At 41.9% G+C, this 139729-nt stretch overlaps 1 protein-coding gene across 5 annotated transcripts; it reads right to left on the minus strand.

Moving 5' to 3' along the window:
- Positions 1-9203: 9203 nt before the first annotated feature.
- On the minus strand, positions 9204-110310 carry DGKQ (diacylglycerol kinase theta). 5 transcript variants are annotated; one of them, XM_086770276.1, is made up of 23 exons: positions 110091-110310; positions 85572-85651; positions 74115-74214; positions 69215-69300; positions 68362-68487; positions 66741-66894; positions 62344-62412; positions 50658-50758; positions 48945-49168; positions 48043-48133; positions 44089-44143; positions 42832-42893; positions 42423-42573; positions 41532-41570; positions 39756-39871; positions 32169-32320; positions 30610-30758; positions 29836-30017; positions 27774-27874; positions 22393-22539; positions 20673-20784; positions 18703-18855; positions 9204-16402 (listed from the first exon to the last, which is right to left on the minus strand). In XM_086770276.1, exons 1-23 carry the CDS (start codon positions 110287-110289, stop codon positions 16304-16306), a joined length of 2748 nt encoding a protein of 915 aa, XP_086626402.1. In that variant the 5' UTR covers positions 110290-110310; the 3' UTR covers positions 9204-16303. The 5 variants fall into 5 exon arrangements, with proteins under 5 accessions (XP_086626402.1, XP_086626405.1, XP_086626401.1 ...); XM_086770279.1 differs by having other exon boundaries at positions 29836-29930; positions 44089-44146; XM_086770275.1 differs by having other exon boundaries at positions 44089-44146.
- Positions 110311-139729: the final 29419 nt, after the last annotated feature.

Here is a 139729-nt window from a genome sequence, read left to right on the forward strand (position 1 = left end):
AACCCAGACCAAACGAGTTTCACAATGCTGACTTTATGTACCTTGGTAATCAGGTACAGCACCAGTACCAGGTCTGATAGAAAGTTTCTGCTTTGAGGAAGGTCCTCAACACAGCTGTGGGAGCAGCTGCTTCTCCCAGCCCCCTAAGACCACGGTGGCTGTGGGTCATTGAAGTGCACAGCTCTGTCTGTCTGCTTTGCTGATTCTGAGGCGCACTGCGAAAGGAGAGGGGGATCTCCAAGGTCTGTGTCTGCTGCCCAAGCCTTTGCTGAAGTGCCTGCAGGCCTGCATGACCCAGCAGTTACAGGCATGGAAATGGTCACCAGTCCTTCCGAGGATGGCCTGTGGATGAGCTGGGGCCTCACTGACTGTTTTCCCCCTTGTCCCCTTCCTGCTCCAAACAGGTTGTTTGCCACGCTGTTGCTTGCAGCGAGACTGTGCCAATTGCTCAACTGGTGGCCCGGCAGAGGAGTTCCAAGCGGAAAATGGGACGGCAAGTGAACTGCCAGATGAGGCTGAAGAACACATCTCCAGTCACGTTAGCAGGTAAGCCCCAGGCAGGTGTGGAGGGCCAGCATTTGTGAAAGCACTGGGCAGCTGCTGGAGCAGAAGTCTTGGCTTTGAGGCTGTGTCACTAATGACCGTGAGTTGTGTGGTTCTGCTGAAGAGTTCCTGGGAACGGGGAGTGTTGCTGAGAAGGGTGCTTGTGCTTGCAAGCCACGGTCAGTGAGGAAGCCCTTCCCAAGCACTACGTGAGATGTGAATGATCTTGGAAAAAAAGTTCTTGGAGGACGCTTTGCTTCACTTCCACCTGCCTGTGGTTCTGTGGGAAAGGTGGTGGAGATGAGGGTAAAAAGTGTGGCAATGAGCCTGTTCATTCTTTGGGGTGGAGCTTGGCTCCCTGTGGAGTGGCAGGGGTGAGCTGTGCCCTCGCAGTGGGGAGGAGCCGCTGCAGCATCAGCTGTGGCTGTTCCAGCAGCTTCTGTTACGGCTGCGAGTGCCCTGGTGCCACGACGTTGCTGGTGCCCAGGGACTGCTCTGTACGTCTGTGCCTTCTTGCGTCAGCTGTGCAGCAGTGTTTTCCCAGAGCCTGTGGGTCAGCTGTTCCTTGCTGCGGTGCCGCTGTTGCGTGGCCGTCAGCGGGGTATCCCAGGATCAGGCCCAGGCAAGGCTCCGTTGTCAGCTTGGAATGACAGTGGGTCTCGCAGTGTGTTCGTATTCCCTGTTCTTGTCTGCAAGGAAGGGTTTGCTGCTTCTTGTTGTCCTGCAACCACAGTGACGATGTGCCCTCTAGTTGGGAAGCTGAACTGGTGACTCTTATCCCACTCAAACAACAATGACCGTAAATGCACGTTGGTTCAGCGTCTTGCACAGCGATCCCCCTTGGAAGGGTTTGAGCCCACCACAATTGATCTGGTCCAGCCAGCAAGAGAACAGTGAAGTGACTCGAAAGCTAGTTTATCCCAGTGTGGCCCGAAGGCCATTGTGGCCTGTTGCTCTGCAGGTGTTGTTTGGTAACCTCTGCTGTGTGGTGGGAGTTTGGGAGGAGGAGGCTCCCAGAGAGAGAAGAAACAACTGTTTGTGTGGCGGTGCAGGAGGTGGTCAGGGAGGTGAGGGTTAGGCTCCATGTGCTACATCTCTGGGAGCTGCTGCTGCCGTTGTCTGGTAAAGGGCAGCCTGCCCATGGGTTCCAGCTGAGACATGACCAGCTGTGGCACCTCACAGGTGCGTGGCTTTTCCAGGAGTGTAAGGGGAGACAGGTCTCCTGTCTCTTTCCCTGCTGCAGTGTGGTGGTGCAGATTGTGGTTTGTGAGTCCTTGGGTGTGAGCTGCAATGCAGTAGCAAAGAGACCCACGACTATGGCTGAGAGCATCCTTTTTCAACTGTTTTTTGGAAAGTATGGACTCCCTGGAGGAAGTCATGTGCTGTGCTTGAGAAGAGTCTGGGTTGGGCGCTACTCACGGCTACGTCTGCAAACTCTTTAGGAAAGCCCAAAGGAACTTTGCGACAGCCCAGGTCTTTGAGCATGCCAGAGGAAGGCAGCAAGAAACCTGTTCCTCGCCCATCACGAGGCAGAGGAGTGGCGTGTGGAGTGGTGAAACCCACTATGGAGAGCGCCCGGTCTGCCGTACCTCCAGCCGCTGGGAGTGGACCATCTAAGGAAATGCCCATGCAGAGGCACGTCACTGTGGTAAACAGGTCAGTGTGTGCACGTGTGTGTGTGTGTGTGAGCGAGGTGAAATGAAGTGTGGTGGACCCTGGGATGCTGCCATGCCAGCAGTGCATTCTGGCAGACGGGAATCCAGGCTCCTGCCCTTGCAGAAAGCGAAGTTTAAATGTGGGTCGTACCCAGAAGGGAGGTGGGCGACCATTTGCTTTTTTGATGCTGCTGCAGCTACCCTGTGCTCTGGGCCTGCTCCCGTGTCTTGTGGGGAGAAATCTGGCCAAGGGTGTCACACCGAGGGTGTGTGGGCTGTCGCTGTTTCGCAGGCCCAGGAGGGAGCTGTTGTGGCCAGCGCGATAGAAAGCAGGAGGAGGTTTGTGTGTAGGTGATAGGTGATGCTGCGTTTTCAGGGTCGTGGTTGTCTGCAGGTGACTGCTCTTTGCCTCTTGCCTGACTTCTCGGCTGCAGCGTTTGTGGCCCGTCTCAGCCTGCTGGGACCCAGCAGCTGCCCGCCGGTGTTTGGGTGAAGTGAGATGAGGGCTGGAGCTGCCGTTTTGCTGGGTTAGCGGTACATGCTGGTTTTCAGCCCGCGTTGAGCCTCTGTAATCCAGGTGGCTTACCCAACTGCTGCCCCATCGTTTCTCTTTCTGTGTTGTTGTCGGGCGCCCTGGGCCATCAGCTGATGGTGGCGAGAAAGTGTTTGCTGTCCCCTCATTGTGGCAGCGCTAAGTCCGCTGGAGCTGTGATTGTGGTGGTAATCCTCTGCGGGTCACTGGGGTGGGTCAGAAGTCAGCCTTGCATTGAATGGAAATGGCAGCGGTGCGCCGCTTCCACAGGGCATAGCTGTGAGGTGGCACGGAGCAGAGCGACAGCTTAATCCTGCCGTGGTGCCTGCTTTTTCTGGAAGACCCACAGAAAGCAGGCACGTCCTGCCGCGGTCGCCTGCGTGAGTCCCGTGTGCGTCAGGGGTCTGGGTGCCGGCGGGGGAGATGAGGATGCGCTCGGAGCGCTCGTGAGAGCAGCAGCTGCTTCAGCTTTTGCACCTGAGAGCGCAGCGTGCTGAAGGCTGATAGCACGGCCTCGTAACCTCCGTGCTGGCTGCAAAGGGCCCTTTGCTGTGGCAGTGCTCTGCTGGTGGTGCTTTTTGGGAAGTTTCCTGGCAAGCTGGTGCTGGTGGAGGGGGGAGGTAGCCTTGGGGCTGCTGGGTGGATCTGCTGAGGCTTTGCTCTGGGGCAGGGCTCCTCTCAAGGGCAGGAGACTCTCCTGCCTACAGGCAGTTGGGCTGTGGCTGTAGCAGCAGCTGCTTGGATGCGCCCAGGCAGAAATTTGGAAGAGTTAAGGGGCAAGTGGTGATGGCAGCAGGAGCCAGAGTCTGTGAAGCTGAGCTGGGTGAGAGGAGAGCAGCGACAGGAGCAGCGAGGGAGCCGGAGGAGCTGTCAGTGGCAGTGTGAGGAGTGGAGGGTTTGGTGTTAGCGGCCAGGGAAGAGAGACGTGCTACGTGTGGCAGGTGAGGAGAGTGAGGCTGGCGCCTCAGCAGGAGCAAGGAGACCCAAGATAGGCCTCTGCCTGCACCAGAGCTCCTAATGACCTGTGTGGGCTGAGTGAACCCCTGTTCTTCTGCTTCTGAGTGAGCTGGGTGGAGCTGTAACAGAGAAATGTGTCACCAGCTCTGCTCCCTCTTATGTCGAGGAGGCTGCTGTGCAGAGGAGAGAAGGGCCAAGCTGTTCAGCTGTGCAGGAGAGATTTGTTCTGTGGGTCCTTTCATCTCAGGTCTTGCTTGAGCCAAGTCCTCAGGCCATGGAGACCCTCACCTCACCAACTTCCCTGTGCACCTTGGGCCCTGGCCCTCGGGCCTTTAAGGCTTTTGCTCTCCACCTCCCTCCAAGCCAAGGCCCATGGGGTTTGGCCTGGGGTTGTACCATCATTGTCCACCATGTGCCCCTGTGCAGGGTGCCTCGGTTGTGTCCTTCAGCCATGCTGAGCTGTGAATTTCAGGCTCCTACGTGAATAGGAGATTTATGAATTCTGTTGTCGAAGGCAGCCACTAAGGCTGTCCCCGCTCTCAGCACCCCAGGACCTGGCCCTGAGCAGTGCCAGGCTTTGTTCCCCACTGCTGAGTGCTGGGGCTTGGCCCCCATGCTGTGAACCGCCATGACCTCCCTGTGCTGGGTGCTGTGTGCCCTGGCCCCCGCTGGCTGTGCAAGACAACGTCCCCCCCAGCTAGCCCCAGGCCCAGCACCATGGGGCCTGTCCTCCGGGCCATGCCTTGGGCTGCCCTGTGTTGCTATGCAGGCAGGTTTCAGAAAGCCAGGCTCCCTGTGCCAAATTTTCCTCCACAGGGGACTACGTGCCTTGCACCATTCCTCTGTGGGGCCACTGGGGAGAGGTGAGCCATCCCCAGGGCAGAGCTTGCCAATGCTTCCCCAGCATGCATGCCCAGCTCCAGAGGGGAATGGCACTTGCAAAGCAGCACCCCACACTTTCCTGCTGCTCCTCCTGGCAGTGCTGCATGCTGCTCTGGGGGCTGGACCACCTCGCTGCCCAAGACACAGCAAGACCCATTGGTGATACGCTACTCGGCAGCAACAGTCCTCTGTAGGGGCAGGACAAAGTAGGACCCTCTGGGAACATTACTATGGGAAAAGGCTGAGCTTTCTGTCTTTACCAAGGTGCAGCCCTAGCACTCGCTTTCTTCTTGGGGTGAGATCAGAAGAAGCTGGCTAGCCCACACTCTCCACGCTAAAACATGGCATGGCACCACTTGCAGCTTGCAGCACGGGTGGTGGGTGTCTGGGTTCAGCAACGTGTCCTGGTGCAGGGAAGCACCCTATGGTGGGGATGGAGACAGGAACCATGGAGAAGAGTGGAGGAACCATCAAAGAAAGCTCTGGAGAGACTGGGAGAGCAGCCTCAGAAACCTGTGGCCTCAACACTCCACCTTACTGCCCTTTTTTACCTCCCTAAACTTGTGATAATTTCAGAGGAGCATGACTTCAGAAAAAACAGAATAAGTTTTTGGTTTTTTTTTAATCCGTGAACAAAACAGTTAGAGCATAAGTGTATTTACATAACTACAGTACACTATTTCTCTTACAATGATTTTTAACCCGCAGCAATTGCACATCCAGTGGCTGGGCAGGGCTTCCTGAAACCTTTTCCTTGTTCAGTGGAGGGTTTTGCTATCCTCAGTCAGAAAGCAAGAGGGCAGCAACCTCCAGGTTAACAGTGAGTACAGTTACCTAGACTGCAAAATCATAAAGCTGCCCAGCAGCAAATGGTCTTTTTTGATTATAAGAAAGAGTTGCCAGAACTAAGGTCCCAGTTTTAGCAGTGTGATACTTTAATGACACTGCTTCGTTTTATGCCAACACTTGGCATAGAACTTGGCAGACACCTGGGAGGATATTTATAATTAACAGACATTAAAGCAGTTCCCTCTAGCAGGAAGATATAACTGAGATGTTGGACAGGTTTTAGCAGGCTGCAGTTTAAAGTTTATGAGCAGAGCTGCTGACACACCACCATTATAAATTTAAAGAGATGGAAAAAAAAATCCACACAATATTCAATTATAACCCAAATAAACCTAAAAAAACCCCCTGTTAAATGTTTGTAGAGGAGAGCAAAAATGGCAAGCCATTTTGCAGAGCAGTGTCATAGGAGTGATGAGGAGTCCTGGGAAGGGAATGGCTGATAAGGTGTTAGGAGGAAGATGGAAGTTCCAGCAGGAGGCAAAGGGTGGGAAGCTGAAGCGGAAGAGTGCAAAGGAGAAAAAGCATCTCCCTGTTGACTGAAGCAGTCTCCTCATCTGTAATAGGGGTGATGCAGGCTCTTCAGTTCTGGCGTGTCCTAAGTGAGGTCTCTTTCCACTCCTTTGTTGCAGACTCTGCCAGCCCCCTCAGTGTCCAGAAGTTTTGTTCGGACAGGAGATGTTGGGGTGCAGCTGTGGGGACTGTGGCTTATGAGCCTGAGAGTCGCAGGAGACTGTTGTTGCCAGCTCTGCTTCCTGTTTTGTCGAGGAGGCTGCTGCAGCAGGAGAGGATGCTAAGCCATCCTGCCATGACAAAGATGTGGAGCAGGAGCTTGAACGCAAAGTTGTGTAGTGGCCCACGTGACTGGATTAATTTGCTTCAATTTGGCCAGTTTGAAGCAGGACTGGCAAGACCCATGGCTGATGTTGTTGCTGCTGGGACGTTTTGTGCCCCCAGAGCTGCTGTAGTTGTTTGTGCTTTGGGAACTGCAAGAGGGAAAGCCACTTCGAGCCAGGAGGTCCTGACCTCAAAACAGTGTGCAAATGAGCGGAGGTGTGAGCAGCATCTCCAGAAATCCTGGGCTCACACCAGCCTTGCAGGTAGCTGGCACAGACCTGGAGGCACCATTCCATCAGCAGCGCCAGCCCTTGCCTGTGAGAGCGGCTGCTTGTGGTGAATCATCAGTTTGATTCACAGCACAGGTTGGCTGAGGTAAGCCCTGAAGGTGACAAAAGCTTGTCCCTACCCCATTCCCCGTGTGGGGTGAGGTGCTGGTGGTGTGCAGTTTCTCTGGGTGTGTTTTCCCTGCCACACTCTTATTGCAAGGGCCGCATGTTAAGCCAGCAGGCTCCCGGTCAGAGCACTTGTCTAGCTAGACTCTGTGGCTGATCCTTGCAGGCTGTTCTACCTTCTTATTAAACTCTGCCTATAATGGTTTTGTTGTTGTTTTTCCTCTCTCTGTGATCCCCTAGCAGACTTTTAAGCTGGATTTCTTGGGTAAAAGGTGTGAAAGCCAGGTTCTGGATAGACCAAATGGCTCCAGCTTGCCTTCAGTTTAATTTTGCTGTGACTTAATTATTTGTCTGAAAGGTTTTTTTTGGCTTTATCATTCATATTCTCAGACACCAGCTCCCCTTGATGGGAATGTAGCACAGCCGGATTGCAAAGCACAACCCTACATAAGCAGGAAGGGAGGGACTGCTGGAAATTGTCCACTCTGCCTGCAAACCAGATCCTTGCTGTTCTGGCAGCTCAGAGAAGGGCAGGGGTAACATTCACTGGCAGATCATAATCGATACAGGCAGAACATCGTGGCATCTTGAAAGCACCTGAGTTGCTGGATGTGTATTGAACTGTGTAAATATTAATCCTCTACTGAAGCATATGGTTCTTCACCTTGAAATGGCAGATAACTTGACCTGGTACCTTTTTTGCCCACAGGCTGCTTCAGGTTACTCAAACATGGGGTGCAACAGTGCAACCCTCTGGATACCCAAACACCCCCTTGTCCCCCAGAGCCCTCCAACAATGAGGCCCAGCTAGGAAGCTCCTCCACTCGCATGGCTTTCCTTCTTTTCCTCTTTCCTTTTGGCAGTCAAAGTACTCTCATTTAGGCTTGGGGAAAGGTTTTGAGGCCTCCCTGCACACGAATAGGACTGAGCCTTTACACTCACTAAGCAACTTTACAAGAAGCCTCAAATGGCACCTGGACCACAGCGTACATCTATCTGCTGGCTGCCTCCCGTGGGTGGGCTGGGGGTCTCATGCCCACAGCTTTAAGAGGTCTGTCAGGTGTGATGCCAGAGCTTCTAGCAGTGCTCTGCTAAGGAGGAGTATCGTATTTTCATCGCTACCTGCTTCTTCCCAGTTACTGGAGAATTAGATCATACTCCCTCTCTTTTTCAGGAGTGTGTATGAGGATGAATTTTTTGGTCATGTGTCCTAAAAAAATGAAGTTCACCTAACTGACTGCATGCTGTTGTCTCACAAAAGTGTACCACCTGCAGCATTTGAAATGACTTCACCACATTCAGCACCCACAGAGATTTCCCAAGACCTCCAGCTACATGTGTTTTACCCACTGCACAGCCTGGCTGGCTCCTGTAATTGCATATTTGAAATAGGTGCTGGCTTGTAATGTGTAAGAGAAGTCATGCAAAGTGAGGAGCAGTGTGTTTTAGAGTGCCACAACACCACTATGACCCCAAGAAAGAATAAGTGGAAAATGCTACTTCATGTTCCTCAGTTAACAAAGAAAGAGCAATTTTTCTGCCATTTTTAAGGTGAGCTAGTAGGCAAAAAGCCTGGTTAAATCATGAACACTTCAGGTCTGGGTGGTTTGTGGTTTTGGTATTTTTTTTTTCCTCTACATAAAGGTCAATACTTTGTTTTCTTCCCCTCTTTTCCCAGAACTGTAGTCCTGAGCTGAGTTTTTTTTATTATTATTTTTTTTTAAAATGTGGTTGTAGCTGCTTCAGAGCTAGTTGATTTGCAGCCCAGCAAGGAATAATAAAGTTTACCCTGAGATACCAGGGCAAAACCAAGCCCTTCCCTGTTCTGTGATCAACAGTTGAACACAGTGGGGAGAAACAATTGCTCTGTGCCAATTGTGGGGTCCATCAGCCATGAGAGGCAGGCCAGGAGCTTACAGGTCTTGACCTCCCAGGAGGGGTGGGCTGTCCACCCGCAGCGGAGCAGAGTTTCCAGCTGGGCTCTGCTCCCTGGAGAGCCCTTCCTCTTGCCCCAACTGACTCCCCTCCAGGCCAGGGTCCATGGGGTCTGGCCCTTGGGTTGTACAGGCCAGGTCCACCTCTGCTCACCTAAGCCAAGCACAATGGGGCTACGCATGGGCCTGTTCCCCATAGCCTGAAAACACCAGGTCATGTGTTTCTAGAGGACTGCAAACAGGGCAAGCAATTGTACAAAACTACCGTGGAAAGCCTGGATCATCATTAAAGTAACTTATAAAGCAAAAATGCTTGACACATGAAGGATTGTACCAGTTACAGTAAGTGCTACCCACAGAAATAAGGGTTCTAGAAGTGCCTGAATGTTGCAGGGGGTAAAACTTAACATGTAGGTGTCATCCTAGAAACAAAAACATACCAAACAAGACTACTGCAACACATGGTTGCAACACTGCAACCCTCTCATGGAGCATGACTGAATCTCAAACAGGAAGGCTACAGAGTACCTATAAAAGTAACACCCAGCTGGAAAAAAAAGTGTGTTTCTCTCTGCAAAAGTGTATTTCACTATATTCAAAGCATAATTACTCCACAACCATCCAGAGCAGAAGAGATGTATTTTTCACAGACAAATTCTAGTTACAGATCTCTGGAACTTGTAAATAATACTTAGAATACAGAATTTCAAATCAGTGCAAAATGTACAATCAAATTAAACACAAAACACGTATTGCAAAATATATACAGAATTATTTGAAGAACATAACTCAAGGACAAACAGATGTTTAAATATAAGAGAAAAGTCCATCTTTTATAAATTACTTTTTTTTTTTTGACCAATTAGTACACTAGGTATGTTATTTGTAGACAAGTTACCACAGCATAGTGATGTGTCTCATTTGCAAGGCAGACACTGAGAAACAAGTTGCATCATTAAAAGCCTGTTTCCGACCAATCCACAAGTAAACGTGTGATAATGCATTACTGGTTTGAGGCACACAATGTGGAAACAGTTTTCAACCACTTTAATGCTTAAACTTAGGCTTTTTTTTTTTTTTTTTTTTTAGAATTATTAGGCAGGTACACAAAAAATAAGCACTAGACAGTAACTAAACTGTTCAATGGTCAGCTCACTGGGCCAAGATGATTTATTACCAATGTATTAGAACATCCACAAGAAATGCTATAAGACATCTTAGAGTATCTTGATATTAAAATAGCATTCATAAAACTGCTTGAAGTTGGATGATTTAAATAACCAGAGGTGAAAACCACACATACTTAAGCAATACTTAAGCCATACTTTGAGAAGAGTTAAGACGTTGTGGGTGGTTCATACATAGGAGGGACACTAAAATCTACAGTGAATTACAAACTCCGTGATGCTTTGCGTTCAAAGCAGAGATGCTACCTTCCAATAATCAGAACTTGCAGCGTCAAGGTATTTATTACTACTATCTACATCATTGCTAATTAAACTATCCCAAGGATAACTGGCTTTTGGGATGTTCAGAAAGCTGGAGTTATACAGCTATTGCTATGTTACAGATCCCCAGAATTTTGCTTTAAAATAGCAGTGAAGGCCTTATAAGCACCTAAAATTACACAATAAATACTCAGTAATTCTTCAAGCACCTCTTGCTACCCAATTTGGCAAGATCAGCAGCACAAAGAAAGGGATGCCATGGCAAGGCAAGCTGTTTGACATAGGCACGTCGATTTGCGCCTGCCTTCCTTCAGAAAGCAAAAGGACTACTGTGTGGCACACTCTATGGACAGTGAGGACTGCAAGCGCCAAACAGGCACCAGCCTTGTAACATACCTGCCGTTAGGCACAAGGGTGGGCTCTCTGCTTTTTAACCTGCAGTGACTTGTTTGGGGGAAAAGTTCTGCCTTCTACAGCTGATGTTAATATCAGGAGTTGCTGCCAGAGGTGTAATACGGGATACGTACAATATAAACGAAGCCACATCTTCTGAAATCAAGTCATCTCCTAAATAACACACTTGAGCTGTGCACAGTGACACGTTAAATGGATGCATTGCTAGGAGAGCTCAAAGGGATATAACTACACCAGTAACAGTGCCCTTTTAAAAAAATTTGCTTTGGGATACAACTTCAATATCTACACACATTTATTTCAAGACCTCCAACCAACTTTTCAACAACACTGATCTGCTTACAAAACATTCTCATAAATCATCTTCACAAAAAAAATAAAGGCAATCTTCCAGAAAACATGTTCAGTACAACACTTGTATCAATACAAATTCTGTCGTATGAGTCCACGGCAGTAAAGTCCTAATCCGTGCTTAAATCTCTCCAAAGGGACATAACCAGGAATCTAAACCAGAAGGCAACAATTTCATTAATTATCATGGGAAGCAGAAACAATGCTTCCAAAAGACGGAAGGAGTGCACTGTTTCCACCAATATGTATGGGTTTACAATCAATAGTCACTGTCCTGTAAACATTGAAACTGCTGGTCTAACTGCAGTTTAAGATTAGCAGTTTGCATTCATTTCACTGCATTCCATACATACAATGGCTACACTGATAAAAAAAAAAAAAAACATTAAATAGCAAAAGGAATGAAAGCTTTGAGCTGGATCTCTCCTACAAGCCAAGTGTCAAATCAATAAATGTTGACATTATAAATAAAACTTTAACATTACTTTTATGCACTATAAAATCAGTCTAATAAACCTAAATCTTAGAATAGCAGCCAATTTGTTATTGTTTAAAAATATATATGAACTTTCAGTCAGTCAGCTATAAATATATACTGTGTTTGGGGGAAGACACCACCTCTCATTCCCCCAACAGGATTTCAAGGAGAACACAGCATTAGAGATGGATGGACATCAAGGAATGCTGCAGTCAGAGAAGCCCTAAACAGTTGCATTCAACAAACTTGTTTTCATCGTTACCTGAAAGTGCATCTTTGTATCTGTAGAATCATCCCCATATTTACAAAAAAAAAAAGTACAAACATTGCAATTTTGCCACACCTTAAGCCTATCTAACCTGCATTTTCTGTTAAGTGCAAAAAAATATATGAAATGATACATGCACTGGTGAGTGTAAGATCAAAGCCTGAAAATGAGGTGTCGTAGTTCAGCCCCGATTGGGACCAGACTACGCAATGCTGTCACCACGAATTCAAGGTAGTTCAGTAGTTGCTGAGTCTTTGCTGCACAGCTGGTGAGTGGCTGAAGTAGAAGCTGATGTAGAAATCAATGAACAGTCTAAGCCCCATAGCCAGAGTGGGGTTTTAGAGCAGGATCTCCATCGCTCTGCCCTCCACACACATTCACCACCACATACTCCTGCCCTTGTCACCAGTTTCAGTATAAAGGCTGGGCCCAAAGGGCAGCAAGGCAGCCTAGCTGAAGAGGAAAACGCACAGTTACTAGGAGGGTTGTAAGGAAGAGGTATGAGGTGCAGATTGAAAGAGTATCTACTGCCAGGACTCTCAAGTGCACAACTCCAGCGCATCCCCAGTTTCAGTGCTGGAGTATGGACGGGTGGCTATGTAACACAGGGCATACCTGCTCACAAAGTCAGGACATTACAAAATACCTGTGCAGCTAAGTCTGTTGTGTCTTCAACATAAGTCCTTTTTAAGTGTCACAACAGCTGCTCTTATCTTCTCCTCCCACAAAGTGAAGCTTCATTTGATACTGACGCATTTATATGCCAACAGACCGTGCTGCAGACATGCATGCGTAAATGCTCAGCTATTCCAAACAGCTGATACTCAAAACAAGTACATTATTTGGTCTTTAAAGAAATGCAATCTGTACAATACTTGGAAGAGGCTAGCTGTGAAGATTAATGAACAATTGTCTTAACAGTCCATTTAGTTTTGCTCCTTATTTAAATCTCGCAGTGGACTATGCTACTATGCTAGCTTCTTCTAGTTTTAAAAATGCTACAATACCATTGCCATTGACTTTAGACACACACAGACTTGATCAAAATCTAGAAAGAGCAAGAAGAGCTTGAACTGTACACGCACAGAGACTGTACTCTAAACACAGTTGTGCTTTCTCTATATTGCCATCATGTCCTGTTGGAAAGCACATGTCCGTTAGAAATATGTGGTGGGAACCTCAGTGGGACCAGGAAGAAAGCAAGCTCTGCCTCCTGTCCAAAACTGCTGAGAGAAAGATCCAGAAGTGAGTGCTATCAGAATGTTGTAACACAGAAAAAGTTGTACAAGTAGGCACTGTGAAAGGAAATACAATAAGGCCTGTTTTGGAAGGGCGTGTGCATATGTATGTATACATATGTATGTACACACACATACACACATATTCATAAATAAAAAGTTTTGGGCAAAATAGCACTTTCATTTTAAAATCAGTGCAAGGAAAACATCAGCAATTTAAACTATTCAAATCAAGTGTAAAAGCCATGGGGGGTAAGCAGCAAATTTTTCTGAAGTAGCACCTGAATCTCTGGGTTGAGGTTTTGAATTTAGATTCTCCTAATTCAAGACAGAGGTAATGTTTTTACCCATCAAAACAGATTTTAACCAACTGCCCACTTTCTCTTGTCTGCAATAGCAGGGTATTTGAAATGCACCATGATTTTCAGGACCCTTCTCTTCCCCAGTGCTGGCAAAGCCGAGTAGGACACTAGTAAAAGGTCAGGAGCTCGTGCCTCAGCAGCAGAGATGCTAGCTGGTCCTGTCTCTGATGTTGATTAACACCTGTCTTAACAGAACCGAGCCTCTTCCCCAACATGTTTGCTACTGCATTATTTAAATCACTTGGCTGCTTAAACATGTGGGAGTTGGTTTCATACTTTTGTGTTGCCCTGCTACCACAATGCTACCCTGAGGCAGGGTCATACAAGTGTTCCAGGGATGGAAGATCCCCACGGAAGGATATGACAAAGTAAGGTGGTCTCTGATTAAAATACTGTGGCCCAAGAGTTTCATGTTACTTCAGATAACAGATACTGAGCAACAGGGAGAGACAGCCAGGCCCTTAACGAGCCGAGAACGTGAAACACTGTCAGTAGCATGCTGCAGGATGACATATGTCTGGAAAAACAGTAAGACAGGTTTATTCACTTGGTCTGTAGAAGATGGTTAGTACCAGCAAGCTTAAAGTTTATGCATGTTTTCTGTAACAAAAAGTCAATTTTTCCTTTCCATTACTGAGTCAGCAGTTGGAAAGAAGACTATGCATTCCTTCTGCTGCCCTGAGGACACACAACAGTTTCTCTGGCTTTCTGGACAATTACAAGCAGCAATCTATTTCAGATTTCCTCTCTAATTTGTGAGCTTCATCCTAAGAGGGCATACCCTGAAATACAACACTTTACCCTTCATACTTGTAATGCTGGTACCTGGCTGGATGCCAGAGGAGCTCCAGCTGATCCTTCATGGCCAGGTTCTGAAGCAGAGACAACCTTGTGTTGAATCTTCCTCAGACAAGGATTTTACCTCTACTCTCCACACTATCTCCTTCATAGCGTAAGTCTAGTTTGCATGTTAAATAAAAAGATAAGTTGTAGTCCACATGGTGGTACCTGAAGAACATCCCGGAAATTAAATGAACAATTTAAACAACTGATAACCAGCTCCACTGAAAACAGGAGTCGGTCCTCCAAATGCTTCTCAACCTGAACACTAAGAACAGAAACAATCACTGCATGGGAAGGAGAGGCTGCAGGCGGCTGACATTTTTGCATGGCTGTTTTGTCTCTGCTTGTAGCTTTAGCTGTATCACTCTGTTGCTATAGATGACTGTCTTGCAGCACCCACATTCACACCCTTGTCTACACTGTGACTGGGAAGCAGAAAGCACAGGTAATGATCAGATGTTACCGTTGCTGGCACAGCGGTCACAGTACACACTGATCAACAAGACCCAGTAAGAACTGCCTCAGCACATAACTGGCTCCAACACAAAACAGCTTTGCATATTTCAAAGTTACACTGAAGTCCCCTGAAGCAGCTGGAGATGTTTTTCTAAACACACCAGCCAGAGGAACGCTCCCAAAGCTGCCATGTGAGTGATGAATTTGTGCCATCCATAGCAGAATTTGTTATTACCATGCAATAGAGTGGGCAAGTAAGCCCACTGGTTAGCTAAGTGGGCTCTGGCCAACAGGACTTAAGCAGCTCCAGGCAGCAGATGCATACAAGTGGCAAAACCATGCAGACCCCCTGCATCACAACTGGCTCAGAGGGCCCCTTGGGGATAGTGCTGACCTGAAGTGAAACATTCAGTCGCTAGATAACCATGGTGAGATGAGACCAGCAGAGTGGTGAGCGAAGACCAACACAACCACAGCCATGGACAGCAGATATATGTAGTGTATGACAGGACCAGAATGTCTGCTCTAGCGCCAGTCTCTAGCAGGAAGCTGTAAAAGAAGTACTGGATCGCCACATCTTCAGAACACAGGTAAGCACAGAGAGGTGATTTTGCAGGAGATCTGACAGAGGAACAGCCTCTGAAGAGCACACACTCATCCAAGTGAGAAAAGACAGTCACTGTCTTTGGGTCCACACCTGATAACACCAGCCACCAAGAACTTGAGAAGGTTTATCGGGTAAGTGAGTCCTCATGATGGCTGTTGCCTACAGAATGCTACACGCGCCCTACAGGCTTCAATACCTCGTAAGGCTCCTTAGCGAAGCTACCCTGTACCTCACTTCAGCTCTAACGTATGACTGTGCTAATTTACTGAAGTCAATACTAAATGGTACTTCTTTTACCTAATTAGTGACAATTCTTTTAGTCTTTGAGCTTGCTGTTAAATAACAGTCCAACTGTGACAAATTAATGAAAATGAAACAGCACAAGTAAAGACAAGAACAAAAGTCTGGAGTCAAAAATCATTATTTCAATGACAGAAAATAATCGGTATATTGTAATACTGCCTCAGGTATTCTTGTTTCTTTTTTACATTCAAGTGGTAGCTGCTGAAATTAAAATGCCTTTTAGAACGGGCTTTGGCTGAATAATATAGGAGAAACTAAGCTGCAGCTGAAAACTTTCTCTGCAAGCTGTATCCCCTTCACTCATACTGTCCAAATACTGTTGAAGTAAACTCTCTGAAATATTTTGACTCAACTGTTCTAGTACTTTCTCTCTTCCCAGTGCACAGGGCTCCTTTTATAGAAATCATCTCTCCTGTGTTTTGTATTTTTCTCTTTACGGTAGTACTGTTTCAACTGTGCTATTTGGACTGATCCACGGAGTTCTCAGCAGCTCATGTCTTTGCCTTTTTTTGGCTGGGAGGCTACTGTGAGTATTAATTTAAAAGAATACATTTTCATTTATGGAACAGTGCACCAAAAACTACCTATGGAATTATTTTCTTTAAGAAAAAGCTAAGAGGAGGGGGAGGAGTCTTTGTGAAGGTAGATGCAGAAATCTCAGCATCTTGGAATCTCTGTTTGGCCCCACTTTCATATACGTGAAAAACTCAGAAATGGCTTATGGGAAAAGCAACCCAAAGTAAACATTTTAGATGAGACAAGTAGTACATAATAGTTATTTGTAACAATGAGGCACTATCTCTGAAAAATTAAGTAGAACCCAGTACTATCAAAATGTAATGAAAGGCACGCTCATAAGCAACCCTCTTCACCAGTTGCCTGCGCTTGGTTTTACTGAACCATCTCAGTATCTACAGTAGGTGTGCTGCATCCCTTCTGAGCACAGCTCTCCACTTAGCGTCCTCCTTCAGAGACTGACATGCTATCCACTCTCGTCTCTCTCAGGCTTCCAGTTTTTTTCTGTTTCTGCTTGGATTTTTTCAACATATGGACCTAAAATGGAAAGTTTTAAAAGAAAGTGTGTAAGCGTTAAAATATCTGTTGTCACCTGTAAGTAGATCTAAGGCAACTACCTAATAAACAAGTAAATGTTGGAACCACAACAGAAAAACATTTAAATACAAAACTATCTGAAGCACGTATCCTTATAAAGCTATAGGATTAACTTCTTTTTTTTTTACATAAACATATATACACGTATGTATATGTATACAGATGTCAGGATACGTATGTGTGTGCATATTTATTCATGTACACACACATACATACACATATATACAGATAACACTATTTGTTACTAACCTGATAGAAAGATAGACTTATTTCTCACTGGAAGGACAAGTTAGGTTTGTTCTCTATCCGTTTATCTTTTTTCCCCCCTTTCTCTTAGGAAAAGAACAATGTTTAACATATTCCAAAATGTTTGAGGTGTGACCCTCTTGTTCACCCATTTTTTGTCTGTGCTGTTCTGGTAGGGCTACGTATTCTCCAGGACTGCTCATAGCAACAAATTTCTGTGCATTAAAAAAGCATCCTTAAGGTAGCAGACAAATGTGAAGACTAGCGTGCACCAGAGTCAACTACTGCAAAATGTTTTTTTCACATTTTCAATATCAGTAGAGAAGTTAAATTCTTAGGCAGCTGATGCTCTTTTCCTTCTACATATATGTTGAGATATCAAGGAAAATCAGACACTGATTACTCCGGAGTCTCTTTTTCTCAGACTCTCCTCCTCCATTATTCAGTTTTGTCCTTTGCTGCCTGCTGACAGGCCTTCCCTTCTCTAGCACTGCCAGCAGACAGCTTCCTACCTCGCACACTGCAGTGCTGCCACGGCCCTCAAATTGTGATCTGCTTCAGCACAAGTGTCGTAGTTCAGCCCCGATTGGGACCAGACTACGTAGTCTCTCTCTCACTTCCCCCACCCTCCCAGGGGGAGATGATATAAGAAAAATGGCTCAAGGTTTGAGATAAGGACGGGGAGAAAATCCTTAAAGTCATCGTTATGGGCAAAACAGACTTGATGTGGGGAAAACTATTCATTTATTACTAAAAACAGCAGGATAATGAGACAGAGAACAAGATAAACTACCCCCACCTCTCCCTCTTCCCAAGCTTAACATTATCTCTACCTCCTTCCCCCCACCCCAAGCAGCACAGGGGGGAAGAGGGAATGGGGGTTGCGGTCAGTTCATCACACGTTTTACGCCGCTGCGTCATTGTCGAGGGAAGAACTCCTCACATTCCTTCCCTGCTCCAGCGTGAGGTCCCTCCCATGGGCCACAGTCCTTCGTGAAACTGCTCCGGCGTGGGTCATCTCTTCCACGGAGTGCAGTCTCTCCAGAACGGCTGCCCCAGCACAGGCCCTCCATGGGCCACAGCCGCCTTCAGGCCTCCACCTCCCCCGATGTGGGGTCCTTCACGGGCTCCAAGTTGATCTCTCCTCCTGTGTGGGCCTCCATGGGCTGCAGGGGGACAACCTGCTCCACCATGGTCGCCACCACAGGCTGCAGGGGAATCTTGGCCAGGAGCCGCATTACTCCTCCCCCTCCTTCTTCACTGACCTTGGCGTCTGCAGCTCTTTCTCTCACAAGAAAAGTTCTTCACAACAGGCTGGCAGATGCCTCTCAATCTCTTCACATCATCCAGCTCATCTTCCCTCCACTTCTTGCAGCCGGGCCAGGCTGAGTCGGGCCCAGTCGGCCGCCTGGCGAGAGGCCAGAGGGTGAGGCCTGCAAGGCCCACAAGGCCTGCGCCTCCCCCTCTGCACCTCTGCTCCCGCTCAGCTTCTTCACATCTTCTCTTCTATTTTTTTTTTTTTTCCTGTTTTCCCCTTCTTAAATACGTTATCGCAGAGGCATTATCACGGAACATTCTGCTACCAATTGGCTCGGCCTTGGCCAGCAGCGAGTCCGCCCTAGGCCTGGCTGAGTCCACTGAACAAAGGGGAGCGACTTCTAGCAGTTTCCTACAGAAGCTGCCACCTTAGGCCCCCCCTCACTAACAAAACCAGAACAACAAGCAGCACTGCCTGGATATCTCAATATAGGGGAAAAAGTTAAGTCACTAGGTTGAAGCTTAGGAACTATTTTTGTAAACACAAGCATCATCTGAGCCATTGGAGAGGGCTCTCTGTAGAAAGAGCTATGTATTTATCCAACAGTTACCACACGATACCACCTAGCTTATTCTGATGCTTAACAGCATCAGAACACAACAGACAAGGAAGATAATATGATAATGTCCACTTGAGAAATAAAGTCAACTTGCTAAGACAAACCTACAGCCAGTACCTTTGGTCCTGCAGCAGAAATAATAATCTGGCCAGGGGCTTGAATCCAGGGCTCTCCGTCAACTTGAACTGGAATTGGCTTTAGGAGTGTTACACGAAAATATGAGCCTTGAGCTATGCGGATTCCTGATCGAAAACCTCCTTGGACTTGACCCTGTTAGGAATAAAAGCCAGGATATCAGTTACCCCAATAAACAAGAAGCACAAGTATTAGCTGCACTTAAACTGGGTGGACAGAATTTTATTCTCACCTGAGATTTATGTTTCAAGTAAAAGAACTGCTTAGGCAAAACCTGCATAGGATGCCTTTACTGACACAGTATCAATTATTTAAATTAGTGCATGAAGAAGAACGCAGATACCCCTGCAAGATGCCGGAGGGAACATAACTTACACAGTGAAGTCATTTGTACACTCAAGTTGGCCAAGGAGCATGCACTTACAAACGTCTTGTTTGCTCTTACTTCTCCCCTCCACAATGTAGTAAGCACATTTTCAAAACACCTAACTATACACAAAGACTTTGGCACATAGAAACTCAGAAGTCTAAAAACACTTTATCAAACACGGAGAGAGAATTTTGCCAAACTCAACTCCATATACATATATATAAACACACACACACTCAACGAGATATACATATACTCAATTACAACTAAGGGTGGAGTGATAAGTGTAAAAAGTGAAGCAAAGTGAACTTTGCTGCTACACATTCTCATGGGGAATGTCTACACACACCAAATATGGAGGTAAAAACCTTAACAGAAGATTACAAAACCAGAGCACGGGTTTGTTAACATTTATATTCCAAAGCAACGAGTACAATCCTTGTTGCTTCCAACTTGACAAAAATTTTAAGGATCTCTACCAAACCACTTCTACTGGAATGCTTTGTATTTGTCTTCCTTAAAAGATCTAAATTACAAAACTATAAAGTTGGCCAACACCAAAAATTGAGCTGCATGAACAATTTTAAGCACCCACCTTTCCACTTTTTGTGGTTGTATGCATTACTTGTCTCTAGCTACCTGACCACATATACTTTTTCAATAGCAGATTTCTTAAGATAGTGAAAGAAATATGAAGAAAAGACAAAAATAATACGCCATTCCACAGGACTGCATTGCTAATAGCAAGCCATTGTAAAAATATGTAATACATGCAAGAATTAAAGTTGCACAAATTGACTCATAATATTCTTTGCAGAGCTGGCATACCATCTGCTTCACGAAGCATCTGGATCAAGAGCATCTGATTCTCAGAGACAGGAAAGCCTGTGGTAGGTAATTATAAAGCCACCTGTCTAGGAGGAATCTCTGCTCTGATTGTTATGAGGTGGGACAAGATATTTTGCAAATACACTAAGTGAAAAGTGGGCATCTTTGTGATATTAAAGTAAAATCTTGTTTTCATTTCATGAACTGTTTGATTTTGACACTACGATACCTGTTATGCACTCCATAATACATATATATATATATTTGCATTTCACATATATGTATACATGTATGTTTCTAGCCTTGGTTCAAAGCCTGCTTAAGTCATGAAGCATTTCCCCACACACTTCTAACAAGTTCTCCACACTCCCATTACTTCTTCTTATCCAACCATTGGTTTCTTCAGTTTCCATTCCATCTGTTGTGGTCTGGCCCCTAAAGGTGGGGCTTCAGGGAAAGCCAATAAAGAGGCAATGAGAGGGCCCTGCAGTCCATATCAGCTGCAGCTAAACTCCCAGCATCTGAACGCTTTGTTCACAGACAGTTGATGCTGACCACGAGCTCCGTTTATGGTCTAGCCATTTCTGCATGACACAACGAGTACTTAAATAAATGATGGTATAACCTTAACACAGATGCATACATTTCAGGACTCTACGCTTGCAATGTGCTGTTTGTTACAAAAAAAAACAACCCCAAAAAACAGTCTGAGAAAATGTATGTTTCCTCTGTTCTTACTGGGATGCCAGCTTACCATGTGAACGACACCAGTCACACCAACAACTTCCAGCAGGCCATCATCGATGCGTGGTTTCTCAAAGCGGTTGTCACTCTCAGACCCCCAAAGATCGGCTCCGGACCCCCAGCTGTGTAGAGAGCACACCACAGTGACGGCCTGTGGACCTGCCGTCTGCCATGCAGCACCCTGCCTGGTACCGTGCCAGGGGTGGCTGGTTCACCAGACTTCACAAGCAAGACACTCTGCTCCCCACCAGCTGGAGGACACAACACAGCTTTCCTGCACTGTAAAAGCAGGAAATGTTTTCCTAAAATTTGGAAGACTTCTGACCAGATCTTTTAGGAGTGAAAGGAGTGCAGTAAGTAGTTTCCATTTGAAAGAAAAAGAGTAGGTATGAAGAACATAACTCCCAAGAGTGTTAGTTTGCTGAGAAATACAAGCTACAGCTACACTAACCCTTAACTTCCAAGAGTTCAGAACTTAACACAGAACTTACTGATCATGAAAATATACAGAGGCTGCTGAAGAGAAACTACAGCTAAAACAAGTACCAAGTTTTTATTCTTGTACCTGGCCAAACTCACTTAAGCAGGTATTCCTGCGCTTCAGTCCTCTGAAATGCTTCTGACAGTTTAACACCATGTTGCTTTTTGTGCAGTATTGACCCTCCTTACTAAAACTACTCACTTGTTTCACTGCATTGACTGCTCAGTACTAATCATGATCGTTTCTTCTCCACAGTTCTCATGTGCCATGTATACTAGTGTGTATGTGCATGTGCACATACATGTGTGAACATGTAAATATATATAGTCAAATAAAGAGTTGAAACATTTTCAGACTAAAATGGAAAGAGATACAGGTAGTTTAAGACAACACTGTCCTTGGAAAAAAGCAGTATGGCAGCACTAATTACCTGCTGGTTTTGTGCAAACAAAAAACCCGCCTCTACCGACAGCACACCTAAGGAAGCCAGATTTCCTGCAGGTTTGCCTTTGGTTCTTCCACAGCAGTAACTCTAGCTCCCTGCAGGTGTCACGGCAGCCCCTACAACCCCACAAAAGGTACCTGAACTATGGGTTTTCCACAGCTACCCAGATAGCATGAATGACTCCACATATACTGACCAGCTGGCTGTAGGATCTGGACAGTGCTTGACAGTTGAATCCTGGCTGGCCTTCACTGAAGGTGTCTAGCATGCCAGAAAGTATGTGCAAATTGATCGTCTTTGATCCTTCTACAAGTCATGGTGAAATCTAATGGACTGTTCAAACACTTTGGGGGAGGAGGGAAATGGCAGTGGACAGAAGCCACAGGCCTACAACCATGCCTAAAAGGTCATGTTTTACGGGAAAACTACTCCAAAATAAATCTGAAGACCTTTGGTGAGGAAATAGTTCCAGATTCCTATTAGGACACAGAAGAAATAGCACATCTATGGAGGTTTGCACTGGGAAAACAAGATAGTACCACCTGTACGTGGACTCAGATTGTGAATTTCAAAGGATAAGAAAAATGGTATCCAGATGGTAATAAGAGCTAGCTTCTTAGGCACAGTTGCAAAGCCAGCAAGTCAGGGAACAAAAAAAAAGAATACCCAGTAACAACCATCTATTAATCTAGACCATTTAACATCTTATCTAACCATTTGACACTTGATGCTCATATACCAAGCAGCATTTCCACACATACAGCCAGACATGCAGTCACACAAGATCCTTCCTCTCCTTTTTACCTGGGTATATTAATAAAAATGAGTCCTTCTATACTTGGCAACTCCACTTCGTGCTGGTCCACTTGAAGCTTTATGTCTTTGTGAAGATTTCTGGTATGACTGATCTTCTGCAGGCCAACTTTCACATAAACTCCTTTGTTGTGAAACCTAGGAGCAGACAAGCATCCTGTTACTAAAAGGTAAGGCACAGCACAGCACTCTTCCTCGTACATATACCAGTATTGTCCTCTAGCAGGTAAGTTTAAAGAGTTTTTCAATTAAAACCCTCTCCAAATTCTTCAGCTTTACTGCATAAACAAAGCATAAGCCATGAGCTGCTACTTTATATATCTCTTACTTAAGGGATTATTTGTGCCGTTGAGGCATGTAGAGATCTGTGAAATTTTAATACGGAAAAATCATCCCTTCTTAAAGTGTTGCCTGAATGCAATGCCTCTTTGAAATGCAAACCTGGGCTAGAAAATTGTATTTCAAATTAAGACCTAGGGGTCTTCATGAAACATTTTAGATTGTTTTCTCATTGAATGACAAAATAATTAAGGCACAAAAACCTTTGTGAGTCTTTGCTTTACATATTGCTAATTAATTTGAAATATACTCAGCTGTAGAAACTTAAAACACCCTTAGCAATGTTAACCTGTGACAGTGCTCTAACATCTCTAATTTTAGAGTAAAAAAAGATGAGGAAGATTTTATGGCATCCCCAGAAATGTCAAAATATTTTAAGAATAACATAAACAAATGTCAGTTAAACACACACAGTATTTTCCTCTATGATGGAAACCTTTGCATACATGGCCTTCAGGGCAATCTTAAAATAAAAAGCATAAATTTCCATGATTTGACCCTACTAGTACATGAGTGTCATTGGAATTCAACACTGCAAAATCTCTCTAGCATTATGTTTAAATGTTGTAGACAGTCAAGTGGAGGAGACAGCCAGTTTAGCATGTGGGTTACAGTCAACTCTTCAGACAGAGGCTGTTTAGTTCTTCTAAATTATTACGTTGGGAATGATTAGTCCTACATGCTAACAGTTTTAAACAGCACTGAATTAAAGGTATCTGATATAACACCATTTAACATATGCTTAACATATCCCTCTTCTGTAGACAAGACAATAAGATGTATCTATGCTAAGACAGGTTTTGTCTAAGTTGTATACAGCTGAAAAACAACAGAATATCGACAGGAAACACAATACTTTAAATACCTCCAAGAAGTATTAATTTTTGTTGCATGAAGAAGGAAGCCTGCAGAAACTGAAAGAACACGACACAGCGCCAGAACTGCAGAGACATTCCTGAAGGACATGACTTCTAAGCAACACTGATGGACCACTGAGGTCCACAAGATCCAGAGACACTGGATATAGCACCCCGTGAGGCACAACAAAGGTTAAATCTGTCAGAGATTAAATTCTATGACTCCACTCTTGCATTCCATTTATGTATCTTATTAGGACATTGAGAACAAATAAGAATGAACAAGCTGATTTCTGTAACATTACCACGTCAATTCCTACCCAATGGTTTTGAAGGCGAGTGAAAGATTTTATGATTAAAATGGTGGCCTCAGCTTGGAAGGGTGATCTTTGCACATCCACTGCTAGAGAGAATCACCACCCTTCTTTGCACATCTACATGTGGGTCATGATTCGGAGAGAAGGTGCCAGGAAGTTGTCAGCCCACTGCTAGCAGTAGCCAGTAACATACTAGCTTGCCACTTGAGTAGAAAGGATAAGCATCTTCTAAACCAAACCCTTTGTTAGATACATTTTGCAGATAGTAGTTTCACCACAGTTAATTAGCATGGCAGGAAGGAGGACATTGTCCGTGGAGCAGTCTCCAACACCTTGTACGTGCTGAAGGAAATCAAAGTTTGTATTAAGTGAGACCCACATTGCCGTCACTGCTGTAAATGACACTAACGGGGATAGGAGAGGAAGGCAGGGCGTTATATGCAGCTCAGCCATCCCCATGGAGCCAGAGACTCCTTGCATCAGCTCAGCTGCAACACGTGCATCATTACATCATCCCAGAACTATTTGGAAGGCTCTCTAGAGTACAGATATGGAAGTAACATCGTACTGCTCAGATAAGTTTCCTGTCATCCAACACTGCTCAGGAATCACCCTTTGGTTTGCTCTTCTACAAAAGATGCACTATAGGTATAGCCAACATTCACACACTGCTTGATGCCCCACTGGCTACACCCATAAAGCTATATACACCCTTCCTGAGGGACATTCAGAAGGTTGGACTGATTCTTCAGTTTAGCTAATTGAACCTCTCAGAATAGATAAAGCTAAAAGATGATCCTATATGAGTTTAATGGATCATGAAAGTAAACAATTTTTTTAAAAGTATTGCAATCCTATATTTATCTTTGACAGAGCAAACTGAAAAACACCCTTTACTCTTAAAAAAGTCCCATGAACAAGTCTCCGCAGACTCAAGGAGACACCACAGCACCAGCTTACACTGTTAGTTTAATCACCTCTGTGGTTGTTGCCCCAGCGGCAAGTGCCTCTGGTGGCCAGAGGAAGCAAGACCATCGGTAAGTGCTTCCCAAGCCTTCATGAAAACAAAATGAAGCAGCCACTCCTCAACAGTCATGAAGAAGCAAACTGAGCTGATGCAGAAAGCCAGACTTTTCAGAGCTCTTACCAACTACTGCACACCTAGAAGGGCAGGTTTAGGGAACTCTTAATAAAAGGGGATGGAAAAGAAATCTGTGCGCCAAGCCTTTTTAAATGAAGTGCAATTCCCCTAACAAACAGCTAGGTAACATCTCTCAGATGCAAACCTCTCAGAATTGCAGCGCATAGCATGGAAAGCTATCAAGTGAAACAAAATGACCACCTTTTATCCCGTCTTGCAATTCAATAAGCCCACCACTGGGTGGGAAACCACCACTGCAAAAGCTAAGAGCTCTGACCAATAATTAGCAGCCGTTTCAGTGCTTTTATTAGGGTGATCTTACTGGCTGGGAAAGAACTTTACTACGTTCAGATGCAGAGGACCCAAGATGGAAAAACTGAGTTAGCCAGTAGCCGTTGTAGCATTTTAAAACCCGCAACTGATAAATCAAACAACCAATACCTTCAAACCTTTCCCCCACCAAGAGAGAGAACTGTTCTGTATCTTTGTAAAACAATTCTAAACGTGCATTAAATCATGCAGAGTATTATCCCTGCCTAACCTTACATCCAGGACACTGCCTACCACAGCAGTCTCCTGACAATATTGGATGGCACAAACAAGATGTGGTCTCTTCTGTGACAGGCAACCCTAAAGACTGCTCCAGAATCCCAGAGGAATGGGGGAATGAAGGCAGATGCCTCAATCCTTAAGTTTTACACTGTGAAAAAAACTCACATAGCTTGGCACTCAACAATGTAAAAACCATCACTGCCACCACATAGGCTATTTCCATGTGCCCTATGATGCAAGTTCACCACTAAATTCCCTGTAGGGAAGTCATCACTGCACTGTGAGCTCCTAGTCAAATGTAAGGAGTTCTGAGCATGTAAAGAGACTCTACAGCGTGAGGCCAGAGAGCACACAGCTTTCCAGACATTTACCAGCTTAAGGTCTCGATTCAGAAGCGCACTCAAGCCCGTTCCTCTTCCAAGGATTACCTGCAATTTCTTTTGCCGCAATGTGAAACTTCCTGTTCTGCACACAAGTTCCCGTGCCAGCAGCTCTTGTATCTGGCATTGAGTAGCCACCCTCCTTAGTTAATTTACTGAAAATAATTTTTTACAATGCTAATACCTTGCTAGCAAGAGCTTGCACTTGCTTATGCTGGGAAAGGGTAAAGCCAGCAATTTTAACAATCATCGTCACAGGCAGTGACAGGCAACAATCATGGCTCAGCACTGTTAGCCTGCACAAGCTGTTTGTCTCCTGCGAAACTGTACCTCAGTATCAATTTATTATTTCATGTTTCTATTCTAGATCTTCAATCACAGAAATATGTAGCCCTTCAGATTTACAAAAGAAAAAAAAAAATCCTCTTCTTTCCCACATGCCCTTCAAGATGCCCACATGCTTACACAGTGTCCAAATACACATGTAAAAAGGTGTGCAAGAATGGTACCAAGTCATCACTCACTGCACTGCAGGTGCTGCACATCATTAACTCACTGAGATAAAAATTCCATAGAGAAAAAGCACACAGGGCAACAAAGTTAAAGTATAATCCTTAAATACAGTGGCAATAAGGAAACAGCACATCTTTTAAAGTACCGCAGCTTTGCGAAGTCAGAGTAGTAAATTTTAAAGGAAGAATGACCATAACTCTTACATTATATTACAATTATATTAATTGCACAAGTAAATCTAGAACAGTTTTATACACTAGAACAGCTATATGCAAACTTATTATCCAATTTTACTACTCATGATGTTTTTAATCCAGTGGATTGAAAATGCAAACCACTGTCTAAGAGTAACTTATGTACCACAAACAATACCTTGTATTACTCCATTTTAAAGAAAAAAAAACAAAACATGAGCAACACCTGTAAGGATAGAGAGAACACTCCAAGATAGGAGAGATTACACATCATTACAGTCACTTCTGGTCAGAGAATATTTTTAGTGGTTAGGATTTGGATGCTGCGTAGTTGTAACTGGCTGTAGCTCTCTCTGGCAACTGAGAGCAAATTCAGAGGACGTTTACTCACAAACATATGGGAAAGCAGACAAAAAGTTTCTACAAGGAACTACTGATTAATAACACAAATGTGATTATTTTTTCCTCATCCGTTTCAGTGATTATGGGAAGAAGAAAAAGTACTGTTATTGACTGATCTGCATGCCAGAAAGGCAGAAGATCTCTCTCCACACCTTTTCAATCACAGTTTCACTTGAGGTACAGAGATCTTTTTTTCATCCTTATTTCCAGCACGCAGATGCTACCACAGCACTAAGCAAGGGTGGAAAAGGTACAAAGAAGTTCTGAACAATGTGTTTATTGCTCGTGTAGCAGCACTGCCCTCCCTCCTGCTAAATGCTTTGAATAAGAGAGATTTCCACTACCTCAAAATTTAATTCAACTCAGTATTGCAGGTACTGGCACATAAGTATGATGAATAACAATGAGAAAGCTTCCAAACACTGCTTTGGTGTTCTCTTTTGGTAAAGGAAAGGGAGGGGGCAGGGGAAGAGAAAGAAAAAAAAAGAAAACCAAACAAAACCCCTGAATTCTGTGTCTATGAGTTCCTGGCTAACTTAATTCCTCCCTGTGCCAGCTCGGCCTCAAGCAATATTTTTGTGGATATCTGTAGTATTTCAAGATTATCAGCCATAGTCTAAGTTGGAAGTTATGCAATCCCACAGTTTGCCCTTCACCCCTAGTCTCCCCAGGATTACCTGCTATTAAATTTCCCTGGTTCTTCTTCTCTAGCGTGATGAAAGTCCAAGCTCAACTCTGCATCAATGCCAAGACCACAGTAATTGTTCATCTGTACAATCTGACAAAAAAAAATTTGTATTATTTCCTCCTTACGTTAATAAATGAAGAGGTTCCAAAATTTTTCAACAAAAGCAAGCTTTGCAGATGATCCTTCCAAGTCACTTGCATGTTGACAGATTCTGGAAAACATTTTCCAGAAACACTGCACTAAAAATAAAGCTGTACAGAAAATTGTTGACATGTGTAGTCATTATTTCCAAAGTATTAGAAACTTCAAAATTTAATCTTAATTGCAAGTAACAAATATAATAAGGCAGAAATAAAAACAAATGCAGAAATAAAACTAACCCAACTTCTCAAAGTGATTCTATGCAATAACTACACAAGTTGCTAAACATATTTTTGACATCAACCATGATTTTATCATGACATCTCTGGGAAGATCTCTTCCTTACTTTGGAAGGTGACCAGCTTAAACCAGACTAGTGAAGAACTTAACTTCACCTACTCACCTGCATTTCAAGTAGCTCCCTATATGCCAGTCTCAAGTTTCTACAGATTCACAGAGAAATGGCAATTAATTCTTCCTTTGCAAGCCAGTTCATTCCCTCAAGTTACTAATCTAGTCACTGACTCTCTCACCCTTCACCTTTAAAAAGCAGATTAGGCACTCAGGGCAAATCCAGCTCTGGAGCCCCCAACATAAGAAGGATGTGGACTTGCTGGAGCGAGTCCAGAGGAGGCCAGGAAGATGATCAGAGGGCTGGAGCACCTCTCTTGTGAGGGCAGGCTGAGAGAGTTGGGGCTGTTCAGCCTGGAGGGTGAAGGCTCCAGGGAGACCTTAGAATGGCCTTCCCATTCTTAAAGGGGGCCTACAGGAAAGGTGGGGACAGACTTTTCAGTAGGGCCTATAGTGCTAGGGCAAGGGGTAATGGTTTTAAAATTTAAAATGGGAGGTAGATTTACTCTAGACATAAGGAAGAAGTTCTTCACAATGAGGGTAGTGAAACACTGGCACAGGTTGACGAGAGAGGTGGTGGATGCCCCATCCCTAGAAACATCCAAGGCCAGGTTGGATGAGGCTCTGAGCAACCAGATCTGGTTGGAGATGTCCCTGCTTCTTGCAGGGGGGCTGGATAAGATGGCCTTTAAAAGGTCCCTTCCAACCCAAACCATTCTATGATTCTATGAAATCAACCCCTGTCTCCACAAAGTGAAAAATAGCTGCAATCTGAGCAACCTGAATACTCCAGCTGACACATAATGCCTAGGATGTTCCAGTGACTGGACTAAAACCTTAGACAATTGCTAGCATTATTAGAATTTCCTACTTTCTTTTTGCCACCTTCATGTCCAATCTCTTTGTTTTGTCAGAAAGTAAACAAAACCAGGATTCACAGAAAACTCTGAAGTCACCATCTACAACCATCATTTTAATTTTCCTAAACAGAAACCAGTAATATGAACCAAGGGATAGGGAATTTCACTCCAAAAAAACCAGACACCAAAACGGAACAGATGCCACATATACAGACATGTAATGACAGTAAGCTGACAGAAGGATTTGCTTCCTGTATATGCTAGCAAGTCATAGTCATTTTAAAACTGTTCAAGAAAATATCAGAGTACTTTTTTGGGGAGATGGGGTGTTTTTTGGTTGAGACTCCAGTTTCCCTACTGTTCTGGAAAGTGTTTGGTGTTCCTTTAAAAAGCTTTTCTTATTTCAGAAATAAAGTTATTTACAACTGAAGCAAATAGGAATGCCATTGTCACTTAATGCTCTATCAAATACTTTTTGCTGAACAGCTATGAAGTGTATTCTGCAGCCAACCGATCGTACCACAACTGAAGGACTAGATCCAGACGTACGCTGTATTCACTAAGGAATAGCTCAGTAGGGCCCAAGCTCAAAGACAGGCGAGAAATAAAAGATTAAACTATGTTAGTATCTATCATCTTTGTGATTTTCACTAGGAACAACAGTTCCTAAGAATCAAACTCAAACGGTGCTCAGCTTACCTTTGGAGGCTCAGATTCCACAACGCCATTCTCTGTACCTTCTGCTGGCTCCTCTGCATCCAAAAGGATAGTCCAGCGATCCATAAGGACATCGTCTGCCTCATCCACGGAAACCAAGATCGAGTAGGGGTCCTCCCCACTGTAGCCAGCTCCCCAGCGCAAGACCCTCCCTAAGTCATTACCTGGGCAACAATGAAGAACCCCAAAATATGACTCCATTTCATAAGTTAGCTAAAAGCAGCAAAAAGTGCATCAGTCCTGTTCTAAAAATCAAATCACATTAAGGCACTCAAGAGAAGTCACAGAAGTAGTTACATTGGACTCAAAAGCTAACAGGTAGAAAAAAATATCTAAGAGTTGTGCTTGCACCTGTGCTTAGTATCACATACAGATACCCTGTGTCATCTGAAAAGTATTCACAAAAAGTAATAGAAAAACTTGCTATGGAGTTGAGAAGTCAGAAAGCTGCTGAGTTCACTGGTTTACAGCAAGAGCTAATGCTCCTCTAGTTGCTGAGGGAGAACATTTTGCCCTCTCCAACTCCTGCCCACTCAGATACACCCACACCAACACCCCTGCTGCTCGATTTTCCTTCAGAAAGCATGACTGACATTTCCTTGAAAAGCTGATATTGCATTTGCTCTCCAGCACTGGCTAGAACCCAGTCATAGCATCTCTACTGCAAAACTGAGTTGTTTGTCAAATGGATAAATGAAGATAAAACTTCTGGAGGACTCTGGCCCTCGGAAGAACAGTGCTTGCTGTGATTCTCACCTGTTCCTAAAGGTAAGATCGCAACTGAGGGCTCTGAGCACACCAGCTTGTGCCTGATTTCCTCCAGCGCACCAAGGACCCAGCCAACAGTGCCGTCCCCTCCGCACACCAGCACTCGGAAGGAAGGGACTTTAGAGAACGTGTGAAACCTCCATTGAAAAACAGTGCAAAGGGGAAAAGAAATGTTACAATGCAGTACAGGAAAAGCAAGGCCTCGTAACGTGCTATTTCAGATAACACATTATTACTGGATTTTTTCCCCTCCCTTCACCGTCAGTTTCAGGACCAACTTCAACAAAGTGAATGGAAAAACAGGAACTTTCAGATAAAGCTGTTTAAAAAGAATCAAAACCACATTCTTCTAAGATTCTTCACAGCCAGAGTTAAATTGTTAATCAATTCCTTTTTCACCAAACACACAGAGATCTAACTATTCATAATTTCAATGTGAACATCTATTATACTAAATCCTAGTGGAGATGTTGATTAAAGGCAGGGTTTTTTTCACTTAGTCAAAGGACTTATACTACATTTTCTTCTTCATAGTACTGTTTTCCTGGTCACTCCTACCTGTTGTGGCTCTTCCTCCTATATACTGAGATATCCTGCAAAGGAATTTTTATTTCCCATTGCACAAGGAGCAATGAACAAGTGGAAGCATTTTACCATAAAGCTACAGTGAGATTCCATAGGCAAAACAAAATACATGAATTACTGAAGTTGCAGCTTGAACTGCATGAGAAAAACAACCGAATTATACAGTTTTGACAAAAAAAAAAAGATATATAGTTTGTGCACCTTGGTTTTCTTACTTCCTGCATAAGCTGTGTTTCTCCCACAAAAGCTTTTGTTTTGAAGAGCTTGCCATGACAGTCCTTTGTTAAAGCAGTGCTGAAGGAATGAGGCTACTCTGAGTAGGCTACAACCATCACTTGCAGTTTTATGAAGATGGTAACAAAGTGGTGTTGATTAAATCAAGTAATCTGTTCCTGCCTCCCTACAAGCACATTACGTTCTGTTCCTTGTATTTAGAAATGTTGCAGCTGTGATCAGGCAGGCCCTGTTAATTCTGCAATTGTGGCCAAGGTTCAAGAGTCAAGACAGAAAATTTTATTACACTTTCCTGTTAGTTCCCATGAAACAGCAGAAAAAATAAAAGTAAAAATGAGCCCTCGTCAGGCAATGTGACATTTCTCTTTCCATCCCCATTTGATTATAAAATCTTTTTATTTTTAGTAATTATTAAATCTGTGTTATTGTAAAGTGCATATGACTTTCCCAGGACTGGACTCTCTTAGACTTGACACAAGCATATATATAAGGAACTACTCATTTCTTTAGAGAACTGCAAAATTGAAGTCTGTTTTCACTGTGAGAACTAGTCAGAAGGAGTGATCCACTGCTCTGGTCTTTAGGCATAGAACAGAAGCAATTTAGATTTAGCCCCCCTTCACTAAACAAAACCAGAACATTAACAAGTCAATCTGATCCACTTAAAAAAAAAAAAAAACCAAACAAAACAACATAAGTTAAAAAAATAAAAAAATATTATGATTTACCCAGGCAGTGGGCCACCATTGGTAAGTTCAAAGACCTGATGTGGGTTTAGCAGCTTTCTAAAACTGTACAGCAGATCCCGACCTTTCAAACCACCGCTTTTGGGATTCACAAATACAAGAAGTGGGCAGCAGTTCTGGGGTATCTTGGAAGCCTGAAAGAAGACAAGAAAAAGGATTAGCCAAAACCATGACGAGGCAGGAAAATTACTACTGCATCTCAGAAGTATTTCCTGATGTTCCCTTGATGCTCAGTAGAAAAAAATCCAGGTTTGATAAGTAAAAAGATTCAATGTCCAGAGAATGGACAGGTTCACTGCTGATCTTGTTTTTCTGGTAACTGAAGCTTCCTTAACCCACTCCAACTACACAGTTGAGCCTAATGTTAAAAACAAAGGCACTGTAAGTAGTTCTTCCTACACATTTTCAGTAAATAGTCTATGCCAAACAATAGCGTGAGGGATAAGGTACCTTCCAGAAACATGTACAACCCAAACACTTCCTTTGCAAAGAAAGAACTTCTCCCCAAAACAAATGAAACACTTGTCGTAAGTTCTGTGGTCATCTTAGAACACACGTTAATTTACAAGGACAAAACATTTCAAAATGAAGGTGTCTGGGGCAGACACTGGCATGCTCCTCCCCACGAAATAAGAGGTCGAAAATTTCTATTTAAATTTTTTTATCAGGAGTATTCAGTGTCAGTATCTGATGATCCTCACACCTCTACTGAAGCTGTTGCTGAAAGGGCTCTCAAAGCACAGCCGTGCTGCGAGGGAGCCTGGTATCTGTCCAGAAACCACTCCAAAGGAAACCACTACACGTGGCAGAGGAGGGATTTCCTGGGGGTACTCCACAGACTGCACGAGAACGGCACCTGCATCCTCACAGGAGGTCAAAACTTCCAGCCACCTGAACCTCCTCCTTGGGACTGGTTTTCAGCCAGCCAGCCCATAAACCATTCTGCAAAATGACTCGTAAATGGTTCTAGAAAGATGAGAATATGTCAACAAACCTTTCATCCATCCTGTCTCAGGGCTTTGGGGCAGGTACAGGCCTGAAAAGTCCACTGGGCATTTCAACAAATGTGCTTCAAACCAGAAACGTCTGCCACAGTCCCTAAGTGGTGGTAATTTGTATTTACAAATTGGACAGCATTCAGGGAACAGCAATTTGTCACGCAGCTGACAGGATGAATTCAGGGAACAGAACAGTGCTAAAAATAAGTCAATTTAGACAAGAATGATTCAGGGGGCAGCGAGACAGCAGCATGATCGCAGCATGCAAACATGCAGAGAGATACCAACAGCTACGGAGGGCAGGAGACAGCACCCAGAGAGCCGTTGGCTGTTGTCTATGAGCGACCACCACAGAGTGTGAACCAAGACAAAGAATGGAGAAACCTCAACAAATTAATAACTTTGTGGAGAAGCAAACTGGAGTCTGATGTTGAGACACCCCAGACCATCACCTACCTGTGAAGTTATTTGGATGCTTAAAAAAACATTGTTTGAGGCTTCCCAGTATTTGAGATATGTTCTCAAATTTTGCTTTCCTAACTGAGCTGGGTGCTAATCCTCTGCAAGTCACACCCTGCCAGATGTGTCAAGATACCGCAAACACATAAAAATCCTTCTCCTCTGTGTCTACCTGCTCTCTGCCATCCAGCATGAATTGCAGGCACAAACAGAAAACACACCGGGAAGAGGAACACTAAGCAGGTAAGAAGGTTGGTGGAGCAGGCACACACTTCTCCTCTTGCCCCTTCCTCCCTCACCCTTTAGATTCCATCAGAGACGTTCAGTGTGAAAACACGTATGCTTTCTCAAAAAAAAAAAAAACAAACCAAAAAACCAAAACCGAACTTGTCAAGCAAGGGCTATTTGGACTGACAAAGGGCCAGAAAAGCCTCAAACTTTTGTTTTACTGGAAAGGTCTCACTGTTGGCAAAACAACTAGGTTGGGAAGACAAAAGTGGCAAAGCTGACCACACAGCTTTTTCCAGAGGAACGACCAACCTTCATGCTCTGCTGGGATGACTGCTAGGTCTAAACACCTCTTGCCTCCATACTCAGGTTTTACTGAAAAAGCAGAAGCAATTATTCCAAGTGTGTCCAACACTGTTAAGCACATAGAAAGAATATAGCCAGCAAAGGAAGTCTAAGGAAAACAATACATGCCACTGTCACAAAAAGGAAGGACTTCTTGAGCTGTAAGGTCAGCAGCTCAAAGATCAACACATCCGAACAAGAGAAGTGGATTTCCTCCCCTCAAGCCATCACAGGCATTAATAAAAATAGTAAGCAGAGCTCTGGGTTTTCCAGAAGTAAAGCCCTTCTCATTACTCCATCAGTTCCCGCACCATCATCTGCCATACCCCATTACGAATGGCCCTTTGAAAATCCCACAAGCAACGAAGGCAGAGCAGCTCTGAAAGGAAATGCCACATCCCATGGTGTAACAGGTCAAGCTGTTCCCTTCCTGCATTCCTTGTTCCAGCTTCTACTCTACCCTACCTTCCCACCTGTCCGCTTCCCACTTCTTCCTCTTCAAAACTTTTTTACTACCTAAATGTCAACTCCAGTCATTTCAACTTTCTGAACAATAGAGGCTATCTGGAATCTCAGCCTTGGTCCAACCCCCAGAAACTTGTGAGGTTTAAAAAAGGCGGGGAAGGGGATAGTAGGAAGAAAAAAATTTCATTTCTGTAGATCAAAGTAAACAAAAACTTTTTTAAAAAACAGTGAGAGAAAAGAAACTGGACTAACATTCAAGTCAAATAAGTCCCTTACTTGAATGTGGACAAGAACATTTGATTACCTTCTCTTCCTAAGGAAATAATTTTCTAAAAATACTGGATTTGAACATTTAGAAGTGACATGTTGAACACATGTTTTTAATTACTTGCCTTTATAGGCAAGTTCTAACACACTGGGTTTAAAATCAAGTAACTAAAATAATTCATAAGAAACTTCAGGGAATCGCAATGATTTTTGAGATGTGGTAAGCTCCAAGGCATTCAAAAGCACAGCTGTGTTTTGGAAAGTCGTCTGAGATCTTACCCAAATATTGTTGCAAATATGTATTTACAGTTTCTAGAAAACTACCATCAAAATTTCCCAATTGTCAAATGTCAGTATTGTACATCAAAAAAAATGTGAAACATTTATCCTGGATGCCACTAAGACTCACGAACAGGCCAGAGGTCACAAAATATAATAGAATCACAGATTGGCTTGGGTTGTAAATTACCTCTAAAGGCCATCTGGTCCAACCTCCCTGCAAGGAGCAGGGACATCTCCAACCAGATCGGGTTGCTCAGAGCCCTGTCCAACCTGACCTTGAGTGTTTCCAGGGATGGGGCATCCACCACCTCTCTGGGCAACCTGTGCCAACATAACCCCTCACTGTAAAAAATTTCTTCCTTATGTCCAGTCTGAATCTCCCCTCTTTTAGTTTAAAATCATTACTCCTCATCCTTTCACAACAGGCCCTGCTAAAGAGTTTCTCCCCGTCTTTCCTGTAGGCCCCCTTGAGGTACTGGAAGACCTCTATAAGGTCTCTCTGGAGCCTCCTCTTCTCCAGGCTGAACAGCCCCAACTCTCTCAGCCTGTCCTCATAGGAGAGGTGCTCCAGCCCTCTCATCATCTTCCTGGCCTCCTCTGGACTTGCTCAAACAGGTCCATGTCCTTCTTATGTTGGGGGCTCCAGAACTGGACACAGTACTCCAGGTGGGGTCTCACCAGGGCAGAGAGGGGGAGAATCACCTCCCTCGACCTGCTGGCCACGCTCCTCTTAATGCAGCCCAGGATGCGGTTGGCCTTCTGGGCTGCAAGGGCGCATTGCCAGCTCATGTTGAGCTTCTCATCCACCAGCACTCCCAAGTCCTTCTCCTCAGGGCTGCTCTCAATCCATTCCCTGCCCAGCCTGTATTTGTGCCTGGGATTGCCCTGACCCATGTGCAGGACCTTGCACTTGGCCTGGTGGAACTTTATGAGGTTCTCACAGGCCCACCTCTCCAGCCTGTCAAGGTCCCTCTGGATGGCATCCCTTCCCTCCAGCGTGTTGACGGCACCACACAGCTTGGTGTCGTTGGCAAACTTGCTGAGGGTGCACTCTATCCCACTGTCCATGTTGCTGACAAAGATGTTGAACACAGTTGGTCCCAACACCAATCCCTGAGGAACACCACTCATCACCAGTATATGTGGTATCTGTATATAGGGTAAATTGAGCAGTCATACCACACAAAACCATCTTTGTTTAAGCATCTTCTAATGTAAATCCCTAACTATAGCTATTTAGGACTAAACGCACCTGTGCAGAATTAACAGAAGTATTCTAGAAAGTGCTTAGCCTTACAGTTAACTTGCTTCCCATCATCACTCTTCATTACACTTAAAGGAGTAAGAAACACTGCTAAATCCCTAAAGACTAGTTTCTAAGAAAAGAATTACTTTTCAGTAGGGGTTAAAAACTCTATGACAGTTTGTACATCAGAGCAGCGCTGCTGCATCGCTTTCTGAAAAGCACAGGCTCCATTACAATTACAGCCATAAGGATAGCACTCTTATGCTGCAGAATTTTTTCAAATCCCTTAATAAAGCCCCAGTGGGGATGTACGAATGAGTTTGTTACTGGGCAGAACGGGATGTGTGACTCACAGCCTGAGGACTCCCTTCCCCCTTTAGCCCTGGCTTCAGCCTGAGGAGTGAAATCTGCAGAGGGGTTTTGTGTTGGCTGGCCTTCAGGAAGGGATTTATTGCTTGTTTCTCAGAGATAGCTGAAGGAGGCCGTGTGATTTAGACACTCTGACAGTCGCTGTGAATCACTTCATTTGTCAGGATTGGCACAACGCAGCTTCAGGCTGGGGCAAGGTATTTATTATCCACCCTAATCCTCTTTCTGTGGAGTGTACTGTGTCATCACATCTGATGATGGAGCAGAACAAGGCGTTCTGTGCCACAGGCCTGCCAGCATGACAACCACAGTACATCTTCCAGGGTGGCAGGCTCTCTCCAGGAACTGCAGATATCTCTGACAAGTAAAATTCAGCACTGGCAAGCAGGCTGTCTGCAGCATCTCCCATGTGTAAGGACTCAGGACAACCCAAGCACAAACCTCCTCCACCCTGGCCAGAAAGGAGTAAATTCCTCTGGTGAGGAATGATGTGCAAGATGTCTCAACGTAACTGGAGCAGCAGCTGGGTCAATGCAGTAGGAGCTTGAACCTTTTCTTTACTTTTTTCGGGAAATGCAGCAGTGGAAGAAGGGTGGAAAGTAACTTTTCATGGTAATTTAGCTAAGAGGCTAATTAAACTATCACACTTTCAAGTCGAACACATTTGTGTGAAGAATTAATGGATTGAATGAAATGGGAAGTTTCACCCATTTGGGAAACTCCCACACCTGCTTATACTACTCTTAAATAATCTAAATACAGTTAGAACATCAGAGGGCACTCCACTGATAAGTGGCATTACTGATAAAGCCACAAAAACTTGTCACCTTTGTGCATATATCGGCCACGTACAACTCTCTGCTGATATCCTTATCTGCCAGTACTACAAAAGGAGTTCTGGTAAATTAGCTTTAATTCAAAGATCCAGCCCTGCCATGACTTTTACCTTGACGTCCTACCAAGGAGGGATATCAAACTGCCCCTGCAGGTCCTTACACACAGCAGCTACGCAGCTTTTTAAGAGACTGTATTTTTTTATGCTTCAATGAAAAGAGTATTTTCATTTATTTTAATATTGTGAAATGAAAATTGATTAATTTGTTAAAGGCCTGAGATAATGAAACAGCAGAACAGTTCAACACATCTGATCACACTGATTGCTTGACTTTCTAATAAGCAGTTAGTGCAAACTGGTTCTACAATCAAACTTTTCAGTAATGATAATAAGAGGATTAATTGCTTCTGGCAGACCTGCCCATGCTAGACTAGAACTGGGCCTCCTCCTTAGGAGGTATAACAGCCACAAAGTAAGTGAATCTCACCTGAGGAAAACAAAGGATCAGCAACCTGCTAACCACCAATTTACTTCTGTGCTTTTATCACCATCTAAGAAGGGCTGTTTTGTTTTGGTTTGTTTGTTTAAGTCCCAATGTGGAAAAATCATTCATGAACCTAAACACTGTGGCCTTTGTTCTACCACCCATTCTCCTTCTGAGACTACACATTGGCTCTTCATTCCCACTTTCTTTGGATTTCACCCATAACAGGAATGTCAAACACAGTATAAATTGAATATTGTGCTCAATTCCTGTATAAGCATTTCCTGGTGCTGTATTTAAGTGGTCACATATATAAAGAATAAACAAAGGCTAATAGTATGAGAGGATAAAAGGTAATCTAGGTTGGAAAGTACCTCTGGAAGTCATTTAGTCCAGTTGCTACTCAAAGCAGGGTCAACAATCACTCAAGTTTACTTTGGGTAATCAGTGAACGGCGTAAGGTGGGTGGCCAAAGCACATATGAACAACACTTGAGATATTATTTAGATTAACTCTTGGCTCCTTTCAGTGAAATAACCAAATATAAAACATACACATTATTAAATGGAAATAAAAATGGATGTGTATATGTACAGCCCCTCTCTCCTCCTTAGGTATTAGGAATTAATCCCTAACAGTCCCCTGAACTGGAGTTTCTAAAAAATATCTTGCATCAGATAACAGCACTATCTGTATTTTCCTGGCATCAAGAAGTTAACTGCAAACATATCTAGTGTCAGGAAATCAGATGCATGTAATCAACAGAATGGAGCATGTTCAACTTCACACACCATGCATGAAATCTTCACTTCACTTACCATAATGCAACTCCAGAAAGACAGTAACTGCAAGACACACAACAGCTCAGCCAAAAGCCACAGGCTTTGGACAGAATTTAAATCATCCCGGTTAAAAATCACTTTCCTCAGGGAACCATTTCCCTCTTTTGACTCTGAATCTGCTTTGGTAACATGAAACCTATTATTAAACCAACTGATTAATAGGAAAGTGATTTGTAACCATAAATAATAATAAATCAGAATCAAGCCTGAATTTGTGAAAGGACTCTTGCACTAAGTCTTTCAAAAGACTCTTTTCCTCTGAAATCCACAATGCAGCATTTAAACAAGGTCCAACTACCTCTGCTACAGAATGCGGGAAATGAAGATACTGTAAAATGTGAAGATTGCAGTAGTACTTCACCTCACGGTTAGTGAGAAAATACATTTAGTCCCCAAAACAAAGTTGCTGTAAGACATGTCAGCTAAACCTAAAGCCCCACCTAACGTCTTGATCATTGAAAGAAATAAAAAGGAAAAAAAAATTGGTTTTCTCCCCTTTATAGTTGTATAGTTATGCAGTTGTACAGTTATTCCTGAGAACTCAGTGGACAAGTGACAACTCACAGAAGTGTATCATATACGTGAAGTACAGGCTCTCAAGTACTTTTTTGTCATCAAACTACTTACAGAAACTCACTGTAAGGCTTTTTTTTTAATAAAATGTATTTTCATTTACATCTAGCAGAAAAAGTCTTAAGGTAGTTGTTTTAATTTCAAAGACATATTTTAAATTCAAACCCATCTCTTACCACAACTTCAGGAATCACCACGGCATTCAGAGGCTTGTCATTGACAGTCGTATCTTTAACTAGCATATATATTCTTTCAGCTTCAGAAAAACATGAAATTTCGAGTACAATAGCACCTGTAAAGAGGCATCATAACTATTTTTTACATTTTCTGTTACTACTAGAAAATAAGTATCATCATATGACAGCAAAAGTTTACTGAGTTTAGTCAGGACGTTATTTAGTAAAAGTTACTCTGCAACACTTGTGGTTGTTCGTTATAAGTGAATTGGGCTGTTTGATTTTTTTAAGCCTTCCTTCATAACCTCAAACACAAGCCAGATTTCTGTTAAAGCAAAGCAGTTTGAGGACAAGAAGAAATGCAGCACAGAACTGATGCATACTTGGAAGACCTCCTCTGGTCTTCAGAAGTATGGCCTATTTGCATACTCTTCATCATAACTAAACAGGCTGTTCTCATGAAAAAGTGACAAAGGTATCACATTTCATTTTGTATCTCATTACTAAAAATCCAGTAGTTCTGTTCACTGATAGTATCTCAGTAAGAATTATTACAAGCAAAGAGTTGGTTTGGGAATCAATTTAAGATGTCTGCTTAGGAACTGTATGGGAAGCTGGGGAAGAAGGGAAGACAAAAAGGAAGAATAAAAGAAAATAAAATACTGACAAGTTAGTTTAAAGTAAGATACTTAGCAAGGACAAAAACAGGCAGGACAAGATCAAAGTGTGTAACAGACAGCATGTGAAAGGTAAACTGGTAACACAATCTGGCTGTAACCAAAAGTGAGAGTTGGGAAGTTATCAGAAATACAAAAAAACTCAGTAAGTGAACTAACACAAAGAATAATAAAAATCACATACAAGACGAAACATCTACAAAACACATACAGGTAAATGAAGCTGTGACAAGAGAAGAGTATCACAAAAACAACTATTCTCCATTGACAAATAGGAAAAGGAGAAGGCACATCTGAAAGCTTTACGGTTTTCCTGATGAGAAGTCAGTATTAACTAGCCATGTGGAGACAGCAAATACACAGAGGAAGCATACATCCATCTTCAAAATCACACTACAGAAAGATTCATTCAGTGGTCATGTGTAAGTTAAACCTGCCAAAGGACGTGAGACATCTCAGATATGGACACTTAAATATACAAAATATAAATTCCAGACGTATTAAGTTTTAAGATCTCCACCTGACCACTGCAGTAAAGCTGCACAGAGCCACTGCTGCTCTGGCTCTCAGAAGCCTCATGGCTTCTCTGACCTTGCTGAAATAAAATTTGTACATCAAAAGCAAAGCAATAGCTCAAAAGATGAATGCAGAGATAAGTATATTGATTTTCTTCAGACTTCCAGCCACTGAACTCCTACGTAACATCGTGCTAGGAAATAGTGATGGTGAAAAAAATCACATCAAGTTCAAAAGCAGTACCAAATTTTAGTATTTTAGAAGTCAAAATAAAGAGAGAGCATTTGAAGGTATTCTAACAGTTCAGTGGTGTTAGACAACTCAGTTGAAGTGCAACTTCAAATCTTATTTTTATGATGAAATATTACCACTTTCTGGTATACAAGGCACAAAGCCAAACTTTAAATTTTTTTTAATAAGGTAACACTAATCCACCACTCTTCATAAATACGTGTTAAATTTTATCTGAAGGGGTTTTTGCTTATGCAATAAGACTAACATACTCTGAGCTTAAAGTCTCTAGTATTAGGCTGCAGTTTTGAAAATAGACATTGTTTGCAAGACTAAAAATCTTAATGCTTACCTTGTGCTTGATAAACATGACTCACAGATACTACATTTGCTGCAAAGGGTAAAAATATAAACACATAAAACCTTGGGTACATTTAGAGTAAATATTTAAAATATTTTTTAAAGTTACATAAATATAATATAAATAAATATTAAAAGTTATACAAATATAGGGAGAACCTCCAGCTAACACTTTCCCTCTCCTAAGTTTACTTTGCAAGTTAAAAAAGCTAAACTGATTTTCATAAAAGGTGACTATGAATTCTTTCTGGCATTTAAAGTTTAATTCCTCTTGAAGTTACATGAGAGATTGGGAAAAATGCTTCGTTTCCTGAAATAAAAAGCATGATGCATTCCTGACACCGTTTATAGAACACATTGGTTGAAAGAGTATTATGAAAAATCAATTAAAATTCTTTGAAAAATAAAAATAAACTCTTTTCACTGAGTGCTTGTCCATACGTGGGTGCACAGACTGCTCATACTTTTCTGTGATCAGGCACAGAGCTCATGAATAACATGGAGGACAGCCCATGCAAAAAATGTCAGCGGTTAATAAAGGCAAAGAACATTCACGCACAGCAAATTAAACTGCACTGCCATAATTTGAATGATACAAGGAATGTACAGTTCAATTCTAAAAACTGACGCTTTTTCACTAAAAAAATTGTGTGGTCACATGTAACTCAAGTAATGTAATAATAATTCTGTGAATAATGAGATGTTACATCTCTCATGCAACCATGAACATGTTAAAATTAATTAAAAAGACCCCTGGAAGAGTCCAAGGCAAACTGATTTTTCAAATAAGGTCCAAAAACATTAAGAAAAAAAAATAAAAAGGAGCAATAGATGCTACTACATTTTATTCTGTACAGGTGAATATATTTCAAAATATACTTACTTTTGATAGCTAATTCATCCTTGAGAATATTTGTGTATTCTTCACGGGAAAGCTGAGGTGGAAGGCCACCAACAAATAAATTTACTCGTACAACGGATTTACTGTTTTCCATAATGTAAAATCTTGTTTGATTCATCTGACGTATTGAAGTCTACCAAAATAAATAAAAATAAATGATGTGACATTTGGCAAAAAGATACTGTAAAACAAAATCCCAAATAGTTATGAACTTAGCAATCAAGTCCTCTACGCCTAGAGAATACCACGAACAGAAACAAACTTCAGTTCAAACCCTTGGCTCCTTTACAGATGAGCCTGCTGCCGGGGTAACTGATTACTCACTTTTTCAGGAAGAAAGGGAACTCCCCATTTGCTATAAAAACCAATCATATTTCTTTTTCAGATTTACCTTTCTTATGTCCTTGAGTCTGTTAAGAATCAGCTCCTGATTGTCCAGTACCATGCGCTGAACTAGAGACAGTAAGAATATGAATCATGTTTGAAAGCACTTTAAGTTATTATCAGACTGAGCTAAACAAAAACAATACAAAAAATTTTAGGGAAAATTCACAACTTTGTGTACCACTTTACATTACCACAACATTAACATAAAGGACTATACAGACCTGAGCCACTCATTACTCAACAGAAAAACCATGTAGGTGCTTTGAACAGCCTGATTTTGTTCACAGTTCTTAAACACCACCCTCCTTTAAAAAAAGGCTGAAGGAGCTTGAAGCCACTGAAAAGACAAGCAGTACCTTTGGTAACAAGCTAACTGTTTGACAGAAGACTTTAAAACTACATTCCCTGACAACTTCAGTAATAACCAACCTCTGTATTTTATTAAAATAGTAAAACAATCATAACAACTTCCAGCTAAAATGAGGTTGTAAATGCTGCTTTAAAACAAGAGCACCAGAAACCAACCAGGGTAAGACATTTGCGAGGCTCAATAACCTTATAAAACAACTTACTGATAACGCTCACAAAGAAAGCAAAGTATCAGTCTAGTATTTGAACTACAAAGATATTTACTTGGGTGTGGCCAGGGCATTATCAGACTACTTCTGTGGCTTTATTTATCTCTCCATGCAGCCTTACAAATAATGAACCACAAAGCGATGTGAACTTGGAGAACACCAGCTCAGCTCCTGCAGTATCACAAATCCCTTGAGCAGTGCTAAGACTATACATTTCTGTACTTCATAATGCACACAAATACTCGGACTATCTCAGGACTTGCATTTACTCTTGTTTGAGGGCAGGGGCAAGGGGAAACGGTAGAGAAGGAATGGAGCCAAATGAACTTCACAATTAATCTTTACTAAATAACTGCGGTTAAAAAAAAAAAAAATCATGTCAGTTAAAGGCAGCTCCCCAAAACAGGGCTCTTTGCCAAAGTGTCAACATCCACCAGAAACCACTAATCCACTAATAAACCTTTATGTGATGATGAAGAAAGAGCAGCGAACCACATTCCCACAGGACACACAAGACCAAAAAGAATCAACATCGCTTCTAATTAAGTATCTCAACATGATGGTGAAGTTTCATTTGTGAAGGCATTTATTGTAAAAAATTAACTGTGATTGTGCTAAAAGGAAAAAAAAAAAGCTACAAGAATAGTTACAGATGTGCCTTTGGCCAATGCTCCCTCACTTACCTTGCTTACTGCCCATAAGCACTTCCACCAATTTGAAATTCTGGAGGCACTCCGTCTGCTAAAAGATGAAACATGTAAATGTAGTTTCTGAATTAAATATAATTTTGTGAGATGTTTATGTTAAAGTTATGTTATACACTGCACACACATAGCATGGAAAATTAAACAACTTTAAATCAACCACGATGTTCTTCCCATAACCCACTCCTCCCAAGCCATAATTTTCATTTTACACACATGGCCTCCCACACAGAGTGTCACGCTCCCGTGCCCTCAACTACCTCAACAACCTTGCACCTCCATGGCTAAAAGGCATCTGTAAAGCACAGTTAACTCTACCCCTCTTCAGTGACCAGTAGCTCAACTAGGGTATTTCCTCAGTGTCCTTCCACTGAAAGCATGCAGGACTGGGAATGAGGAGATGGCCTAGGAACCAGGCTGAGCAAAAGCAGGCTGACTAGTCCCAGTCTCCTGGGGCACTCCATCAGCAGTGATGGAACAAAACCCTCTTTACATGTGGCACAGCTTCTTCGCCAAACTATACTGCCAGGGATCACCCGAGTCCCTTGCAAGCAGATGAGAAAAGGTGGCAGAAGCAAGAGCTGAACTATTTACTAAGATTATTGCAACTCTGGAAACATGTGACACTCAGGATTGAGGAAGTCTCTTAATTTTTGGCCTTGAGACTCAGAGGACAAATGATCTTGCTTTACATGTCATGAACTGGGGTGTTAAAAGCCCCAACTGCCTTCATTTGATTTGCCTGAAATTTGTTGAGTGACTTGGAGAGGATCTTCAGCACAGGCAAATTCTGGATGTTAAAAAGAACAGAACAAAACAGACTAGACTATTTCAGTTGGAAATCAATGATCATCTAGTTCAACTGCCTGACTACTTCAGGGCTGATCAAGTTAAAGCATGTTATTAAGGGCATTGTCCAAATGTCTCTTAAACACTGACAGGCATGGGGCATCAGCCATCTCTCTAGGAAGCCTGTGCCAGTGTTTGACCACCCTCTTGTTAAAGAAATGCTTCCTAATGTCAAGTCTGAACCTCCTCTGACACAAGTTGGAACCATTTCCACACATCCTATCACTGGATACCAAGGAGAAGAGCTCAGCACCTCCCTCTCCTCTTCCCCTCCTCAGGAAGCTGTAGAGAGCAATTAGGGTGCCCCTCAGCCTCTGTTTCTCCAAACTGGACAAACCCAGAGTCCTTAGCTGCTCCTCACAGGCTGTTCCTGTAGAGATTATCTGTATGTGCATCTTCATACATTCCCATATGTGCATCTTCATGCAGAAAAAGGAGAAAATCCTTTTAAAAACTATCAATATCAGATAAATTGCAATTGAGCCAAGGAATTACATCTCTTACAACAGCAAACTGGCTTCTCAAATGCAGAGATGTGAAGACCCTTCCCAAACACAGCAGACTATCATCCTCTGTTTGACAGTTGTTTTTGTCAGATGAGATAAGACTTCAGGCAAGGTTTTCCAAGTTTTGTTAAAAGGTCTACAGCCTTGAGGAAAATGACTGAAACCAAATCCTAGAATCATCCTATGGTGCAAAATGAGCTGCATGCAGTACACAGCTGTGTACACCTAGACAGATCTGCAGTTATTACCTACTGCAGACCATTAGCCACATGCACATTCCTATGTACCCTGTAAATAACCACAGAAGCTGGTGGTCGTCCTCTGTGAGCACAGCTATTGCCTGGAGCAGTGGAAATGTACTTATCTACTGGTGTGCTTCAGAAGCCGCAACTGCTGAATGAAACGTGCATGCCATAGCTCCACGCCTCCACAGCTGTGTGTCTGATTGAGAATGCCAGTGCCTTGGCACGCTTGCAAATTCTACTAAAATGTTTCCTAAAAGCCATGTTATCTTGGCACCAATTGTAAGAAAGACAGGCAGACTGAAAAGATATCATCTTCCAAGGAACACATGTGCATCTACAAGATTACAAGACATATCTAATAATTTCCAATGAGGTGGGAAGTAGTGCAGATGATAAAGAACATGGGTGCCATTCAGCCTTGAGTCCTTCTGTGTAGTCCTTGAGGATTACAGAGATGCTATCTACCACTGCAGGAAGAAAATTTGTGTGGCCAAAACTTGATTAGAGTTCAAGATGGCCATCACTGTGAAGGACAACAATAGAGGGCTTTTTGAAGTATGTTAAAAGCGAAAGAAGGATTTGGATAACTTTGCTCTGTAACTTGATGAGGTCGAATCACCCCACAAACAAGGACGTAGACAGAGCAGAGACATTTAATGCCTTCTTAATCTCTGTCTTCAACACTGATGATGGGCCTTGGGACCCCCTGAGCACTGTGTTGGAAAACTGTGACCTGGAGGATGATAAACTCCCAGCTGACCCTGAACTTGTTCAAGACTTGTTGCTCCAGCTGGATGTGGATAAATCTACGGGGCCCAATGGGATTCCTCCCAGGGTACTGAAAGAGCTGGCTGATGTCATCATAGGACCTCTCTCCATTATTTTTCAGTGGTCTGGAGAGTCCAAGTCTGGAGAGATCCTAGTTGACTGCATCAAGAGAAGCGTGGCCAGCAGGTCGAGGGAGGTGATTCTCCCCCTCTACTCTGCCCTCCTGGAGGGAGAGACCCCACCTGGAGTACTGTGTCCAGTTCTGGAGCCCCCAACACAAGAAGGACATGGACCAGTTGGAGAAGGTCCAGAGGAGGGCCACAAAGATGATAAAAGGGCTGGAGCACCTCTCTTATGAGGACAGGCTGAGAGAGTTGGGGCTGTTCAGCCTGGAGAAGAGGAGGCTCCGGGGAGACCTGATAGCGGTCTTCCAGTACCTGAAGAGGGCCTACAAAAAAGATGGGGAAAGGCTGTTTAGTAGGGCCTGTTGCGATAGGACGAGAGGTAATGGTTTTAAAATAGAGGGGGGTAGATTTAGATTAGAAATTAGGCAAAAATTTTTTATGATGTGAGTTACAGAACACTGGAACAGGTTGCCCAGAAAGGTGGTGGAGGCCCCATCTCTGGAAACGTTCAAGGCCAGGCTGGATGAGGCTCTGAGCAACCTGATCTAGTTGGGGATGTCCCTGCTCCTTGCAGGGGGGTTGGACTAGATGACCTTTGAAGGTCTCTTCCAACCCTAACCATTCTATGATTCTATGATTCTATGACTGGAAGCCAGCAAATGTCCCAGTTTTCAAGAAGGGCAAGAAGGCCTTGTAATTACAGGCCTGTCAGTCTCACTTCAGTGCCTGGTAAAATTATGGAGAAGGTTGTCCTCCAAGTTACTGAGAAACACTTGAGAGACAATGCAGTCTTTAGCCATAGGCAGCATGGGTTCACAAGGGAAAACTCCTGCTTAATCAACTTAATTTCCTTTTTTAGACAAGGTCACCCATCTGGCTGACCAAGGGAAGCCAACAGACATGTTTTGGGGAGGGATTTTAGCAAAGCTTTTGATACAGTCTCTCATAGTATTCTTCTGAATGAACTGTCCAGCACGCAGCTAGACAAGTCCATAATACATTCTGTGAGCAAGTGGCTGATGGGTCGGCCTAAAAGGGTTATGGTAAACAGGGTTACATCCAGCTGGCGGCCAGTCATCAGTGAGGTTCCACAGGGCTCAATTTTAGGGCAAGTGCTCTTTAATGTTTCTGTTAGTGAACTGGATGCATGAGTTGAATGCACACTAAGTGAGTTTGCCGATGATACTCAATTTACAAGTAAATCTGCTTGACCCAGAAAGACTGATGGCAAGCTCCACTACAGAGCAATTAGGTCTATTATCAAGACTGCAGAAAGTTTTGAGCATCGTATCAGCCACAAGAGATCATCTACCAAACATTAAGAAGATTCATATTAACTGTGAATGGACTGATTACAACTTTTCTAAAGAGAAAAACATACACACTCCATTTCAGGGTCTCTCCAGTGGTATATGGACATGCTTATGATCTTTCGTTTACCTGCCTTCCAAGTAATGGAAGCACTTCTTTGATCACAGTCTGCGTAGTGCTATCCTTATTTACTCGCAGAGAAACATATGCCATTCCCACCCTAGAGAGAAAAGAAATACATATTTAAGGACAATCATTTGACTTATTCTGTGTGTACCTTTTTGATCTAAGTGGCAAATTCTCTATGGAGGTAGGTACAAATTTGTACTAGTTGGAGAAAGTTGTTCACTGAGGCCCATAACAGATGCAGTATTAGCACCACAGACAAGCAAAGACTTTAACCTCAAGGAACCGTAGCACTGGAAATCAGTGTCTTCCTATACACAGAATTACCTGCAAGTCTTTCATAAAATTTGGCAAAGTAGTTCATAAAATGAACAAATGTTTAATTTTGTCCCCTGCTCTCAGTAAATGAATAGGTCACTAGCCAGTTCTGTTTCCGCTGCTAAATATACTTAAAATGTACATTGTCTCAATGGTAAATAGAACAGATTGTTTTTTTCTTTATTTTTATCTCCTATTCTCACATCAGAAGTTACACTGAATTCTTTCTACTTAATATCTCTTTCATCAAGCTTTCAAGTGACATGTGTATGTCATCATTTGTTTACAGATGCAGTTAATGTAAAGTTGCATCTTCTTGGCCAAAAGCATGGTAACAGAACTGCACAAGTTGCACAATATGTTCTGTGCATGTGAAGAAACCCACGAGCACGTTTCCAGGCACGGAAATGAATAATATGTATATTACTCATCCAGAAAAATAAACAGTAGAATCCTGAGATACAGAAGAAACTAAATTCTCTGTTATGCTTGAGAGACTTCAATGACTGAAACAGACCAGGCCTGACTACAGAGGACAAGAAGTAGCCAAGCAGGTCAACCTTGTGATAAAGTTGGAAAACACTCACTTCAGCCATGCAGGATAAATTCTGATCACTTCCTCGTCCTTTGGTTTGGCTCTGATGATCCAAGCTTCAGGAACGGATTCTCGGAATACCGAGCCCAAGTTGCTGTCCTCTGCAGCATCGTTTCTGTTGATAACATCATCAGACAGCAGTGCCTGTTGCGTAAAGGTCTGAAGCTCATACTCCTGCTGGTCATCATTTATGTAGTATGCCCTCAAAGCAGCCTCCTACAATACAGCAAGATAAATTAACATTTTCTTGCAAAGACACCGTTAATACCTGCATAGCCATAGGCATTTGTAAATACCTTACCTATAGAACCAACCTTTAACGCGTCTTAACAGTGGATAAATAGCAATGGAAAAAAAAAAACAAAAACAAGAGGTGAAGTTTTGAAAACAAATTTTAGTGGATGATACAAAAAGAAAGCTTGAGATATCAATGGATTTTAACACAGCCCACAGTATCTTTGCAAGTGATAGTAATTTTAACTCCATAGATCAAATGTAAAAATTCAGCACCAATGAAGCTACACTCACTGCACACAAAATTTACTCCACAAGGAAAATGGTAAATTATACTTGATTGTGCCCATATTCAATCATCTGGCACTAAGGGGATGCTGAAAATTAGTGCGCTTCTCAGCCACAAGGCTGCCCTGAACGCACACGCCTGTGAAGAGGAAAGGTAAAGGCTGCTCTTGTAAGATGAAAGTAGTCACAGGAATTTTACATCTGTCACTGGCCCATGCCTGCAGCACCTCTGCTAACACAGACACTGCAATGAAGTCACTTACTGGAACTGATATTAATCTGTCCTGGTATAATAAGCAGCAGCCTGATAAAATGTGTTTGAAAGGCAAGTAGCACTCCTAAATAAAAGTGTTTTCAGCACTGCACACAATTTTCCTTGAAGATCTTTGACGTGCAGAACACTACAAACCATTTTCAAAACTCCTGTTAATTTTGAGCACAATATCAAGATAAAAATCTTCATGACCTGGAAGTTTAAATTGTCAAAATTCTGACACAATAAATTCTCCAGACTCCTGTGCCAAGTCCTTTACAACTTTGAGTACTCACGGTACTCAATTCTACTGTGCACCACCCTATACCCTCTCTGCGCTTCATTTCTGCACAGTGTGGGGTCTCTGCACAGCTCAGTAAATTAAGATCTGTGCAGAACATTTGATTTAGTACTGAGTAATGTTTTCACCCCAGATGGAGCACCAGAAAAGCTAGGGAGTGGCCTCTATGTGAGAGATAATTAATTTCTTTCACAGCCAATGAGTAGAGGCAACTACAGCATGCTTCAGTCTTCAAAGCTGATTAACTGAAGTGCAACACTGATGGCTGTCCAGAATAAATGTCAAACCGCTAAATACTACAGAAGAGGAGCAAGATCTAAGGAGTTCCAGTATTCCTCACATCAGCAAAATTCAAGTTCAGTGCCACACAGAGAAGGGGAATGACTGCTTAACACGTGATACGCTGTGGTCCCCATTATGCCATAGATACGTAGGCCACCATTTCTTTAGATGCTCTAAAATAAAAGTACTACATGAAGAAATCAAATTACATTGTAATATTATAGCACATTTACAGATTTTGTTGTCGTTGAATTACATTTGTAAAACTGCTAGCTTTTTACTATTGTAATACACAATCATATGCCCCTTTATCACACTGGAATATTGACGTTCATTCGGCATCTTACCACAACTTCTTCATTTTTGGCAATCCTTGGAACTGAAATCAGTCGAAATTGATTGCGTTTCACTGCATCATTCCCATCAAATATCTTCAATGTTTGTTTACCTGAAGGAAAACAATTATTGTATTTCAATAACACACTCTCAAATCATAAAGATACCTGAACGGAAAGCATATAACGGACATATAAAAAACCTCCTTTAAACCCACTGAACTGTTTCTTCATCACAAGCTTTAAGGCTCAGTCTTTTAACTCTTGATTTGTTACTGTTCATTTGAAACAGAGGTATATTGACGGAGGAAAGCGGGAAGAGTATTTCAAGTAATCAGAGTTTTATCCTGGCTTTTGATGTAACTGCTTATATATAACTATACAGCTAATGTTATCACTTCTTCACCCTCACCATTCAAGACTGCATTTATTACTGGTGAGTTCAACAACATGAAAACCAAGACAAAGTGCCATCACCTTCAGAGCAGCTCCCAAAGCACTGTCAGTTCTGAGAGCATCCTTCCAAAGAAAGTCCTTAAAATAGCTGGTTAACTGTACAGGCAACAAGAGAAAATACAGGAACAATAGAAAAACTAGGAGAAAGAAGGTACAGCAAATGAAGAACTACAACTCTTTGCTATGTTTCATTTCACTAAAGCCTTATCAAATCCATGCTCAAACCACGGAGCACAGGTTGCTGCACAAATGTCTCCAAAAGGGTCAAGAGTTATGGATTTCAGGTTCACCTTTCAAAAAGATGAATTAAGGCTCAGTTTGGCACAGTCCACTGTATGACTCTCTTATTTAAGCAACTATTTTAAGGGCAATGGCAGAGTCTAACCAAATTCTCATAGAACAGACAGTTTTTTAGAGGTTTTAAAAACAAATGAATGTTATCAGTTCAATATGTGTGTCCTTACTGCCTGTGGAAAGGAATCAAGTTAATCAATCCAGATCAAAAAGGAGATTCCAACAAGACAGACCTTGTGTCCTCTCCTCATCACATCTTTATGAAGAGATCTGAATAGCTGTTCAGTTTTGCAGGTTTTTTCATGTAGTCCCCAGAGAGCCCACGCTTTACAACAGACATGACTGTTCTTCATGGAATTCTTAACCGAATTTGCCCTTTTTACTGCATTGTTGGACTGAACTGTTAACAAAAGTCACTCTTCGTATAGCACAGTATTAGAGTCTGCTCTCATAACAAATCTGTACACCTGCATTCATCATAAAGTAATAAAATCACCAGAAGCTACCACTTGCAGACTTCAAATGTTAGAAATACTAACTGAAAGTCACGTACACCAGCTGTGATGTTCACACAACCAGTTAATTGTGCAGTCTGCTGATATACATTGTAAAGTAGAGATATATCACATACTGGAGTCTACTTCCATCTTGGAAACACTTTGTAGTACAGCAGAAAGTACTGAAAGACTTTTATTCTCAAATAATACTGGCACTTAGGTTCAAAGAACCGCATTAGCAAACTACCATTTGTCACAGAAGGATCAAAAACGAGAGCTGGAACTGGAGGAGCAAAAATCCAAACAACCTCTAACTGATGGCTGAAAAAAAGCAATCTAGAATCACAAGCAGAAATGTGCATCACTGAGTATCTCAATGCTGCAGTGACCGATTATGAGAAAAACTGCACCAAGAACTGCTCCGCAAGGACACCTGAGGCACTTCAGCAGATGCTCTGCTAGCCTTCTACAGCCACCTGAAACTGAGGTACACTGTGTCTAATCCACCTATTCCCGTTTCAGCATTTCAACTGAAGGTAGACAATGCACAGAACTAAGGGTCCATCCAGCACTATGTTTGAATATAGCCTTTTTTAAACGAGACTAACTCTCAAAGAAAAATCCTGCTACCTTCATTCTTGTTACATTTATTTCTCTTTATTTTGAGATGTGACAGCTACACTTTAGAATTCTTTACCAACCTAGACTTCTGCACTTATTAAGGGCCTTCTTCACTAACAATTCCACTGGGCACAGTGTGATTTGCATTCAAGGACGTTCTCCTTAGGTCATAAAGATCTAATTGCACAGCAAAGCTATCACCAGTACAGCCTCCCATCCTATTCCAAACTCATCTTAGTCTCTCCTGGGACAAAAGTGGCTACATTGATCAGCGGGCACTTCAGCAGCAGCACTCCCCCTTACAGGAAAAGAAAAATTAGTGGAATGACTCCAGGAGCAATAACTCCCGACACAGAATTCGGTCAGTAAGTCAGTATAAAGCTTTGCTCTTCCTCTTTTGCTTTATGAAGCTATGATAAACTGCTCAGGAATAAAAAAATCCTTTATTTTGAGACCTTGAGAACAGAGCAGGGCTGAAGGTGGTCCATCCCATGTGCATCCACGTTATAAACAGGAAAATGCCTGTTACCAGAACGACAAAAGCTCTTGTACCCTCCTCTGGAAATGGGCACAGCTGGGCACCTCTCTGAAGTGCCTGTACCCGACTGCCCGCAGCATGGGGCACAACCAGGAGGAACTGGAGGTCTGTGTGCTGTTCAGGGCTGCGATCCCGTTGGGGCCATGGAGAGCTGTTGCCACAGCTCATACAGCTGGCCTGCTGCTGGGGATGGACAGAGGCTGTTGGGGAATGATGGACCAGAATGGCGGGGGGGAGGAGTTTCTGTGAACCCCTCCAGTGTGAGAGCAGTGGGGATGCTTGGAGCTCTGCCTTGGGATGGACAATGAGCCAGCAAGAGCTTATGGACAGACCAGTGTATGGGCGACATGGCGGCTGTCTGTTACAAACACCCTGATTGGGAAGAAGTGGTGGACAAAGCAGATGATGTCTTCGTCTGACACCTGCAAGAAGCCAGACATCTGCAGGCCCTTGTCCTCACAAAGGACTTGAGCCACTGCCATACCTGCTGGAGGGACAAGACAGCCAAGCATGAGCAATCCAGGAGGTTTCTGGAATGTGTTGATGACAATATCCTGACACAAGTGATGAGTTGATGAGGGAGTATGCTCTGCTGGACCTGATTTTTACAAACAAGGACGAACTTTTTGGGGATGTAAAGGCTGGGGAGAGCCCTGGCTACAGTGACCATGAGGTGGTGGTGTTTGGGATCCTAAAAGGAGGGGAATAAAGCAAACAGTAGAATCAACAAGCCAGGACTTCAGGAGAGCAGACTTTGGTCTGTTCAGGAATCTGCTTGGAAGACTTGCATGGGATACAGTCCTGGAGAGAAAAGTGGTTCAGGAGAGGTAGTGTATTTTCAGGGAGCTCCTGACTTAACTCTACCATTAACAGCATGTGCACAAGAGACAGAAGCAGAATTAGATGAGGAGGGAGGAATGTTGAGACACTGTCCAGACATGCAGGGATGGGCTTAGGAGAACTGAAGCCCATATGGAGCTGAATGTGGCAAGGGACATGAGGGGCAGCAAGGAAGATTTCTACAGGTACATCATCAGCAAAAGGATGACTATGGAAAACGTGGGCCTGCTGAGGAATGGTGATGGTGCTCTGGTCTCAAAGGACATGGAGGAGGCTGAGGCACTGATTGCTTTCTCTGCTTTGGTCTTTACTGGTAAGAGCAGCCATCAGCTCCTGAGATGAGTGGGAAGGTGCAGGGCAAGGAAGACTTACATAATGCTGCCAAGGTTCCTCTGGCAAATTAGCTGCACCACTCAGTGTGGTGTAATTCGCAAACTTACGGAGGGTTCACTCAACCCCATTGTCTCTGTTATTGATGAAGATAATAAACAGTATTGGTCCCAGTACGGACCCTTGAGGGACACCACTTGTTACTGATTTCCACATGGACATTGATGTGAAAGCATAAAGGGCTTAAAAGCAGGAAGTAAAAGAACTAAAATCATACATGAAAGTCATGAAGCAAGAATTACTGTCTAAACTACTAAATTTTCTATCTATAACATGACAGATCTTTGGGCTTCTGGCCTCCTGTCAAGAAGAATGAACTTTGGAAGCATAGCTCTAATTTCTTTCCTATATGACTATTGCTCAAGAATTCTTTTGAGAGTAGTTAGCTGAAACCTTTTACAATATCTGCTTAAGAAAAATAATCATACAATTTCCACAGGTAATGTACGCTTTTCACAGCAGGAGAGTAAATTATTCTACTGGACAAGTGAGCTTAGGATATATGATATGCTGTGTCAGGACTTTTCAAGTATTTTTTTTAATATGAAAAGTAATATTACCAGGTGGATTTGGCTTTTCAGTTTTCCAGTTATCAACTTAGTGCTCGTGTCTGTTGTCAATTGTTTTCAGTCACAATGTAAGGAACATTCAAATATCATCAACTCTCACTTTTAAAGTATCCTTGCCATTGCATGGAGAGTATAGCACGTGTCAGAACGTGATCTCCTCCTTTAAACCCTGCCAGATTAATGTCTGAAAAAGTGAAATTCTTTTAGAAACAGATTTCTGTCAGAGTGATCTCCATGGTCATTTTAGCATACAAATTTTAACCAAAAGACACATTGTGTCATGGTTGACCTTCTTTTGGGCTAACAGAACTTGAGAAAACACAGCAAATGCTGCTTACTGACACCAGAACCAATATTCTGAGTATGAACTTCCATAACATTATCAAAATCTCTACTGTTTTCTCTAGCAATTCAGAGGGTAGACAACCATCTGAGAATAAAAACATTCATTGAAGTTTTAGTATTTTTTCATTCGAACTGCCTTTGTAGTCTGCTCTTGTTAGACACTAGCTGGCCCAAGAGAATCTCTAGCAATTTTAACTGGAGATTTTTTTTAATGAGCTCTCCACTTCTTAAGAGCAGGCAAAAAGTTGGCTTGACTCTAAAATAAACTGATTTGCAAGGAGGAGTTTAGATCTACAGACCAGTAGTAATGTCCTAAGCTCAGTACATTCCTTAACTAAATACACGGTATGCTCAGTTATGCTTTCCTTAACGTCATCCATCATGCAAAAGAAGCTCAATTTATCAGTGAAAAATCATGTTTAACTTGGTCACTGTCCTCCTCACAGGGGTTACATTTACTGCAATCTGATGAAAGATTGCTTTCTTGCACATGAGCTTCTGGGACATATTAACAAAAGAACAAACAGCTACTTATTTGACCACAACTAGTCATCCAGAAAAACACCTCCCAACTAATTCAAGTGTACATCCACAACATGAAAGTTAAGGGGTGTCTTATGCCAGTCTTATTTGTCTAACTAGCCTTGGAAACAAGCTCGGCTATAACCACTTTTAAAATTAGACAAAGCTCTTTCTACCTCCTGTTCCAATTTTTAAACATTTAAAAATGATCATATTATAGAAGTGAAGATTACATACCACTACTTAGTATTAAAAAAAAAATGTTGCTAATATGCAACAGATGCATAACAAATTTTGCTATTTACAGGAGTTAATGCCTGTTTTATAGTATTGACACTTCACTGCCAAATGTCTTTTATCTTCTCCTTTTGGATCAGACTGCACTGTATCAGGACTTTCTCCTGAGAAACACACTACTTTTTTTTTCTTAGCACTGGATACTGAGTTGAAAAAAAACCTGTTCTTCATGCTTATGCTTTTCAAGGGGAAAAGAACTACAAAAAGGTCAACTCCAAGCACAGTTTACCAAACTGCGGAATTTGATTTTGGAGGCTAAGATACCAAGTTTTCCTGGGAAAAGGATAAACAGCATTTGGTATGCCCAAAGTTCACGTTCTTTGATTTCCAAATCCTCAGAGACAGGACATAGCTTTGAAGAGACTCACGTGCAGCTTGTGGTAGAGATTAGAAAATTATGTAGTCCTGAATATTTTTCCCACTGAAGAAAGCTAGAGGCCTCCACCAAACATACTGGTGGAATTTACTCTTAAAAAGACCAAATTCTAGCAACACTACTTACCAAGAACCACTATTCCCAACAAAACTTGTGCTATCCACATGCTTTCTGCTCTCCTTCTCTAGTTACTAATACTTCAAATTAAAACAGTGTGTACTGGTAAATTTTGGTTTATTTTAGTATTACCATTTGCAACCTACAAGGCACCAATAAAGCAGATAAGAATTCTGTATTTTTTTTCTTTTATTGATCTTTAAGAGGATCTTTCAGAGTTCCAGATTCTTCCTTTCTTCAGCTGTTCCTCTTCCAGGAGAGCCATTTGCAGTCGTGTCACTGTCTGAACTTGTTTTCATGAGCAGCTCAAATCGTCCTAGTTCCAATTGCTTTCAAAGTGGAAAGCTGTGTTGACAGCAATCCTTCCATACCGGTAGCCACCTCTTCACTTTTCTCCTCCAGGGTGGTTTTTAGAACTTCTCCAAGCATCTCCCATATGTATCACTACTTGATCTGATTTCACCTGCTTCTCCCTTTAGCTTTAGGGCTCCAAATCCATTTAAATCATGTTTCAGAGTTGCATGTGACACGGTTATCTGTAAGCTGTTTTAGCAAAGTACAATGACCCTTTTTATGAAGGTTGAACATTTTCATAAATATCTGTAGAGGAAAAATCTCTCAAATCCACACATGCTTTTTTTTGCTTGTTCCTGAAAACAGTTTGTTGCTGCTTGCAGAATTACAGTGAAGGTCTCCCCCACACTGTCAGCAGGTTTGGGACAAGATATAGTAAGCACGAAGCCAAAGACTTGGGTCTGTCTAATATAAGAACATTATATCTCACTTACTCAGCAGGTGAACAGCTACCTGACCAGAGCACTGCCTGGCAAATGAGGGGCCATGGAAGGACATGCTGTGAAAATTATGTTTGGTGACAGCACCACAGCCCCCATTTCTCTCCTCAGATTCCTCTGAAACTTCCTTCAGAGAAGGTTTCCTCTTGACATCTGCATTGTGTCCTTCAGAAGATGGGCACACGTTGAAGCAGACCATTCACATGCAGCCAGTGGGTACTGAGAGACACTCCCAGGGTAGACACGCCCAGGTCAGGGCCATGTCGTTTGCTCTTCATGCATCCCTGTCTGTCAAATGGATTGCATGCACACATGGCCAGAAACTCTGCTGAGCCATCAATACACCTTCTGAAATGTGCCTATACACATTTTCAGTGGGCTGTTGTTACAAAGAAACTGCACCCAAGCATCAAGACTAGGTTGCTAATTCTGTGATTAATGCATAACCACAGAAACAACCCAAAAAGCGTGGATTACCATGTCATTCTTCAGTATCTACAGTTGAGTTTTTGATCTGATAAGCCTTGACATAATGATCTTTAAGGCAGGGAATAAATTAACACTAGCTAATAACATTTGTGAATATGCCTCCATAGCCTTCTGGCAATGATGCTACAGAACTACAAGAAGATTTTTTCAGTCTTTCTCCTTGAACAGATTTTCTGTAAAACCTCACTACATTTTCAGGAAGTAGCTAAGAGAAGGTGCTTGCCTTCCCTGAAATGGACATCTAGATCAGCCAATGTTTTGACTACCAACTGGTATGAGACATCAAAGATGAGAGGGGAAGGGAATCAGGGAGCAAGAGTGGGACAGGCAGACTAAAAGCCAAAGGGGCAACAACAGTAGGGAGCAAACATTGTGCTTGTGGAAGGGGGGGAACTGGGAGAGAGAAGTTGGGGAAGAGCACAGAACGCAACTTGGTGAGAAGTGGGAACAACAGTGGGCAATATCAAGTGCCAGAAAAGGAGATGAAGGGGGTTGAGGGAGGAGAGGAAAGAAAGATAGGCACAGTGGGGAAAGTGAAGCAAAAGAAAAGTAATACGTGATTTTTCAGAAAACTCATGTTTCTTTTCCCAGTAGTTACAGGCAATTCAGCCAAGAAAAGGAAAAATACACTCCAGCAGTTAAGCCACTAGTTCATTCAGGACAGTTGAGCATAATCCTCTTTTTCTAAATACCTTCAAATGCTGGGGAGGCAAACTGTCTTGGGGGAAAAAACTGTATTCAGCATGACACCAGGTACGGCAATTCAACTTGTAAATAAGTACCTCTCAAAGGACTGCTGAATAGAGGCTTTTACGAGGAAAGAAGTTGAGGACATGGAAAGCAACACCCCTCAACCACTATCTATGATGGACAAGCTTAAAACAAATAAAAGCTGCCTAGGCTTCACTATACAACAGTCAAGTACCCTCAGCTTTTATTGATTCCTGGCAAGCAATCAGGGCAGAATCTGAAGTTTTTTCATGTTCCCAGATCCTTGCAGAATGTCACAAAAGTAAGAGTTCTTAAGAATTCATTTTTTGTTTCAGGAACTGCTGAGATAACTCCTTTGGGATTCGTTTGTTGCATAGACAGCACAAACCAACTTTTTTTTTTTCTCCCCCTCCACTGAGTCCTCATATAACCATGAAATGATACGAACAATTTTCAAAAGTTTGCCTTTGACTTCTTGAGCTTGACAGATTACATCTATAGTTGCATCTTAGCCGAGATCAATTACTTCTGCCTCCAGGAAAACAAGAATAATCTGTGCTGGTTGAAATCTAGTTCAACATTGCATCTTAAAAAGAACAGACTACGCAGACCCTGAGGAGGACTTTTAATCCCCTCCTTTACCTCTATCCTCAGCTATCTGAGGTCTGTCAATACAGAGCAGTTTTATCAGTTATACATTCCCAGAAAGACAAAGAATTATTTTAGTATGAAAATGGACTTTGAGGCTCAACTCTTTCCCCAGGCAATAAAACTAACTACACTAATGAGAGCATCCACATGATGTTTATCCTACTATCCCTGCAACATTCAGTTCTCCTCAAGTTAATTGTTCACTGTGTAGACAAGTCCTTAGAAGCTGGCTTGTTCTCAGGCACAAGGATTTATAATCCTTTTCCAAACCTGCTGTGTTAAGTCTGTTAAATCTATCATCTCAGAAAGTGCAAGGTTGTTTTCAGGATCATTTTACGCTTTTGGCTTCAGTATCTTGGTAGGTTGTTTCACGGTTGACTTAACATATTTAAGGTCCCAAAATTAAGATTTAAATCTTCTAACTTTATACTCCACTCAACAAGTCTACTACAATAGTAAGGGAATGCAGACCACTAATTCAAATTTTCTTCCAGTACTGATCTACAGACTTTGCATCCTTTCCTATTGGCTTCTTTCCTATGCAAAAGCATGTCTTTACAAGCCAATTTTATTCAATTTGTTCTGACTTGTTTTCACTGTTTTTAAAAACATGCATCTGTAAAATGTGGAGAGCTGGAATTCATAAAAGCTACAATATTCTGGAATATAATTCAGTTCTGACACTCCTGAGAGAGAGTATTGTAACATCCCAAAAGAAATGGAAAATGTACTGAGTCAACACACAGAAGCTAATGAGTAGCTCACTGTTGACCCATATGACACGAACAGTATTATCTAGAGATGGGTGGAAGAGATCCAGCATAACTGTGCCTTGGTCATGTTTAGTTTGATAGATTATGACTCCCCACAATAACTTTGTCAGAGAAGTCATACCCTGCCCTGATGAAACAGCATCAGCTCCACAGTCTGGGGGTGGCAGCCACCAGGTGAGTCTGCAGGAGCAGCTCTGCGGGTCACCTCACCGACTGAGAAGGTCACTCTTCCATGAGACGCAATGGAAGAGCATTCTGGGATTGTGAGTTAGGGAATGTTTAGGGGAGGAACAAAAGGCAGGGGAAGGGAGAGATCAAAGTTGTTTGGGGAGGAACAAGTATGGGAATACAGAGGGATAAAGAGATAAAAGAAGCTGGTGACATGTAAGAAGGTTGCTGGTTGGTGCATCTGCCTGGCTGTGCCCTGCACCAGATCAATACAGTCTGTCCTGTCTTCTCATTAAGTGGTATTTCTAACTTTTTTTGTGCATGTGGTTTCCACTCTTCTGCATGCATGTGTGCATATGGGTTCCTGAGTGCAGCAGCTGAAGTAGGATCACGGGTCACTGTGACCCATGTGTCCACGGTGCCAGCAACAAGAGAGACAGCTGTTGTGTGAGCTCCAGCAATCACCAGGCTGGACTCACTGGCACACGAAGTAAGTGGCCTGGAAGCCACGTATGCATGTGTCTCTGACTGAGGCACCCTGCGGCGATGACTACTAGAGGGACCAGGAGGTCCAAGATGACTGCTGGAGAGACTGTGGGGGCTGTACGTATATGTATGCACAGAGCCACACACACGTGTATATATCCACATATACATGTATCAGAATACGTAGGCATACACACACATATTCCCGCTAACAGACCTCTTCCTGCTCAGCCACAGAGGGGACAGGATGCTGCAGCAGCTTCACCTCTACTGGATTACCAGATCTGGAGATCCCTAACATCACTAAGCCAAAGCTTTCAAAGTTTTTTTTTGTCTGAATGCTTTGTTTGTAAAGAGACATTAGTATCACTTCCTAGCTATTGAGCTTTCTATATCATAGCAAAGTTACTGGGGTCTACAAAGACTTCTGTTTTGTGAAAACGTTTTAAGAGGAAGTAATTTGTTTTAATGTCACTGTTCTATTTAAAACACAAGTCACGATTCTTTACACGAGCCTTGAAAAGGTACCATCTACTGCTGCTTTCTCTAGTCCACAAACACTGTATATGAACAAAAGACGTATTAAAGTTTGTATCCTTCCCCCAGTTTTCATATCCTTTTTCCTTCTTTTGGGACGGCTGTCTAAAGCTGAACTGTCCTGTACTAGTACTTTCAGCCAATCCAGCTGAAATATCTGGATACATAATTTGCTCTCTTTGACAGCCATGAATAAGGGAAATAGCCTTAGCTGGTGAAGTATTAAAGTCCTAACACTCAGCCACTTACATCACCTAAAACAATGGGAAAAGTGAAAGTTTATTAGATAAACTGCAGTTAGTCAGAGCATGGTCCCATATGGGAGTGTGGTGTTGGAGCATAACTTATAGTCTTTAAGAGACACCAGCTTCAAATTATAAGAAGTGAAATAACAGCACACTTGAGGTCACTTCAATACCAGAGTTAATGATTTACTGAGCTGGATTTTTTAAAATTTGCAAATTATCCTATTAATTTTGTAAGAACTTTATGCTAAAAAAAAAGGAAAAAAAATCCTATTTATTGATTTGAAATTTCAGTTTTTACAATAACCCATGCAGCCACAGTAGGCAGCAAGTACCATGTTTTTCAAGTTACTAACATGGATATAGGGGGTGGCATGCCCTTAAATTGTGGTTGGCTTAATCTTCTGAAAAGTAAGAGTTTGGCTAATACCAACCCCAGAAAACTCCACACACCTAAGAATTTAACTGCATAAGATACAACCAGCCTTGCTCAATCCTGATGCACAGGAATACATACACTTTTACTGCAATATGCTCCAGGAAAAAAAAAAAAAAAAAACAGAACAAAAACCCAACACATTGTGTTTCAGTTCTTCAGTAAGATTTAGATTCAGCTGTCTTAAAATAAAAAGGCTTTGAAAACACATGATGCTGTCTGCCCTTTAAAGTGGTTGCTTATCTATGAATTTGTTACAAACAAAACACCAAGCTTTGTTTCTTTGATTACCAAGTTGAGAGAAATTATCTGTTTGCCAAGAGAATGAACAGATTGTCACTTATGTCAATGTACCAGTAGAAAATAGAGACTATATATTTGAAAGACTGTGGATACATGTTGGACTGAAACTGTGGACCTCAAATTGATACCTAGAACTAAAAAAAAAAAATCCATTTAATATTTTTTCATAAGGCAAAGCAAGTTAAGATTATATGTGTAAAGACTGTAATGGGTGACTATTCCACTTACTAAAATTCTGCTTACTTGATTCTGTTGAAATTTGGACGTCTTTTGCTGATCCCTGTGTTGACCCATCAACATCATCATCTTCATCTGTGAAAACAGAAACATGTTAAGAATGTTTTCAGAAAGGATCTTTGTTAATTTGAACCAGGTAAAAAAAACCCGCAAGAACTAGTCACTGAAAAATGGTTTCCATCAAAGAAGCCAACACAAAATAATCCAGTCAGAAAAGCATATTTTCTTCTTCTGCCTATGACAATAATCCAAATTATAAAAGCAGCATTAAAAAAAAAATCAAACGTGCATTGTCATTTAACTACAGTGAAGGTATATGTGAAGTCCTTCCTTACTAGCTATAATCTTGTAACTACTGCATTTCATCCCTTTCTCAATTTCCATTAAGTTTTAAATCACCAAATTAGTCCAGGAATTGCAGTAATAGCTTTCCAGTCAGATGTATGAGTATTATAGAAATAATTTCCATAACTGAAAAATAGATTTGGTGACACCAAGAAGAAGGAAATTATTGGACTCTGGAAGAGGAATTTGATGGTAGCTCATCACTCTCACTAAAAGGTAAGAGCTAACAAGTCAGATAACAACACAGCCTGTAAAAATACACATAAAATACTTAGAAAAGTTCAAAATAAAAACTACTAACATTTACATTAGCTTCTGCAAAGACAACATCCTGACTGCATTCTCATTCCTGACACTCTGGTTCACAGAGGAAGACTGATGAAAATCCAAATGTGATAAATTTTTCTTCTCTGAGGGCAGCAGCAGCATGCAATGTAAGCCAACCCAGTGTGCTGATCACGTAACAGTGGTCATATTCCCACTCATTCAAACACCCAGTCTTGACTGGGATGCAGACAAAGCTCCCAAACAATATAAACCAGGCAACACCTTTATAAAAACTATGCCATGCGGTTGTGGGAAAAAGCAGGAAAAAGCACAACATAAAGAAAAAATAAAACAAAATCAGTACAGATAGATCTTCAGAGCAAAAGAGGTACTAGAGAAGTCAGAATCCTAACACAGAAAAACCTTCCAAGAAGGAAGGGTGCTTAGCAGGAGTCTTAAAGTGGGCACCAGGTAACTTACTAAGTATTCAGATAATGCTTCAACTGACTACAAGAAAGACCAACAATAATGTTTCTGAGTTGGGGTTTTTAAAATATAAAAGAAGGGTTGAAATACTTTCCCTGTTATAACTGACAGACAAATACATTAAGTTTCAAGTTGGAGAGGAATTTAAACAATATGGTCTTGAAACACTCTGAAATAAATGGAAGCTGAATGCCTTCCTGAATTTCCCTTCAGAAAAAATCAAATTTAAAAAAGAACAAGTAAATACAACAGTAAGAAATGAAAGAATTGCTGATTGCTCCGAACCCTCCTCTTTTTCTAAGTTTAGATGGGAAGAAGCTGACATCTTTCTTTCATTACTCTTTCTTCCTCAGTCTGGACAGCAGAGAAATCTACACTAACAGCATCTTCAAACTGTTCCAGTCAAGTTCAATGACTTCTTTTGAAACACACTAAGACAGCAGCCAGTTGGAGGAAGGGGAGATAATTTCTCTATCACTGCTTCCCCTGGTAGCCCCAGAGTTTTGAAAAGCCATTTTCAGCACAGAGATGTTCACTCAATGTTGGCCATGAAGCTTAGCATTTACTCAGTGGCAAAAGCTAATTCGGACAAACACTTCCCAGTAGGTCAATGATGATGTGCTCCATCTCTGTCTAGGACAAGCCATCTGGCACTTCCCAACCATCAGCTTGGGAAGAGCTGTGCCTGCAGCAGTTAACTTATCCAGGCAACCGCCAACACTTCTTTAGTACCACAGACAGGTCTTTTCACAATCTTCTAAGCGATGCCCTTTGCCAGCTGTGGCAACAGAAGAACACCCTCTGTGTATGCCACGGTGTGAGGACTTCTGAACAAGTGTGTCTGCATGATGAGTCCCACAGAAGCGAGGACAGAAGTGTTAATTATCTTCCAACAAAGCTGAAATGTTCCTTACTCCCCAGAAACATCCCTAATGTGCACACAATCTTTAATGAGATCTGCCATCAGAGCCTACATCTCTCCCTGGAAAAACTGCAGCAATTTCCAGAGCAGCTGTCCCAAGCTGCTCCGTGATCAGAGGAGCTTCAAACATGCCCTGAAGAGTGCCAGGGAGCTGCTGGACTCGTGACATGTCTTGATAACTACCAAGCCAGAGCTCCCTCAACGAGGATGATGTGGGAATTAGTTTAAGGCAATTCCCAGATCTGCCTTTAGGGAAGAATCTGGGCAGTGGGAAAGACCTGCATAGTGATGGTACTCAGTGCATTTGGCAGAGACCTGCAGACAGCTGATCTCCAGCAGACGACTAAAAGCAGCAAAACTCCAGCAACCGCTCTCAAAGCAAGCCTCAACAGGATGTGAATTGTGTAACAAGGAGCAACGTGCGAAGGCATGAGACATATATAGGTGCTAAAACAAGTGTCACATACCATCACTGGCTAAGGAAAAACAGAATAATATGCCTAACTGCAAGGCAGTTACCACACCGCAAATATTCTCCATGCCCTGTGCTAAGCAACAACCATGGCCCACTGAGAATGAAAAAAGGAAAATGACAGGTGCTGGGGGCAGTCATCAAGTTCAGAGGTAAGCCTGGAACCAGCAGCAAGAAGAAAGGAGAGTGCTCCCATGGCTTGGCCCCTGCTCCTCTGGGTGTCAGCAGTCCCTCCACTCCGGGAGGCCGCTGCCCACCGCATAACAGGATGCTGAGCCCAAGGAGCAGAAATTCTCACAGACCAGCAGAAAAGAGATCTAGTGCCGGAAAAGATACTTTTCAGGGTGTTGCCATATTTTATCTGGGTATATGCAGGCTCAGCACTATAAAAACACATTTTTTCGCTTTCCAAATGTGGTGGATTTTCTTTGGGTTTTTTTTCATATCACATTAAAGCACCGGAAATTGTTCAAATTAGGTTACTGAGTATTTCCCCTTCTCCATGTGTCAGTTTCTGATCATCAGCTAATGACTGATCTGCACTGCATTCTCTCAATTCAGAGTACAAGATATAAATTTTATTGAAAGGAATGCAAAAAAAATTATTACTTCAAAAAAACTTGAAGATGCCTAGCACAAACTCATACACTTAGCATGTAGCCTAAGTCATGAAATGGAAAACCTTCTCTTCCGTCATGTAAAATAACAAAGGGAGAGGCTAGAAGGTGCAGCTACAACCTTCAACTCTTTCACTCAAGGTGTTCCACGTTCAATTTTTACTTAGAGGTGACTTAAAAATTAAAAAAGGAAAAAGTTTAAGTCTGACATATTAAAAGAACACACCACTGTCTAAAAGACAAACTTAGTTAACATTAGAGAAGTCACACCTGAAGAGGCTATTGAAAAGGTTTGTGATTAACTTCTGTTAATAATAATACAAATTTATCTTCACTTAAGCCTTTGGGACACTTGTAGAATACCTAACAACAGACCTGAATCAAGGTTCATAATTAGTCTTCCAGCAAAACCAAGCTCATTCAGACCATTTACTTCTAGTATTTCTTATGCTGAGGGCTCTCCCGCTTCACACTTTTACAGGCCACTTCAGTTTATCTAGCATATGTAGACTTAGGGTCACGCAATTATGCAGTAGCAGCACTCCTGCTATAGCCTCTGCACATGAGAACACATGGCTCCTGCTAGCAAATAGTTGCCTTCACCAAAACCAAACCTGTATGTTTAAAACAGAAAGTTCACGAACAGTCTGTCAGGTTGAGAAAAGTGCAGTTGTAAATATTTAACTTCCAGAACTTATATTTTGCCTACCATTTATTGGCTTTCCTATTGTATTCAAGCACCAAAAGAAAGGGTTTACAAGAACATAATAATCAAAATACAAATTAGAAAATACTCCAATTGCTTACAAAAATTCTCTTGATCCTAAAGAGCTGTTAAACAAACACGCTCTAGATGGCAGCAGAACATTACCTGCTAAATACATTATTTCCTTTCAGCACAGAAATCTTAAAAATGCAGATGCTTAATCAAAGAGGCAAATGAAAATATCTGTACAGATGATATGCCAAATTAAAAACAACATGTATATCAGCAAATGTTTCTAGCAACGATAACACTAATCTGCTAAGCAAATTTTTGGATTTTAGGCGTTCACTTTCTGCATCCTTAGTATTTTAAGAACAGTTTTCAAATTGCCCTACAACAGTAAACAGAGGTTTCAGCATTTTGCACACAGTCTGCATTTAAAATTCTCTATCCTGTCCCAGAAATAGCAAGAAGTTACAGTATTGCCACCAAAGCCAATGAAGATTAGCAATCATATGCTTCAGTGAATTACAACATTAGGTTAAACATGCTCATCAATTAGTTGCATCCAACTTTTAAAGTTTTTACCTGATTCTGTTTGCAAATTTTCTGATATTCGAAAACAATGCAGTTTGCTGAAGTTGCGAGAAAATAATTGCACACAGCTTGGAGGAAGAATCATATTCCTTAATCTTCCAAAAGTACATTCTGGTGGGACAATTACATAGCAAGCAGCATGAGCCTATAAATATAAGCATCAATTAAGAATTTAGTGGGACACAAAGAAAGCAAATTTGTTTACAACAAAATATGCACTGGAATTGCAAAACTTGGGCGCGGACATATATAGACCTTCTGTAAATCACTTTCATGAAAGGAGTGACCCATTTTTCACCCTAGATTTTCACTTGTTCCATGCAGTTTTTCTATAGCCAAAACCGAGAAGTCTTAACACGTGAAAAAACTCCAAGCCTGCTCTATTAAAAAGTAAAGGTTTTTAAACAGCTATGTGGAGAATTTTGAAGTTTTGGTCTCAAACCCTGGACCTTCCATTCTATGCTTACTGGGGAAAGGTAGGCAGGTTATAAAAAATAGCCTGAAAATCGCAATATCCTCTTACACAGCTGTACCCACTTGCAGATTCAAAGACAACATTGTTTGGAGTTTTATTCCAAAACACGACAGGCTAGTTTCTCCTTTTAAACTTGTGCAAGATCTTCTACCATTATTGAATACATATACCTTTGTACGTGTGGCCATACAGCATGTTAAATTTGTTAGACTGTTCTCAAAGACAGCCCCTCTCACTTCAGAAATTATGAATCAGATTAAAATAGAAAACCCACAATATTTTAAAAAAAAATTAAATTACTCAAATCGTACCTGAAATACTGAAAAACCACAGAGTTTCATTTTAAACTATTATCACACAGAGTACTTTATCTTGCATTAAGTGGCAAATTAAGGCCTTATTACAGATATTTACACATTTATTACACATTACACATTATTATTTTCAGTTCCCATCTCATCTGATGCTGCTTTGCACTTTCATCATATTTCATTAAGAGGCAGCAGTAAGTGGATGGACCAATTGTCATCTACACAGCAGACCGTGTATCTATGTATATGAAATGTATCTATGTATATTAAATGTATCTATGTATATGAAATGTTGTGGCTTTCACGAAGATTATTGAAGGGTACCATCATGTTGTACCTGAATTAAACGTGCATCACATGAATGGAAAAACATAGAAACCAATATTGACAGCTTAAAAAAAAAAACACCTACCATACAGGTTAGGAACTATTCTACACTGAAAGAGGAATAACCATATTGGAATGGTAAGTATTTGATCTTGCAGAACTTATATGATTCGAGAGAAAATGCAGTTTCATGCAGAAAAAGTAACTGCAGGTTTTTATCAAAAATGTATAATGATTAATCCCTGTTAAATTTTAATTCCATTGGATTTACATAAAGTTTAACCGTGATCTTGAGAATTGCTCATTTTAATGATTTGGAAGGGGGGGGGTTTAAAAATATCAGATTTTCCATCCAACTCATAAATATACATATATTTATGTAAGTGTATAAATGAAGTTTATTTCTATAGTGTACAATAAGTGTTTAAATAAGCACGTGCATATATATATATATATATGGTTCCCATATATAACAAATACACACAACAGCACAACATACCAGGATGCCACACCATTCACATCTCATGCCAGAGAGCACCTCAGAAGAGCCACAGGTTTTTTTGCAAACTTCGCAACGAGCACTTGAAGAAAGGTTTCCCTCCCTCCAGTGGTGGTGATAAGTATCCTAGGGGAGCATATCACAACATAGCATTACACAAAACAGATACAGAAGTATCTTCAACCTAACCTTAAAATCAGCAATCAAAGAGCTCTGAGGAAACCGTAACACAGACTAGGACATTAAGTATTTTATCACTACAAATGTGAACCTGAACAGTCTTACATTTCACTGAAAGAAGTTCATCAAACTATCAAAAAAACTTATCACATAGTGCTTTGTCTCACAGTCCACCAAAACCAATATTCTTTAAAAAAATCCTGAAAGGTCAGTATCATGCATGTATTTTACAGTAAGAAGCTGGGTAGTCTTGCCTCAGGCAGGTTGTAGGAAGCCTGAAGAACAGGACAATGTTTGCTAGGATGCAATGCAGCCAACAGTTCAACATATATGGGGGGGGGGGAGGGGAACACCAAAACAACAAACTTTTGGAGAAGATGCTTGACTTTTTCTTTTTTTTTTTTTTAATTAGGACGTTGGATACATTGCAAAGATTTTTCAGCATGGCTTCAATAAGCATTGTGAATATGTTAGAACATAAGTTCATCTTGCTACAAGTTCATCTGTGATACATTCTGAAGTCACATTTCCTTTGCCTGCCAACAAGCAACAAACGAGCTCTGATAACTGGCAGCATGTGAAAGAAAAGGCCAGGACTTCTCCCTCTCCTCTAGCCCATGTTTTCACATTGAAAATGTGTGGCTGCTTCTGCTGCAGAGGTATCCGCACTTACGTGGTCCTGGTGCCCATCCTGGTGACACTGCCGGCAGTCACTGCAAGCAAACAGGATACAGTCTGTGTGCACGTGTAGCTCACAAACTAAAAGCATGAAAACAAGAAAACTTATTTAAGCTGGAAACCCCAGGGTTTTTGCAGCTCCTTCCTCCCTCCCTCTCTCCCTCCCTTCATCCCTCCAATGCTCCTCCACTGTCTTTTCGCACCATATTTTTTTTCCTTCATGATCTTTTGCATGCAGCAAAGATAGGCAGTAAAATAAGTTTATCAGCATTGTCCTGTGTGTTGCTCCATTTCCTTTGTATTAAACTGGTGCAGCAAGTGTAAGGAAAGACTGTGCTAATTTTGCTCAGAAGTGCTCAGAAGTACTTGCCATATTTCCCCCAATACAGCAAGTTAAATTTGTAACAACTGTTTGGTTTATTATAGCTTTGTCTCACAGTTGCACAAGAACCGCTGCCTACTTCAATATAATCGTGCCTGAAGTCTACTTGGATTTAATCAAATCCAAAAAAAAGCTGAATACTACAGGCATTAATAGAAAGAGAGAAAGTTCTTCTGCATCCAAACGTCACCAAGTCTTGAGTGTAAAATAATGATCGTCCTGAAGCAATACTCCATTTCCTTTACAAACTCTTTTCCAAATCCTACTGCAGAGCAAGCACGCGCTTAATGAGTGGTTTCAAAATAGCAGATACTCTTCCGCTGGACAGCCCCTGTACTCCTCCTTGTAGCTGCCAGAAGCACAAGGAAACAAGAGATGAAGCGTGTTTGAGTCCCCAGCTCCAGCAAAGCAGGGGACGCTGCTGCCAAAACAGCAGCAGGTCAGCAGCACATCCCTCCTCCTCACACACAGGAGCCCGATCTCAACCACAGTCCCGCGGGGGATGCGGCAGAGGTCGGATCAGCCACTGATCCACGCAGCATGCCTGCAGCACGGATTCACTTGTGTTTGCAAAGGGATATGACACACACTGACATCAGAACATGCAAAGTGACCAGAGGACGTCATTCTCAGGGAGATTGCCACAGCCAGGAAGCATGTTTTACTCAGGAGAAAGGAAGTTTTACTCCTTTCTATTGCCAGATGACACTCAATGGATGTCATTTTAAACCTGACCAGAATAAACTGGTAAATTAATCTCACAGAATATTTGTCCAAGCTATGTCTGCATATGGTAAATCACCCTTTCATTGTCAGGAAAAGGGAAAATAAACATTTTTTCAGAGCACTCTCTTAAGTAAGATTAACATTGTCTTCCAATAGTTTTGGATAAAGTACTTCCATTATTTAAAAGCTGACTTGAAGTATCAGATGTGAAAGAAAAGAGAATCTACAAAAAAACCCCACCCCAGCTAAAGTGCTATGCTGCAAAGGATCAGTCATTAAAAAACCCTAAAAGATCTCAATACATAGCTTCATTACTGCACGAGTTACGAAAGTTCTCTACAGACCTCAGAGACAGAGATGCTGCTTTTTAAAGACTTGTGTACCCAAATGCTCTGGGAAGGCATCTTTTCACAGAGTAAATGAATGTAAGAGGCAAGTGTCAAATTCTTCAAATATTTTGTGTTCTGCTCGAACCGGTTATTGCTCCAAGCACATCACAAAAATCTGAAGGCTGTAATCTGAAGACTGGAAGACGGCAACTGCACATTAGCCACATAATCTGTAAGTATCTTGAAAACAGTAATAACAGAATGACTAGAATACCTTATTTTGAAATCACTCTCTAGGCTCTAGAAAAGATGATCAGCACTAACACTGTCTTACTCTAGTCCTGCAGAAGACCATGATCTGCCACCACACCAAAGCAAATTCTCTTTTAATAGGGCTAAGTCAACCACAAGCCTTCATATAGAGTTTCCCACACTGTGTGTCTTCACTAAGCTCAAGGGCTTTTATATGAGGTGTAGCACAGTCCCTCCTCCACCCACATGTCTCCATGTTCATAGATATAACAGGAATATTTTACAATTCAGCTTCGGCCAGTTCAGCTACCAGGCAAGCTAGATGCTTTGAATCATATCCTCAATAATGGTAAAAGTTTCTGTATAACAAATTACAGCTTCAAGGAATTAACAAAAGTGTTGGGTATTTCATCATTAATTCTGCAAACACAGGCACACATTGCCCTTTGCTATACTTCGTAAGAACACAGGTGGGTTATTTCCCCTCGTTTAGTTCACATCTGCTGCGTCTAACACCAACCCCAACCCCACCTCAGAATGATAAAAAAACTTGTGCATGTCAAGGGTGGGAGTGTCACAGGACTTATACCCTTAAGATAGTATCCTGCTTATTGGAAAGATGAACTTTTTAGGATGTAAAGATCAAGTCAAATCAGAGTGCCTACAAAAAGAAGTTTCACCTTTATGAAGCCCTTCCGTAATTTACAAAATTCTTTAACTCAAAACAGAATGGTGGTTTTCTGTTCAAGCTGGTCATGAAAGTGCTGTGAATTGCTTCGTAATTGCCAGAACACCAAGTTCATTAATTTCAGATACACAAACTTGGCAGAACAACCTTTAAAATGTTAACTGCCTCCCTCTCCAGTAGATTTGCTGCTCCCAGTTGATGCTTAAAAAGAAACTTTTCTACAGGATCCAACACTAAAAAAAAATGTTTGGTTAGTCTTTCCTCTTTTTTCTTTCTAGCCCTTGTTCTTGGGGAAAAAAAAAAAAAAAAAAAAAAAGGGAGAGCAACTCTCACCATCATGAGTTCAGGTTTAACTGTTCCCAGTGAATTCTACAGTAAATATAGCTATCCAAAGCAATCAGTAACTGTCAAGAGAATTTGGAGGCCAAATATTGTAATTTTTACCAACAAAGTGTATATACTTATCTCAACAGGGGTTAATATAAATGCATGCTCATTTCTGAGAACAGATGCCCCACCAGACACCCATAGTGTTTACTATTTGTCTCAAAATTTTCAATGCTCTTTCAAGAAAATGTATTTTATTTTAAGATATGAACAGTTCAAAACAAGTTATTTAATTTATTTTGAAAGAACGTCTAATGATGTCAATTATTTGCTTAAAAAAGTTAATTTCATCTTAACCCTCTTCTCTATCCTAATTACGGCAAAGATTCCAGGAAAAGTTCTTTAAATTTCAGCATGAGAAGAAAATATGATAACGAACAGCAGACTTGTACTATTAAGCTAAGTCATCACAAGTAAGCAAAAAAAAAAAAAAAGGAAGAAAGTTCAACAACTCCATCTGGATTTAAAAGCTCTACAGCTTAAAACAATTGACTTTAAAACAAATTCTGAAAGTATTTTTGAACAGTAAGAATCTTGTGCACTTTATGAACCTCAATTGCCCTTTTTAAGCTACGTTTTTGAAAAGTATCAGAGAAACAAGTTGTAGACTTATTGGTACTTCAGAAAAAGGGATAGCAAACAAGTTGCACCACACAAAACAAGAAAACTGTTTAATCCACGGAAGGAACACAACTCAACCTTCACTGAACCAAAAAAAAAAAAAAGTCTGAACATTTGTAATACCTAAATATAACAAGCAATTTCACACATTTCTTGTTTAAGAACACTTATATGGAAACGTCTGAAAAAATAAATATTCCCTTGCAATGGGTACAATGTTAATACAGCAGAATTAAGAGAATATGTAAGCAAATTTAGAAAGATTTAACTAAAATTGATTACTATAGTAAAGCTGTTTTCAAGAGTTTAGAGGACATAGCTGGTGAAAATTCTCTTTTCAAATTCTCTACATTCATCTCATGCCACAGAAGTTCTAAGGTTTATTAAGACAGATCATCAGAAAAAACTCTGTGGTATCTGTAGCTCTTTGACTATGCCACCAAATCAACCCACTCATATTGTAACATATTGTAACACTAAGTGACAGATTCCCACTAGTCAGAAAAGCATAGTTTAGATTTATTATGCAACTCATCAGACAAAAGCAGAACAAAACCACTGCACCATTAGAAGTCTGAATGTCCTGATCAAAGAGAGATGTTTTCCCTACACATACACATAGGTGATCACATTAAACAAGGCATTATCTTTAGCACAATAGCAATTTTGAAAGCATCTCAAACCCTTACAGGATTGGTTCTTTCCTCTGTAGATGCTATCTTTTTTTTTTAAACAGTTCACAGGTAATATTCTTTTAAAATACTAAATTCTATTCAACTTCACAACATCAATTGAACAACAACTATTAGACATTCAAGACAGGGGAGACAAAGGAGAATTACGGAGTTGTCTCACGTCAAAAATCAGTCAAGTACTCATGCCAACATGTATTTCAAATAAAAATTCTGGTGTTTGAGTGACTTCTTTAATTACTGTTTCTTCAGAAAAGCCATGTCAGAACCCTCAGAGCAGTACTATTTTGACAAAAAATATTTTCAAAATCTTTGCATTGAAGGCACCTCATCCCCATTACAAGCAACAGATATACGAGACCAGTAACACTGAAAAGTTATATTCCATTCTTTTGTAGAAAGGGGGAGGTTTTAGAAACATGAATACCTGATGATTCCCCGTATCAAAAACTTCCACTGGAAACAGAAATAAATTATCTCAACAGAAGTCTTTCTTTTGCCGTAATAGCTTCTCATACTTTGCAAATCTCAGGCACACCATCGACACCACAGACTTGCTCAAAGTAAATTGGAGGAAAGATGAAAGAGCATACAAGTTGGACAAAGTTTGTGGTTTCTTGAAGGTTATTGATTTATTATTCCTCAATTTGAAGTACACGTTTCCACAGCTGATAAACAACTCAAAAATCTCTCAAACATGGTAAGTGCCTATGTGTGTGTGTGTGCATACACACATACTCTCAAGGTACACAATGTCAGCAAAGTGTACCTTACTGGATAACACACAGATGGCTACAAAGTAGGGTTTTTTAAGTTACCTTCACATCGAAAGGCAGGTGACTCTAGTGACTTCCTGCACACAGTGCAAAACTTTCTTTTGTAATGTCCTGGAGGTCCAAAACAGTGTGCAACTGGAACCTGCCAATGAAGAATGCATAAGACATGATCAGCCACAACTTTCAAAGTGCTAGTTACAGTTCACAGAAATCGCTTTATCACGCAAGGCCAGACAGCATATACAAGTAAACTTAAATAAGCTTGAGAACAAATATACAGGCAAATCATCCCTTAAAAAAAAACATCTGATACTTGAAAACATATTTGAAATACCTTATATTAAATAATTATATATTTTTTTTAAATTTTAAATTCTTGGGTTTTAATATGAAATTTACGTATATTTAAGTGCTGGTCAGCTTCTTGATGATTCATAGTGCCATGAATCCAATGGTTTCCTTTGGTTTCAGTGCCAAGCAACTTATGTGGAATCAAATTTCTCTCCCAAGTATTCTTAATTGAATGAAGGACAATTAGAGAGCAATAGTTGCACATGTACATAAAATATCCTAAGGACACACTTAAGACAATTTTTGAAAGCTCTAGCACTCTCCCCATCCCTTTCATCTCTTCTCTGAAAACAGCCCAGTCAACTGGCTGATCAGGACAAAGGCACTGATCTCCCCCCGTGCCCCAAAAGCTTCAAAGCCTGGATGGTACAGAGATTCAGCTCCTGAAGTACATCCATACTGAGGTTCTTGTTGACTGCAGACGGAAGATGATACATTTCAATCCTTTTGCCAAGACCTGTACTAACAGTTTTAGCAAATGTATTTCTAGTATACTATTCACTTATCCTAAAAAGGTAGAGTTTTTTCCTTGTTTAGTGATTAACAATGAAGACTGGAAGCGATGGTACCAAAAGAACAACAGAAGAAAACATGAAAAATGAGGAATAAGAAATACACTTAAGCTTTATCCTTGTTCTAGAGAACATTTTTCCTAGAGGATGCTGACCTTTGTTGATTTGGTATTCACATTAGAAGGAAGAAGCATAACTGCATCTTTAAAATTCTAGAATCCAAATGACTGCCATAAAAGTTTGCCATGACTTAGGTATTTAGCATTATGCATCTCACATGCCCTTCCTGATATAACAAACATGTCAGATTTATCTTCTGGTTCTTGCATCACAAAAAAATATATGTCTATGAAGGCTGACAAACACTTTTTTAGGGGTGAAATGAAATTAGTAATTCCCAGTAAAAAGTCAGAAATAATTACTTAAGATACATGTAGCCACAGATAGCTTCTTTCCTCCCAAATGTACTGGTAAACAATCCTCCAAAGTTATCGAGCAGGATTTGAATTTTTCTCCTTGTATATTAGGGTTTTCCTGGGATCCACTAGCAGCAAATCTGACACATACTGGGAACACAGAATTTGATGACCCAGAAAGCTACTTCTGGTTATAAAGGTCTGATTCCCACCAATGTTTCTGCCTCTGAAAGTGTTGGGGCAGTTACATTAAACAATCTTGTACTTTGAGCATGCACAATGAAATAAGCAAAATGAAGTTTTGCCAGATGTAACTCAAGAAGAAAGGAACATCGCTGGAAGTTTAATCACGAAAAATCACTAACCTCCAAACTGCAATGCATGTGGTTCCTCCAGTCCTCCTCAGAATTAATCTTTGTGAGGTAAAGGAGGATGAAGAGAGGTACGAAATACGCCTGTGTTATCAGATATGAACAAAATCACGAACAGCAGTTAACTCGTCAAGCAGAGTCACCAGCTCGTTGCTGCAGCAGACTGTGTTGTCTGGAGGAATCTTTGGTCCCTGACTGACCAGGAAACTGCCTGTCCAGATCCAAGGCTTCCCACCATGCTGGGCTGCCAGCCAGCCTACTGAAAGGATTTAGTATCAGTATCTCAAATGTGATATATCGTGAAACATCCTTGTCTCCAAAAGCTTCAAATTTTTACTTAACCAACAAGTTTGGGATTCAAAAATACAGACAAACCATGCTCTGGGCTCCACCTTCTACTCCCATCAACTCAAACAGAAATTTCATTTTCTGCAGCCCTCCAGCTCTAACTGAAAAAAAGCTCATGGCTAGTTTGCATTATTTTTTTTTTAAATCAGAATACTCTAGTCATATAATACATGTTTATAAAAAGAATATATATATATCCTCGGGGGGGAAAAAGTCCTGGAGAGCCTAGGGAACTTTAATCAAACTACCTCAGATTAAGTTCAAGCCCTATAATCCCTGTCCACTTTTCTTGCACTTCCATACTATTTCTTCAGGGTAAAGAAAGAAATGAAACCTCCCTGTACAGTAACATAGAAGTTACCTGGCTCAGCTATTCTAGAGGTAAAATGCCAGAGCTGTTTTCTCACTCTAGCTCCTCCAAAAACAAAAGAAAAGTCCAATCCCATCTTGGTGGGAGAAGGCCACTTGCCCAAAATTAATCCTACAAAATGCGTTTAAGTGCAGAAAGAAATAATGAGAATGGCAACATGAGCACAAGGCTAGCCAGACACAGCAATTGCGAGGAGCCCTGAAAAGCCCTGGTGGTATTTTTTTAGGAAAGCTTTTCTGTGCATCCCAACCTGTCTCCAGATTTCAAGTGTCACCTTCAAGTCACCTGCCTGCCTTACTCCCACAACAACTGCAGACACAGCGGAGCCAGCTGTCCCCAAAGCGATAGTATTCCCCTCGAGATAAGGCACAGAGGAGACCTTCTTTATCTCTGAAGAGGTGAATAATGCACTTTGGATACCCAGTGCGAGCATCTGATCCCCTCAACAACCCATGTTAGAAACACCGATAACTTCTCTTTCCCTGTCCATGAGTCTGGCTATTTTATCTTGCACCTGGCACAGAAATACAGGCTTTTCATTATTGTCACAGAAATGTTCTGCTGAAGAAAAAGGACACTTCGTAGATGAAAGGATCAAAGTAGAGCTTTGTGAAAAATCGTGTTTATTTGGGGAAAGATTGTGAGAAAGGACTTTGACAGGACTCAAACTTATTCAAGGTCTGACTGTACTCTTCTAGAAGACTCAAGGAAAGGAGACCAAGTCTAAATTCTGCCGTTGTTCAGACCCTGGTGACAATCCTCCGAGGTCTCAAGTCAGTGCTAAAAAGAAGGGAACAACTTGCTGATTGAAAAGTTAGGCAGGAAAAAAAAAAGAAAAAAAATCTCTTCCTTCAACTTCTTCCTTTCTGAAACAAGCCAAAGAAACTTGGGTTATGATAACTGGTCTTTCTAACTTACTTTAGAAATGACAGGTATAAAATCATTGCAGAACCTGGTGGGAAACAGGATGGGAATATGACAGAAAAAGAGAAAAAGTTAAAGAGCAAGTACAACATAACGAACTCATCAACCACATCATGTTTCTCCCAGCAGCTACCGACATTTCTTTTGTAGTTGAACAAGTTCCAAGCACCCAACATACAAGAAAAAAAAATAAAATCAAAACTCAGACTGGGAAAGTCAGTGAGGCAGCATGTCAGAATATGAAATGTTACATATTATTTTTTAATTTATATCCACTTGTATAAGTACAGCAAAGTACAGACTCATCATGTGACCTATTGAGAGAAAGTTAATAATTGATGAAGTTTAAAACCGCTTTTCCAATAGAGCTACTTAAATTACTTTACGCAAACCACTAAAATCAATTTCCGCAGAAAAATACAGAAAATTTCTGATAGTAATACCATTAAATGACATCTAAGTGGCCTTAACAGTATTGATCAAAAGTCCATCGACAGAAAGTCTCCAGCACAAGCTCCAAAATGACTTTGCACTCGTGGACAAGATACTCCTAGTTCCTCTTTTGTTTTCTGCTGTCTGTTAAGAAATCCAAAGCATTACAGAACGTAGCACATTTCTGTAAAAGTTTGTATCAGCCTGTGATAAAATTTGATCCTACAGAAACCTAAATTCTAACCCCTTCAGTGCCACCCATGCAAGTGCACAGCAGTCCTACATCATACAAAAAAACCAGCAACAAACTGCGCTTAACATCCAAACTTTGGAAGAAAAAGAAAGGGAAGAATTGTTTTCTGTCAGTAGTGCCTTTTAAAATTGTTCCTCATCCTGAAATGTCACACGGTATCAAGCATGTGGCCCACAGCAGATCATGAATTTAAATGTTCTTTCACTGAAGTGGAATCTCTAAGTACAGGGCATCCCAACCCTCTGGTTCACAGACGGAGTTGGGTCAGGTCAAGCCTTACTGGTCTGAATATCACAGTGGGGAAAAACACATCTCCAGAAAAGCCTTTTTTTTTTCAACCAGCTGCAGCTGCTTTCATACCAATTCAGGCAGAAGACAGTTTTTGGCCAGAATCCTGAGCTAAAGACTTCCAGGCTCAAAGGGGAATGAAAGAAATACAGATATACCAAATGTCAGAGTGACAGCTGCTGTGTTGGGCAGTCTTAAAAAAGAACAACCTACTAAAAACTTTTCCTAGGCATGTGTCTAAATATTATTTTGCCCACACATCTCCCTCCCCATCACATCAGAAAGACTCACTCTTGGCAGGACTTTGTAAAACATACTACACAAACTGAGAAAGCACGGCTGCAAGACCTACAACAGTGTGGGGCTGATCAGCTTCCAAGAAGGAAAGGGTACACAGAGGTAAGGATAGAAACACTCTCACAACAGCCTCCAAAGGTTGAGCAAAAGGAATTCAACTTAAGGTCACTAGTTTCAGTTCAAAAACACTGTGGCATTTTAAGGACAAGCAGAACCAGCCTGCAAGCAACCATCTTCATGCAATGCCCACAAGGGTAGTCACAAAGGGTATTTCACAAAGACAGCCATCAACAAGCCCCCCCCTCCCCCCAAAAAAATATGCTGACACAAATTAAAATGGTGTTTCTGAAACAAGAACATCTTCTATGGATTCTGATGTTTCCAGTGCAATAGTACTTCCTTGTCTAACGCTCCCAAGGTTCACTCTGACACCAAAAACCTTTGCTCTAGACAGGTAGATATGGTGACCACATCTGAGTACACCTCATGACTATTCTCTCCAGGTTAATTAAGTGTGTAGACCACACTCTCTCTAAGAACAGCTAACAACTTTGTGATTCAACTTTTCCTAGTATTGACATCTTTTCAATTTCTTACTTATTACTCACAAAGAGCCCTTTTATTTGCTTGAAACCTCTTTCCTTTAGTAGCAAAAGACCTCTGCAGCTTAAATACACTGCATGCACTTAAATGCACTCTATGCCTCCTTTTTCTTTTTAGGGACAATGCGTGTCAATTACTCACCAGTTGTGTCTATTTTTCCTCTGAACACTTGGTATATCGGTGTTAAAAAGCAACTTTAAGAACACATTGCTCATGTTAAGTTCTGAAATCAGGTAAGCATACAAAGTTAAATGGTGTCTCAGAATATCACAAGACAGGAAAGATGAGAAAATCAAGTACTTAGCTATCAAAATTTTAATTAGGGTTAATGCAAGGGAATAATGCACACATGAACATGCAACCTCACCATATCCAGGAATACTTTTCGCCATCCCTCGGAGCTTTGTGACAGGACATTAGGCCTTATCTACAAGCTCTCAAGGACTCTTTGTGATGGGAACTACACAGTGAATTCCTTACCATTTCAAATCAGGAATATATGATACTTCCACTAGAAAATGAGACTTTTAGAGTTTTCCACTGCAATTAAAAGTTGCTTGGACTAGCATTTTTTGTACTGGAAAAAGCAAACGATACACAAAAGACAGTCACTCCTTGCTTTTATTGCTACAGAGGAAATCAACGTCCATTTCCTTTTATCAAGACTAGATAGGGGGTTGGACTAGATGACCTTTGAAGGTCCCTTCCATTCTGTGATTCTATGATTCTAAAAATTAAAAGGAACAAAAACAGTGACATCCCATACCACTTCTGAATGTGAAGAGTCATTGATACAACCACGGGGCTCATCTGGGAGTTCACAGGCTACCAGGCAGCTTGCATCAAGTTTCAATAGAGCCCAATAAGCTCTCTTGAGTTTATGAATTAGGGGATGCTAGCCCTTCCCTTTAACCTCAGGGTTAAAGGAACTGCCACTTTGGGGAGGAAAAGGAGAAAACCTTGGTGCAGCGTCAAGATTACCAGCAAGCAGTTTTATGCCTTGACTCCTAAATTATGCCCTGTGGCTGCTGCACTTCAAGCAACTGCCTTCCTGAAACAACACAGGTACGGGCCAAATGCTGAAGACTTAGAGACGGACCTTCTTGGTGAAGGTGGTCAGGGCCACCCAGCAAGCGCCCAGGTAAAATCATAGAATTACAGAATGGTTTGGGTTGGAAGGGACTTTTAAAGGCCATCCAGTCCAACCCCCCTGCAAGGAGCAGGGACATCTCCAACCAGATCAGGTTGCTCAGAGCCCCGTCCAACCTGGCCTTCAACGTTTCCAAGGATGGGGCATCCACCACCTCTCTGGGCAACTTCTTCCACTGTTTCACCATCCTCATTGTAAAAATTTTTTTCCTTATATCAAAGTCTGAATCTACCCTGTTTTCGTTTAAAACCATTACCCCTTGTGCTCCTACAACAGGCCCTGCTCAAAAGATCAGCTTGGAGTTCAACCGTTGTTAGGAAATCTTGTGAAAATGCCCTTACATCAGCAAATTCTCTTTATCATGGACAAATAAAAGGGGAAGAAGAGAGAGAAGAACGAACTTTCCCAAACTTGTTTTTATAACATATAATACAAAAGAGGAAAAACATTAAGCATATATTTTGTGAAGCAGATCATGCTACATCTGACTCCACCATGACCAGAAAGATACAACAAGAGGGGCAGGACAAAAAGTTTGTTGATTGATGCAAGTAAAATATACAGTAATTTGAAGATGAGATGTAACAATAATAAGCCAATCGGTTTATTCACAAGCATTGCATTTCAGCCTGTGTTCTACAACAGTCTTCTGGGAGAAGCAGTAAAAGTTCAGCAAGCATTTGTTGCAGCATTTTTAAACAGATGCTGATATAAAACCTCCAACACCTGCAACTACCACCAACTAATGATTTTCCAAAATCAGATTTTTATTTTTTTCCCCTATGCTCTCCAGAACTCCCACTCAATCCAACTACATCAAATTCTCCTTCCTAGCTTGCCAAGCTCTTTCCCATTTGTTAAAATGTCTATGAGCCATTTATAACAACATTCTTTAAAAGCTAATTCTCTGAGGCAGTCACACAAAAATCCACCAGACATTTCTGACAGCTGAATGAGACTGAGCGATTTATTACTCCAAGGCAAGTGAAGTGGTCATCAAACCATCACGGTCTTTGTCTCACACTTTGTTGGATCTTCACATTGCTTCTTGGCCAGGGAACAGAGGTAGGGAGTGAAAGTAAACAAAAAAGAGGTTGTGTCCCAATATAGATGTCCTTCAGCTACAGAAAAATGAGATGCTGTTGTTGTATATACAAAGTATGATGTTTCCAGTACAGAACAGATTATCAGAAGGAGGGTTTGGGGGATTTATCCTAACCTGGATATCCCTTTTTTTTTTTCTCTTCTGCTTTCAGTTCATGAGCAACTGACGCAAATAACCACCTGCACACAGCTGAATCCAGCAGCCAGACACAGAGAGGCAGGTCAACAGGCAAGGACAACACATGCTTGCCCAAGCAGAGACACCTCTGCGAGCACCACGACCTTTCCATTCACTATCACAACCCGTGAATGCAGTGGCTACTCATGTTCTGAACTACAAAGCCAAGTTTTATGTTCAGCATAGAAAGCTTCAGGAGAAGCTGATGACCTAAACCAGCATTTTTCCATTCTAGACAACCCAGCTTTAAGAATAAAAGCACACAAGAAAGTTTCACGAGCAGCCCATCTACCCCTCTTGAAGTGGAAATGTTTAGAAACCATTACAGCAATGCACCAACACAAAAAGGACAAACAGGCATAGTGAACGCCCAACTTCCATTTAGTTTTTAAAGAACAGTTTCATAAAACACACACTTCTACGGCAAATCTAAGTGGCAAAAAACTTAAAATACAGCTTCAATTCTAGTCTAACAGGGGAAAACAAAACTTCACATTTCACATCCAAAGAGGTTTTGTTTTCACTGTTATTTTGGTTTTTGTTGGGTGTTTTGCCCTTTTTTTTTTTTTTAAACACATACCTCAGAGTAGATAAATACTTATGGGAATGTAGGAGAAAGAAGGTCAGAAAAAATTGCTGAGACCTTACCAATGAAACAAATCATATCCCCTGCAAACGATAAAAACACAAACTTAAAAACACAAACTTGTTCAGACAACTGATCCATGAAGTCTTGTTTTGAAACACCATGACCTAGAGAGAGTCTGGAATACTAAACGCAGGTGATAATGATTAACAATAGTGAAATAAAATTCTTACGGCAGCCTTAAAAGTTAACTCATCAATAATGATCTGAAGCTGGATGTAGTCATGGGATGCTTGTGACTCTGTGGGCCTTTACTTGACCCTGGGAAGGAAATCCTACTCTCAGGAATAAAAGTTTCCATGAAACATCTGCTGAAAAATTATTCTCTGGCAGTTTGACTTAGTATCAAATGACACACATTCTGATGAGCTTTAACAGTACCATCTTCTCTAAATGAAATCCAGGAGATTAAAAAAAAACCAAAACAAAGTCATTTCTGTAACACACTGAACATTGACATACTAGAAGGAATTATCAGAAAAAAAAATCTCACCAGTGTTCCCTCCTACTTTGGACCTTTTAATAAATAAACAATAAATAATCTGAAAGAAGATCAGGCAGATTAAGAAAATAAACTTTCCACACATTCTATAAATGATTAGAATTTGGTTTTTGCTTTGTTATGTTTTTTAAACAAATGCCAAGTTCAATATTTACTTCGACAGAGCCTGCATGCAAAACGATGTCTCCCATATGGCAGACTTCACTAGCACGGCAGACCAGGATTAATGCAACTTGGATGACCACGTCAAGAAGGACAAGGCTGTCCAGAAAGAACAGTACAATCCAGTACTTTCAAAACATAATCGCTATAACTCAACACAGATAAGGCAGAAGACTCTTTGCAGCTAAATACAGCAACGCTGAACTGCAAACAGCTTTGAGGGCTGACAACAGCACTCAGATAAAACAAATTCTGCTGCATAGCAAGGACAGTTAGACTTTTATGTACAAACAATAAACAGACAAGATTCACATGTTGGGGTAGGTAGAGAACAGAGACTGGCAAAAGAAGAAAAAAACTACACTGACATCTGTGACTGATGCAACTGGAAATATTTAAAAGTTTAAATGCAGGATTTTTACCATGCAAAAGAAAAGGAATAAATACTATTTTGAAAAATTAATTAAATTTAGAGCAAATTCACAAAAGAAGTAATACCAAATGTTTACAACTCTGACACTCTGAATTAAATGAAAGTTTCCCTGCTGGATTTGTACCATCCCCTGAAAGGACCTTGCAAAGATACCTGTACCATCCAACTCATCATTCCTTTTCCCATGCTACAGTGACTGATCACCAGCATACAGAAACTGTAGCAGATGCTAATTCTTAGTAAGAGCATTTCTCACTATCTACATGTCCCTTTACTGTGAGTCCTAGGACTTCGAGCAATATTTCTTACTATTTCAGTGGCAACTTCCTATGTAATGGACACCTTTTTACCACCTAAGTTAACATCCTGGTTTTGGCTAGGATAGAGTTACTTTTCTCCATAGTAGCTAGTATGGGGCTACATTTTGATTTGTACTGGAAACAGTGCTGATAACACAGGGATGTTTTAGTTACTGCTGAGCAGTGCTTGCACAGAGTCAAGGACTTTTCTGCTTCTCACACCACCCCACCAGTGAGGAGGCTGGGGGTGCACAAGATGAGAGGGGACACAGCTGGGACAGCTGACCCCAACTGACCAAAGGGATCTTCCATACCATACGATATCATACCCAGTACATAAAGCTGGGGGAAGAAGAAGGAAGGGGGAGACATTCAGAGCAATTTTGTTTACCTTCCCAAGTAACCATTACGTGTTATGGAGCCCTGCTTTCCAGGCTGAACACCTGCCTGCCTATGGGAAGGAGTGGATGAATTCCTTGTTTTGCTTTGATTGCATGTGCAGCTTTTGCTTTACCCATTAAACCGGTTTTAATCTTAACTGACAAGGCTTCTCACTTTTACTCTTCCAATTCTCTCTCCCGTCCCACCAAGAGAGCAGTGAGAGAGCAGCTGTGTGGGGTTTAGCTGGGGTTAAACCACAACAGTTATACCTCTCAAGATGAAAAGTATGTGGGGAAGAGGAAGCATGTAGCAAAGCCTAACAGCGTTATCACCTAGACAAAGTAAATTTAAGAAAAATGACTGGCTAATTTCTCTCTATCTGGTTCCTGTAACTCAAGTTACATATCGTTTTAAACTTTCCCATCCCATCCCCTACATAGGTTTCCACAACACAAAGGGACTTGTAAAGCTTTTTAGGATACAAATAAGGGAATAAGCTCCCCTTCACAGGTTCCTGGGTCTACACAATCTGCTCCCATAAATGTGCTTTAGTCAGCAAAGTCTGTAAATGCACATGCTTCTCATTTTACAGCCATATCTCATCTGACTTTAGCACATGGTTCCGTAAGGTATTTGTAGTGTTCTACTAATTATCTAGTAAGTTTCTCATCTCCTTCTTTCCTTCTTTTCATTTTCGTTCATCCTTTTCCTAGTGGATAATACAATTTGTTTTCTCCTCGAATTAGCTTCTTATATCTTAGCTGCATCCTATTACCTTCTTTAAAGTTGATTCATCTTTCACACTCTTTAAAAGCAATCTCTTAAGCATCAAGTCTTGTGGGAGAAAAAGTCACAGGATATCTGAAGGCGAGTACTTTATTAATTACCAACATTAATAAATTTGAATTATTACCATCAATTGAAGTCCTGCCCTCTGATTTTTTGGCTTTGAAATCCTATGCTTTTAATGCAATTATTTTATTTTCTGGACACCATAAACAAGCAAATTCTAAAGATGCAGCAGTTATTGGAAGTCAAACACAGTCCCTTTGCTAGGCATAGAAGCTTTAGCATTCTCCCAGTGAGATGTAATTGCTGTAAAAAATCTGGTGGTGTAGAGTTCTTCTTTAGTATGACACACAGTACGGTTTTCTGAGAGTGCTGATATCAATCAGTCAACCCACTCCATTATTAGTAGGCTTCCAGGTAATGACACACAAGTAAGAACATCTAGTAATATTTAAAGAATGCAAATAACTGCTCTTCAAAGACAGACTATCCACAGCTGCCCAAAGCAGAGACTTTTTGAAGGAAATGTAACTTTGATTTTGAGCAGCTATAAAAGCCTCAGTGATGACTAACACAACGAATTTAAGCATTACGATACTAACAAGCCACCACTGTACTACACCATGTTCATGAGTTATAAATTCGTGCTGTTATCCCAAGAAACAGACAAGGCAGTGTGTGCTTACTCACCCTTACAAGGCTGGGAGCAATACATGAGCATGGTATCTTGACATTCTTGAGGCACTTTTCATGAGACATGAAGTTGCAAACTGTGGAAATAAAACAGAAACCATGAGCAAGTCTTTACAAACAAGGGACTTTGCGAAAAACAAACAAAAAAATCATATGGAGTCAAATACAATTAGGAACACATCTTTTTAATCACATTTGCTTTTCCCTAGGTTTAAGAACATACATGACTGCCACACTTCTTGCAGTGCATGAACTCCAGCTTGTTTCGTTACTAAGATGTTGGTAATGGAAAAGGAAGGAGAGTTTTTCCCAATGCATTACAGGCCTACAGCAAGTCATGCCTTCCCACACTCTCTCCATAAGCACCAAAATGAGCTCTTAAAGTTTCAAAAGATATTTTAAACAGTCTAAAGTCAAAAATAGCTCTTTGATCTAGCCACACTAGATGGACATGTTTGAAAGTTAATTATTTTACAAGCTAGTGCATGTTACAGGAATGAATGGAAGAAAACACAGTATTGTTACACACTGAGCATAATGGATAAAAGAGAAAAAATTAAAGGTCACTAGTTGCATGCAGCTTTGAAAGTCAAGAGCAACCAATTACTTATTTTACTGAGGAAGCAACAGGTTTAGAATTCCATCCAAGCTCCACAAAGCCCGCTTTTAAGCAAGACAGTGTTTGAAAAAATAATTTCTCATGGGGGCGATATTTTCCATAGCTTTACCATGGATTTACATGATGATAAGATGTGCAAAGAAAACAAGGGATTCTTTATTTTATTCCCACCACCTCGCATTAATTGGGAACTGATAAGCCATGCAGCTATGGCTTTAGAGTCCTCCTCCTTTCAGAATTACTCTCTAGCAGCTCAAGTGTGAAGCCTTACACAGATGCTCTGGCCCTGACCTCTCACAGGGAAGCACAGACGTCTCCCAGCGCCTGGGCACAGGATCACTTGCCAGTGCCAACTGTTGCTGTACACAGCAGGTTTTCACAGGTCCCTGCTTTTCAGAAGAACCCTGTACCACGTCCTAAGTTTCACCAGCAACTGAAAAAAAACCCCATGCACTTCAAGCTTCTATCTGCAACCCACTGCTGTTAGTGATTGAATGTGCTAGTGCCATCAAAAGCAGACAATTCTCCTCTTCTCCTGCTTCTCCAGCTCACTGACTTCAGATCTCAACACCACTTTTCCCATGCCAGCTCAAGCATTAAAATCCAGGTCTACTTCTCTGTGTGACTTACTGTGAGCCCATGCAAAGCCACCCTTCCTTTTATGCAAAGCAACCCTTCCTCTTGGTGGCACAAAAAGAAGGATGACCTCTTTCACACTGGCACTCATCTTAACCTGTGCAGTAGGCTCATGTTTGTTTTTCATTAGTCTGCAAGTCAGGAAAAGGAGCAGCACTTGAAGGCACTACTGCATACAAATATGTTATTCATCACCATCCACAGCTGAACACACAGTGACACCCTGCCACCACTAGAAGACATTTGCCCCAGCCATTTGTTTAGGTGGCCTCTTCACTGTCTGACCAGTGGTGCTGGAAGCTCAGCTGAACCGGGCTAGGTGAGGGGGACTGAGGTCTGCAGGGAGAAGCACAGTAACAAAGGTTCCCACCACTCCAACCCACAAAAGGCAGCAATATGAAGCTTCAAATATAAACAAGCAGCTGTCAAGAACTTCATGAAGGGGTGAGAGCTAGCCAAGGAGAATGACTAATGAAATACAGTTTTCCCTCATTCTTCTGGTTCTGAAACGGACAGATTAGAAAGGAACGAACAGAGGAAGGTGCTACAGATTGCTCCCAGAAATTTTACAATCTGCAAGAAGCAACAGGCAACTAAGCCTGCAGGACCAGTATTTCCAAGTGGCTACTAGCTTTACTTTAAGGGCGCACACAATAGCTCATCACAGAAGTTAACCAAGCCCTACACAAACATCTCAAGGCATTCAGAGAAGGCGGCTCTGAATCAGCAAATAGAACTGAGGCTTCTTCCATGGGCATGGGCCCTGGGAGATGTTCTCCATTTATTCAGACAACTCATGTCATTACATAACACCACTCAATTTTCTCTTTGTGGTGACAGAAGCAGCAAAACATGGTCTTGCATCCCATGGTTGAGCTGAGGAAACATCTCACGGTACAGAAAAATATACTAAAGAAGAATTTAAACTAGAAACTTCAGATAGGCAGTAAAATCAAAACATAAATGAAGGTTTCAAACAAAGAGTAAAACAGGAAGGTGCATAAAGGTTTTAATTGTTTGACTGAGCGCATATAGAAAAAGACAACATGCAAAATAATGAATTTTCTAAAATTTCAAGGGAAAGATCAAAGCATTTGCAAAGAAACAAATTAAGGAATATAAGGAGATAAATGGCAGGAGATCAGCAGTGCCCAAACAGAGATTCTAACATTCTCCATGAAAAATTTTAACACATTTTTCAGAAGTTACTCACATAACCCCTCCTCTGCTTCAGCAGGGAGGATGTGCTCTGGCTCTGAGGGTGAGCCAACTCCTACATGTCACCATTTTGGTTTTGTTTTCCACATTCCCAAAAGAAAGAAAGAAAGAAAGAAAAAAAAAAGCATCAGCAACCCAGGCTGAAGCATGAACAATATTTGGAGGGGGAGGAATCCTAAATTTGTATCAGTAGTCCCAGTGAGGCAACACAATTAAGCTTGAAGTTCTGATAGCCAAGTGGAGTTTGGTGGTTTTTAAGTGGTGATCTGTCACCAGGAAAAAATATGTCAGAAAACACTGTGTGAAGTTTTAGGACATTAAATGTAAGATTTTGGGGAAAAAGCATTTGAAGGAAAAGGAAGAAGATAGGCAATTCTATTTACAGAAGGAGGATTTCTTCATACATACAAACCCAGTGAGGAGCTACCAGCAGACACATCTGTGGACTGTCCAAGTCAAAAAAAAAAACCTATTTCAATTGCAGCTTTCAGATACTGCATACAAAACTGATGGTTTCAGTCAGGCTTGAAAGGCTGGAGCACTCAGTGCATCCTTTAGCTAAGCATTTTAAGCACTGACAAAAGTACCTAACAGCATGGATGAAGGGAGAGACAAACATTTGAGGTATATTTGAAGAAAACAGTGTCTGCAGTCTTCAAACTGGACTTGCATACAAGGCACCTTTATCCAGGTTTAAGCTGCATGAAGCTATACAACACTGAGGGAAGATGAACAGATGTGACTTCAAGAGACATTCACAGAATCCAGAAAACCATTTACTTGCAAGTTTGGGGGACTTCATGTGGTCTCTCTGAGCACCTAAGTATATGGTCAGGACTACAGCAGCACCACATTTGACAACTTTCCCCTTCTCCCCTCCTCTACTCAATAATAAATTACTCCATTAATATGAAAAATTAGATATTCTAATGCACAGCAAGAAGCCAGGTGGCCAGCAGGCACCACAGATCTACTCCCTCTCCAGATGGAGCACAGGACATGGCTTTACAGTAGTCTCTGCCCATAAGCCTTCACTTCCCAGGGCCAATTCCCCTCTCACATTTTGTTTGACGTGGTGATTTAACAAAGAAAAAGGCAATGCTTATGTGGAGCAACACCCAGTGAACATACAGCCAGTAGCTCTCTAACATACACTTGCAGGGAAACAGAAAACATCTCTTTCTGGCCCTCCCTAGGAAGGCAGGAGATAAAAGCTAGGCATCACTGTAACTCATGAGCTGTGTAACACTTGCTAGCAAAGCAAGGGCTGTTCATACCCTCCAATATGCCATACTTTTCCCATATAACCCTTTTTCTCTCTGTCCTCAAGACAGACTTCAAAGCAGATCCCAAAAGTGGGAAGAAGGAAAAGGTGGATTATGTCCTGTACAGACTCCAGCAATGTATCAGTGTCTCATGCAAACGATGGCTGGGTGAGAATCACTTATGAAACACCAAATTTAACACACACTGTTCTCCCACTTTTGTAAAGACCACTCAGTCCTGAGCAAAACCCTAGAACGTGTTGAAAATTACTTTTGTTTCCTCTTTGAGGAGATACTTGCACCAGTGCCACAAGCAGCAGTAACATTCTCTCCTTCCAACAATTCCCTCTTGTTGTCTTCTCCGCAGGGTGTTGCAACCCCTGGTTTTGCAGGACACGGCCTGGTGCTAAGACAGGAGCCATGGCTCTTCTCGTTGCCGCAGGTCACATTGAGGACTCCCAGAAGGAGCTCCTGCACCCACAGAGAGAGGCGAGTTCCTGCAGCCGAGCTCTCTCCCCACGCACAGCCTGCACGCATGGGAGCACAGCAGACCCACAGCAAGGAGTAACATCCAAGAAACAAACACAGTGTTTTGGCCCATTGCCTGTCACAGAGCCAGCACTGGGAAAATTCATACCCTGACATGAAGGGACAACACCACAATCCTCCAGTATTGTCTGAACCACTTGGCAAATAATAATTTCATTTTGTTTGGCGTTAGCTGTGACTGCTGTAATGCACTCACATTTTGCTCACCCGCACAAATTGTAATGCCCAGCAAGTGCCTGCCAAACTTTCCTCTAATCTTTTAACAAAGGTTAAAGATTCCTGAACGACCTAGTTGACTTGTTCTTGTTTTTAAAACAAACCGTTAGCTCAGCCAGGAACGGCCTAGTAACTCAGGATTGTTTTCCCAGCTATCAGTGCACAATAAATTTTTCACTTCTGGAAAAATTTAAGTGTGATGCATTAAAGAACATACTCAGCTCATTAACGTGAATATAAAAAAAAAACTAAATTAAAAGCAGTAATTCTCTGGGGCATCTTGTCAAATGTAAGACTTGGAAGAAATCCCTGTCTTGGAGAGTTTACAGGACTGGATGGCCTGATGTATGTAGGAGCATTACATAAATGAAAACTCTCTACAATCCTCTACAAAAAGCCCTATAAATTTACATAGATTACATGAAGGAATTACAAGAGGGATTAAAAAAAAAAAGAAAAGAAAATGCCTTCTTGAATATCTAATGAAACCCCTATGGACTCGCCAGCAGCTCAGCCAATGCACAGACCGTATGTGCATACTCTGAGTTTATATTATGGTACAGAGGAGGCTTTCGTGCCACTCCTCCCCATTTCTTTCCTCATAAAGTCTAGCATTCAATTTGCCTTCTTTTGACAATTACATACTGGGCACATATTTCCCTAGATGCATCATTACAGCTCTAACTTCATTTCTTGCCTAAACTGTAAAAGCTGACTCAAGGCTCAGCAACACATAAGAGTATTTTTTCCCCTCCATACACATCACTTTACATTCATGGACAACAAAATAGTAGATTAAAATTGATTTACTTAAAAGATTCCTCTGCAATCCTCAGCAGCTGATGTCCAACGTGAACTCTCAGCTCAGTACTGGCCTCTGTAGAGAGAGCTGCGGGCTGTTAACGAGAGAGTTCAACAGCATACGCCCTACCAAGACATCACTGCCACAAACACACCTGCAACCTTGAGTTCACAGCCTCCCTCTATCGCTTTTGCCTGCCACCCAAACCCAGGCCTGCAGCCAGTGGGGTTTTATTTTAGCATTTCACACATCATGAATGCCAACTTTCAGTTCTGGAGGGAACCTTACACATGCAGTACCCCTGCGTGGAAGACCTAAGATGCTCAGAAAAACAAGACAAAGAAAAGGCTGTGGTTATGGCTAGCAACTGACTCTGGCACTGGACTACCCTTTGGGTGGCCAGGGCACCGTTGTCTGCATTTTCTTGAGTGCATGGAAACTGTACGGGGCAAAAAAAAAAAATGCTTCTACAAGATTAAATATTGAGTAGCACTTTTTTTCGGCAACAGGCATCTGCAAGTGTTGTACATTATCCCTATCCAAACACACAGCATCTTTAAAAGGTTATATTTAAAAAAGATGAAACACAGTAGATAGAGACAGACAAAATCTTCATCAGTTACCAAGAGTGCAAGTCAATTCCTCCTACCCTGAACTGGAACATGTCTCTGTACTCAAATGTATTTTAGGCTTAAAAACTTGAAGTATTCATTTTAAAAATCAAACACATCTTTATAAATAGCTTCCTGGACCAGATGCAGGGGGTACAGTTATGTTCTCTCCATCTCCAGCTTTACAGCAGCTTCCATCCTTTACCATAAACCCCCAACACCTCGAGATGCTCTGTCTTCCTTTTTCACACCACAACCTTTAACACATTACTGCATCTTACCTACCAAATAAAACCCAACTGTAATCTTATTTTTATTTTTCCATCTGAACAAATCCCAGCATCTGCAAGGAGCAACATTTTCTGCTAATCGAAGGTGGGCAGGTCTCTGAAAAACCAGGATCATGCCCCTTAACGCTTCCCACCACAACATTTGCAGAGTCGGATGTGGGAAGACTGCAACAGGATATAACTGCCTCAAAGTTTGGTTGCTCCAAGAGAGGGGCAATTGTTTGACGAGAAGGGGTACACAAAAAGTCCAGCTTCTTATAGATGGCAAAAGGATAAGATCACAGGCATGTACCTTGTGACAAGTTCAGTGAGAGCCCGCATTGCTAGCGGATGGCTCCGAGAGCCACCTGTCTCCTGCCTGCAAACTCCAGGGTGATGAGCACCAGCAGTACAACTCTGTTGCTGTTTCTCCAGGGAACTGTTCAGGTTAGGTGGACTCCTTGGGAAGGTGACAACACAGGCACTTTTTACATTACCACACGCCTGGTTCAACAGACCACCAACCTTGGCGAGAAGTCAGAGCCATCGGTCTGCACAAAGGATATGCAGTGCAGTTTCAAGCATTGTGCATCACAGCAAACATGACTACCTTTTAACTGCAACAGGTACTGCAAAAAGAATAACAGCTCATAACATTTATTCCAGAGGGGTAATTCACTTTAGTAGCATGAGTTTTTCAACTCCTTTTCAATACTTTCAGTAATTTTCATTTTCATTAACTCCAGTAGAGGCCATTACTGGTAGGAGTGCAGTACATTCAACCATGAAGTCTGAAGAGTTAAGGTCAGAATCTCACATGCTGTAAATCAGCATGACCCCTTTCAGCTTGCTAAAGCACAACAACTTACAGAAGCCAAGATTCTTTCACTTCAAGTCAATACACCAGATTATAAATGAGACCATGTAACATACATCTTGTTTTTATCAAGATGAAAGAATGAATTGGGGGTAAATCACACCCTCAAAAACATCCCCAGGCTTCCCGTAAAGTTTAGTGATGAGACGAGATATCTATCAGTACCACTAGCAACATAAATATTTCTCTTAAACAGATACAATTATTACAAATCTTTGTTTCACAAGTCACCAATTTATAAAAGGCATCAACAATCCAGAACAAGAGGGAGTATCTGAATTTGCCTATGCTACATCAAGCCCTTATTGCAACCCGTTCTACAATCAGAGGCACTTCCTCTCCCTGAAGTCAGAGCTATCCTTCAGAACACAAATGTTCTTCGGAATTACAAAAAGTTCTTCTACCCCAGATACCAAGCCTGACAAGGCTACAAATTCAGCAATTAATAGAAAAGTCTCAGTTTTTATCAAATCAAATGACTGGGAATTCAGAGGTCTCACATGCTTGTTTCCTGAGAAGACACCTGCCAGGCAGGAAGAGAAGAGGACATTCCTGAGACCAAATGATGAGGAAAGCATTGGGATCTCCATCTTTTCTTCTCAGATGTGCAAACCAGAACTCATTCCAAGCAGAAAGATAGAAGAGTGGTAACAATTCTGCTCAGCTGATGTCAAACACTCCCGTGTTATAGTTCAGACAGTGTGTTACTTCTGTGCCACATACCTACACTGTCAAAATAATTTCTACAAAAATATTTGGTACTTCAGTCATGAATCTCGGTATGTCCCAGAAGTAACTGTTATGAAAGCACATCAAGTAACACATTAATTTTTACAGAAAACTGGGCAGCAAGTGACCTCAAGAGCTCAGCTAGTCTGTGCTTCTGTGTTCCTGACAAGTGTCAGACAAACCCACTCCAAAAACCCATCCAGGAGAGACAACCCACAGACTCTCCACACAGCCAACTCTATGTCCTCCAAAGTCTTTACACTTAGGAGCCTGGTACTTGATGTTCAAACCAAACCTTCCTTATTACAACTTATGTCCAGCATTTCTTGCCCTGTGTATTACAGACATGAAGAACTGTTTATTTTCCTTTTTATTTGCAACTATTTCTGCAGTTAGGTTCCTCAATGAGACAAGATGCTGGTTATTTTAAAAAGTCAAAGAGGCTTATTTTGGGCACTTACTGACAGCAGAACAGAAAAGAGAGCAAAAAACACAGAAAGTGGCAAACTTTACCTAGTCTTTCAAGTGGTTATTCTCACATCTCCCCTCACAAAAAAAAAAAAAGAAAAAAAAAGAAAGTGAAAAAACAGCTCTTTTTTTTTTAAGAGCACTCCCAATCATTGCTAGCATATGAGAAAACAAGATGTTCTCTTACTACCCCTCTTATTAAGGAAGGGGATGCAAACATTTTTTCAGACCAGCTACTTTCCCCAGGGTTACCCTGAAACATAGCAGGGCCCTCTGCCTTCTGAAGGGTCAGCAAAGTAAAGCAGTTTATGCCTTAGTGCAGGATCTGGAAAGGCTTTCAAAATTCCCATTTTGTTTGCCAGCATTCATAGAGACGTCTTAGCTTCCACCTCGGTTCTGCCAGGGCTTGCAGTCATGAAACAGCAGCACTGGTTTATAAAGAGCCTGTGGAGGGAAGACAGGTACAGAAGAGCTGAACATGGAAGAATCAGCTTGCTTAAAGTATTTTAATAAAAGCACACCCATGCACACAATGGCAAGGATGCCCAGTGCAGTAGGCGCAGCTACCACAGTGCACTTAAAAGACGGAGGAGGAAGGACAACAGCCTGTAGACGGACAGAGCAAAACAAACGAGAAATCTAGCAAAGCCAGGGAGTAAACCAAAGCTTCAAAGCTGTTATGCAAGACAACAATAACAGTCTTTACTTTCCAAACAATGAATCAGTGGGGCTGAAAGGGCATATCAGCACCAAGACAATTCAGGCTAAGTCAGTCTAACACTATCAAAACAAAGATTTATTTTGGTCAAAACTGAGTAGGTTATTTCCTTTTCCCTTCCTGCTCTTCCACAGCATGGGCTTGACATGACAGAAGCCATAATACAGGCTTAATCTTACAGTGTCTCTACCATTTAGGGGCTTTTTCACTCCCTTCTAAAGTTGTCCTCTGTCCTGCAAGCAGGCTATTTTGCTCAGCAGGACCACCTTTCTGTTCACTGAAGGGATTCATTGATAATTAGAAAACAATAGCTTTGAGGAAATGCCCACAGGCTAAGTAGTCATAGATTGGAGAAAAAGAATTTATTTCTTTTTAAAAATCTCAATGTTTTTAAATTATTATATAAAACACACTGTTATCAGACTGCTTATGCAGACAGGACCATTCAAGCTGATGAAGGAGATGCTATTTTAATGAGTAACTTAAAAGCAACACTCTTCTTTCACTGGAAGTTTGTGGGACTTAACTTTTACATTTGTTACACAGCTTTGAGCTCCTTTTCCGTTGTAGCAGCTTGCCAACACAGACACATTTAGCTTTTTTGTTCAGGACCATGACCACAGGCCAGCCTGAATACTGCTACTATTCACTGAAAGGAATGCTGGATGCAGTACATGGATCTTGCCAGCTTATTTCCCAATTCAGCAGAAACACGGAAAGACCTGTATGCAATATTGATGTGCTCTCTCGGATGAAAACACAACTTGGTTAAGTTTAGACGTCTGTTGTGCAATGTTTGCTAAATGTCACCAGAAAAGCTGTCACTAGAAGCCTTGGTCTTCCCAGAACATTTCAAACAATGGCAAGACAGGAATGGAAAAATCTCTGAAAGCTTTAACAAGTCAGGCATTAAAAATACCCTCCTCTCTCACTGCGGTGGGAAACCTTGGGCCCTTGCTTCTCTTACACTTCACCGAGACCACACTGTAGATCCTCTTCCTCTGAAAATCCACAAAAAAAATGAGAAACCCATTAAGGTTTTCCAAATATTTACTGAGCATCCTTATAGATTACTTGTACGTGCCAGGTCCTTTCTCTCTCCAGGACTCTCCAGTCTCACCAACTAAGCAGACATACCTGCCTTTGCTTTAAATGGAAATACCAGAATATACTCTGCCTGATAAAAATTCCCCCTGCACAATGTGAATTGCGTTGTGCTTTATAGTTCCAGAATTGTCTTTGTGAGAGCAAGCTCTATTTATAGGTATAGATACCCAAAAGAAATGTTTTTGTAACATCTGAGCTCAGTAATTTCAAGGAAGCACATTTGAATTCCTATTTATTTGTACTTCAGATATGCTGTTAGGAAATAACATAGCAACAAGTCAAGTAAAAACAAGACAAGCTACTGAAACAGTCAAATGAACTCAATGATATACTTGAGCCATCAATCATAAAAGCACCAGTTCAGTAATAGTAGGTTTGCTTGAATGGTGATAGCCTTACAAAGCCCCTGGGCTACCCTAAGGACCTCTCGCTCTCTCATCAGTAAGGCTGTAAAAATCCTGAAGTCTAACAACAAACACTATCTTGCTTCTCCATCTTCCCTGGTACAGTAAGTCCAGTACTGACAAATGAACTAACAGAAGCTCACCTGTCAGAAAAGCACCCTCCCCATGCTCCCATCTCCTGACTTCACCCTGAGCAGGTTTCCCAGCGAAGCTAGAGCACCTACAGCTGGAGAGATGACAAAGGCACCTGCTCTGTGTGCTCAGTTCCACTGGGGCTTTGCACTACAAGGAGCAAATAACAACTACACAAACAAACTATACCACAGTAGCAAAAGCAGCCACCTCCACGTGGTCAAGGGACTCTTCCAGGTCATAACCATAGCCAACAGAAAACCCAGACATTCTACTAGCTGCACCTGTACAAAGAAGAGAGGAAGACAATTTTTACAGTGAGGGTGGTGGAACACTGGCACAGGTTGCCCAGAGAGGTGGTGGATGCCCCATCCCTGGAAACAAACAAGGCCAGGTTGGACGGGGCACTGAGCAACCTGATCTGGTTGGAGATGTCCCTGCTCCTTGCAGGGGGGTTGGACTAGATGGCCTTTAAAAGTCCCTTCCAACCCTAACCATTCTATGATTCTATTCTATGAAATTGTATGAGAAAGGAAAGTTCGGCACAGACTTTACTTTCTCCCTCCTGAAAGACAGCTGTATCGGACTTCCCACCTGTGAAATGAAGGTGTGCACAGAATTTCAAAGGGGTGCAATTTTAGCACAGAACAGGTTCTCAACATTAAGAGCTTTTTCTTCTTCAGCCAGATGGAAGATGGCTAGTGCAAACTCACATTCAGATCCAGAAAATACCGACACCTTCTCTTTTCCTGAGGATTAGGCCAAACACAGGACAGTGTCCTGGGACAAGGTACTGGTTCACCAATGGAAAACCAGAGATCTGCAAGAGGGCTACAACATCAGGAAAGAGCTCAGCAACTCATCTTCTGACCCTTCCCCAAAAAGGATCCTCCAGAGGAAGAGGCATCCCACTCACAACATGGAGTTGTACAGAGAGCCTGGAGAGAGACTGTTTTTGCCTTTTTGTCCACTGAAATAGTCTGTCCACTGCATGGTTCTAGCATGGTAACACACTATGGGGAGGTCACACCCACCATGCAACAGCCATAGACCACTGAGATGGTTGTGACTTTAGTTCCAGCAAGGAGGAATCACAAGCTTTCGATGTTAGGGGGCTAGCAGTGGTACTCAGTGATGCTGGAGACAGGGATCCTGAAAAGCAAACACCTCTGAACCACAAAAATCTGTCTGTCTGAGGGCAAACAGATCCAGCAGCTCTCCTCTACAGGCTAGAGGATGAAGGTTGCCCATACAAACCAGATATCAGCCCATGTAGCACAGTTGTGGTTTTTTGCCAGGTCTTCCAGGCTGCAGCCTTTACACAGCTAAAAAGTGTCAACCCAGCTTTAAGTCTGATGTAAATAATCCTCATCACCCTCACTGCACCTGCAGTGAGAGGTTATAGCCCCTAACACCCCTGAAGAGAGAAGAGATGTCTTTCCAACCACACTCAACTCAGAATTTCAGCAAGATGCCAAGGAATAAGACAAAAATCAAGTACCAGATACTACTACAGGCAAGCCTCTTGAATACCACTTAAACTTTGCTCTTTCCCCTTGGCTCTGCATTAAGCTGGAGCCTCTCATGTCTTCTGCTGCAGATTACCCAGGCAATCAACTGAACCTTAGATAAGAAACAGCAGCTAGAGCAGAGAGATGTCTGCAGCATCTGTAAATGAAACAGGGCAGCAGGGGCAGAGAAACGTGTAATGGTTAAAACCAGGAGAGTGACAAGGAAGACCCAGCCGAAGGACGGGACCACCTAGCATAGGACACGCACTCAACTGTCATGAATGCTAAAGACATGGCACTCAACTCACTGCACCTCTTGTCTGCAACAGCTTCTCCAATTCACTGCTTTCTCCGTGATCCTTTACAAAGAGAAACTTTTGTCAATTGTTCATCAGCACTGTCCAGCTGACTCACAGCTACTGGTCAAAACAAAGAGCTATAGCTTACAGTATTGAGAACAGAATAACGCAACAAAAACCACAAGGCAGTCTGATCCAGCTCTCAATTTTAAGGAAAATTCAGTAAAATAATTTGACTCTTTATAACTAAAACTTCATCACACTTATGAAACAGACATAAACCTTGCAGGCTTCCAGCCCTCATATATGCAGCCTCCTACATCACTATCCCTGGTTGCCCAGTATAGGACATATAACTTCACACACCACAATGTCAATGTCATACTTCAATAACTAGTTTCTGAAAAGCCAGATGGACAACACAGATGTCTCCTACAAAAAAAAAATCAGTCCTGATGTCCTACAATTTTCATAGAATCATAAAATGGTTAGGATTAGAAGGGACCTTCAAAGGCCATCCAGTCCAACCCCCCTGCAAGGAGCAGGGACATCTCCAACCGGACCAGGTTGCTCAGAGCCTCATCCAACCTGGCCTTGAACGATTCCAGGGATGGGGCATCCACCGCCTCTCTGGGCAGCCTCTTCCAGTGTTCCACCACCCTCACTGTAAAAAACTTCTTCCTGATATCTAATCTAAATCTACCCCCCTCTATTTTGAAACCATTACACCTCATCCTGTCACAACAGGCCCTATGGAGAATTTCTCACCATCTTTCCTGTAGGCTCCCTTTAGGTACTGGAAGAGTGCTGTAAGGTCTCCCCAGAGCCGCCTTTTCTCCAGACTGAACAGCCCCAACTCTCTCAGCCTGTCCTCATAGGAGAGGTGCTCCAGCCCTCTGATCATCTTCGTGGCCTCCTCTGGACTCGTGCCAACAGGTCCACGTCCTTCTTACATTGGGGGTTCCAGAACTTTAGATATATTCAAGCCAAAATGCCTCTCAATTATAAAAGGGAAATAACAGTAGCACATCTTAGCTTTGAAAAATAAGAATTTGAGTTACACTTGAATAAACAGGGTGGATCATAGCAGAATGTAATGCACAGTAGGAGTTCATAAGCCATGACAGCATTTTGGCAGAAAACTCTGAGGGTGACACAGTTGCCTGGAATCCCTCAAAACACTCAAAGATTTGAAGACATCTTCAACACATTTGGACACATTCTCTGCATTCAGAGCAGCCATAATGTGGTTCTGTACCTACGGGGCGTTATCACCCAGGGCACACAACGTATACCACACATGCATCCTGCACACACAGAGCCTCAGTAAGTTTGCTCAGTGCTTTAGGGTCAGGGGGAAACCCAAGAATTCCCTTCAAAACATACGTAAGCCTTTGAATGGACCAAGGAAGGAGAGATAGGCAGCATTTTACATAAAACCAGTCTCCTCCGCTCAGTGGTGTAACCAGTAAGCAGGAGGGCTGCAATCCTAGGAGGTGCAGTTCCTTTCAGCTTGCCTCTGAACATAAAAGCATCATTAAAAAAATCCTGAAGAGGCTAGAATAAAAACCACTGCTAATCTTAGCTTCAATAGCACCCACCTACCTCCACAGCACAGTTATAATTCTAAAAGAAATGCTGAGTACAATTAAAATGTAGGGCAAATTATTAATATATGTAAGCCCAAGGTAAGTGTTCTTCCTCTTTAAACTTGGGAAATCTCAGTATTATTCGGGGCATCTCAACACTTCCTATCACCACAAAACAAAACAAGTGAATGAAAAAAACAAAAAACAAGAAAAACACCCCAGCTGCCATGGCAACCTCCACCTCTCATTCCTTCAGGGCTTCATTTCCAGGCTACATCACAGACAGGAGTGTACAAAACTATAAGATTTGAGCAAAAAATAGAGCTGGAAAGGGGGGGAGGTGGGGGGAGAAGAAAAAAAAAAAGAGCAAAGAAACAGGGTCCTGTGCCAGCTGGGCAAGTACATTCAGTATTTTCTTCAATGTGATTGTTACAAGGGTGTTGACATGGTCAGGAAACTAAAGGCAAATGATTCATACAGTGGTGAATCAGAGGAAAAGAAAACACAAGGCACTATTTCCAGAAAGGTTAGCAAACTGAAGGTGTTAATCTCCAAGCTACATTTTTTTGAATCATCATTCTTAACTTTATTAAGAATTTCAAGCATCTTTAAAAGATTCCTGTTAAGAAAGAGTGAGAATTTCGATTCCTCCACTTAGGCTTGAGTCACTAATGAGATTCAGGACTACACTTATCTTGAATTTAGGGAACAGACACTTTCACATGAGTAGGATCATATATAATTCATAGAAGCTGAGCGTTTACATCTATCTGGAGAACAGAAGCCTGAGTGTCATGTTATATACACCACTCACAAGTACAGCAGAACTTCCAAGGTGCAACAGCTCTATTCACAAAACAGCAAAATTCAAAATCTACCCCCAAGAAACCATACATCATTCCTAAAGAGGGACCAAATTATCTCAAGGTTTTGTTAGTTTTGGTCTGTTGTTTAGCATGTTTTTTTAGTTGATTAGACTGGCAGGGCAAGTTCTTGTAGCACTTGCTCTTAATTTATTATGTAACATTATCACCTATTAATTTATACACATTAATTACCAGCGCATGCTGAAAGGTTCTTAAAGCTTCCCATGAGATAATAGTTAGAAAAAAAGTTACACTGTGCAAAAGTACTGAATATGCATATTATATCTCCATTATTTTTCCAGACTTGGGAAAGGGAAGGAGAGAAGGATTTATTTTTTAAATAATCTATTTGCTCTTCCTGAAGAAAAAGCACTTGAATGAAAAATACAGTAGCTTCAAGAAATCTCAAGGCACTTGCCAGACAGGAGCTATTCTGAAGCAAAGATAAGAGGAACAGAATAAGAGAGGTCAAAACCCAAATGGACACAGCAATATTTAGCTGTTTTGAAGGGTATTTTTAACATCACGGTACTTTTACCTCCTATTTCGGCCTATTTCTGAAAAGGATTCATCTGAATAGGCCTGAAAGTCCCAAGTGCTGTTGAGAATATGCAGCACTGGTTAACATTTCTTTTTCACAAGAGAAACTACAGGCGTATAAGTCTGTGGCACAGAAACCAAAATAGGAGTCTTTAAACTTGTTTTTGTTTTTAAGGTTATGTCTCTGCTTCACACCTCCTCCTTTTGGGTCACTAGCTCAGTTTCTCACTCAGCATCTTCACAGCTCACATCACACCTGCCAGGCACAACTATCCCAGTGCAGTACTACGCCACCAGTATATCCAACGGCATCCATGGCCACCCATAATATGTACATCAACTTGCAGAAGTGTCTTGAGACTTCTAAATTTTCTAAATATTTGTGAATATCCAAGAAGTCTGAACCCAGCTTTTCCAGACCTCTGAATCCATACTGTTTTGAGAAGAGGTTTAACATTAAAAAGTAGTTTTTCCTAGGTCATGCTACTCAGCCTATACCTTTGTTTCAAGTCTAAAGGCTTCTTTCTACAGTAGATACATTCCAGAATTGCTAGTTCCAATCAGCTTCCTATGCAAATTTGTATGTGCGATGATTTACACTCACTCTGGTATCCTAACTAGATTCTGAAGAAAATCTTTCATCTCACAAAAGGCATTTTTCATTCTGAAAGAGAGTATCTACAGTCTCAAACATGACCAGCCTTTCACTTTATGTTCAGATCCTTCCCTCATACCTTCTTCGTGCTTAGAGGAATCTTAGCAATTTCCTTATATTCTTCTGCTTTCTTTTGAAGCTCTTAACCACGCAATGATTTCAGCACTGAGGAAGTATTTTTGAAACACTGAAGGAACTGGTTAGTGGAGTACTCCTACGGTTGCTGGTTAACAAGGTGTACCACCTCTTATGTCCACACACTGTAGAGAAAGTACTGCAGGAAAAGGACAGACTCATTTCTTGAGTTACATCACAATAAAACAGGGCACTAAAATGTGACACATTATACCAAGGAGAAAGAAATGCAATGAGGAACAGAGATTTTTTTTGCTACATATTCTTGCACTTAAACTGGAAGTCCTAGTTCCTAGACGCTGTAATCCAACACTACCCTGGAGAACCAGACACTGCTGCTATTTCAACACCTTAAGTTCAAATCACTCAGTTTCTCCCAAGTACATCCTGTTTAGCAAAGTATTCAGAATGTCTCTAGCAGTCTTCTGTATGTAAAACTTCCAGGGGTGGATTAAACTGTGGTCAAATATAGTAATTTTTAGTCTCACTTTTAGTTGCTTTAGATCTTAAACAACATTATTTTTACAAAGCAAGTGGCATGGCATTTATATCATACAAGTGCTATTTAAAAAGAAGCCAGGCAGGTGAGCAATGTCAGCATATTTCATTCATAATCGTAAACATACTTCCAAGTAAATAACTCATATTCAATTTTAATCAGGGAAAAAGCAACATATGTAAAAATACAAATATATGTGGTTTTTACATGTATATATATATGTGAATATGTATGTATGAATATATATACGCACACATGCACAGACCTACATTCTTTCAGAGCCAAGCAAACAAAAAAATATTTAAATAAAATGAAGGAAGTTAAATTAGGAGTTAACTGTACTGTGCTGAATAACAGACTTCCAGAAGTGAGACAATAGTAGGCAACAATATGGTTTAAAAGCAAGAATACTGTGGTGGCACAATTAGAAAAAAGAGAAGTATGCTTCCACTTAGTTCCTTATGACATGGCAATATACAAATGTCAGGTTCTGCTCTCTGCTTGGGAGTGTTTCCTAACAGCATTCTCTCAAAACTGAAAGGTGCTACTGAACAAAAAAAGCTAAGGAAAAGAAAAAAAAAAAAAAAAGAAAAGAAAAGGAAAAAAAAAAGAACAGCAGGTGATTAGCATGAAGAAAAAGAAAAGAACAGGAGGTGATCAGCACACATTATTTTATCACTTAGAAAGGTCTATATGCTATACACACATCCTGTTCTTTCCCCACTGGAGCTGACTCAAATTAAATAGGTGAATGTAACTTAGTCTCCTGTTTTCAACAGGTGTTGCAAAAGCAGTTTTGCCGAAGGGATTTTCCTGCCACAGCTCAGCATGGTCCTAATGAGCAACACGTAGCCCAGAAGGAAGACAGTCTGAGCTGATGAAATGCAGTCTTAAAAACAACCCTGGAAGAAACTGGTGACATAACCAAAAAGTAAAGGTCATCCGGGGATAGCCTGATGCAAAGAGAGTCAAAGCTACCCCCTCAGAAAAGAGCTCCAAAATCAGGAAGAGAAGCAGGGTTCTGTGGAATAGCAAGCAAAAAGGTAATATTGTGGATGAGTTATAAAGAGCACGTAATCAAAGAAGAGAAAACAGACAAGCAACAGGGACCCTGCCTGAAGGGAACCCACTAGAAACAATGCAGCAAAATTCCTTATCCCTGGACTTGGAATTCAGAACAAGAGGGAGGGGGAAAAGAAAAAAAGAATCACAGAAACAGCTGTTACAAACTGCCAAGCAGAGAATGAAAACTAAAAACCTGGCATGTCACCCTCCAAGGCACTTGTGCTGGTTTTGGCTGGGGTAGAGTTACTTTTCTCCAGAGTTACTTTTCTCCATAGTAGCTAGTATGGGGCTACATTTTGATTTGTATTGGAAACAGTGCTGATAACACAGGGATGTTTCAGTTACTGCTGAGCAGTGCTTGCACAGAGTCAAGGACTTTTCTGCCTCTTCTCACACCATCCCTTCAGTGAGAGTGGGTTGGGGGTTCACAAGAAGTTGGGAAGGGACGCAGCTGGGACAGCTGACCCCAACTGACCAAAGGGATCTTCCATACCATACGATGTCGTGCTCTGCATATAAACCTCGGGGAAGAAGGAGGAAGAGGGGACATTCAGAGTGATGGTGTTTATCTTCCCAAGTAACCATTACGTGTGATGGAGCCCTGCTTTCCTGGAGATGGCTGAACACCTGCCTGCCAATGGGAAGGACTGAATTAATTCCTTGTTTTGATTTGCTACTGTGTGTGGCTTTTGCTTTACTTATTAAACTGTCTTTATATCAACTCAAGAGTTTTCTCACTTTTACTCTTTTAATTCTTTCCCCTATCCCACTGGCAGGGAGGGAGTGACAGCTGTGTGGGGCTTAGTTACTGGCCGGTGTCAAACGCAACAGCACCATAAGCAGGAGACCCCACCTCAAGATCAGCATCTACACTGGGGTAATAAACGCCCATTGTACATAGCACTATAAAGCAATTATCAATGCAAAGTGATTGCTGAATGGATTTTTTTTTTTTCACATGGAAAACCCCAGGATACTGTCTAATGGTATCAGGCATTTTATAGAAGTGAAAGTAACACCACTACAAAAAAAAAAAAAAAACAACAAAAAAACAGAACTGCTGATGACTAAACTGAAGGAGGAGAAAGTAATCACAGAGTTATGTGCAGCTGAGTAAGATGCACTATATTCCATTTTAATATGAACTTCTACATCTATAGAGAAGGAATGTACACCACCTCTAGAGAAAGGGGAGGTCCTACTAAAGTGTACTGGTTCAAAAAAAAAAAAAAAAAAAAAAAAAGCCAAACCTGAATCAGGGGGAAACACACAGTTCATACTCACAAACATCACGGAAAATAGCAACAGGCAAGTGCTTCTGCACCCATAAAGTACCAAGGTCATTCCGGACTGAAATTGTACCCAAGTTTTAAAGAAACGCTGTTAAATGGCTCAGTACAGTGCTTAGAAAACGTTTTATGGTGAAAGCCTCAGAGTTCAATGTCCTTTGTTTATCAGAAATAAATAACTAGTCAGGCATTTATCTCCCACACAACTGCAAGAAAGAATAAAAGGCTTTTTAGCCTTATGCCTGCAAAGCACTCTAAGAACTATGGTCTGTGGGAAACTAACCAGAGGAAGACTAAAAAATCTTGTTGCAAGATGGAAAGAAACAGAAAGTATTAGCCTAGAAGAAGATGGCTGAGGAAGACCCGAACACATTAAGCCACTGCAGACCATGATGGATTGATCAGCACCTTCTTCATTGCTTTTGTCATTTATCACCAAGTCAGACTGAGGCAGTAACACAGATGAGATCTGAAACTGCGGTGCAAAGCCTGGTATTAGATTACTGGCTTTAGCACCTTCTGCGGTAAGTTATTTCCTACGTAATTGAGTTTCTGGACTGAAATCTGGGATAACACCATCAATACAAAATATAGCTTCCAGCTACCAAAGCTGCGTGCATCCTTGCAAAGCTCCCTGTCCTTTCCTCTGCATCACTGATGGTGAGAACGATATTTTCCTCCAAAGCGCTGTCAGAGAGAGGGAGGGAAAAGGAAAGTATACATTCTCCAGTACAAAATGGATTATCCCTCAAATCCAAACCAGTAAGTAAGTTAGTTGCATCTTTCAGTGTGCCAATCAATCCTCAAAATATTTTTCCCAACATATGTTCAGCTTGGCCAGAACTGATAAGTTTTTGTGTCAGTTTCTTTTGGGGAATGGTTTTTGGTGGATTTTTTTTTCTTTTTGGACAATCTTTGTATTTGCTCCCAATGTGGATTCTGAGCTACACAGTTCAATCTAAGTTTTAAATGCAGCAAAGTCACATCCACTCAACAACATCTCAACCACAAACCCACATTGCATCTCAACACCAAACATCTTATTGTTGCACAGAAACACCCCACCACTGACAAGGAACCCAAAAAAGAATAAAGCGAGCAAGTCTTGAAAATTCAAACTGTCTGTGGGATAGAAGCAAGATTTTACTGCGGTTTTACCTTCTTGCAGCTTTCATTTTTAGTTCAAAGTGCACCAAAAGCAAACCAAGCTCATCAGAAGCAGGAAGAATTTGTTTTCCTTTTGAACTGCAAGCACTAAGACTTTCTGGGGAATCTCATACATCATTCACTTCCTTCAGAACTGAGCTGAACGGAACCAGCAGGGTCAAGGATGCTCCAGCTGCCTGTCCCAACAACAGAACTAACCAGAAAGAATGAGAGTTCAAGGGAATTGCTCCTCATGCCTTTATCCTGCTACTTCCACAACTCTACAGATACAAACTCTCCGTCGGTCTAACTCTCAGCTTCAAACTAAACCACACCCTCTCTATCTGACCTCAACACTTAAAACAGTCTTTAAATGGAGTAAATTGCATTCAAAACATGTCCAGAATGTGCATCCCCAGACCACCGCAGAGATGCTGTCTGAAAATCTACAGGTTTTCCTGTACTGACAAGGCACAACATGTTCATGTTTACAATCCAGACATCACTTACTCTTTCACACACACACACACTTATCAAAGGAAGTGATGGCTACAAAGAGTAAAGTGGCAAGAAAAACAGATTTATTTACAAAGGGTTTAAAGAAAACATATTTGCAGAGTGAAAAAAAAAAAAAAAAGGAAAGAAAAAATAAACCACAGCTACAAGCCTGGTTGACTGAGATTACAATAAATATGTGCATGAAAGTTTAATACAGTGACATCTTCAGACCTACCTGGACACCTAATCCACACAGGAAGACTGGCCTTCCCTGCTAAATTTCATTTACAAAAATACCTTGCCAATCTAACGAGAGAGCTGCAATTCTCCCCAGGAGTACCTCCCGTCCCGTACAAAGTGCTGGCAACAGCTGTACTGGCCCTGAACTGGAGAGGAAAGCAGTTATCCACTTTAAAATAGGGGGATTAGATCCAGGACACTTTGTGCCTTGTATGGAGAGCACCAGAGCATCTCTTGTATGCATTTTTCAGAGCTCGCAAGAAGAAAAGGGAAGGACCACTTATCTTGGCTGGCACTACCAGAAATGTGTTAAGAATTCATTACACTTCCATGCATTTTTGCTACACAGCCATGTATGGCACATGGGCATGGGCCAGCCTTCTCAGTCATTCGTAAGTTTACTGAAAAACTCTTTTGAGTGGCACTTTCCAAGGGTCAAAAGTGTGATCACAATTAAAACTCAAATCCAGGCCTTTTAGGCCTCACAACTACTCAAAATAATGATAGGAAGGAGCTTTTTTCCACTTTTCTCCCTTTTTTAACTGATGGGAGTCTTACCAGCATGCTCAGTTCCCTTCAAAATTTGGAAACTTTCTGTTTCAATCAAGATCAGCTTCAGGGAATGTGAACACAAACAGCAACAGGAGAGACTGAACACCTTGAATCCACAGATTTGGAACAGAAACCGTTACAAATTCACCTAGAAAAAGGGCCCTCAATGGCTTCCTTTTGAAGCCTGTAGGCGGTTTACCAAAAGCAGTCCAAACAGAGACAACATCAGGTCAGCTGCAACTACACCCGCAACCCTAGTCTCTCTAGGGAGAAGAAAAAGGAGAGAGCAATTAGCTACCAAGTTTTTCCAGTCTACTGAAAACATTTCCTTCAATAAAAGCTGGGTGCGTTATTTTTTTATTTTTTAATCAGCCTGGCACTCCTAGAAATCACCCTTTTATTACTTTCTAAAGAACAGTGATCAAATTCCATTACTTAAAGCAAATGTGACAAGGAGGTAATTATTAAATGGAATTTACTTAAAATACCATTCAAGAAATCATATTCGCATTTATTAAATAACTTGGAAAGAATGAGCTGCCAAGCTATTCAACAAAGTACAAGGGTGTACGCGTGTCAGCAAGTGTCCAAATGGGTATTTTTGAAATTTGTTGTTGAGCAGTATGTTGTTGGAAAAGACAAAAATGACACTGTTTTGGCTGAAAACAGATCAATGAACAAAAAAAATAAGTTCTTCACCCAAAGGAGACACTGACGTGCCAGGTGACATTACAGGGTTTTCCCCCACGGGCTGAACAGTGAACGGTACAGCTAATGAAGACTGTTCTTCTCTCTCTTTACCCCCCTGCTCCCCCCCCCCCAACTTGTTTGGAGTGGAGGTTTCAGATACAGGTTTAGAAGAGTTATCTTAACACTGCAGCTTGAAGGTGCCTCATTAGCACACAGTCATTAGATGGTGGTGCTAATGATCCTTACCCAAAATTCATCCTGAAAAGCCAAAGGGGAAAAACAATTCCAGACCACAAACTGTCAGCGCAGTTTTCAAATACGGAAAAGACTCCAAATTCAAGTTACAGCTATGCACTACCTTTATGCACACAATATGTGAATGGAAAAAAGAGTGAGACGTCCTGGATGAAAGCCTTTCACATTTTCTTACCTGTTAACATAGCAAAGCCGCTTAGTTCTTCATGTAAGAAAACTCTCACCTGAATGCCCACTTTTGTGACTCCAGTAATTTGCCTTTTTTTTTTTAAAGTGGTGATACAATAAAAGACTCTAAAAGACTGATTTTTTTATTTTCACAACTTAAGAAATTTTAACTGGAGTTTGGTGCGCTTTTTTTGCTGTTAGGGTAGGCAGGGACTTTCTGCTATGCAGACAGAACAACACATCTCTCAGCAAAGTTTTAAGCAAATACAAAACTGTTCTTGCATGACTTTTTTTTGCACCACACAGGAACATGACTTCCACCCAACTTAATCCCACAACCTCTTCACCCACAACGACAAAAGGCAAGAGCTATCTCACGCACTGCAGGGTACTTGCTCTACCCCACGGCCTTGTCCAATACCACGTGAACAATGCGGCTCCTGTACAACCCAGATCCTCCAGACGTGGTCTTGGAGATGCAACCCAAGCTGGCTGGGCTGGATACACTGAAGAAGACATCAAGGTGTTCTTTTGAGTTTGTTGGATTTTTTTTTTTAAGAAGCAGGACATGGAGAACCTCTCCTTTCCCTGCAACATGGTTTGGTTTTGCTGCATCTGAACAAGGCATAGTTTTGTCACCCCAAGTAATCTCAGCTGCCGTGAGAGCCAGCAAGGGGACCTAGCAACTCCTCCTTGCCTCCCTGGCATCAGCCCAGCTTTAACAGGTCCAAACTCCACACAGACTGGGGCTCCTCCACGCCATCAGGCATTTCAGCAGATAAGGGCACCCCCGGGATGGCTCTGCAACAAGCCACGGACCACGCCGGTGGGCACTGGCAGGGTGGCTGGTGGCCCACAGTGAATTTATCCTGGGATGGGCAGGGGCAGTGTTGGGTGATGGCAAACAACCATGCACCACACGGGAGCCGGCCGTGCCGCACTTCTGCTTTTTTATTAATATTGTTAGAACTTTTATTATCATTAACAGGGGTTTTTAATTATTATTGTTATAATTTATTATTATTATTACAATTTGTTATTAGAACTATTATTGTTAGAATTGTGGCTAATATTATTTGATTCACTATTAGTAATATTAGAATATTTAGTATTCCTGGTTTTAGAATTTATTATGAGAATTTGTTAATACTAGTAGAATTTTTAGTATTATTGTTTTTAGACTTTGGCATTTTCAGCATTTATCATTACTACTAGAATTTTTAGCATTACTGTTGTCACTAGACATTATTTTTAAAATTTGTTATTAGTAGTAGAATTTTTAGTATTCTTGTCATTAGACTTTTGTACTTTCAGAAATTATTATTATTAGAATTTTCAGCATTGTCTTTAGACTCTACTGGAATTTATTATTATTACTAGAATTTTTATTACTACTGTTGCCATTAGACTTCTGTATTTTCAGAATTTATTATTATCACTAGAATTTTTTTTATTATTTTTCCCATTACACTTGTTAATTAGAACTTATTAGTATTACTAGAATTTTTAGTATTATTGTTATTAGACTTCTAAATTACAACTTATTATTACTAAAATTTTTAGTATTATTGTTGTCTTTAGACTTTACTATTATAATTTATTATTACCAGAATTTTAATTATTATTATTGATAGGGTTTTTTTTTTGAGTCGAATGTATTAATTATTAGGATTTTTAATTATTCTTACCATTGCATTGTCATTGTTACCAGAACTTTTATTCGCAGTTCTCAGACCTCTCTTCCTCCCTCTCCCGCCTCCCCCCCATCTGGCCCAGGACGCGGCGGTGGCTGCCAGCAGCTCCCAGCGCGGCGGTGCCGGTGCCGGTGCCGGTGCCGGGCCCGGTCCCCCGGTCCCCCCGGCCCGCTGCCCTCCCGCCGGCCGCCCCCCGCCCCCTTACCCTCGCACTGGTAGCCCGCCAGCCCCCAGATGAAGTCGGTGCAGTAGTGGCAGAAGGTGGGCTTGGTCAGGGTCACCCTGCGGAAGCCGTGGCCCGGCGGGCAGCTCCCTCCGGCCGCCGCCGCGGCGCGGGCCCGCCCGCCCAACACCGGGCTAGAGGCTGGGCTGCCGCCGCGCAGCGAGCGCGTCCCGTCCGCCATGCCCGGTCCTTGCGGCGCGGCACCGGCCGCCGCTCTCCCTCGCTTCCGCCCGAGGCGGCGGCGGCGGCGGCAGGGGGCGGGCGGGGGCGGTGCCCAGGGAGGGCCTCGCCGGGCGGCGCCGCGCTGCCGCCTGCTGGCCGCGCCGCGGGCCCGCGCAGCCCGGGCTGAGGGGCCGCAGCGGCCTCCCGCACCGGCTCCCCTGGCGCCTGCGGCCCTGCCTCAGGCCTGCTCGCCATTCTGCCCCTTCCCGGGCCTTTCTGGTCAGGTTTCGGCTTGTCCTCAGGTGTCCCGGCTCCTGCTGGGTGGGAGTTACACACGGGGCGCATAGGTGGAGAAGGGTGTTTGAGAAGCGAGCCCCTGTGCGGCGGTGTAGGCAGTGAACGCGTATCAGAGAGGTGGGCACGGTTCAGTGTCCCGCCGCTACTGCTGCTGCGTTGGACTCCACGACAGAGCCGCAGGAAGAAGCAACTGAGGCAGGGAAGGAGGACCTGCGTGGGAGGAGGTCTCACCACGACTTCACTTTACACCTGAACACTATGAAGCTCCAAAAGACATCCGGTTTCTTACCGTGACATCAAACGGGATAGTTTCGTTACCCCAATCTCGTGCCATTTTGGAGTCCACAGCACTCCACCTCAGGAAGTTTTCTGATGATGCGTTGGGAGAAGGGGGTTTGCCATAGATTTTTCCTTTTACTCTCAACACATCTGCCTTCCTGAGAAAAGATAAAGGGTTCTACCTAGCAGTCTCTCTCCACTATAACACGATTTTTTTGTCCTCTGTGTTCACATCACCTTGTGCTAGTTTTGAACACATTTACACACTGGGAGGTTTCCATGTTGCTAGTCTCCTCCAGTGCCCCTGACGTGCCTCTTTTTCTTTGGTTGTTACTACATTAGACATCGTGGCTGGAGCAGGCTGGGACTAGAAAGGAGGCTGTGCCTTTGGATTTTGTGTATGTAGATGTATGCTGTCCATATCTCCACTTCTCTGATTGGGTCACAGAAACATAGAATGGTTTGGGTTGTAAGGGACCTTTAAAGGCCATCTAGTTGAACCCCCTTGCAAGGAGCAGGGACATCTCCAACCAGATCAGGTTGCTCAGAGCCTCGTGCAACCTGGCCTTGAATGTTTCCAGGGATGGGGCACCCACCGCCTCTCTGGGCAACCTGTGCCAGAGTTCCGCCACTCTCATTGCAAAGAATTTCTTCCTTGTATTAAGTCTGAAATCCTGCATCTCAGCTTCATATCAAGTGAGAATCTCCACTGAGCCATCTGAAACAATGTCCCAGTATCTTCATGAAGCCATGACAGATAAGAAAAGAGTCATTTAGATTTTAATCCCTGACCCTGATTTATTTGTATATTCGTGAAAGGTTTAATAAACCATCCTGTCATCCTGTAGACCAATCCTGAAGTCCTTCTAAAATTTCTTAGCATCTTCTAGTTTCTACTAATCTTACTTTACGCCTGCCTTCCGTGTTGTTAATATGAACATATGTATGATCAGAAGCAAGAAGGATTTCACCAGTTCAGAGAGAAACAGTAAAAATAACTTAGAGACTAAAGAAAGCATGATTTATCTCTTTATTGTTGGAGAGTGAGCAGTTAAATACAAAAGCTTTGAAATATTTGTAATTGCTCCTAAAAACATGATTTAGAAAACATACCTGAGATGCTATAGAGCTTTACAGAGCCCAAATATACAAGAGGATGAGGAAGAGGGACACAGTGCGAAACCCCTTCCCTTGAAGACATGTGCCTGCTGAATACAATGAACGAGCCAAAGCCCATAATGACAGATCCCAGCTTCCGCAGACTCAGCATCTCTTTCATCTTTATGAAGATCATAGAGCAACGCCTCTTGGAACACATTTCTGGGCAGATGGCAACAACCAGGGTAAACAGCATCCTGGGCTGTTCAGGAGCACAGCCAGTACGCTGAGAAGGCATTATCCCTGTCTCCTCAGCGCTCGTTAGAGTATTGCATCCAGTTTTGGCCCCTAGTACAGGAAGCACATTGACAAACTGGAGCAAGTTCAGTGGAGGGCCACCAGGATGGTCAGGGGCTGGAGCACTTATTCTGTGAGGAGAGGTTGAGGAAGCAGGACTTACTCAGCCTGAAGAAGAGATAGCCTCAGGAGGACCTCATAGCAGCCCCCTAGTACCAACACAGAGGTTTTCAAGGAGATGCAGCAAGTCTCTTTACAGTGGTGTCTGCTGGGAGGACAAGAGACAAAGAGCAGAACTTCAAACAAGGCATTTGGGCTGGATATAAGGAGAAACCTTTTCACCCTAAAGGCAGCCAAGCAGAAGAGCAGGTTACCTGGAGAGCTTATGCCATCTCCATCCTTGAAAGTTTTCAAGACATGACTGGATAAGCCATGACCAGCCCGGTTTGACTTCATGGGTGACCCAGCTTTGACCTGTAAAATTAGTCTAGGTGACCTCCTGAGGTCCCTTCCAACCTGAATAATCCCATGATCCTATGATTCAGAATGTTATGTTCAGCCATTTCAAGTGTGAATGGACCTCAAGACACATTCAAATACTATCTCGTTTAGAGATCTATCTATGTTGTCAGTTGGTATGAGCTGACATCGTTCCTTGAGTTTTATCTCTGTGTGCAGCAGCTGAGAGTGCAGACGTTCATAGAGGACACCTGAATTCAGAGGGACTACAGATACATTTAAATTCCTGTTGAACATGGAGAAAAGGAAACTGAGACTAACAAAAGCAGCCTGTTTGCTATGCTGTCTGCTTGCCTCAACTCCCATGTAGTCTGAAATAGACTTGCTTTCAAACAAGGTGAGTTTGACTGTATCAGGACAAAAGTTGTAATGCGATTCGAAGTGCCAGTGGTTTTTTAGATTGAGTTCAGTACTGTTTGCCAGATTTGTTCTTTGGGACATTCCTCTTTGTTTAGGAGAGGAAGTGCCTTCCCTATATGCTTTGCCCATGTAGTTGTATTCTCACCTAGCTATAGAGACCTCTTCTCTTGCTTTTCTTCAAGAACTTGTCTACAAAGCATCTTGCCTCACCTCTTCCATTGGCCTGTCCTGCCTTTCTTTTGCACATAGACTGTCCTCGTGAACTGCCTTTCTTTTGTGTGGGTCTGATAGACCCTCCCCTCTCATGACACAGAGGCCCAACAGCTGGAAAGCTGAAGCTCATGTGAGCAAATATTTCCTGTGATCAGGGAAATACACGGAACTACCTTAGAAGGGCGTCAGAATTCAGCCTTGTTTCAAAAGCCTGAGGAAGTAATCAATACATCCTTTTAAAGAAAAGTTAAAATGTAGTCAATTAACAAGTAATCCAGATACATTACTGCATCATCTGCCAGTGTAGGTTAGTCACGGCGTTTCCTTCCTATTACCTGTGGAATGGTAGTTTTTATTGTTAAGGTATAAATGAACATGTGAGATTTTGGCTATTTTTTAATATCTGACTCCTCAGATCATATTTATATGCTGTAACACATAGGCATGTGTGACCGATACTTGTTGTGCTTTAACTTCCTTTCTTATCTCTGAGCAACCAGTCTAACCAGACAAAACAATCTAAACCATCTGATGGTTGTCTTCAGCCGTGTCTGCCACCACCTCTGCTGCCAGCAGCCATGGAATATTGCAGCAGTTGAAGGCTAGCCATCCTTTCCATTTCATGTGTGCAGCAGGGATGTGGCCCTGGACAGTGGAAGCAAGTGAGGTAAAGAATTATTATCAGAGCTGTCACATTCATAAATGTGATAGCTCACTAGAGGGATTTGATACCAGTTTCTGACTCAGAGCTGGTCTTCTTAACTGCAAGGTTTCTACTGCCTTTATGTCTACATTCATGATACTGATCCAAAAACAGAAGAATTACAAGATAGCCGGAAGCAATTCCAGTTTGTTTGATATTTTGGGGTTTTTTTTTTTACCTATCAAGGTGTTCTTTATAAGCAGAGCATATACTGATCTTTGTAAAAACGTGCAGAAGAAACTGCAGTTTGTGTGAGCCAGAGAGGATGGAGTTACATGCAACTCATGTAACTGTCTGCACCCTCACAATGGCAGGAGTGCATACACATATATATGTATGTATAAGTACATATAAAATTATGAGATATCCATCATATCTTAATGGACTGTTTCAAAACATCTGCCTAAACCTCCAAGCTGCAGTAAATATGAGGGTTTTTTTGTTCATGGAGGAAGTGTTGCTCTACAGACCGGTAACTGAAAGATGGAACAAAAAGGAACAACTATCACTTCTTAGATACACTTTAAAAAAAAAAAATAAAGAAGTGTTACACAGGTGAAAACAGGCAGAGTTCTAAAAGCATCCATTTTGTATGTTTTGACAAGATTTGCAAAAAGGGTCAGAATGTAATGTTTCTGAAAAGATAATTACTTAGTTTTATACCCAGATAAACAATTTTCAGTACTTGGTGTGCTATAACCTCATTAAACTCAAGTAATACAACTCTAGGGCAGGCAGTACAGGAAAATCCTCGTTTTCACAAGTTTCCTGGCTCGGTGTATTCCGTAAATTGAGCAAGCTTTACACCTTGGATCTTCTGAACCTTTTGTAATCTTCTTGTACTCTGTATATCTAGGGAGAGAACATAGTGTGACAGATAGAAAGCCTTTGATACAACTGAGAAGTACAAGTTCTGGTACATTACCCCCAGTTTACGTACAAGATTAAATTAGTTTTATGTGCTGTCGATATCACATCATATTTTTATCCTTTAATTAATACAGTAAGTTGTATCATTTCTTTCTTGACACTCAGTATGATGAAATCCAGTTACTCAACTCTTTTATAAAGCAATTTATTTGTAAGCAAGCTGCAAAAAACTGACAATAAACAATCAAGTAAGATCCAGGCACAGGAAGGATTTTATAAGGGTATAAATATGGGAGTAGAGGGTGGAAAGCAAATGGAGTCATGCTGTTCTCAGTGGTGCCTAGTGAAAAGATGAGGGGCAATGGGCAAAAACTGAAAGAGAAAGAATTCCATCTACATCTAAGAAAAAGCTTTTTTTGTTGGTTGTTTTTTTTTTTTTATTGTAAGCATGGTCCAACACTGGAACAGGCTGTCCAGAGAGGTTGTGGATTCTCCATCCTTGGAGATACTCAAAACCCAACAGGACACAGCCCTGCGTCACCTGCTTTAGGTGACCCTGCTTTGACCGGTGAGTGGAACAGATGACCCCACAGAGGCCTGCCAGCTTCTGCAGCTCTGTGGTCCTGTGAGGCAGGTTTCAAAGTGAAGAGAGTGGAGACTGGCAGTCCCTTTGACAGAGGCTCTTACTGATGCAGTGGGACCAAATATAGCAGCCTAAAACAGGTAGAAGGAGCTTCTTGAAAAAAATGTACTCTCCTAGCCTTCCAGTTTCCGGGTTTCTTGGAGAACTCCAAAGACCTTCCTCCATTCACAGACCAGGGGTGAGAGCCATTAGCTTCCCAAATACCAGATCAGCTTGCTAAATTTCTATCCTATATAAAGTTTTCTTTACATGTTGGTGAGGTGTGAAATCCAATGTTGTGCCATCTCACAGCTGAATTGTGAGCAAAAGCCCTTCTGAATTTATCTGGATCTTCTATATTGGTGACTTCTGTTTTCTGAATTTCTTTCCCTACCACTAGGTATTGAAAGAGAGGCGCGACATGAAGTGTATGTGGAGGTAGAAAATGAAAATTTAAAATAAACTGTGGCTTCTAAGAATAAAAAATTTAAAACACAGGCAGGGCTTTTTGTGTCCTACTGTTGGAAGCCAGTAGGAAGTAAGGGCTATGGGGAGCTGGGCTGGGCTGGGTTTGGTTTAAACAAGCACATCAGTATTTGGAAATTGAGGGATAACCTGGTAGAAATGGCTGATGAAGTATCAGCTTCCTAGGCAACAGAAGTTTCAGATTCATAACTTTTTCACCTCTCCATAATTTACGTTGGTGATATCTGAACCAAAAGCAAATCCTGATGTTCACTTAAATGGGAGATTTTTTTTTTTTCCAAAATCTCACAACTGAAGAGAAAAGGAAAATACTAGATCACTTTTGTGCACTTTATGGCCTGCAATGGAGAGCAAAAGAGAAATGCATCTTCTCATAGTAAACTACAAAAAAAAAGTATTAGTAAGTAGCTAGCATTTCATTACTTTTCTTTTTGCTTCATAGTAGCTCTATAGCTTACTGAAAAAAAAAAAAAGTCTTTAAAACCATTGTTCTGATCACACTAGAAATAAATCAAATGCGGACTTGTTAGTTAAAAGTACCAACAACTCCCTCTCAGTAAGAAGCAAAAATTCGGATATGGAAAGCCAACACAAAGTTCTGGCTCATTTTCAAGTTATGCAGTAAGATAGCTGGTATGTATCTCAATATTTGATTTGATTCTTTATATAGCCAGATTAAGAGATTATGCCTTTTCAAATAAAAGTTATCATAAAGAACACACTAGACTACACAAGTTTAAAAAAAGAGAGAAATTAAAATGTCTATCCCCTGGAATTCCAGAAAATTAATTATGTATTATATTATATATTTATATATAAAATATACCACTCCAAACATGGGTACAGAGACTTAGATCAGAAGAAAGTGCTTCAGTTTAAATACATCCATCTCCTGTGGGGGGAAAACCCTACAGAGATAACATCAATTAATACAGCTTTATTTTTAAAAAATCATTATAGTCAGCACTAGTAAGTCTTTAACAAAAAGGTAGAGACACTTATCACAGGCAGACATAACTCCAGAACTCATTCCATATTTTAGCATTTACACTTCTTGCTATCTAGGGAACTTCTCTGGTTCCGCTAACAAAACTGAGACTTGTAAATAATAAGCCATACCAGAGCTGAAAGGAAAAAAACTGTGTAACAACATAGCAACGTCAAGAGGCTGAAGCTTTTATGTCCAGTCAGCTAGCAAATATGATGATATGACAGGCAAGCCATTTGGGTGAGAAAAGGGGTTAAAAGAAAACTCCTAAGTAAGTATAAGCATTAATCAATTGCAGCTGTGCATACTAAGACAGATGGTGCTTTATGCTTTACTAACTAGCCATTGTGTAGAATATCTAAAGCGAGAAGTCTTGTACCCCTCCCAAGGACAGTTCTTGATAAGAGCTGAGGGGCCTTCTGTATGAAGCAGCCAGAACTGACCCTGCAGTTTGGACAAGAACCAAACATAACCAAGTCTGCGCGAAACAAAGGGTTACTAGTGCTGATGAAGAGGAGCAGCTCATCTTCATCCCCACGACCCCCGACGACCACCACCAGGAGGCACTGCGCAAACGCAGATGGGGGGAGTTTATGAAAATGACCCCTTGGGACTAATTTTAATACGAAGCGAGGATAGGTCATGTATATGTATAGGCATATTGTAAAACTTCATGTATATGTAACACCTGGATGTATAAATTCAAAGTGAGTTGCCGCGTCAGGTGCGCACGGTTTTGGCGGGGCCACCCCCCGTGCTGCCCGGCGCTGAATAAACATACCTACTTTACAATCTTACAGATTGTGGAGTCCGTTTTCCGCACGTCAGGGCTCCAAACACACTGAATTTTAACATGTGTTATTTCCACCTCTTAAATTTTAGCACAAATAAGTTCCTGACAAAGAACATAAGGGATTTCCTCAGAGTTAAGGAATCATTTCTCTGGGAAAAAAAAAATCAAAAAATCAAAACAAAACAAAACCATAAACCAACTAGGGTTTGATTTATTTATTATAAAGGATTGTTAGGTTAATTTATTTAATCATGTTTTGTCTCTGGACCTAGGGAACACATAAGCAATTCTTATGAACGGAGTAGCTAACGCAGTGTATTCTGAACCGCAAAATACACAGAAACATCCACATATGGCATAACAGATTCTGTTCAGGTTTGGTAAGAGTTGTGCACACTGAAAAAAAAAATTTCCATGTAACTTATGTTTGAAGTTGTTAAAACCGCATTGCAGCTTCTGTTTCTATACTCTAATCATGTATCAGAAACTCAGTATATAAAACACCATTTAATAAAGCCTTATTTGTCTTTACATCTGATTGAACTTGGCCCACAGGACACATCCACTCCTTCACCAGCAAGAACATATGGAAACACCACCTGTGCTCCCATGCCCTCCATCCTAGACTCCAGAATGATGTGGTCATGCATGAGACGCTCCTTTGGCAGTGTCACTGGTGCCCACGATGGATGACAGGGGGTGATGTTCCAAGGGCTGGACAAAAGCATTGCAGATCTAAGTCCCTGGCAAGCAGCAAACATCCTGAGACAGCAAGTCTGGTCAGCAAAAGTAGAGTCTCCAGCCACTCTCACTCACTCTGTCCTCATGAGGAGACGTGTTTCAGGCTCAGATGCTTTTCCTGGTTGAGCTTGTTCCTGCTTACCTATTTTCAGGGTCTAGCACCTGAGTGCCTTCAGTTCATATCTTCACAAGCAGAAGGAGTCATTTGCCTGCTGCCAGGAGTTACAACCTCCCAGCCTTCCCACCTTGGGAATCCCAACCTACTTCGAAGTCAAGCAGAGCCTTCAGTTGTCCCACCTCTTACACAGCTGTCACAGATGAATTATTAAGAGAATAACATTATTAAGAGAACAATAACATTGTTGTGTAGTTAACTAAAAGGGTTTTATTGATGATTAAGTGACGATCAAATTATAATTGGTCAATGATTGAATGATAAATAAATAGTGATCAAATGGTGATTAAGCAATAATTGGTAATTAAACAGTGTTTTGATGATGATTTAAATGATTATTTAAATGGTGATTAGACAGCAGTCAAACAATCTATTACTTACTACGCTTCTAATACTTAAGCTATAGCTGGATGTATATAACTGTCGCTAGCATACAACACACTTCAGGGCCTAGTGTAAAATATTGCCTCGTTATGATACCAGATGCCAGGTAAGGGGTCTGTTGACCTCGAGGGGTGACCTTGAGGGGCATCCCCGCTCAAAGGGAGATCACTGCTGTGCAGCCTGCTGCCATATAGGAGAACCCAGTGGGCTCAGGGTTCACCGATACCTGTAGCGTAACGGGATTGACTCCTGGTCAAGCCGTCCTTGGTGTAAGGAGTGCAGCCATAGCAGTTGCAGTATTGTCTAGTCCCAGCTCAGGCTGGTACTCTTCGCTCCTGATAAGATGTGGCGTAGACTCCTTGGTTCCTGAGAAGATATGCCAAAATGCCCAAGGTTTGCACAGCAGGGCTGGTTTCAGTCAGGCCCGCTTGTCAGTGGTGCCTGAACCAAAGTGCTGTTCATCCAGTCAGAGTGGGTGCATCTGTCACAGCAGCACAGGGCTCCAGCTCTTGCCTCTGCGCAAGCATCTCCTTGGAAGCATCCTGTTGCTTCTGCTCATCCTCCCTGATGACACATGGTATGCTGGCCTTCACCCATAGCTTCTGCACCAGGCAGCCCTGCACCTCAGCCGGACCCTGACCTCTCATGGATGAGGCCAGTGTCACCTTGCCTGGGGAGAGGTACCAGACACACCTTATAACCCCACACCTAGGAGGCCCCCTTGTCTTCCTCCTGAAGCAGCATTTGACCTGGCACTAAGGGGCGTGCTATCGTGCTGGCTCCAGCTGTCCCGCAGCAGTATTTTTGTGCCTCCTTGGTGTCTCCTGTTATGTCTCTGCTGTGCTAAAGGCCAGCCGCCTCCTCACCACCACCACTCTCCTGGTCCAGCTGAACAGGAGCAAACACTCCCTGACCAGGAAACCACTGACTCGGTGTGCTGCATGAGGAAAACACAAGCAGGAGCATGACGCCTATGAGCAACAAAAAACTGGTCTGTTAAGTGCAAAGTCCCTGTTTGCTCTCCCTGGTTACCATTGTATTTCCTTCTTGTACTCTGCAACAGAGTAAGTCTGTAACTAAAATGGGCTCTGCTCAGTCCAGGGTTGATTCATGGAAAGAGACATACTGTGAATGCTGCTGCAAGCACGGGTTTTGTAGGTGTTTATTTCATTGAATAATGCAGGGTAGGAGGGGTCTCTGGCACTCGGACCAGGGCAACCTCAAAGTGAGATCCCAGTTCGGTATTAAAGCAGTTCCCTGCTTTCTCCCAGCAGGGCTGCTGACCTGCTCTATCACCTTGCTATGCGGATAAAACTTTACAATGTGTAAATCAGTTCAAGATTTTGGGAAGAGTGTGAATTTTCCAATTCACGCTGCAAGTAAAACAATTTAAAACCTGCTTGTGTGCTCTGTGGCATAACTGGACAGGACTAGCAGGCGGCCATGGATGTAAAATAGAAACTTCTAAGGTATGCAGGACAGCCAATGGCTCAGGCGACAACATGACATCCCGGAGGGCCAGGAAAGGAAGGCAATGTGGCAGTGGTACTTACCCCTGGAGAGGAAGATGTCCTTAAATTCCCTGGGGGCCAGAGGAAATGAACATTCAACAACAAAATGCGGTCCTCAGCTAGGTTAACAGGGATCATGCAGCTGCGCATCACAGCACAAGGACAGGCCAGAGCACCTCCAGCACCAAAGCCACAACGGGCCTGGAAGCAACGCCCGGGTGAGAAGCCAAGAGCTCGTCTGCACAGCCTCAATCCAGGGATCTGTCTGCAGGTGTCCATCAGCATGGGTCAGAAAAGCCATGAACCCCACAGTTTCCCACCATGGGAAGCCTAAGCACTGGAGTCCAGCCCGACTTCCCCTCAGAGACCACCAAAATAGAGCCATTGCGTTTCAGCCCAGGAATTTCATTATGAATCACTGTGTTGATGCTCTGGCTATGGTGGACTCACAGGCTTCATGTCAGCCACATCCTGTTCCATGAGCACTGCTCAGCTGATGAGAGAATCAGTTCAATTTGAGTATTTCTGTAAGTTGGTCTCAACCTCAATAATATTTCAGTCCCCAGGCAATGCCATTGCAGGTGCTTGGGATTCGTTGGGAGTCAGGACCTACTAACATCAGTAACTGTTAGGTTGCTCTGTATGCTTAGTCACTTTAACCTAAATAAAGGGTCTCTACAGAGAGGTTTAACTTACACAGAAGAATAAAATCTTTCTCTTGAAAATTAAGTCCTCTTGGTTTTTTTCTAACCTTTTTTTAAATAATCACATTCCAAAGCACTCATGCTACACTCCATTCTTCACTAAACAAGTACAATAACTGCCATATTTTCCTTTTTTTTTCTTTCTTTCTTTTTTTTTTTTTAAATAAAGCAGCATATTACATCTCCGTGGGAGGCTCCCCTGCTTCCAGATGCCCACTCAGAACACTGGAATATAAAGTCATTTATTCTTGCTTCTGAGAGCTCAAGAGGTTCAATTTACCAACAAATACTTGAATGCATTGTCAGAATTATTCATTAATAAAGGTTTCAAACATACATAGTTGCTAAGGTTTGGCCATTTAATCCTAAATGAGTTTCATATGGAAAAAAAAAAACAGCTTTCAACACTTCCTTCTGGTATGTTAGCATTATCTTCAGGTTGAGAAGGCAGACTTCAGGGTAGGACTTCAGAATGGCTTGCCATTTGGCTAGGGGTGTACCCGGAGGAAAGAGACTGTGAAACAACAGAGTGTAATGTTAAAGCACAGCAGATACTCTGACATTAACTTTCATCTGAATGCTTACTCCAGAACTAGGGTTCTGTAGCCTAAGTAAGTTTTCTTTGCAAATGGACTAAACTAAGTATGGACAGTGTAATTTTTAGTATGGATGGGATTTTTAGTCCAGATGGGACTGTAGTGTCATTTGAGTCATTAACCACCAGATAACACATTTACAAGATCTCCTAAAAGGCAAAATTACAGCAAGAGCTGCATCAGGCCAATACTAAACGCTTCTAGGACATGGACATTTTAAAAGAAGCTTTGTTGAAAGCACTACAGAAATAAATCTGGCTGTTCAGGAGCTGCACGCATAGGGAACATGACCAAAATATCTCATCAGTGTTTAATACATAGATTTTCAGTGGTTGTGGTCAGTTAAGATACTGCATTAAAAAAAAAAAAAAACGAGGTGAATGGGCTTGTACTGTTGTAAATGAGCACTGAGAGCCTGGTAGCATTCAAATTAACATTTCATAGTAAATCCCATTGGGTAGATTGCTCTTGACACAACCACAGCTTTTGATTAAGGTTTGTGGTGAATGAGGCAGTCTGTTCACTGAAAGAGAGATCAACAATGGAGGTACTATTGGCACACAGAGCAGTAGTAGAGGATTAGTCACTCTCGTGGCATCTAAATGTTTTGCTAAGAAACATGATAAAAAGAAACACCAGCCTCTATCTTCACTGTGTTATCCTCAGCTGCTATGTTCAGTGGGTGTCCTGTTGGTTAGTGCAACCACTGAAGTAGATCTTAATGAAGGCTTAGTTGTATGAAAGGATTTGGACTACTTGCAAAGGGGCGAAAAAGACAACTTTTTAAACAGAAATAATATTGCGGTGCCTGGTGTGAGATGTGATTTCGCTCCATGCTCTCACTTTTTCTAGGGGTCATGATGCCTTATTCTCTGCCCTCAGAGGCAGGAAAATATGTCAGAGAAACATCCATCCTGACTGCCGTATCATAAGTGATCCAGTCTGGTCAGGAAGCCTTGGAAGAAACTAAGTGGAAGATTCTTGAATTGTGACTGCTGTTTTTATTCAGAATGTTAACTTTCTGCTGGAAAACTGAGAAATCAAAAACTAAAGTACCAGTACAAATATTTTTGGGAAAAATAGGCAATATCTAATTTTTCACTGAAAAGTAGTTAAGAACAGATATGTTCTGGCATAAAGATAAGTGAAATGTAATGGACAAACATAGCCTACCATTAGGGTGCAGCAAAGGATTTTCTACTGCTTTTCTGTGCATCTTTAATGCTCTTTGAGAAAAACAAGCATGTACAGGCAGTATAAAATACAGACCTCTTTTCAAGAAGCACATTCTCTATTGCTTTTTATAATGTGCCAGCTGTTCTTTACAGCTATGATTGTTTGCTTTTGATACAGGTGTCAAGTAGTTAATGTCAACGTGACAGAATAATGTTCCCATTTTCACACTTTGGATAAATTATTAGAACTTACATCAGAAGTTCTTCTGACATGAATATGGAAATGGGTAATAAGAGGAGAGAAAAAAAAGGCTGGAAAATTATTTTTCTATCACTCTTTATACTTCAGAGAGATTAGTGAGATTTCTTTCCAGATGCTTCATTTCTCTCCTCCTCCTCCATCTCCATTTAAGTAGGAAGCACAAAGGAATAATGAGCCTCAGCTATTAGCTTTTACAGTGAACCTAGCTCAGCTTTCCTTTAGTTCTGGAAGAAAATGTCTGGCACAGCCTTCTACTATGACTGAATGAGTTGTCCAAGGGTAAAAATGGTATTTCGCAAATAAGGCCTATATAAGCACTGAAATTAATGTCAGCAGATGGATCAAATATGCACATAGATGAATGACACCTAAGGGAAGTGAAATATTCCCTGCTGCTGTTCTTGTATCTTTCATTAGTAATGTAGCAGCTTTTATTTGTTATTAGAGCAAGACTTTAAGTACAATTATTATCCACACGGAATTCCAGAGGACATATATTAATGCTGATCCTTCACTAAGGTAATAAGACATGTCCAGATGATTTTTCCTCTTAGAAATTAGGAACCAGGGATACAGGAAGAAGAATGCTGTTGTTTCTACTTACCAAAGTCTCGTGCTGTTTGACTACTGCTAGTGTGCAGTAGGAAAGACAGCTCTTTGCCTCCTGATTTAGAGCCCAGGTGCTGTCCTCTTCCCAAAGGCTTACAGTAAATTTTGCACATTATTTTGCACATTAAGTCCCTCACTGCAGGGCTAAAGTGTTGTCTGAGTAGTCTATAAAAGTGAAAAGTGACAGTATGCCTCAGTTGGTGTAAGTCAAAACAGCTCCACTGAAAGTTAAGCAGCTACAGCAGCGTGGATCTGATCAAGTCAAGTCAAAGTCCAGACTTTGAGTTTTTAGCCAGTGCGAAAATAGTTCAATACTTGCTGATCAAATTACTCTGAGCCTTTTCCATCATTTATGGCTAATATATTAACCTTCACAGAATCTATCCAGAAGTTAACCCATATCTTTACAATAATAGTACTATTTACTTATGAATGGTTTCCAACTCATTTTACTAACAGTGCCTGTCTTAAATTTCAACATGTTTTCTTTTTGCCCTAGTTTGTCCTTTTTCTAACCTACTTTTATTCTCAAAGCATCCCTTGTGACTAGTTCTCACACTCTTCATTTGGAGGATCATTGACTTCAAAATTACCTTAACTTGACTGCAAGTGACCACAACTGTTCTGACATCAGCCTTGTGTTCTACGTAACACCTTCATACTTTATGTCAAACTGTTTTTATGAAATTTCTAACAGTGACAGCTTTAAAACTTCCATCTCAGTTGATTCAGAACACTGCAGCAGTAGTATTTAATGCATTCAACAAATTTAGATTTTATATTAATGCCTCTCTGCAAAGCAGAAATTATTCTGAAATTTGAGGTGTGGCCATCACCTCTGTTTGTAAAAATTACGTCAGTTACGCTCAAGTCAGCATAACAATGACAATCTGCTCTACATATTAACTCACAAAATGCTTCCTGGAACTCAGAATGGCAGAATCAGCAATTGTTTCCTCCATCTGGAGCTGCAGAAAGACACTTTTAATGAAACATTTAGGCTTCCACCAGCCTGGGTTAATACAGTGTTTAAGACAGAGTCGGGCCCAGTCGGCTGCCTGGCGAGAGGCCAGAGGGTGAGGCCTGCAAGGCCCATTGAGGCCTGCGCCTCCCCCTCTGCGCCTCTGCCCCCGCTCAGCTTCTTCACATCTTCTCTCCTCTTTTTTTTTTTCCTGTTTTCCCCTTCTTAAATACGTTATCGCAGAGGCGTTATCACGGAACATTCTGCTACCAATTGGCTCGGCCTTGGCCAGCAGCGGGTCTGTCCTAGGCCCCGCCAAGTCCACTGAACAAAGGGGAGCGACTTCTAGCAGTTTCCTACAGAAGCTACCACCTTAGGCCCCCCTCACTAACAAAACCACAACAATTATCCACTTGTGAAGAAATTCTGCAAAAGTGTTATGTAGTCAGGTGTTGAAGGCACAGTGCTGACACTCAAGTGACAGCAGTTGTGCTTCTCTCAGTCTCAATTTATGCTTTGATTTTGGGCATATAATCCCATTCTCACCTCCCTTTTCTTCAGCTGATGTGGCAGAGTCAAACAAGTGCTTTTATTCTACAAGAGAACTGTATGGTTCCTTGACAGTACACCTGTGTGAATTTCGACTCGGGAGCAAAATCCAGATCTGAACTCCCAAGTCAATTCTCTGTTACTGGTAGTGAGTGACGCCAAGCCTCCGCTAAACCCTCTCTAACCAGTAGATGGCAGAACTTAAATCTTTGATACTGAAGCTAAACTACGAGGTTCAATAGGCATTGCTGCAATTACGTGAACTGAAGACTCTTTTAAAGAAAGGCATTTAAGTAAAATTATTATTTATTTATTAAAACATGCTGGCCACAGAATTTTCTTTAGAGGATGCACAATCATCTGATTAAAGACAGAGAAGCAGCAGGCCCTCACTTACTTAAATAACCAAAACCCACTTTGGTATTTCTAACTGGTCTTCTGAGAGACACTAGATTCTCTCTTTTCAGACTTCTACTACTGTTGCACAGCTTAAAACAGTTGGGTGTATATGACTGACAATGAAATTCGAGCATGACCTCCTTTGTGAGCTGCTAAACAAAATTATTTTCCTGTACTCAGGACAAGCTGTAGGCCATGACTTGCAAGCTGCCGCCTCACCAGTTCCCAGACTTGTTCACAGATGGCTTCCTAGGGTGAAACACTTTTACTGAGTGCTGAATTAATTTGAAAATACTAATTCGTATCATGCTCTGCAGAGCATAGCATATTCTATGATGTACCCTTAGGTGCTGCTTGTGGGGACACAGCACTCCAAAGCAAACCTTATCAGGCGATTTTGTTATAGTGCTGATAGCCAGGAAAAGCAGGAGGACACATGCAGGTTATGCTAATGAGGGACACTTCTTTGGGATGACTACTTCAAAAGGTCCTTTAGGCTGACAGCTCTAGTTTATTGTCTCGCCCTCATCCCAGTCCTAGCCCAGTTTGAGACCGATTGCAGCAATCCTGTGATTGCTGCAACCTCAGTAATCAGCTGAGACTTCAAGGAGGATTACCACAACTCAGAAGTCTACTAACTGCTGTACGTTAAGGCTTTATGGGCTGTAATGAGCTAAAAGCTGTCGTTGGGAATCTCAAGTACTTGTAACTTCTTGGTAGGATCAAAATTACTGAAACACGTTTAGAGGCCTGACAATTAAGTCAGTTAGGGACCAAACAGACATGATACACTCCATGGGATTCTAGGATACTGCTTGGTGAATAACCTCAAAGAACACTTTAGAAGGAATCTGCAGATAGGCCAAGCCTCTTGTAAATGGATTTCTCCATCAAGACAGAAAGGACAAAGGACTGACAGACAGTTCCTCATCTGCCATGAAATAATTTAATAAAAAACCCTAAAAAACAGGAAGTCACAAGCACTGGGGTGCTCATGACTACAACATGAAATGCATGATTGCCCAAGAAAACTATTGGACATCCTTGCCATCTGGTATTAAAACCAAGAACCCATTTCAGTAAACGTTTTCCTTACAAACAATGGCTCTAATGCAGTACTCACCTCCTACCAGTATTGGGAGAGAGACAAACCCACAAACTTCCAATCATCTGCTAAATATGCCACGATTGTAAACACAGCCAGCTGAGAATGGCAGCCTCAAATACTCATGCTGCAAGCGCCAGCCTGTGATAACCTTCAGACAGCATTACCATAAACCCTTGAATGAACAGCCAATCTTCCAATCCCATCGTGCCCTCTGTGTCCTTACATATAACCACCAGATGCTGCAGCAGTGCTACCTCCCTTTCTGTGGTAAAAAATCTTCTCTCCCACCCACCAACCTCGAGGGACTCCCCTGCACACAGAACACAAATACAAACCCTGCAGATATTCAATAGGAGGAGTCAGAACTGACTAATGGAACTCCCATTTCTGTTGCTGACCTGCTATTCCAGTAGTCTTTGCTCTTTGCCCAAGAGGTCAATCAGATTTTGCAGAGATTGCTTTGGTATCTAGGTATGAAGGACGTTAATAATGATTCAAAACGTGACACACGTGGGCCTTGGAAGTCTGTTCTGTTAGAAACAACAACAACAAAAAAATCACAGTCCTTTTTTTTTTTAAAGGAAGTGACCCAAGGAGTTATTGCAGGACTTGGTCTCACCAAGAAAAGCATACTGATATGTTTTTATTACTGTTAACATATACAAAAATAAAAACTTCTATCAATTAATGAAACATCTAAAGCTCTTAAGGAAAGCCCAAAGAGGTTTTTTAGAAATTCTGCAGCTTCTCATACCACCAGAATCCCCTACTATATTGTGGTGTCCTCAAGAAAACATGGTCCTTCTCCTTCCACAACCAAACTACAAATATGACTTCACTCTGAAAAACTCACTCAGTCTTGTGAATCTCTCTGGCCAAAGGTTTGAAAATAATATTACAAATCAATGTCCAGTTTCATGTCCAAGTTAACCATCTGTTAAAGCAAATTATATGTTTTAAGAATGAATACAATTCTAAAAAGAGAACCTAGTGCACGTGAATTACTCCACAAGATGTATATGCTGAACAGAAAACAGGCCAACCTGGAAAAGATTTTGAATGGTAACTCGAAAGTACTGTATTTTGTAGGTGGCAGGACATTTAGAGGTATCAAGCCAGAGAACAGCAGATTTAACTACAGAGGGTTACTAGAAACCTTAACGGTACCAGTAAAATCAGTAGCAGGAGTGCCAAAACCAGGATTTTAGCATTTACTTTAAAAAAAACCCACAAAACATATGTTGTTTACTAGACTCTGAGATCCTACCATTGACTTTCCCTAGTCTGCAAGTTCCAGCTAGACAGTGTGTAGGTAGGAGGATCTGCCAGCACAGGTCAGTGTGCAGGAATCCAACCCACAAACAACCTGGAGAGACATCTTGGGCATTTTCTAGGTTTCGTCCTTGTTTCTGAGCAGAGCAGAGCACTCCAATTTTCACTGCTCGCATCACCTTGCTCATCTGAGACCTGCTCCTCTGCAGCAAAGCCAACAAGTAGCCCTGTTTGCTCTTAGCATGAGCTTTCCTCAGGGTAGAACCAAAACATTACTGGATTTCTCTTCCTCCACCCCTGACTCTTAGTAGTTAGCAAGTCTCCTAGGCACTTTCCAGGTCTCCAAGACCACCTCCAAATTTGTTCTTTCCACACAACTCCCATGCGTCTTTAACTCCCCCTGTCCTATTTATCTAATGATTTTCCTAGAATTGCATGCTTTTTAGTTTACTTTATTCAGGCTCAAACCTCACACTGTTCTACTGTGGGCACGCTGGACCCTAAAAAATACCCCATAGCACTCGTCTGTGGGGTTGATGTTAATTAGACACCCTCTATGACACCCTGTACTCTTGACATTGTTCTCCAATTCTGGCATCAGGATATTGATCTTGATCCATTTATAAGTAACAGGCTGTTTTGGTCAACAGCCAGGCTGGTGAGGTCTCCCTGAGAGGCAACCTGAGGTCCCTCTCCTATGGCGCTGTCAGTGTGAAGCACTCCTCTGTGGTGTCCAAGCAGCATCCTGAGCCAGACCCGTTCATTTCCAGGTCTTGGCCTCAACAACGAGACTCTTGGACGCTCTTGGAAGCCCAAGCAACGGTGCAGAGCACTCACAACACGTGCAGAGCACACAGTGGCCCACTGTGTCACCGTGCTGTCCCTGCCATGGCTTGGCCCACAGCACGGGCCTGACCTGACCCGGGCTCGGCCCCCGTGCCACCACCGTGCCCACCCCGTCACCCCGGGGGCCACCCCTCCACACAAAACAGAGCTCCCGCGCCCCGCGTCTCCCCAGCCCCGGGGAGAGGCGCCGTCTCACACGGGCAGCGGCTCTGTGAGGGGCAAGCCCAGGCCAGGGCTGCGGGCAGGAGGGGGAAGGCTGCCCCGCTCTACCAGCCGCCTGCCCTCCCCCGCTCCCCACCTCCCCTCCCAGCCGCCATTCTGCCGCGGCTGCCGGCCTGCAGGGCGGCGGGGCGGGGGCGGAGCCAGCCCGCTCCCACCCCTTCCCTCCTTGAGCCCGGCGGCCCTGACGGCCAGCAGCTGTCGGTTTCTTCAGGCTGCCCCGGTGAGTGCGGGCCCCTTTGGAATGCGGTCACCCTGCTTCTCCCGCACCTCTCCGTTCTAGTGGCGGCTTGGGCGCCTTGAAGCCGCTTCTTCCGCTGCGGCGCCCGGTTGTCCTGGCGGCGCTGGGCCCTGCCGGCCGCGGGGGGTTTGAGGGGCGCCCCGTCGTGTGCGAGGCTGGGCGGAGGGTGGGGATCGGCGGCGAGGCAGGCCGGGCCGGGTCGGGGGACCCTGCCGCCTCCCGGCTGGCGGGGTGGAGGCTGGAAGGGGGGCGTTGGAGCGGCCGGGCGCTACGGGGGGAAGGCGGCTCTGGCAAAGCAGCGCTGCGGGCCGGCGGCTTGGTGACACCCTCTCCGAGCAGCAGGAGGCTGTGCCGCCCCCCCGGCCGCCCTGGGAGGGGACAGGGAGCGGAGCGGCCGGCCAGGCCCCGGCGGCCTGAAGTGCGGTGTCTCCGAGACCCAGCTCACGGGAGGTGGAGGAACCAGCAGCAGTCAGCTTTTACAGGGCTGAGGAAGAGGAATAGATGTAGCTAGAGGAGAAGAGTGAGAATGGAAAAGAAATTGGGCTGCCCTATCCTTATCTAGGCAAAGCTTTTTCTTTAATTTTCCTGTTGGGGCAACTCCAGCTGTGTCTATTGGTATTTCAGTAGTATCTGGAGACTAGAGGATAGTGCAGTAAGTTTTGTGTGAAGTACAGAGCAACCCTGCTGTGTTGCAGAAAACCCAATAAAACTGCAGCATAAGTGGGTAAAACAGAGAAGGGATGGAAGAAAAGCATTAGAAGTGAAGCCTGTATTAAGGTAAAGTGACAGGTTTTAATAGTTCATGGGTTTTGTTTTGGTTGACAAAATCATCTGTTTTGCATGCATGGCACAGACAGCAGGTGCACGTGCTCCTTAACAATAACAGTCGTGGAGGTTGTAGCGCAGATGCAGATATTTTCCTTGTAGTCTGACCTGCCTGAGGACGGCAGCTGCAGAGATGCCCAGTTTCAGAATCTGGATTAGGTATATGTTTGGATTAGTCCTGGTGTATATGTTCAGTGCATTGCCATGTTTTGTAACGCCACCACAGTTCCATCTTATTTTTTGACTGGAGGTTGTACTTTGATATTTTATTTCTACCTTTAAAGCTAGTGTAGGTGTGACGGCGGGGGGGAAGAAAGGAGAGGTCTGGACTTTGCTATTCTTTATTATCAACAGGAAACTTGGTCTAAACCAGAGAATTCTCTCTCCAAACAATTGGAATTCAATTAATATTTCTGAGCACTCAGTACTGTTGCTGTTGTTCAGACTGGCTCATTATCAATCCACAATACCGAAGTAAAGGAAGACCACCCTAGAGAAATATTAACACTGGAATGTTTATTTAGTGTTGCTTTGCTTAAAAGCAATTGTCCTCCATCAGAATGTCCTAACAAACTTCTGGGGATTGTTACTTCTTCAAAGAAAGTAAGAGGAATTTAGTGTGCATAGAGTAGGAAGTTCAGCTGACTTTTGTGCCTTCCAGGATCTGTGGTATGTATGAGGAGTTATATGGAAAATTGTCAGTACTTTACTCATCCTGGACTTTGTAAGGCAGAGGAAGTTCCTGGAGAGGTTTTTGGCGTATGAAGGAGTCTGATCACGTAGCGGTACTTTGTGGAATATGTAATACGGATTATGGCTGAACTGAATATGCCAGGGCTTTCAAACTGCATTTTTTGTCATATCACATTTGTAATTTGGCACTTTTATGTCTCTCTGGTTCCCTTTAGGCAGAGGATAGTACACTCCCACTTTGATGTTATTCAATGAAGTTTTTATAGTAATGGTGGAAGAGGTGCAACAATAATTACAGAAAACCACCGAAGAAATATTATTAGTATTTAAATAGTAAGAATAGTAGCAAATCTCTTGCTAGTGTTTTCCAACACAGACTCTCACTGTAGGATTTCACCACATAGTAGCTGGAAGTTTTCTCCCTCTCTGGAATAACGATCCACTTAAGATCACTGGAAGGATATGAATTGAAGAGTGGTGAATTTGAAACATATCAAAAGATAATAAATTTGAAACAGAAGGTAGAGAGGAGCCTTAATTTCCAGTCTGCTCTGTTTGTGTGAGTAGAAGGTAAGAAATTTTCAGGGTTCTTGCCTTCAGTGCTGCCTTAGGGAGTGGTTAGTTCAGAAGATTTCCTCTAGGTATTTGGCACTTTCTCACAGGAATTGGAACATCCCACAATTCTAGGGTCAGGACTCCAGAAGCTTGTGAAAGATGGTGTTTAGTTTTGGTTGGATTTTTTTTTTGTTGTTGATATTACCTCCCCCGGCCCCCTGCCGTAGTTTGTTTGGGGTTTTTTTTTTGGTTTTTTTTGGGTTTTTTTTGGTTGTTTTTTTTTTGAAAACTGTTCTGAAAAAGCCAGTTGAATTGAAAATATTTTGTAGAAACTTAATTTGCCTCCCCTGGGAGCTTGGCTAGTGAATTCTGGTAACAGCTAGTTGCAGTTGATGAAATCTTACCTGATACACACTTGTTCCGCTTACAGGCGGAAGCCATGGGTATTTGAAAGCTGGATTCATATGCATGAGCAGTTGAATAGCTGCTGAGAATGTAGGCAGTAATTTTTGTTGTGAGAAAATTGTCTTTCATTATTTCCAGAGCACAAATTCAGGATTTGTCTTGAAGTGGCACGAGAAGTTGGGAATTTTTCCCCATGATGCCAGATTTATTTCACAACAGTAGTAATCCTCTCATCAGCTCTTCATCCTGAAAGGACTCCGTCCATCTATGTACCTTTGATAGCTCTGAAACAGTTCAGATGGCAAGTTGCACAAAAGGTGTTTTAGGAGCGCAGAGACAGCAGTTTACGGAGCTTGGTTCAATGGTAATGGTGTGGGTAGAAGGCTGATTCATGATATTCCCATTTTGTTTCCTCTTCCCATGCACCTCTGCAGCATTCCCTCCTCCCTTCACATGAGCCTTTTGAAACAAACAGACCAATCCTGAGATGTCTTTTAATCCTGCCTAGTGAAATTGAAACCAATTTTCAGACTAAACCTTTGTACACACTTGCAGCACTCTCTGTATTCCAAACTTCTTGCAGCGCTTCCTTGTTAACTTGTCATTGGGAACATGTTTCTCTGTGTTACACTGGATATTTTTTTTCAGTTAAAACTGGTTCATGCTGCATATCTGTTAATGAACAGTTTAAAACTGCTAACATAGGGGAAATGAGCAGCAAGTTTGTATAGAGGTAGGGAGTAGGTTAAAGTTCAGAGTTGCTCTTTCATGGGGAAAAACAAATTCAAGGCTTCATTTTTCAGTGTTCTGTGGTCTCCAGATAAGCTTCCCTGTATTCTCAGGCATAATACTGCTCATTTTCCTGGAGCAAAAAGAAAATTAGTCTCTGCTTTTTAACTAGGACACTCAGTGGTGTGGTCTGCTGGCACAGTATTCCCTTAACACTTATGTGTGCTTAATTAGGATCTGGATTTTGTCAATTGTAAGGCTAGATTGTGTTTCAGAGGCTGTCTGAGGATACTAGATGTGTGTGCTTGCCTGGGTCACCAAAAGCTAGCAAGAAGCCTATGAGAGAAGTGTTTTAACTGCCCCTTAAGCAGTAAGCAAACTAACTTGAAGGGAGGGAGGAGGTAGCATTTAACTTTCTGCAGGGATGACTTGAGGGAGTTTTATATCCACATGTTGGAACTGGGCATGCATCTAAACTTCTGGCCTGCTTGGAGCTGTAATTAATTTAAGATCTAAAGGTTTGATTTCACAAGCTTGATCTCTGAACTAAGTCTTCGGTTCCTATATGTGCAATACAGCGCTGCTAACAAAGTGAAATGATCACAGTCCTTATGAGAGCCTGTTAAATATACAGATTATAGGAATATGCACTTAGTAACCTGTGCAGTGCACCGGAAGTGTAGCACATTATGGCTCTGAAGAAATAAATGTTTTAGCATTGCAGTCAAAGTTTTAGGCATCAGGAGAAAACGGTAAACTCTGCAATCCAAAGTTCCGTTTGTGTTCCAGTAGAGGGTTCCTCTCAATTTGAAAGGGACTCCCTGAAACTTTGCTTAGAGAGTGTTTAAAAAAACCTCGTTTATGTATTACTGCATTTTCTTTCAGTGTGCAATAATGGTGTAGTTTATACCAGCAGAATAGTTCCTCAGTCATCAAATTGCTAGTGGACTTCTCTCTAAGGATCTATATGTAACGATGGACTTTTCTGTGTAACAGAGAAACACAAAGATTCTTTCTCAAATCTTGTAACTGTTAGCACTGAAATCTTCTCACTGACTGCGTACAGCAGTGTAGCCCTGTATATTCCTTATGTAGTGGCCTTATCTGTCACAGGTACAGTAAGTCTTCAATAGTAAGAGCGTCTCATATCAAAACAAGAAACCTGTGTTGATTGCAACAGTAGTTGTACTCATCTGTTCTATGTGAATCCAAAAGTAATTATAGCTAGATACATGATAAAACAAGACTCTGCTTGTTCTAGTGGTGTTGAACTCTGTCCAAATGCTGGGGGCATTTGTGGGTTGGGTTTGGTTTTTTTTTGGTTTTTTTTTTTTCCCAAGTTATATGTGTGTGCATTTTTGTTGTTATGTTTTGTGGTGTTTTTTTTTTTTCCCCAGGGTAAGAAAAACGTTTTTCTTAAGCAACTTGGATATTTAAACTATTTTTTTTTTCTGCTACACAAATATCGGTATTAGTTTTTTTTCTAAACTGACTTGAATTATGGATGGATTTACTTACCAATGCTTTAATACTGCAGACACCTGACTAATATTGGAGAATTTGTCTTTTCATATAAAAAGTGCAGACTTCTGGCAATGTGCTTAACATAGATGTTTTTGGCATACGCAGAGCATGCTGCAATTCCAGTAGGACAGAAGTTCCTACATGCTGGATCTGCTAAGAGGTCTTTAGTCATGGTTAAGCAATGTGTAACTTAAGTAAACTGGAAGTAGTCATCAACATTTTTAATTAAGGCTAGGTTGCTGAGTTGAATGTGAAACTGAGAAGAGCTATGCTAGTTGCAGAGACTCATTTTCTGTTGAGGAACTCAGCAGTAGCCCTCAGTTTAAGAAGTGCTGTTCAGCTATATATGATTCTTAGTAATGTCAAAAAATGCATGCTCAATATTCTCTTGATGGATTTACAACTCAGTAGCCTGCTGCTCTGCTGCAGCTCCCTTTAGATTTTTTTACTTACTTGCTTTTGATATTTAGAGGTGCTTGTCACATACTTAGCAGCTAAGTACATATACACACACACACATACATACGCAGACGCAAAATGTCAGTCAGTTGAGTGGACAAAATAACTTGGGAAATAACTTGGAGTAGGAATGGTAATTGGAATGGAAGGTGGTAAGATCAGATTCAGCATGCGTGGAAAATGCTGTATTTTCCAAGCAAGGCCATGAGTGTTCTCTATGTCCTCTGCCTTATCACCAAGTGAGGGATTTTGTCATAGCAGTCATGCCAGCTCACTTCTCCTTTTCCGAGTTTCAGTGGGAAGTTTCTTCACAGATTTCCTGCAAGTACCGGCAAGTCTGAGCGTTCCCCCTTTTCTTGATGGCTGATAAAATACAATCTTTGCTTTGGCTGAGTGTAACCTTTTCTAGCATCTGGTAGAGTGCTCAAATTAAACTGCTCTGCTCACTTTTCTGAGTATGTGCTTCCAGTGGTGGCTGAGAATTTACCCACTCTGCAGGAAAAAGAGCTTTTACTACTTGAGATCTGTTTTAGTCAAGCTATTAGGTGTTCAGTTTTATGGAAAGGTGCTTAAAATAAACTCTTCCTGTTAATAATGTAGGCACCCTTGCATAATTTAAAGACAACAACTAAGAAACCAAAGATGGAATTCAAAAGGCAGTGCTGGAGACATGTTACCTTTCCCTGAGTGAGATCAGTATGTCTGTACTGAAATGCTGAATGACTGTGCCTGTTTTGTTCCTGCTTTATGGCCTGAAGCTTAGACAGAAGTTGTCTCATCCAGAGGCTTTTTTCTTTTTTTCCTTTCTGCGGGTCAAACAAAATACACTTGTGTCCTTGGTTTGTCCTCAAGTATTTCTGTAATAAATGTGATTATTACTAATCAGGAGTCTTTTGTCAACACTCAGGTGTGTACTACAGAGAGAGCGTGATGTGCTATCAGCATGTATTTTGGCAGAAAAGTACTCTGTGTGCTGAGGTTTTCTCTTATTCTGAATAGTGAGAGATGAATGGGCTCCCCTGAGATCACTAAAAAAACCCAAACCAATATTGTTGCTAGTATTGATCTGCTACAACAAATGAAGATAACAACAGCTATTTTTTAATATTTGGGTTTTTTTTAGTGGTGTGAATGTTGCTTTTAGCATGATTAGCTGTATTCATTTTGACCTTCAGGCTCTCCTGCAGCTCTAAAGAGAGTAGAATAATATGTTAGTGATGTTTAGAACAGCTCTGATCTCTTTAAGGTTCTCTCGTAGGTGTAGTGGAAGGCTGAACAGCACACCTTTTCCCTCTCTATGGTATACGTGAGATGATTTCTGCAAGTGTAAAACTACAGGATATACCAGGATGATTTTTCAGTTCTTTCATTTTTGTAAAATTTCAGCTTGTTGAAGTTGTTCCAGGTCACACTGCTGCTTCTAAAGGGCTCTGAAGTAGAGTCCAGGACCCACAGTCAATCATGAACACGCTTTAAATAATACCTCAATTACTGAACTTGAGTCCTTTGCCAATGGAAGGTTTTGTGATGTGATTAGTACTGTGTTTATGTTGGATTCTCAGAAAAGTTACATCAGCTTAGCATTTGAAATAAACACACGCAACAAATATTTAAATTGCCTGTGAATGTTCTTTTTTTTTTAAAAAAAAAAAAGTTATTTTAGGTTACATACTTTAATCCTTTTTATGGAGATCTGCATGAGACTTTAATATGTTTTGAGCGTATTTCGTGTAGTTTGTTAACTTCTAAGAGAAGACAAGGAGAGAGGACGGTACAGGCACTATTTTCTTTCTGTCCCGTTGGGCTTGTGCATACTTCTTATGTAATGATCATTAAACGGATTGGTCCTCAGGCTGCCATAGAGATCCCCACACTCAGCACAGCTAGTCGGCATTTTTGCACTGATCTTTTTTGCTTGTGAATATCTGAGCTCTCATAGTAAAAGCTGCGTTTGCTGACCCACTCGGTACAGAGGAAGTGAGGAATGTTGTTGTACTCAGATTTTGCTAGAGTATCACAATGTAAAACTTGTGTTGCCAGAGAAATTTGAACCCTCCTGTGTCATATCTAGAGACACAGACGGTATGGAACAACTGTTACAGCCAAGGGTTCGTTCTCTGAAGGGCAGATGTTGCAGGCGCAAAAAAAAAACCAGCTTCCTTTTTTTTATGTTTCAAAAGTTATGACCTCATCCAAAAAAATTTCCATCTCCTGGTGTTCATGGTTAGAATCCTTCTGCACTTCTGGGAGTGAAAGAAGTAGAGCTGGGAGAGAGAAAAGACAGAAATCAGACTTTCTGTGACGAGTTGATGTGCACTCTGTGGGTGGATTTGAGGCAGACTGATAAGAGAGAGAGCTAGGTGACACAGTGCGAAGCAGCTGCACTGATGTAGCCAGGTGAGTGGAAAACAGTATTGATAGTTAGTTAAAGATGATCAGTGTTAGTATGAGCCAGGTTATCAGTGTTCACAAAATTATATTAGTAGGCACAGGAAAGGCTAAAATAAAGCTATTGTTTGTCTGGTGCACTTTATAGAAGTCATGCAATCCTTTCAGAAGGTTCCAGTAATAAGATTCTGCTTTTTTTTTTTTTTTTCTTTTTTTCTTTCCCCCTCCATAAAGTCCCCAGTTGAACCATTTTCATATATTTCAGTCAGCTGAAACCCCTGGAGTCCTAGAGCTGTGTCCAGAATTGCACAAACCCTAAAGAACATATGGCTGGATAATTGGAGAGGGGGTGTAGCTTGGGCTGGAGTTGCTGCTGTTTTGCAAGGCCGGGAAGAGGACCATTTTGTGTGGGTGCCTGGTGGCTGTTACCATTAGAAACCTTTTAATCTGTACTTCTCTCTTCCTGAAGGCCGCTATGTGTAATCCCATTTCAGATGTGACCTCCATGCAAACAGTTTTGAGGTTGTTAGGCAGAAGATGAAGTGCTTTCTTTGGTACATGTGATCAGCTGTTACTGTGGTCATGCGGTGCTGGCCATGGTCAATGCGTGTGACCCTGTGCACTGCGCCAATCCCAGGCAGACAGATGTCAGTTCCCCTGCGTGCTAGCCTGTTTGCCTATTTACATTTCAGTGCCTGCAAAACATGAATAAATACTCTGTGCTGCAATCACAAGTTAATTTGTATCTATGGCAGTGATTACTTGAAATCTTTTGGTGTACTTGATCTACAGAGTGTTGCTCTCTTGCGTCTTTTTGGTGGATCACTAGCTTGGGTTCTGTACTGTGGCCACTTGGTTTATAATTAATTGTCTGGAAATAGTGGTTGGTGTGACTGAGGCTTCTCTTGCTCTGTGAAATTTGCTACAGCAGTGCTGCAAGTTAGTATTTTTTCCAGATACTTTACATCTTTGCGGGGATTTCTAAATGGCTTACAAGGTTGTAACAGAGTCAGTGTGACCAGGGAGGTGAAAAGAACATGAGTTTAGGCCTTAATCATTCCACGGTTTGGCATAGTTGTGTAACTCACCAAGGAAAGCAGGTTTGTACTGAAGTATCTCACTGTGAACTGGAAGAGCTCTGTTCAGGGAAGAGGGTGATGTCTGTCAAAGAAATAGTGACAAGCAGAGATAGTGTGTTACAACATCTTGAATTGCTCCTCTGGTTTGCAAAGACTGATGTGGATGAGAAATGTTACAGCTGCAATTTACGCACAGATGAGAATATGTGAACTGAGTACAGGGGACTCGTTAAGGTCATATCAAAGTAATGATCTCCTGCTTCATCTGACAGGGGACATCCCAGCGTTTTCTATCTTCAGCTGTCCTTAAACTTTCCCATGAGAAGTGGATATGCATAACATAAAGTTCTCAGTTTGGAAGGCAGAAAATAAAACTCATCAGGAGCATAGCTGGCAAGGAGAGGAAGGAAGTAGTTTATTTTGATCATGCTCAATCGTAGAAGCACGGAGTTTGCTTAAAAGAGGAATAGCTGAGTAGTTCATGCTATTTAAAGAACATGACACCCCAAGCTGGATGGGCTTTTGTGTGATATGGGATCTGCAAAGCTGGGAAGATGAATCTGAGAATATAATTTGGAGATGGGAATGCGAGAGGTGACATATTTGGTGGACAGAGGGTGTTTGCAGTCCGTTCATTTGCCTACCTTTTTTGCCTTTTCTGGGCATTCAACTTTTTATCTAGAAAATGCCATTGTTTTGTTTGGCAGAATTCGGGAGGTTTTTTTTCTTTTACAGTATCTTGTTGCTTTACAGCCTGGACCTTCTTTTGTCACCATTTCTGCTATCTATCTATCTCAGTCTAACCTCTAACTTGATTGTCATCTTCCAAATGTGTGAAATGTGATTTGTGCTGGAATACTTTAAAAATCCCCCCTAAATATATTCCACATAATAGTAGTCCCTGAACAGTCAATGAGGCTGACAGGTGAGACAAATTAATTCACTCTTTGGCCTTGCATTAATTGTTTTTAACAAATGCTGGACTTTATGCAGCCCTTTGCACCAAACAATCTCCAAGGCCTGTCAAAGGATGTGTATTTCATACCTTGTTGTTTGGAGTGGTTTTTTTTGTTTGAAAAACTGAGGCAAGGGAAGATAACATTACTTGAATGAAGACAAGGAAGAGTGCTGTGGGAAGACAACAGATCTGGAAATCAAGCCTGTGATTATCTCTCTTCTAAAAAAAAAAAATTTTAGTCGTGACTTGGAATGTTGCCAGGCGCTGGAAAATAATTGTTCGTACTGTTAAATTCATAGCTTGCTCCTTGGCATGTGTTTGCCTAAGCCAGTGCTCCCAAAAGAGTCCCAAGCAGAGTTCAGGTCTGAAGAGTGTCCTTAGGAACTGTTCCATTAGGTGGATTACATGCAGTTAACCTTTTCTGGAGAATGAGAGATGTTTCTACAGTGAATTTAGGCCCCTCTATGCTAGTTGACCTTGATTTTGGGAATATCTCAGGGTACTTCAACTTATGTAAGTGAATCCTAAAAGTCTTAGGTCCCAGTGGAATGCGCAATCCAGTAAACC

The sequence above is a fragment of the Chlamydotis macqueenii genome, chromosome Z (assembly GCF_036417535.1).
Source record: "Chlamydotis macqueenii isolate bChlMac1 chromosome Z, bChlMac1.mat, whole genome shotgun sequence".
In the NCBI taxonomy this organism is placed as follows: domain Eukaryota; kingdom Metazoa; phylum Chordata; class Aves; order Otidiformes; family Otididae; genus Chlamydotis; species Chlamydotis macqueenii.

Coding starts and splice junctions, on each gene's coding strand:
- DGKQ (XM_086770275.1), bottom strand. CDS start 110,289: ATGGCGGACGGGACGCGCTCGCTGCGCGGCGGCAGCCCAGCCTCTAGC. Junction 62,413..66,740: donor AAATTTGCAAACAGAATCAG/GTAAAAACTTTA, acceptor CTGTTTTCACAG/ATGAAGATGATGATGTTGAT. Junction 41,571..42,422: donor GGATGAATTAGCTATCAAAA/GTAAGTATATTT, acceptor TACCCTTTGCAG/CAAATGTAGTATCTGTGAGT.